Raw genomic sequence first — 138,376 nt, 5'->3', positions numbered from 1 at the left:
ATGCGATAGCATGCCAATTCTTTTTCCGGCTTAACTGTTTATTTCCGCTAAAACCATTCATTCATTATCGGTCTATTCATGAGTTGCCTTTGAGCTCCCCTCTCGGGAAAAAATCAGCCCTGAAATATGTTTTTCAATTTCATACGCAGCATCAGAGAAAAATCACATTATTGTGTGCCGCTCATTTGTAAAGATATACAGTTTAAATAATGTGAACATTTTCTTTTAATATTACGATACTCCTTAGAAAAGTCATATGAGCATTTAAGCTGTCTTTAGAGAGGTAGAAATTTGTCTGTGACCAACCACTTGAAGCTTTTTTTTTATCATAAACGGAACCATTCGACATACTACCTAGGTTGCCGAAATCACAAAAACAAATCTACAATTTTACAAAATTGGAATTCATGTTTTCATCACAAAACACATAGTTTTAGAAACATTCATAACTTTTATAGATTTTTCAAATTTTATACGTTTTTCCAAAACTATAATTTTGAATTTTTTAGATTTTATTTGAACTAATTGGATATTTAATTGGAAAAATATGATAAAATTGGTAAAATAATTGATTTTTTTGAAGTAAAATGTAGAAAGGACCCAATCAATAAAATTCATGGAAATAGCATCACATAAAACTATCACAGAATTTATGAGTAAAATCACAGAAAGTCAGAATATTTTTTCGTAAAAACAAAGAATTTTTTTTCGGCAACATAGAATAATACTCGTCACATTACCGAATATCCGGTGGCTGCCGTTCGGGACGTATTTCATGGTGGAATAGTTGTATTGTCATAAATAAGCACACCGCTGCTGGCTGGCTGCCGCTCTGATTCAGCTGTGCTGTCTCTCTCGAACGCTACTGATGAACTCATTTTTGAAGCGGATTGAGTTACGGTGGATTTCAGGGCATATTATTCCAATATCCACAATAATGCACTGCTCCACCATATTTCCTCTTAACGTGTGTGTATATTGACGTTTGCAAATGATTTCAGTCGGAAATTGCGGATTTTAATGCATCCGTACAACGATTGCAGCTGTGCTTTTGAATTTAATGATTAACGATGCGAGTTTGGAGTGAACGCATTATTTTGAATAAAATAATAAATTATGCTCCTACGGCAGAAGCACTAGCAAAGAATTGCTTGGTCCAGCGTGACGAAAATTAAAACGTGGTTTTGCACTATTTAATTTCAACGTGTTTAATCATAATTCGATGGAAACAGGCGGGTAATTTCGAGAATTCGAGGATAATGGAAGGCAAACAAAAATAACAAATATCATCAAATCAAGTATAGAGTGTGACCTTTTTTGGATGAGATTTCTCGACACTGTAGTGTGAAGAGCATAGGTGGCCAAAGTCTCTACAAAAATAGTCTTATTTTTTTAACTTACGGAAAGCCAAAAACTTATTTCTTCAAGAAAATTTCATATAATTAGTCCGCCTGTGGAGTACATTGGGATGTATGTAATTTCTGCTGTCAACTTGCTTCAAAATATGACCATTTTAATGAAAATCTAGAGTTGTTTTCGACATTTCTCACACACACTTCCAGGGCGTATACGGATTAGGGAGGGATAATAAACCTCAAAATCCCGAAATCTTTCTGGAAGTACGTCAAAAATCAGCGTAAAGAATCCAGACTTCCGTCTCAAATGTTCTTGAACGGCTACTCAGCAAACACCGATCCTGAAATATGTAATCTTTTTGCTGAGAAATTTTCAAGCGTTTTCACAACGGGGTCCATTTCCTCAGAGCAACTGGAAATGGCTGTAAGAAAAGTTTCACCTCTAGATTCTTCCTTAAGGGGGGGGGGGGGGGGGGGCTAGGGTCTAACACTTTCAAAAAATCGATTTTTTTATTTTTTTATTTTCTTATTGTAAAACATTTCAAGAATGTTGTGTCAAATTTTCAAGTCAATTGAAGCAAAACTGTAGAAGTTATAGGCCTTTATCTCCTCCTATTTAATACTGCAAGAAAGCAAGAGCAGAAACTTCAAACGCATTTTTCTCGAAAGCACATTTTTAAAGTCCGTGGACATCGTCATTTGAAAACTACTTATCCGATTCTTTTCAAATTTGGAGCATATTTTCTACATATAAAATACCAGACCCCAACGTTTTTCTTTTTTTGTTTTTTTACTTTGGGAAGATTTTACAGATAAAAAATGGCGGATTTTTTCGTGAAAAATCGTAGTTTTTACTTCAAACAGCCACAAAAATTTCATAAAATTTTTTTTAAGTTAAATAAAAACGTTGGGGTCCAGAAAAACATCTATTAAAAATATTTTGCCCCCCCCCCCCCTTAAACGGTATCCCAACTACCGCGACATTTCAGCTCTCTGTTCGATAGCAAAACTGTTCGAATTGGTTGTTCATAATCCTATTTTCTACGACGCAATACTTTTCCAACCATCAACACGGGTTTTTGCCAAAATGACCCACGAAAACAAATTTGCTGACTTTCACATCGTTCGTGCAAGATAACTTTGCCATGAAGTCTCAAACTGACGCCATCTATACTGATATTTGTCTGCTGCTTTCGATAAAAATAAATCACGATATTGCAATCGCTAAACTCGAACGCTTAGGATTCTGGGGATCTTACTGGACTGGTTTCGAACTGGAAGCCACTTGAGACCGATAATTTTTGTCATCTTTTTTAACGATGTACTCACTGTCCATGATGGACCATAACTTGCGTATGCTGATGACCTCAAACTTTCCCACACCATCAACGACCAAGAGCAGCTGAAACTTGCGATTCCCTTGACCGGATTATACCAAATAACTTTTGTTGATAATTAACTCTTTGCTTTTAAGGAAATGTAAGGTAAATTGTCACTAATTTCTCTCACATGCCTAAATTAACCACGAGAAAATCGTAATAAATTTTATATTTGCTATATTCAGTGTTTCAAAATTCTTGATTTTGATTTGAATTTTAATGAAATGACAAAATGGAAAAAGTCACATAGGGGGGCGAATATGGTTATAACACTGAAATACTTAAAATATTTGTTCTGCTGTCGCCATACATTTATTGCCTTCAATATGCAGTTTCTTTATTATTTGCTCAGATTTAGAAGGAAAGAATAAAAAATCATTAAACTATAAACGTACAGAATCGTGTGATTTTCAACTTTCATTATTTTTAGATATTTCTACCATGTTTAATGGATTAACAGATCTTAGTCGTTCTTAGAAGTAAAAAAAACCTTTGGCCTTCAATTGTTAAATTGCCTTTATTGTGAGAAATTTAAATTTTAGTCAAATCATCCATCGGAGTGATCAGTTTTCCAGTAGGCGTTGAAGAAACGTATGACTTCAATGGCGTATGATTTTTGACACCCTAGTTCACTATTCACTAACAGGTAGCGCTGATCAAATTGGTTCTTTTTGGTAAAACTTTGTATGGAAAAAAATCTACTTGCATTTTTTTAATTTTTTTTGGTGAGGGTGGCACACTTTTTGAAGAGTTCTAAAGATTTCCATTAACCTGTCGCATCATTTGCGCTCGGTGTTGATGCCGAATGAGGTGGTGAAAATGGTTAAAATCGCGAAAAACTTTTCGAATTTTTCCCGGTTTGTTTACTTTTTGGGCGGTGGCAAAGTTGCCAGTTGCAGTATGTTTAATTTATTTTCGTAAAATTTTTGCCACAATTAATAATTCCTTGAACTATTATTTTTTTAATTCTAAATATTATTATAACTGAATAGAAACTAACAAACGCTGGGAGCTGGAAAACCGAATTTTATCTATATCTAGCATCTACATTGAAAAAATGACAAAATTTTACAACCGAACTGTGTTAAACTTATTGAATTTTCATATAGAGATACGTCGATTCCTAATTTACTAGAAATACTTTCGAAAACAAAGTTTTTCTAATTTTATAAACAAAAATATCTCAGAAAGATTGAATATTAATTAATTCAAATTAACCAAAAATTTCAGCTTATAGACGGAATAATTGTGATTAATCATTGAAAAGATTTTATTATTTGAAATTTATTCTTATCAAATTATTTTTTTTAATATAGTTTTTGTTTGGCTTTTAAATGACACTTCAACCCAGCTTATACATGAAATCGTAGTAGAAATGGTTATCCAAACTTACTTTTAAGACTTATTTGATCACAATCGCAAACATGATAGTAGTGTATTTAGTTTTTGTTGGAAAATTATAGAAATTTTGTCTCTACTTTTGTAGCTATTTGTTAAGTATAGTTTTGTTGTTCCTACGATAAACCTTGAGGGTAAATGATTGTGAAATCTTATAGAGTTTTTGGATATATTCAGGACAGTGACAAAATCCAAAATGTCACATGATTAACCTTTCCAGAACGTATCCAGGCCGCACCAACCTGGACATATTGACCAAAAATCTTTGCAAAATCCGCTCATTGGAACTCAAAATTTTCAAATTAAAACCGGGCTAATCAGTCCAAATCCCAATATTTTTATAGAATTTCAGGAATTGCGAAATTTAAACATGAAAAATTATATTTTCTCGAGACACCTGAGTGGCATTGATCTTATTTATTTTTATAAAATGGTTATAAGTTCAATTGGATTAAGCAAAAATTGTTATTTGACGTAAAAATCATATATCGTTAGTTTTATAGGAGCTCGCCAAAATTGTGGATATATCCTGGGTAAAAATCGAGCTTTTTTCCTTTAAATACATACCACCCCCAAACCTCGCTTTCTTAATTTTTTTTCTTTGAAAATCCGCGTAAAACCAGCCTATCCGGTATCATTACACTAGATACCATTTCTTTAGAGGAATTATCCCAAAGTAATGTAAATCGAACTGTGGCCCAAGATTTTTAAGGAATAATGCAATTTTCATCAAATTGGCATCCCTGATAATGTTTTGAATTTTCGTCGCCACGTGGTCGAAAATTGTTGTTTACATATAAACACACGCTCCAATTTTCTCACTCATTTTGATTTATTAACTAGTTCTACATTTTACTCAGATAATATGTTATTGTAGGAATCATTCATGTAATTTGTAATTTATTAACGCAGTTTGTCGGTTACAATTAACTATTAGTTCAGGTTAAGGAAATCAAAAAATAGTTGGATAGATTTTGAATGGTTTGAATCCTGAAACTCAAATGAGTGTTTTATCAGTTCAAATAATACAATCATTCAATCAATCATTCAATAGTTGTTTTTGAATACTGTTTATAACTTACACAGCAAACATAATTTTTGTTTCCTACGACTCAAAACAAATTTTCAAGTGTCTGGAATTCTGAATTCTAATATTTTGGCGCTTGAAAATGCTTAAATGCATTAGTTTCTAGTCAATTAATCATAAGTAACCAGTCTTCAAAGAGCAACCCATGTGCGATGTGTAAAGAAGTTCATATACACACTTGTACAGTACCATTGAAGTACGTGTTGAACTTTCTTATGGGTAAACATAGTTGAAACATAGTGTAGGGTAACGGACCTATTTTGGACCGCTTTGGGAAGTGACTATGTTATTTTCTGAAATAATTAAGTACATGTCACAATTTTTTACTGCTTTATCCGTTCATTATGAAGATCGAGGCTTTTTCTATCGAAACATATCGTCGTTTGTTGCAAAGTAACAAGATTTAAGCCTACAAACTCGTTTCTTCGATAATAACTCTGGTCGGTAATTTGGACCACCAGGTTTCTTTTTTGGACCACTCTCTGGACCTATTTTGGACCACCCTTAAATTTAATAAGATTTTTTTTAAATTTTGCCATTATTACGACAGCGATTGATGCTCAAGTATTCTAATAATTCAGTTAATCTATTCCTTTCTTATTCTTGTAGTCAAGTTTTGTTTGTTGACGTTAATTCATTCATCTCGACGGAATTCGTTCTGCAGTGTTAAATACTAGCCAGTTGGCTTATCTTTAGGATCAATTTTTAGAACGCAAATCTTCTTCAGATGACCCAATAATTAGTGAAGAATGTCTGACATCATGAACTCCGTGACATAAATTGATGCATTTAATTTTCAAAACCTTAATGGATTTGATTTGGCTTCAGTTCTGTAGAAGGCATAAATTCAAAAGAGATAAAAATGTGCGACAATTATGCGATCTTTTTAACCATTTAAATAAAAGCCAGATTTTTTCTCCCAATCCATTCTTGAAACGGGGTTTACATTTCGTTTTTTCTACCTAACCAAGTATATTTTTTTCTCGATAATCAACCCTGTCTAGGTGTTACTTTTAGACCAAACTGTCAATAATATTGCATGAAGCATAAAATAATGACTTAATAAAAAATTGGTGCTTGTCCAGTTTTTTCATGTTATTAAGCTTCTTTAAGCTGTAGCTTTTGACTTTTGACTTCAGGCTCGTTACTTTTGACGTCTGCTTATCAAACAGTTGCTTTTAATGTAGGTTGTAAGATTAACGTGGTTTGAAGCATAGTGCAAAAAAAGTAAGTTAAAACAATTAAATTGAACCCCGTCTAAAGGTAGGTTTGAGCTTTGGCGAGTTGATTAAATAAAATAAAGCCAAAATTCAAAACTTAATTTTTTTCATATCACCGTACAACGTTTTATTAAGTTCATGAACATTTAACAGCAATTTAATATTCAGGTTATGTTGGGTGGTCCAAAATAAGTCCCTAAGGAATTAAGTAGGACCTATTTTCGACATGGGTCAAATCGCTATTAAAACAAGTTTTTTTGGTTCATCGGGCTTGCAAACTACTTTTCATGTGTTTTGTCACAGGTGTGAACATATTTGTAGTTGTTAAATTCATCAGAGCTATGCAGAAAACCTCTTGAAAGTTGACTCCAATAATGGCACGTCCTCCTGAAATGGGCTTGATTTGGCCCAACTGTGAAAAATCAAAACTTTATTCTAAATTTTGTATCTCTAACCAGCTTATTTAAATGGAATCTTAGATATGATTAGAATCATAAGAAGGAGCTTTATCTATATTTGTTAAAATTTTCATGTTTCTAATGATGTATGAGAGAAATATTAGAAAAAAAGCGGCAAGGTGGTCCAAAATATGTACCCGGTCCAAAATAAGTCCGTTACCCTAGTGTGCAAGTTGAAGTTCATGTTCAAAAATGTTTGGAACAGTTTGAAATTAATCGCAGCAGTCAAGTTTAGAAGATCAAGTAGGAAGACGTGGTGGAAATTTGGTGCTGTTTTTTTTATTGATAACGAAAAGTGTTCAAATCCATCAAAAGTTCACCCGGGAAGAGTTTAGATAAAGAATGGTGATTATATAAAAAAATAAATACCTGAAATTTTATCATTTGCGCTTGCTTCTATTTCTTCATCAGGGCCACGAAAATTTACAAGGGCACATCTATAACCAAGGTAACATATCAAAAGTCTGCGTCCTAGGTTGCGGCGGCCTCAGTAATCTCCAGACAGATAACGGACAAACGAAATGGCTGTCTTTTCACCGTCTCCGGTGATGAAACAACTATGCATTCGGACCGCTGGATTTGGAAATATTTGAAATTGGCGAACGCGGTCAATGCAAACTAAGGCGGAGGAACAAATTGACATCGATATTCTGATTCGCTGCATTTAGAATGTTACCTCAAAGCGATTTTAATGTGTGTCATTTGAGTCTGAGGGATTTCAATGGCATGTAAATGGGAAAGGTTTCAACAGCTTCGCGTTCGCCAATTTTCGCGTTCACTATGTCATCGTCCTGATGATAGCGCAGGCGAGTGCGCTATTTTAGGCGAGATCTGAGTAATCCATAGCTAGCGAGAAAAGTTATCTACTTTTTACACCGATTATTCCACACATAATTAGCGAATATATAGCTGTCAAACTGGAATGAGATTTTTAATAACCATACAAACTCTAAATTATCAGAATTAGAGGATTAAGTTAAACGTGAGTGAAATCAAAATAATTGTGTTTGTTTTGTCTCCAACAGTCATCGATCCAAAGTTCGAACCATCCCCATCGTCGTCTCAAGTCATGAGAAAATCATGATACGTATGCAGCGCACGTAACCATGACTCAAACTAACACTACTAGAATTTGATTAGATGCTATCATATTTTACCCAAGTTTCATTGTTTTAAAAAAATTTTACTTAAAAAACTAAGTGGAAGAAAGTTGGCAAGTTGGAGAAATGGCTGCAACTGCACAACAATTCACAAAATTCAACTATGCAACGGACAATTTCTCAATTACTTGAATTTTCTGATTTTTCTGATTTTTTCTGATCGAGGATCTTGAAACTTAATGTTGAGGATGTCGAATACAAAAAGATATCAAATTCATTATTAACATTGCTTTTAATAAATGGTTACATTTGTAATTCAAAAATTAATCTGCAACGATCAGTTATTAAAAACTTATATTTCCATTCCATTCTAAATATTTGTAAACTGCATAATGTGTAAAGTTTTATAAATTTAAGTGTGTGTTTTAGATTAAAAAAAAAAGTCAGCGTGTATCGTTTTGAGTATACTGAAGTGAGCGTGCACTGAGAGTGGCGACTCCAAGCGGTCGCTAGTTTAGGGCGCTTCCCGACAAGCCTCATTGACCGTCTAACTTTCTTATCTTTCTTTTTGTCTTTAAGTCACCAATATTTCACTAAACGAATTCAATCGTTATAAACAACAAGTGTTGATGCCGCATTGAATTCATTTTTTATGAAGTTTTGAGCAGCAAAAAGCTTCCCATTAGGATTTCAAAATATTTTTATATATCGATGGAAAATTATCAATTTAGAATCAGGAAAAATCATTCTAATAAAACTTTACTTTAAGAATAAATAGCTAATACATATCTGAAATGTAAATATAAATTTGAACTTAAAATTCTGTTTTTTTTCTATTGTTTACAGCTGGTTTATTAAGAATTTGTAAATTTTATAAAGTCAAATCCGATGTCTAATGCTTACCTCATTTTAAAATCTAAAGAAGTGCTAAGTATTTTCACTTGCGTAAACAAAGAATTCATGACTTATTGCAAAATATGAATTCAAATTCTAAATCACAGTAAATATTCCCTTTCGCGAGTTTTTTCACCCTTAATTTTCCACCATTCAAATATTAATTAGTCAAAATTAATAACCTATGTTATGAAATTCAAAAACAAAAATTTAATTTTCAGATCCGATTTTATTTAAATTTTTTTTAGATGTATCACATCGAACATTCATAAAGGGTGATACGGTCAAAATTTGGTCAAGGGAAAACGCGTGTAAGTCGGTGAAATCGTTTATTTAAAAAATCAAGTTAATTTTTTTTTTCAATTTTAATTAGGTAGTATAAAATTCAGGAAAAATATTCAGTTAGGCTTCCGCTTTTCCAAATCCGAATTGCCGGGCCTTACGCTTAACCCCTGCCATCAGATTTTGTACAGCCACCTTGTCCACCTTCTTCGCCCCAGAAAGCCTGTTTGCCTTGAACTGATGCTCGTCCTTAGCAGTTTTTATGGTCTTCTTTAGGTTCCGCTTGACATTAGCCCAGTATTTCTCAATTGGGCGGAGCTCTGGCGTGTTGGGAGGGTTCTTGTCCTTGGAAACCACCTGCACGTTGTTGGCGGCGTACCACTCCATGGCCTTTTTACCGTAATGACAAGATGCCAAATCCGGCCAAAACAGTACAAAACAACTGTAACGAATCCTAGAGCGAAGCAACCACCAGTAGTTTAAGCGCCACTCCCCGATACAGAGAGACTACTGAGGCTTGTTGGAAGGCCCGGCTAAGGCTCTTATCTAGGGCGGGTTTAACGCAGCTCAAACACTTCAATCCCATTAAATAGAAACCCAATCGTAAAGTCCGCCAAACAGGTTCGTCTCAATTGCACAAGGTCGAACAAAAAGGAGTGAAGAATAACTTAACGATAGCGGAGCGGTAAATAATAATTTAAATTTCCTAATCCCGAGCAATTCCCATGAATCTCATCATTAGTAACAGACACTAGCTTTGCAATAAGAAAAGAGCCGTGTATTCATTTTAGGTAGCAAAGCTTTCTTATTTAAACAATTCTTTCCCTAATGTGACGTCACCCCTAATCTCTTGGTCATTTAGTTGTTCATAGGTATACAGTTTTCAAGGAAAGATCTAACCTTATGTTCCTGTGAGTGGCTTACGGCGAGGCGATGACGGCTACACGATGACGGCTTGACGATGACGGCGACACGATGACGATGATCCGACGAAATCTTCGATGACGGTTGCTAGCTAGCATGTATCGGACACGTGGTTGGGCTTTTCACACGTGCTCAACGAGGAGGCTGATCAAAAGAGTGGTTAAGATTTGGCGACGGACCACGTGATGATGATCACACGAAGGTTCACCGAGTTAACGTTAGGACAGGCTCGTTAACTGGTCAAGGCTTTTGTTGAGCTCAAAGATCTGTCGAAGCTTTGTGTGAAATGAAAACCGCATTCGATTTGCCAAACGGTCAATTCACACTTATGTTGGCGGGTCGAAGTCAGCACGCTGGACTAACGAGTTCAAATTTGGTATGCTGTAATCAAGCTCTGCGTGTGGTTAATTGGAAACGATCCACATTCGAGCAGACTTGATTTTGATGCTCGCTAGCCAAGTGATGAACCGGCAATGGTGTTTTGTTCCGATTTCCGCTAGAGGGCGGAAGCGTGCCAATGAGATGACGACACAACCACACCTGCAGTGTTGAACGGGCGGAGGGTGGTTGGCGATGATTTTATTCGTTTTTCCGGATAGACAGTGCTGGTCGAAAGATTCTGGACACTGCCCTTCGGATTCCGTGTTCGTTGTCGAAGAAATTCTCCTCTCGACCCAAACCAGGACCCACGTTGAACAGTGGGTATTCTGTTCAACAAAAAACGTGTTTTAGGCCACATTCCAAAGGACAAATGGTTCATTATTGGACTCTTACCGCTTTGTCACGATCACTGGTGCACACGTGGTGATGTGACACAATCCAGACCGATGTTTCTGCGGCACTTGATAAATCCTGATCCGAAACAAATTTGCCATAAGCCAAAAAACTCACTACAATTTAGTTAAATTAACTCTAAAGAAACTTACAATCACTTCCTGCACTTTTGATTCACAGAGCGCGTGTTTGGAAGGTATTCAGCCGTCGAACAGGTCTGTTACCGACAACAATTTCCACAGAAATGACCCGAGATTGCTCTACATTTGTTCAAAGTCCCTATCCAAACCGCCTCATGAAACATTTTTAGAAGAACGCTATAGTATAATTATTCCCATCTCAAACAATAGGTCCTTTAGACAAACAAAGGAAAAAGTAGGAGGGAAAATTGGAAATGATTGGGAGTTTGCCGTTCCGAACGACCAAATTTCCAAGTAATGAGATCTTATCGCGGAGCTCAAAAAAAAATTCAAGATCGCGCAAGCGCTCAAAAATCTCAGAGACCAAGCCTGGGTACCTAATCCTATTGACGAGTGCTTCACTCACATTTAATGACACGGAGGGAAATTTGTTTGCACATTTATTAAATATTTATATTTTGATATAAATGAATGTTACATTTCGCCGATGCTAACCAAAAAAATTTTGAAATTTTAAATTTCAAAATTTTTAAAATATTTTTTTTTTCTGTGTGCTTTTTCCCGATCAAAATAATAATCTTAACTGAAAATTTACGCTTAATGGCTGACTGCGTGTTGGAATTTAATCCTAATTAGATCTGTTTCACGTAACCAAATACATCAGATTTATCTGATAACACCAATTTAATAAACCAAATTACCTATCACATTTACTCCAAACATTTTTGGAACAATCGTATACCAAACGAAATATATATTTTACGCCAAAAAACTTCAATCATAATTGAAACAGATATTTGCTGGATTCAAATTTTCGAACCCTACTGTACTTATGTCAACACCAAAAAAACATCGCAGCCAGCATAAAATTTTACACACACTATTGACTGCTCGTAAGATACAGTCACCTGTGATGGAACACACCAACACAGTGGAGAAGTGAACGTCAAAAAAGTTTGTTTATTTTTAGATCTGGTTAAATTTCGGAGAAAAATCTTGAATTAGCAAAATTTGAACTGAAGGTATGACTAAAGGTGTATGATAACTACGGATAAAGGATGGATTGGATGTTGAGAAATAAGCTAGTTACTGATTGGGCTATGGAAGAATTAAACGGTAAGTAGTGTGATTTCTGATTGAATACAAAATCAACTAATTTTCTTCTTTTTCTTTTTCAGTGACGGAGGAAATGAGAAAACGTGAATACTGATACTTTTCAATGAAAAACGAGGATTATTTGACTTTCTGAACAAATTTTGAGCTTGTGGAGAGCATAATGTTTCCTCTCAACACTGGACTAGTTGTGGATCACCTCAATGGAGTATTTTCTTGGATTTTGCGAATCATAATTGTTTATGCACAACCTGCTGTTGTGCAGTCATAGCTGGAACATAGATTGGATCATATGCGTTTCAAAAATGAGCCATGGAAGCTACCTGGAATTGCTCTACCATCCAAATCTTCGAGTGTGTACGTGTTCGTACCTAAGACTTCTCGAATGCGAACTTTGGTGAATTTGTTCGCGAATTTGCCCACGAAATTGCGGACTTTATCGGAAAGATGTACGTTTCTCTTGTAGACCACTTCGCCTGATACAAAATTTTGTTTTGGATTGGCACGCAAGTTGTACGGCTGAGAATAACGTTGATAGGCTTTTAACAAGTTGGCCCGTACAGTTTCATATAGTTTCACCATATCCTCGCATACTGTAATGGGTGAACGATCGTCGGAATTATCAGTTTTTCGTAACAACTCGTATTCTGCACCCGAGCTCACCATATTCCTCCCGAAATTTATGAAGTATGGACTGTACCCAGTGCTGTCATGAACTGCAGTTCTGATGGCTTTGGCAATGATTTGCACGTTGGAGTCCCAGTTCTTGTGGTCCCTCTGCTGATTCAAACTGCATCGAATAGCAGTTACGATGACTCTGTTGATCCGTTCGGTTGGATTAGGTGCCGGATGATAAACTGCCAGATTCCAATGGGTCACTTCAAACTTTCTGAGCAGTTTCTGGAACATCTCGGACTTGAACACCTGAGCATTGTCACTAATGCAAATCGCTGGAGCTCCAAACAAATTGAAGACCATATTCTCAAGGAACAGGCACACCGACGCTGCTGTGGCTGCTCGAAGACACTGAACTAAGACGAACTTGGAAAAGAAGTCGCTCACTACTAATAACCAGATGTAACCGTTTTTGCTCCTCGGGTAAGGTCCAAGGAAATCTAGTGAAATGACTTCCCAAGGGCGTGAGCACATTTTTGGTTTCCCACACATCGGACGAAGATTGATGTTGGGAATTTTGCTTTCGCGGCACACCTCGCAAGCAGTGCAAAACCGCTTAACTTCTGTCGCCATCCGTGGCCAATAATACTTTTCTCGTACCTTGGCCAACGTCTTCAGGTGTCCCAGGTGCGCTTCATTGTGAACTTGTTTGATGATTGGGTAGCGTTCATCAACTGGAACGACGAGCTTCCACCGAAATCCTGGATCTTCTATCAAAGAGGAATTTGTGACAAATTTATACAATTTACCGTCTCGAACTTCAAACTCTCGATACTTTTCAGGACATTCAATTACCATTTGCTTCAAACCGGAAATGTAAGGGTCTTCTAAGGGAACATCTAGTGCAAAAATACTTCGCGATAAGCAATCCGCAGGAATGTTTTCTGATCCTTTCTTGTACTGCAACTGGATGTCATATTTTGCGAGCTTTAAGGCCCAACGAGCGATACGAGGGGACTTGGATTCAATGGACATACTTTGCAAAAATGTCAAACTCATAGCATCAGTAGACACGACGAATTCCGAACCCTCGACGAAATGCTTGAAGTGCTCAATGCTGAGCAACACTCCCAAGCATTCGCGTTCGGTAGCGCTGTACCTCCTCTGCGTACTGGAGAGTTTCTTTGAAAAATATGCTATCGTTTTTCTTTCGCCTTCTTGGATTTGCACCAGTACTGCCCCAATAGCCAAATCACTGCTATCCGTTTCGATGATGAAGGGCAGACTGAAATTCGGGTTTGCGAGGACAGGAGCTGACACAAGTGCAGATTTTAACTTGGTCAATGCCACCTCAGCCTCAGCTGTCCAGGAAAACTTTTTCCGGTCTTTCTTCAGTAGGTTTGTGATGGGAGTTGTTATTTCTGAATAATTGGAAATGAATTTCTGGTAAAAACCAGCCAGCCCCAAAAGGCGTCTTATTTCTTTTACGGAAGTTGGCGTCGGATAATCCAAAATGGGTTGAATCTTGGAATTATCCATCGATAGACCATCGGCGGATAATACATACCCTAGATAACGTATTTTTTCTTTACAGAAATGGCTTTTTGTTATGTTAATGGTTAATCCCGCTTTACGAAGGCGTTGAGCTACTGTACGAATCAATTCGAGATGCTCTTCGAAAGAGTTAGACATGATAAGGATATCATCTATATACACATACACCTTCGGTTCTAAATCGTGTCCTAGAACTCCCGACATCAAACGCATCATTCGAGCCGGTGCACCGCAAAGACCAAAAGGCATAACAATGAATCGGTAAAGCTTCTTGTTAGTTCGAAAAGCTGTCTTATCTTTGGATGATTTTTCTAGCGGCACCTGGTAGTACGATTCCGACAGGTCAATGACCGAAAAGAATTGGGACTTCTGAATCCTTTGAAGGATGCCCATCATGTTCGGGAACGGATAATCATCCTTTTTCGAACACTGATTCAGACGACGGCAATCAAGACATATTCGCCACTTTCCGTTGCTTTTCTTTACTGGCAGGAGAGGATTCAGGAAGTCGACCGGACCTGGACACTCTTCGATGACTCCAAGGCGTTGCATCCTTTCGACTTCAGCATCGATGACTTCCTCAATCATTGGTGACCATTTGTAGGATCCAATTTTCTTCGGCTTAGCTCCAGGCAATAACTCAATGGTATGCTCCATCAGATGAGTGCGTCCTAAACTTCCTTCGGCGGTTGCAGGTAGCTCTTGCACCGCGTCAAAAAGTTGAATACGCTGTTCTTCCGACAGGATATGCTCGGTAGGTAAATCCTTCGGTTCAGTAAACGGGTTAGTTGGAATTTCGATTGTTGGAATTTCTAGACTGGTATCAATATCGACAGTCGGTTCGCATGATTCCGCAGGAACGTTAGGTTGAAGCTGAAAACAAATTGGTTCTTCATGTTCTCCAAAATAATTTTCGGCTCGTAGAAGATTCGATTCAGTATTATAGTTCACTTCCTTTGAGTCAAGGATTGGGGCCACTAACTGAAATCCAAATTTATCGAAAAAATCAATTCCTAAGATCAACGTTTTCCTCAACTCTGGTACGATTAGGACAGGTACAATGTGTGTGATAGATTCGATCGTTATTGGAAGGTTGACGTACCCTAAGCATCGGTATAGTGTGCCATCTGCTGTAGAGATTCGAAGATTGGCTGGATGAATTTTAAGTCCAAGTTTATCGAGGAGCTTCAGCGAACTTAAAATTGACAAACTTGCCCCCGTATCAGCCAAGCCTTCTATCTCTTCTGACAAGACTCGAATTTTAATATGTGGGCATCTATTCGGAGTAATTTTTACATTGTAAGTTTTAGGGAATAATGAATATTTTAGATTGGGAACCGTTGAGTGAGTTGATGAGGTTGAACGACTCCCATTTTCATCCTCCATCGCTAGTTTTTTTTCTCTTCTTCGGTTTGCGTATTCCCAAAATGACCATTTGGACAACGTGATGGGGTTGTTCCTGGTTGCCCGCAAATGTGACAGAACACGCTTTTGGGTTGGTCGCATTCACGCCACATATGTCCACTCTTTCTACAGTTCCAGCATATGTTAGTGATTCCTTCAGCTCGGGAATCTGGATTGTAGCTTCGGTTTACCTTTTGACCTGTTCCTACTCTTTTTTGCAACGCAAAAATTGCTGGATCCAAGGTATCCTTCTCTTCATCTTCCACTTCACTTTCGTCTGCAGATACAAGATGAATTGGTTTCGGCGTATTTGAAATACCATATAAGGAGGATTCAAGAGCATCAAACTTGAAACATAACTGTGCTAAGTGTTCCAAGGAATAGATAGTTTCCAGAGCGAGTCTACGTTTGTAGCTGATCTTCATATTTTCTACGATAATATTAAACTTTTCGCGTGGTGTCATTTTGTGGGTCATTCTCTGAGCTAATCTCTCCATTTCCGTCAAATAGGCACTAAATAATTCATTAGGCCGTTGCTTACGATTCCGCATTTCTTCCTGAATAATTTTGTCTTGATTTGGGTTATCGTAGCGCATTTTCAAATGTATAACCAGATTTTCCCATGTGTCAAATTTCTCCTCGTAGGTAGTGAACCAAACGTAAGCACCATCACGAAACAAAAGATGGGCGTGCATACGCAGATCCTGTTTATCGATACCATACGACTTGCAGAGAATATCTATCTGTCGAAGGAAGTCCATCACGGGAACAGGATTATTATCACCGGAGAACTTCGGCCACTTCTCTATAATGTTACACTGCTGATGAGGTAACCGTCTAGAGATGCCACTATGATTGAGCATCGGTGATTCAAAACCTTGGCGAGCAAAGGGTTCACCTCTGTAGACATCACGGAACCTCGGGTCATCCTGACCGATCGGCTGTCTCGGCATCTGAAACTCCTGTTGCATGAATGCTGGTCGATTATGGCTAGCTATGTTTTGCGAAGACCTATACGGAAATTCGCAAGGCTCTGCTTTCAATTCATCAAATCTCGACGACAGTTGCAGTGGCGCTTCCGGATTAAACGTCGGAACCCTCGGAACAATCGGTTCACGTAAATTTACGTTAGACATGTGATCAGCCAAGTTCTCAACACGCCTCGAAAATATAATGTCGCTTTGTGGTTCACGGAGAAGTTGGTTAATGTAAGTCCGAACATATCTTTCAATTTCAGTGGCATGAACATAATCTTTTCTCTCGAAATTTTCAGGGTTCATCGCTTCCATTTGACGCAAAGGAAATGTTGGAGCGTAAGAAACCTTCGTAGATTGTCGAGGAATTTTTGATTCAGTATAAATCAAATTCCCAGGATTTTCCCTTACTTCGATTGGATCTGACGGACCCCTACTAAATGGTGCTACATTCGTTGTTCGGGTGAATAGATATGGATTATAATTGTTAAATCGATCTCGGGAACCAACTATCTCTTCAGCAATCCTTCCAGTGCAAGCATCCTGAGAACGGAATCTATTCTCAAAGGATTTTGGTTGATCGACACCTAACAACAATTCGTCTCGCTTGTTTTCAACTACTGATGGAGTAAATGGATGAGAGCTTCGAAACTGAACTGCATTACTAGTCGGAACGTATAGATCTACATTGCCTACGATTGTTGGCAACGTTGTTCGAGAATCGATCGCGGAATGTCTTTGAGAAACTCGAGGAATCGCACCTAAGCTATTTACAACATTGGGTACCAATAAATTAGGTTCTGGCTCAAATGGAGCACTGGATGACGAAATTTTGGAAGCATTTAAGGACCACGGCATGTCAGGATTGGTTTGAGGAACCCCTATATGTGTTTGACTAATCCCTACCGCTGCATCAAATGTCGGACCGGCACTAGTAGCTATCGGAACTGGAGATATCGTAACTCCCACCATCGAAGAAGACTTCTTAGGGTTATTACCATTTGATGAGGGATTCGAATTAGCTGATGCATTGGTTGAGATAGCCCCTGGTAATTCCTCAGTGGATTTTCTTACAGCTTCTGGAACCAGTGGAACAATCTGCATAACTGGATGGAAAGGAACTGCCTCTTTGAAATCAATAGCATAATATTGACGAGTCAATCGTCCTATCAAATCCAAAAGCAACGATTGGTTGTTACACTGATCTTCATTTTCGGGTCGATAACGACGGATACGCTGATGGTAATGAACAAGTCGTGATAGACATTCAGGTGCCATGTTAGAAGCGAGCTTTCCATTTATCTCCTTTATTTTGTTTGGAACTTCAACGTAATCATCAAGTAAATTGTAGGTGGAAAGCACCTTAACGATCGAAGGCTCTTCTTCTCTAATAAGTAAACGCAAAGTACGGCGCTTGGCCTCTAAAGATCCTTCAACAGATTCTGAACGAATAGTAAGCTCGTAGTCGATTTCATCCTCTTCGAGGTCTTGAGGATTAATTCTATAGTAATCTATTTTGAGTATATTATGTTAATCAAAGAATGTATCAGTAATAATAAATAATAATAAAGAATAAAATAAGATTTTAAGCCCAAGTTTTTTTTTCTATTTTCCGAAATTACACAATAAATTAACCAGATAATACCTATATCTACTACAAAATCTTCTCCCAAGCGTAAACTTCAAATTTATGTTCAACTTAAATGCGTTTTTCGGCCCTTAACGTTGGGCGCCAATAATGTAACGAATCCTAGAGCGAAGCAACCACCAGTAGTTTAAGCGCCACTCCCCGATACAGAGAGACTACTGAGGCTTGTTGGAAGGCCCGGCTAAGGCTCTTATCTAGGGCGGGTTTAACGCAGCTCAAACACTTCAATCCCATTAAATAGAAACCCAATCGTAAAGTCCGCCAAACAGGTTCGTCTCAATTGCACAAGGTCGAACAAAAAGGAGTGAAGAATAACTTAACGATAGCGGAGCGGTAAATAATAATTTAAATTTCCTAATCCCGAGCAATTCCCATGAATCTCATCATTAGTAACAGACACTAGCTTTGCAATAAGAAAAGAGCCGTGTATTCATTTTAGGTAGCAAAGCTTTCTTATTTAAACAATTCTTTCCCTAATGTGACGTCACCCCTAATCTCTTGGTCATTTAGTTGTTCATAGGTATACAGTTTTCAAGGAAAGATCTAACCTTATGTTCCTGTGAGTGGCTTACGGCGAGGCGATGACGGCTACACGATGACGGCTTGACGATGACGGCGACACGATGACGATGATCCGACGAAATCTTCGATGACGGTTGCTAGCTAGCATGTATCGGACACGTGGTTGGGCTTTTCACACGTGCTCAACGAGGAGGCTGATCAAAAGAGTGGTTAAGATTTGGCGACGGACCACGTGATGATGATCACACGAAGGTTCACCGAGTTAACGTTAGGACAGGCTCGTTAACTGGTCAAGGCTTTTGTTGAGCTCAAAGATCTGTCGAAGCTTTGTGTGAAATGAAAACCGCATTCGATTTGCCAAACGGTCAATTCACACTTATGTTGGCGGGTCGAAGTCAGCACGCTGGACTAACGAGTTCAAATTTGGTATGCTGTAATCAAGCTCTGCGTGTGGTTAATTGGAAACGATCCACATTCGAGCAGACTTGATTTTGATGCTCGCTAGCCAAGTGATGAACCGGCAATGGTGTTTTGTTCCGATTTCCGCTAGAGGGCGGAAGCGTGCCAATGAGATGACGACACAACCACACCTGCAGTGTTGAACGGGCGGAGGGTGGTTGGCGATGATTTTATTCGTTTTTCCGGATAGACAGTGCTGGTCGAAAGATTCTGGACACTGCCCTTCGGATTCCGTGTTCGTTGTCGAAGAAATTCTCCTCTCGACCCAAACCAGGACCCACGTTGAACAGTGGGTATTCTGTTCAACAAAAAACGTGTTTTAGGCCACATTCCAAAGGACAAATGGTTCATTATTGGACTCTTACCGCTTTGTCACGATCACTGGTGCACACGTGGTGATGTGACACAATCCAGACCGATGTTTCTGCGGCACTTGATAAATCCTGATCCGAAACAAATTTGCCATAAGCCAAAAAACTCACTACAATTTAGTTAAATTAACTCTAAAGAAACTTACAATCACTTCCTGCACTTTTGATTCACAGAGCGCGTGTTTGGAAGGTATTCAGCCGTCGAACAGGTCTGTTACCGACAACAATTTCCACAGAAATGACCCGAGATTGCTCTACATTTGTTCAAAGTCCCTATCCAAACCGCCTCATGAAACATTTTTAGAAGAACGCTATAGTATAATTATTCCCATCTCAAACAATAGGTCCTTTAGACAAACAAAGGAAAAAGTAGGAGGGAAAATTGGAAATGATTGGGAGTTTGCCGTTCCGAACGACCAAATTTCCAAGTAATGAGATCTTATCGCGGAGCTCAAAAAAAAATTCAAGATCGCGCAAGCGCTCAAAAATCTCAGAGACCAAGCCTGGGTACCTAATCCTATTGACGAGTGCTTCACTCACATTTAATGACACGGAGGGAAATTTGTTTGCACATTTATTAAATATTTATATTTTGATATAAATGAATGTTACACAACCGTGTTTCTTCAGGAAAGGCAGCAGACGTTTATTCAAACACTCTTTCACGTAAATTTCTTGGTTGACAGTCCCAGAAGCTATGAATATGCTGCTTTTCAAGCCACAGGTACAGATGGCTTGCCAAATAAGATATTTTTTCGCGAACTTTGACAGTTTCATTTGCTTGAAAATATCTGCTACCTTTCCCCTTCCTTTTGCCGTATAAAACTCCTGTCCCGGAAGTTGCTTGTGGTCGGCTTTGACGTAGGTTTCGTCGTCCATTACCACGCAGTCAAACTTCGTCAGCATGGTCGTGTACAGCCTCCGGGATCGCGCTTTGGCCGCCGTATTTTGTTTATCATCGCGATTTGGAGTCACTACCTTCTTTTAAGTCGATAGTCCGGCTCGTTTTTTGATTCGATGCACGGTTGTAGACGATACACCCAGCTTATTTGCGGCATCTCGGAGAGAGAGGTTAGGGTTTCGCTTGAAACTACCGGCAACTCTCTTTGTCGTCTCAGCGGCTTCCGGTTTTCGTTTTCTCTCCGATCCAGACTTCCTGGCTGTCGACAAACGTTCGCCAAACACATTAATTACATTTGTAACGGTTGATTTGGCAACTTTTAGCGATTTTGTCAGCTTTGCGTGCGAGTAGCTCGGATTTTCGCGATACCTACCTACCTAAGGGTCCAGCGCCGATTGACCGGCGCATAGGGCTGAGATAAAAGATCTCCACTGCTGGCGATCCGGAGCCAGCGTCTTCACTTGCTGCCAGCCAAGGTTCTCGTCAACTGTGCGGATTTCAGCGGCTAGACTTCGCCGCCACGAGCTTTTGGGCCTGCCTCTTCTTCGATGCCCATCTGGATTCCAGTCAAGCACCTCTCTGCAAATCTCGTTTTCATCTCTTCGCTGCGTGTGCCCAATCCATCTCCACTTACGTTCCCGAATCTCGATTTCTAGCGCCTTTTGATGACACCGGCGATGAAGTTCAACGTTTGAGATCCAGTTGCCAGGCCACCAAGCGCGCAGTTTTCGCGTCGTCACCACATATGTGCACCAAGTTTCACACCCGTACAGCAATACGGATTTGACGTTTGAGTTGAAGATTCGGATCTTAGTTCGTAGAGAGATCTGGCGTGACCGCCAGATGTTTCGGAGACTCGCAAACGCAAATCGGGCTTTTCTGATCCGGGTTTCGATGTCCTTCTTGGTACCACCATCAGGCGTAATCTGGCTACCAAGATACTGGAAGCACTCCACTGTCTCAACCTGTTGTCCAGCTACCACGAAATTGGAACGATTTTCTGTATTGATTTCCATCGACTTGGTCTTTCGGACATTGATTCTGAGACCTGCTGCCTTGGAGCTTTCGGTGAGGTCGTCGAGTTTCGCGATGCGTGAGTAAAATTTTGATACGCTGCTCTTCTTTCTTGGACGGCATTTTGACAAATGAAGTGTGAATTCCAAAATCAAAATAGGAGCAACATTCTACACACACACCTTCAAAATTAGGGTTGTTTAGGTTTTTTGAATACAAAATTGAAAGATTGAAAGATTGAATTCAAGTACTTTTTTTTGTGATGGTCTCACAGGCCCATTTGGGTCCTTCCTCCACTGTCCAGTGTCCAGTACTGCCAAACATAAATCGAATATAAAATATTTAAAGCAAGAGTTTAAATTTAAAACTTCTCAAGAGATTTCAGCAACTATAAATCGAAAAAAAAATACGTGTTATGACTTTTGCGTTCCCTATGAGTTGTTAGAGCTAAAAAGGAACAAGAAAAGTATTTATAAAAGCTGTTTCAATATGAAGGAATTGGTGTTTGCGATAAAGATTCAAATTCATCTCCAGAGCCCAAAATCTGCATTCAAAACTATAATATAAAGAAACAAAATTCACGTTTTCCGAGGCGCAAAGAATTTGAAAATTGATTTCGACTTATTTAGGAGCACTAAATGCAAATTTGTATTTTTTTTATCAGTTCTTGTTTCCGGTATAACTTATAAAAATACAAGGTTCATTGAAAAAATTTGTGCTAAACAGTCAGAAGATCATTTAGTGATTTTTTAACCAACACTTCTGGATTTCAATTATATCAAATTGATATTCTGAATCAGAAAGCTTGGCTATTTCAATTGCAAATGATTGAAACTCTTCACTGAATAAAAGTATTAACTTTCAGAATTAACCCTTCATTTCATAATTTTTTATTATAATTCAAAATTATTTAAAAAAAGGAATAGGAATTATGTGTAAGTACCTACTTGAACAATGAAAAAGACTAATCACTTTTTTCTATAATTTATTTATTGTAGTAGGGGAGAGTGGGGTATCGTGGGCCAGTTTTTTTTCTTTGCCTCATAACTTCTTTACCATAAAAGATAGAAATAAAAATAAATGGAAAGGTTTTCTACATTTTTGAGGTATCATAAGGCATTTTTTAAATACATGTATTTCCCGAGTTCTGACTGTTTTAAAATAAGTCGATATCGATTTTTGAATATTCTTTTAATTTTTCTTATTTGAGTGAAGTTAAATTTAATTTTTTAAATAAGGCGAATAGCTTTTTTTATAAGTGTGTAGTCCCGCAGTTCATTGGCCCATTTCCCCTCAAAATTTTGTCGCGAACAAAAAGGCGAATAGTTATTTCGAGATAGAAAAAGGGCATTGAAGTTTTTGAAATTTGTTTTCCAGAGCGAGGAGATGTACAAATCAGTATTTATAAGATCGTTGAATGTGCTAATGTTTTAATGTGATCATTTGGACCCGCTTTCAAGCCAAAATTTGCTTGAATATTGCTTCTTTAATGAGTGATCCAAAAAGCGAACAGTCATTCTGCAATTCAAAAGGGCGCTCCAATTTGGCGAATAAACAAAATGAGAGCACCAGTCTGTGGTAAAAGGGCCCACAGTTATATTTATTAATTTTTTGAAGTAATTAGTACGGAAAAGCTATATTTGTCGATCGGGTGATGAAATTAAATCAATTTGAAAGCATTTTAGCGACTTATTTAGCTAAATAGAAAATTGATTTTATTTTCTGAAACTTGAAATGCGTTTTTCTCAAAACAAAGGTCTTGGCGCATTCGCCGTATTCAAAAATCGATACCGAAGTATTTTTTTTTTTGGATTTTGAAAAACTGTGGGGAAATGTGGGCCACCAAATCTAAATTAACAAGAAAACGTGCAAAGTTTATGAGTTGACCCAAAACTGAAATTTCATAATTAGTTATTTTAAAGCAATTTCAGATGAGGAAATAAAAAAAGAGAGTTGTGTATGATCGAGTAGTTCCTTATTCCTGATTCGCGAACGTTTCGGCAAAATTCCTTATGTAAGATTTTTGTTCGTCTCTATCGCGTTGGAAAAAATGGACAAAATATTTTTAACAACTCTTTATTTGGTATAAGAAAACTTTGCAGATAGGAAAAACGTATTTTAAGTTTTGAATGTGTATAAAAACACCAACTTATAGGTGGCCCACGATTCCCCACAAGCATTATGATTTGCAAATTGGATGCGTGTGTGTGACTTACTGATGTTTCATCAAAAATTCCTCAAAGAACATGACAAAACTAAGATCATAAGCGATAGCTTGGATTTTTTTTCTACATTTTCATCTCTCACAACGTGTGTATTATTTTCCATTAGAAAAATTACATTTATAAAGAGAAATTTTATAAAGAGCTCTTAAAGTGACAATTTTAAAATACCAGATTTAGGGTAAGTGAGCCCTATTTTGGCATGGTCCTTTTCTTGGCATGCCAACATGTCTTTACATGTTTTTCAGGTCCAAATTTAGCTAAAAACATTTGAATATATTTTAATTGCCAAGAGAATACTTTGTTTCAAATCTGTGCATACCGAAATTTTTGATTGTTTGTACTTTATTAAAGTAGTTAAATTTTTTTCGATCAGCATCCGAGGCAATTATGTTGGAAATCACCTAATGAAAATCAGATGAACTCACCTTTCTAGTGCAACTGTTAAATTCACATGTGATTTCAAACAAGGACGTTCGTTAGAAAAATTTGCAATAAATACACATGCCTACAGTTAAACTCGGCAAAAAATCAAAAAATACTAAAAAGACAAAAGAATAAATATTTATTTAGGTTTTGAATAAAAATTTAAAACTAACTCAGTTCCATTTCTTGGCATGCAACTTCAATCGAAATACACCACCAGTGTTGGAAGCTGGAAAAATACATGTTCATTAAAGATGTATTTTTGAGCTGATGTTTTCCCTAAAAGTTCATTTAAAACTACGCACAAATGTTTTCATACTAATTGACCGTTTCTATCAACTTAAGCGTCGAAATAAGTTGGAGAACATAAGTGATTCGACTTACTAAAAGTCATATCCAAGCATTGAAAATGCTAAAATCGCTAATTAGGAACCATGAATCGAAGGTACATTGGTGTGCGTGCGAATAGCATTTGCATTGCAGTCTGCTAAGCAAATGCCACGTGGTCTCCTACAGAACACTGTGGTTCGAAAAATAAAAAAAAAACTATGTGAAATTAAGCAACTCACAAGACTTAAGATGTTTTTCTTATCTAAAAACTGTTAGATCGATGGCAATTTATGACATTAGTATATAATATACATAATTAATTGAGTTTTGGAATCGTTTTCTATTGTTTGGGAACCATATACTCAGATTTTTTTTTTGGATTTTTGTTCTAATTTTTCTCTTGGAAACAAAAGTTGGAAGTTCAGGAAAATATCGTTTTCGTTCAAATTATTCCTGAAAATATAAGATGTGAGTCGAATTAAAAAAATGTTTTAGCAAAGTTTACCATTCTAACATCTATTTGGCGTGTCAAGCCACTGCGCAACGTCCCGGGCATTCGAGATGGCTCTTGCCAGAAGCTCATAAATCTCAGCTAACAAATTCAAAATGGCAAAATTTTAAAATAACACTCAAGGATTTTTTCAATTTCTTACTTTATGCAGCCAAACTTCCACAATATGAAGATAGTTGTTTGGTAGTGAAAATAACCCTATGTGTCGCAATCGCAAGTCTCCTAGAGAATTTTACTATCACATCTGGTCTATAAAAACCAGATACCTACAAATAAAAAAAATATCAAAATTTTTTCGCCGAGGATATTATAGATTCGCTGGTTGTTTTTATAAAAGGATGTGTAAGTTGTATAGAAGGATATTGGAATGAGTATAAAAAGAAACTTTGATAAAGTTTTCATAATCCATCTCTTGTTTCATACTTTTTTAAATAATTTTTATCCAGTGAAATTCATGGGGGGAAGAGCAGCAGTGTGCATCCAATTTTACACGTCAGTTAAAATTTACAGACGTGTAATATTTAACTCGCACTGAAAAATCCATCATATGTCATGCTTCTTTTAAGGGGGGGGGGGGGGGGCTAGGGTCTAACACTTTCAAAAAGTCGATTTTTTTATTTTTTTATATTCTTATTGTAAAACATTTCAAAAATGTTGTGTCAAATTTTCAAGTCAATTGAAGCAAAACTGCAGAAATTATAGGCCTTTATCTCCTCCTATCTAATACTGCAAGAAAGCAAGTGCAGAAACTTCAAACGCGTTTTTCTCGAAAGCACATTTTTAAAGTCCGTGGACATCGTCATTTGAAAACTACTTATCCGATTCTTTTCAAATTTGGAACATATTTTCTACATATAAAATACCAGACCCCAACGTTTTTTTTTTGTTTTTTTTTATTTTGGGGAGATTTTACAGGTGAAAAATGGCGGATTTTTTCGTGAAAAATCGTAGTTTTTACTTCAAACAGTCACAAAAATTTCATAAAATTTTTTTTAAGTTAAATAAAAACGTTGGGGTCTAGAAAAACATCTATTAAAAATATTTTGCTCTGATTTTTTGACTTCAGATGATTCTGTGCTGAGATACAGTGTCCACCGCAAATCCTGTTTTCTAAAAGGCATCTTCGAAAGTGCTCCGTCACCGGCTCATTTTTCAATATTTTTTTTACGAAAAAATTACTAAATGATCTTTTAACAATGCTTTGTATAATGCAAAAAATTTGAATACATTTGTTTGAACGATAGCTCTAGAAAAAAAATCGTGTAAGTGGTGTTTTTTTATACCCGTTAGACCCTACCCCACCCCCCCCCCCCTCCCCCCCCCTCCCCCACCCCCTTAATTTACATCATATGTGATGTAATTTTCCAGATTTGTTTCATAGTGTGCACTGTGCACCCTTAAATATTTCTAGCATAATTTTTTTTCTAAATTTTCCAAATTCGAAATCCTTGAGCAGAAGCTTATAGCTATTTATGATAAGATATTCTTTGAAATTATGACTGTATACCTACATGCATATTCAGAAACAATAATGTTGTGTAAGACGATTATTGCCATTTCAAAATACAGCTCTCACCGACAATAGAAAAAATATGTTGCGGGTCAACTTTATCGTCACGTAAATAAAAAAGAAAACTTTTCTAGAAAAAAATTACGATTCACCCTTCTTCAAAAAGAATTTTCTGTTCGTCCACAGTCGATTACTTTTGTTGTAAATTTGACAACAGTCTAACAACACGTGCCATTTATTCACAGTGCTAATCGAAGTTCAATTTTCTTTACGAGACGTTTGGGCAGAAAGTTTCTACGTTTGCGAAACATGGCTCAGCAATAATGTGCACGTAATTTATTTCTTTTTGGGTTAGTTTCGGTGTGACTTTTCCATCGTCTGATACAAATATTCATCCAATATTCGCACATATTTTTCACGATAATTAAAAACATTGTTGTAAAGTTTATAAAAACGGTAACCGTCTGTTTATCGCTGAACCATTTCGCGTGCGTCCCGCAATCGAGCTTAATCCTTACCGCAAAACATGCTGATGGTTCGGTAGGATTTGCGGATGAATGGATTGAATTCGATCAACTGAACTGAACTGAAGAGACTGGTTGGATTGGAGGCGTTTGGTGGCCGCCAATGTAGGCATAGCTTGCGGTTTTCGGAACAAAGGTTTCCACAGGAGCCTCGAAACGCATCCTCTTCGCTAATGGCGGTTAACGAGGGAAGTGAATGTGGTTCGTGCCGAATCCGGTCAGATGTTGATTAAAATAATATTTTGTATTCCACATTATGGGTAGCCTTCAATACAAACTCATTCGGCCGGGCTGCTTGGCCACGGAGCCATGAATTTATGTGGCCCAGTTTGTGTGTTTATGGTCTGCTGACGATGGACTCGCAGAAATATTTATTGGCATTTTGATGCTGCAAAAACGTTTCACATTTATCGGTCAAAAATATTATCACTGACAAAAGGTTACAGCAGGTGGATTGGAGAGCTGGCGGTTTGACTTCTGTTCTGCAAGACTCGAATAACTAGGTACTCGTGAGCTCTAAAACTTAAGCTTTGAAAAGAACCACGTTGAAACTATTGTAACCAATTTATGACGGTTGCCATGGGAGGAGAAATCTCATTAGAATGGGCCTAAAACATATTTGGTAATACCATTTTTCTTTTCCCAAAACAGACTACTATCGTACAGAAAAGCACTTGGCCCAAAATATCTATTAGCACGTTTAGAGTAGGGTTAGTGATAATACCGAGAAGTGGGTAACACACGCTTGGTCGCAGATAAGTGTGACATGAATCGCTACTCGCAGTATGTTTACTTGCCAAGATAAATTATACACCCTTTCGTTTCGTTAATGGATGTGCTGATGGCATATTTGTGCATAATATTGATGTCGCCAACATGTTTCTTCAAAACTATGGTAAGGGTTTCATCAAAAATAGAAAATAAATTAAACCTCAACAAAATAAGAATCAATTGAAAAAAAAAATTGTGTTCAAGCTCAAATTCCATAAATTCGGGAAATTGATTAACAGCCAAAACCATGTGCGCCTACCTTAGGAAGTGCCAAAGAAAGAGCTTTTACGATGTGACGACAGCATTGTGCTGAAGCTTTTATCCGTGGAGTTGGCTAAAATTGCTCTAAACTACCATAAGAGAACCTCTCCAAATCCTAAATATGTACGTACGAACATATATCTTTACTTTGCAGCTAGCGGAAGTGTCATTCAATTTTCATAAATCAAATGTGATTTTTTTCGTTTCATGCATGCGAAGCTCAGCTGGAGCTCCTTGAGACGTATTATTCCGGAAAAAAGGATCACTTTCCAGAAGCCTAACGAAATAATTTTCAATCATTGAGATATATTTTTTTCTTAAAGCTCGAATAAAGTCACCATAAGATATTTTACTCTTTTTTAGAAAATGAAGTTACTATTACTTAATGCATTTAGCGAAATAAATATCGCCAATGCGTTACTTTTTTGCGCAATATAAGAAAAAAAAATTAAACTCTGGAAATGTCTCCAGTCTTTTTATTTGAAAAACTAGTCCAAAAATCGTAATATGAAATGAAAAAAACGAATAAAGACAAAAAAGACAAAAAAGACAAAAAAGACAAAAAAGACAAAAAAGACAAAAAAGACAAAAAAGACAAAAAAGACAAAAAAGACAAAAAAGACAAAAAAGACAAAAAAGACAAAAAAGACAAAAAAGACAAAAAAGACAAAAAAGACAAAAAAGACAAAAAAGACAAAAAAGACAAAAAAGACAAAAAAGACAAAAAAGACAAAAAAGACAAAAAAGACAAAAAAGACAAAAAAGACAAAAAAGACAAAAAAGACAAAAAAGACAAAAAGACAAAAAAGACAAAAAAGACAAAAAAGACAAAAAAGACAAAAAAGACAAAAAAGACAAAAAAGACAAAAAAGACAAAAAAGACAAAAAAGACAAAAAAGACAAAAAAGACAAAAAAGACAAAAAAGACAAAAAAGACAAAAAAGACAAAAAAGACAAAAAAGACAAAAAAGACAAAAAAGACAAAAAAGACAAAAAAGACAAAAAAGACAAAAAAGACAAAAAAGACAAAAAAGACAAAAAAGACAAAAAAGACAAAAAAGACAAAAAAGACAAAAAAGACAAAAAAGACAAAAAAGACAAAAAAGACAAAAAAGACAAAAAAGACAAAAAAGACAAAAAAGACAAAAAAGACAAAAAAGACAAAAAAGACAAAAAAGACAAAAAAGACAAAAAAGACAAAAAAGACAAAAAAGACAAAAAAGACAAAAAAGACAAAAAAGACAAAAAAGACAAAAAAGACAAAAAAGACAAAAAAGACAAAAAAGACAAAAAAGACAAAAAAGACAAAAAAGACAAAAAAGACAAAAAAGACAAAAAAGACAAAAAAGACAAAAAAGACAAAAAAGACTAAAAAGACTAAAAAGACAAAAAAGACAAAAAAGACTAAAAAGACAAAAAAGACAAAAAAGACAAAAAAGACAAAAAAGACAAAAAAGACAAAAAAGACAAAAAAGACAAAAAAGACAAAAAAGACAAAAAAGACAAAAAAGACAAAAAAGACAAAAAAGACAAAAAAGACAAAAAAGACAAAAAAGACAAAAAAGACAAAAAAGACAAAAAAGACAAAAAAGACAAAAAAGACAAAAAAGACAAAAAAGACAAAAAAGACAAAAAAGACAAAAAAGACAAAAAAGACAAAAAAGACAAAAAAGACAAAAAAGACAAAAAAGACAAAAAAGACAAAAAAGAAAAAAAGAAAAAAAGACAAAAAAGACAAAAAAGACAAAAAAGACAAAAAAGACAAAAAAGACAAAAAAGACAAAAAAGACAAAAAAGACAAAAAAGACAAAAAAGACAAAAAAGACAAAAAAAACAAAAAAGACAAAAAAGACAAAAAAGACAAAAAAGACAAAAAAGACAAAAAAGACAAAAAAGACAAAAAAATAACAAAAAGACAAAAAATACAGAAAATATCATAAAAAATAAAATAATTTTTCTAACTAAATATGTGTTGTTTTTAGCTGATATTGAAGGGAAACTAAATATAATTCAAGTTTTTTTTTTATTTGGTAAGGATTTTTAGATGTTATTCTCCTTTCTCAAATTGAATCAAAATCAAAAATTTTAAATTGGTGTTCTTCATTCAAAAACCAAACATTGATCAAACTAAAATTAGAAATTGAAAATTATAACTTAGAGCAAGTTCACTGGTGTTGGGAAAAAGTGGTAGAAATTTCGTCACTTTTTGCACATTTTGAAAATTTTGCCATGCAAAAGCATTTTCAAGATCAGTGGCCTTCAAGTTTTTCTATAACACGTGTTCTATTTTCGCATGCTGTGATGCAAAAATAGCAATATTTCTATCACATACGGCTGAAATAGAAACAGTGTTGTAAAAAAATATAACGCCCCAAGATCTTGAAAACGTTTTTGCATTGTAAAATTTTTAAAATGTCAAAATTTCTACCACTTTTTCCCAACACCAGTGAACTTGCACTTAGGTTTTGATAGTTTGAATTGAATCAGGTTGATATTCTGTAGCCACCGCGCTACCTGGTGGTGGGTTTCAGAAGCATGTGCAACGAATCACCCCTTGACCATATTGCGATGGAATACTTTTTCAATGGGTCTTAAAAAGAGTTTAACAAAATGATGATTTTCTATGTTACGAAGAAAAAAAATCAATACAAAACGATTAGTTTTAGCTTACGATGTGATTGAGCAACGACGGCAAAATTGATATTTACAGTTTTCGACAGTTTGAAACCATACGTTAAAAACCTATGAGGGCTAACTTCAACGTTTTGACATTTTTTTTTTGCATTTTCGGCCGGCTGGATTTATTATGTAAACAAATAAACATTGTGATGTGCTCGTGCTTTTTCAGCAGTAGCAGTGATTCTCCGTAATTTTTATTTTCTGTACGATTGATTCTATTGGAAAAGTGCTTATTCTTCTTCAGAGTTCAGATTCACAATAGTTAAACCTGGTGCCATTCGAGTAACATGGCTTTGAAAAGCTCAGTCACCGGTTTGAGTCGCTTTCAGTTCCACCCACAACGTAAGTATGATGAGTTATTCAATCAAAGAGAAAGAAAAATTATTGAGTCAATTTGAAGTATTGAAAGATTCGGACTAGTTTTAGTTATTGACGTTATTGAAGAAAATCAGACCGATCATATTGTTTAAAATTGCTCAACTGTGTTTTTCTCTCGCAGGATTTTTTACGATGTCTCCTAGGCTCAGCACCTTAGCTAGTGAGCTATTCACCAAAGAACAAAACCGGCAGAGGGAAAAAGTGGGTCGAATTGAAAAAATCGAAATCCGCTATCTGGGTACCCCTCAGGACACCACCCTGATCATGAACCGCAATCTATCGACGCCATACGATTGTGCTAGACGTGAGATACATTTCACCGTAAGGCAAAACTTTCAAATTAACTAAATTTTCTTTCACAGATATCGGTGAAAAGTACTGCCGGATGTCGGCACTGGCCCTGCTCGATAACAACACTCCCTGGGACATGCGCCGCCCTTTGGAGGATTCCTGTACCCTGCAGCTGCTAAATTTTACGTCTGCCGAGCCACATCTGGCAAACAAAGCCTTCTGGAGGACGTGCTCATTCCTGTTAGGGGCCATTCTGCAGAAAAGCTTCAAGCCGGAAGCCGGACTGCTTTTGCACAGTTTTCCCAAACCCAACAGTAATAATCTAATTTCCTAAAACTCATAACCATTAAAGTTAAACAATCATCTTTTCATTTGCAGTCAAAACTGGTAGCTTTGTGCATGACATCGCCCTTGCTAAGAGCGGTTGGAAACCAACGGTTCAAGAACTGCGTGCTCTTTCGATCGAAATGATCAAGTTAGCTCAGCAGGACCTACCGATTGAAAGGTTGGATGTAAGTTTAGAACTGGCCCAGGAAATGTTCAGTGATAACCCCTTGAAGCTGGAGCAGATTCCTAGTATATCTGGGCAACATAATGGATCTATAACGGTGTACCGGGTAGGAGAGCATTTGGACATCAGTAAAGGGCCAATGATCAGTTCAACTGGGTTGCTGGGTAAATGCACGATAGGAGCGGTGCACGCTGTTCCTAAAATCGAGGCCGATAAACACGCTCTGTATCGCGTTCAGGGTGTCGCCCTTCCCGTCGGATTGCATTTGAATCACTTTGCTTATGGAGTGCTGGAGGATCGCGCGAAAAAATTGGTAAGTGTTTGAGTCGTCAATAGTTTTTTTTTTCGATTATTAAAATTCTTGCTCGTTTACAGAATCCAGCCAAACTTCCAAATGAGCCATACGAGGAAACCTTAGCTGAACAAGTAGCTTGAAAAAGTATCAACTCTAGTTTCAAGTTGCTATTGAAAAATATAACATCCATATAAAAACTACTACAACTACAAAAATCTGAAAGAAATTCATTACACAAATAAGTTTTTTCGGAGAAAAAAGTGCTCGATATCAACATTTAAAAATCTTAATAACCATCCAATAGATGGTGCTATCGGTCAATGATTTGTTTCCTTGGTGCATTTCTAAATATGATCTTTGAATATAGACTGCAATCCTTTTAATTTGCAAATTTTCTAGACACAGCTGTTATCAGTAAGTTCAGGAAACGAGGTACTAAGTCTAGACTAGATATACAGCCTTAATTTGCTAATATTTACTTCCTCGTGAATCTTCAAAGCCATCACTTGATTTGATCAATTATTCGAATAAACAGCACAGCTGTTTTAAGTTTTCAAATATTTGCCTAATAATTGTTGTGCGATTTGGTCCCAGTCTACCTCACTTGTTCTGTAGGGCAAACAAGTGGAATGCAACGGGTATTTAAAAGGGCAAAATTGTCGTTTTATACCATTCGTATTTCAACTAACGTAGCAGCAACATTTCGTCGAAGATACCGATCAAGTAACTTACATAAAACGTCAAAATGAATCCCTCAATTGTGTTTGCTGCTTGTCTGGTTCTGGTTTTATTTTCTAAAAGCTTCGCATTTCCACAAGATCTCGTCCTCAGTGACAGAGCCAATACTTGGTTGGATGAGCTGCCGCCTGAAGAATCGATCCAGCCGGACAGCTCTAGATTGAAGCGGGCCACCTGTGATTTACTGAGCGCATTCGATGTCAACGACAGTGCCTGTGCGCTTGGATGCTTACTGCGCGGGAAAAGTGGTGGATACTGCAACAGCCAGAAAGTTTGCATCTGTCGGTGAGCTGTGTTTTGAAAGTGTCATCACAAGGATTAAAAATAACTGCATCTACTTGGGAATGATTGATTTTGCTTAAAAAAAAAATCAAACAGAATAAATAAATTTAAAGACAAAGTTATCCAAATGATAGGAAAACTAGTTTGAATTGAATAAGAAACTGCAATTATTTTCCACTTGACTGAAATGACAAAATAAATAAATAATTTTTCAAAAATGATAAAAAGAAAAAAATTCAGTAATCAAAATAAATAGTACAAAAATATGATAATAACATAAGTAACAAAAATCAGGTACAAAAATATTCTAAATAACAGAAAGAAAATGGTTGTTTTTTGTTGTTGTTTTTTTCTTAGATTTGAAATTTTCGGTAATTTTCAAAATTTTGTGTTTTACCACGTGGAGGTCTTTTATCACGGCCTCAAGAGAATCGACGTGGGATTATTAAGTAAGTACCTAAGTTGAAAATTTTTAGATTTTTTTCTATTTTATGTTATTTTCTATTTTTTTTTATTTCGTCATTATTTTCATTTTTGCAAATTTTATAGTTTTTATAGCATTTATTTTTAACTTTTTTTGAAGTTTTTTGGGGTTTGTTTTGTTTTGTGAATGTCTTATGAATATCAAATTTATAGAAATAGGTGCCAAATAGAACAAAACAACAATGATGTTATCTCAATAAATTTGAAAAATAAATATTTTTTTGAATTATTGTGCTTTGTTTGAAAAATTTGACAAAATTTGAAGATCTTTTTTCATCACTTTAAAATTTTTCTCACATGAAAAAATTACAATGAAAATATTTATTACAATACGTCAATCGTTAGAGTATAATATGAACTTCATAATGTCATATTTTCAAAGCAATAGTAAACTCTCAATATTTTTTATAAAAAGTTTTCCAAAATGTATATTATGGGTATAGTTGATCCCTAGAGCCCAACAAGATATATTTTTCTTCTTGATGGATTGTGATAGTTAATTATCATGAAATTACTAATATCTGTTCAATAACCAATGTTTATCCAGTAATTACCCGTGAAAATGGACTAAAAATACTGTATTTATCTAAAAACTAGAAAATTGCGCCTTAAAGTATGCAATCACTTTAGGGTAGTAGACAAACTTTAAGTGTTCTCTGTATCTGATACTTACAAACTGTGAAATGAGAACTAATATGGCAAAAAATCGTCAACGGATCTATTATCTTCGGATTTTACTAATTTTTTGCGTAGGGTTAGGGCATCAAGTCTCCTGTAACCTAAAAAATTTCATATTTTTTTAGTTTCTCGAAAATGCTTCTAGTTCATCTACGAGCTTTTGGAGCATTTAAACTTGAAATTACACACTATCAGAAAATGCAAAAGACGGTGAGTTCCTAAAATTTCTCTAAAAGATATGATGAAAATAAGGAAAGGGGATCAAGTATCCCCATTCTCCCCTATGACTTTTTTTTATTTTTATGATTTATGTAGCCTTTTATCTATGTAGCCCTTGTAAATTTTGTAGTTGCTGTTTCTTTTGAATTTTTGGTCAATTTAGTTACAATTATCATTTTTTTTTATTTTTGCTTTTTTATGTATTGTAAATTTTTTTGACTGGCAAATATATATGAAATTTTTTTTTTTTTTATGTAGATGGATGTACATTATACGGTTCGAAAGATCTTGACGAAACATGAAAAGGTTACTACAAAGCTGACTTTCAAAAGCATCTGCATGCCGACTAGATATGGAAATTGGTCCACTACCTAAACATCTTTGCGCCTATTTTCTTGAAATAAAACTAGGTAGGGAAAGTGATACTTCTTCAATTCATAACTTTTTTTCTCTATCGGTAGATTCTCTTGCCTCCATAATAATTCGTCAAAATCTTTCAAACCCTAACCCAAACCAAATTTCCCCAGTCTTTTATTAATTTTGGGTTTAAACTCTGTGTAAATATCTGTACTGTTATAAACTATGCGGCATTTGATGTGCCAAATATGTATTTAGACTTATTGAAACTTTATAGTTTAAATTACTTAACGTTAGTTAGATACACAATTTTAATATTTGTTCAATTTTGTTCATTCAAAATAAACTCTTCAGAGGTTTTATTTGTTAGTCATACCTACCTAGTTCCAAATTTTAAAAGTTCAGCATTTTCAATTTATTTGTATAGTCATTATTTTATAATTTCATTAATTATTATTTTTATTAGTTAGTGTTTTTTTTTATTTTTTTTTTTTTGGTTCGATTATAGTCGCTTTAAAAATTGTATTTAATAAACCTACTTGGTTAAAAATCCCTGAGAAAAAAGGAAAAAGGTCATTTTTTCTCAAGCAATTTATCAAATATTGCATTAAAATGCTGTTAAACGTTGCTCAATCAACAGTTGAAACTTCAACGGGTTTTGTAAGTACCTAAACGTTGCATTTTCAGTTAGATTTACAAACTTTCCAAATTTCAAAGCCAATGTCAGAGAACCCAAAACCTCAACCCTACGGACGGATTTACAAAAAAAAACATTGTTTGAAAATTTATAGTTTTTGATATATTTGTAAAGTCATAACGCATAATGCACCAATTGCAGTAACTTTGGTTTTGTTCGAATCAATTTTTCATTTTTTCTGTCGAAAATGTTTTTTAAAGAAAAAGCATAAGGGTGTTGCATACATTTAGGGGTAAAAAATACTTCAAAAATTTCACTTGCTGAAATAGTAAAAATTCATGTTTGGATGGATGAAATTTTTAAATTAACATACGGGTGATGCAAAAAAGTAATATTCCAACATACGGAAACGAGATTCAAAAAGGGGAATCTTTGATTTGCATTTTAGCTCAGACTGATAACTGAATTATAAAAATATTCATTTAAAAAAAATGGTGTTAGTCCGAAAAATATTATTGCGCCAGCACATCGAAAAATGTATAAATTTGGCATCAAATATGTAAAAATTTGTAAATCTATCACTCGATTTATTTAAGTTTTATTTGAGAATCAAAAATTTTAAAAAGTTATCTCACGATGTGAGAAACTACAGGGCTAGAAGTTGGTCACTTTTTAGTAACTTTGTCACTTTTTTCAGGCTGGTCACTCACAAGTTACTTTTTTTGAAATTTGGTCACTAAAATCACTATTTTTTAATAATTTTCTACTTCTAATTGATCATTCGTCTCGTATCGCTCATAGTGAACAGTCGCGTTTCGAGATTTCGTCCAATATATCCGGGTGTTTCGTTCCGTTCGGGCGTTTAATACGGTGTTTTGTACCGCGCTATACGTTTTTCTGCCAAAGGCAGACCCCAGCTCGCCAAAGTGGTGCTATTATAGTGTTGGTCGACAAAAAAAAAAGGTTTTTTTCTGGCTAGCTGACTGCCCTCAACTGGTCACCACGAGGGCCGCCGCCATTGTTTGACTCATCATCATCATCAATCTGGTCGTTCTTGCTCGAGCCGAGACTTGACGTGGCAGCCATCTTCGAAGAAGGACCACGTGGTTGGGATCACCACTGAAGGAGCCAATCAAAACAAAAATCAAGTTTGTTATACTTTTCTTACTTTTCTCTATTTCTAATTCTATTTTTTCTCTATTATATATTTCGATCAAATTGAGCTTCGCTTTTATTTTCATGAAATATGAGCGAAGGCGGGGGGTCGGACCCGCCAGAGGTGGATGGTGAGCAAATCATCTATGAGGATGAGGAGCATCTGGAGGATTCAGCTGTAGCTGGTTCTTCGAATGCTCATCCTTCTCCGCCAGTTGATATTGCTACTCCATCTGCAGCTGCGGGAAAAACAACCCGACTCCGAGTTTATCCTGATAATTCATCCTCTTCTGGGCCGGGGGTGGTTTTCATCCGGCCCAAAACTAACGGAAAACCATTAAATTTAGTGCAGATCACGAAAGATCTGGCTAGGTGGCCCTCCGTTACCACACCCAAAATTCAGCCTCTGTGCCAATGGCGTGTAGTCAATTTCATAGCATCATTGGTACAAGAAGATAACGCGACCGGCACTGATTCGATTTGCGCCCACCGGCATTAACCTCCCAGGGCAACCGAATTGCGTATGTCTGAATGAAACAAAATAAAAACGTTTTCGCGTCCCTCCCCATCGCATCACAAGCCGAAGAAGGATGGAAATAAATACCGGCCAACACCAGGCAGCCAGCGAACCGAGCACTGTGCGTGTGAATGTAGCAAAAGCAACAACAAAAACATCCTTCTAATTCAATCGACCGGCAAACACGGCTAAGCTGTGCGTGTGTATGTAGCAATAGCAACAACAAACACATTCCTTCAATTCACCGGCAAACAACACCGGCCAAGCTGCCCGGCTTCAGCAGCTGTGTATATGTAGCGTGTGTATGTAATAGCAGGCAGTAAGCAAAGCACAGTTCTCATTCAATGGGTTTCCCGTTCCTTCACTCCCGTTCCCTTTCCCGTTTCCATCTTAAGACAAAGGAATGCATTGAAAGGAGGCCAAACGCCGGGAAGCCGCCGTTGTACGTTTTTTTTGTGATTGATCGGTAACAGAAAGCCTATGACAAATATACCTCGTCCAGCATGAAGCTCGAATAGTACACTGGTTATGATGTCGGACTGGCATGACGGTGATTTGAGTTCGAATCTTACCACAGCGATGTGGTTTTAATTTTTATTTTCTTGTTTCTGGGATGAATTATCCAATAGGAAGGAAATCCCATAAAATGTTTTTCTTGTTTCGCTTGAATGTAGTGGTCATCATTTTGGTTGGGAGCCGAGTCCTTATGCCAGTTACGGTTTTTCAAACATACCGTCTTCGGCACAGTGCACATTTCAGCGCATTATCGGCACAGAGATTTGCTAAATAGGCATAGGATTTTTGCAACCTCTTCTATGGGTGCAGTGTTTCCAAAGTACGTCCGAACAAATTGCGCGTTGTTGTGGCCGACCGGAAGGCCGCAAACGGAATTCTTGCCAGTAATTTTTTTAATTTAGAGTATCAGCTCTATATTCCATCTCGAGACGTAGAGATCGAGGGTGTGATCACCGAATCGAGTTTGGAGGCTGAATACGTTAAGTCTCACGGCGTAGGTAAGTTCAAGAGCCTTGATTCGACTTCGGTCGGAATCTTGGATTGTCGCCAACTCATGACTGCCTCCGTCGTTGATGGCGTTACCAAGTATTCGCCTTCAGCCTCGATTCGGGTTACATTTGCAGGAACAGCCCTCCCTCATTACGTCTTGATTGACGGAATTTTAAGGCTTCCAGTACGCCTTTATGTGCCTCGCCCAATGCAATGCAAGAATTGCATCAAGTTGGGGCATACTGCTTCGCATTGCTGCAACAAGAAGCGATGCTTGCATTGTGGGGAGAATCATGGGGAAGGAGCATGCTCAGCAGTTGAGCAAAAATGCGTCTATTGCGGGGGCTCACCCCATGATATCTCCTCCTGCGAGGCATTTCAGGCAAGCTGGGATAAACAGAGGCGCTCTTTAAAAGAACGCTCCAAGCGTTCTTATGCCGCCATATTAAAGAGCGCCTCTCCACCGGTCCAACCTCAGACCTGTAACATTTTTTCTGTGCTGTCAGTTGACAATGAAGACACAGATACGGCTGATGAAGTTCAGCCAGTCTTCGTTGCAGGAGGCTCTCGGAAGCGAACAAAGGCGCCTTCTCCGAAAATACCAGCTAAAATAGCTACGGTTGTCTCTTCAAATAGAAACGAGAAAAAGTCGACTGCTGCTGAAAAGGAAAAACAAGTTCCTCCAGGTTTCCGCGGAAATGTACCACTGCAGAATAAACCAACAGCTGCGGGAGCTTCGCAAACCCAAACCCCAAACGTGATGCCAGAATCAACGACTCAGTCTGGGCTCTTTAAGTTGACTGACATTTTGAACGGATTTTTTTCGTGTTTTAATGTATCAGAACCCGTGAAAGACATTGTATTTGCAATGCTTCCTGTATTAAAGACATTTTTAAAGCAATTGATGCAAACTTGGCCCCTCCTTTCAGTGTTTGTATCTCTCGATGGCTAATTTACGCCGAGAGGTCGGAGATATCACTGTACTACAGTGGAATTGTCGTAGTCTTATTCCAAAATTGGATTCATTGAATTATTTACTTCATAAAACAAACTGTGATATCTTTGCATTGTCCGAAACTTGGCTATCTTCTCAATCTAACATCTCATTCCACAATTTTAATATTATCCGTCTGGATCGTGACGATTCTTATGGAGGGGTGCTTTTGGGGATCAATAAGTGCCACTCTTTTTATAGAATTCACCTTCCTTTATCAGGCGGAATTGAAGCTGTTGCATGTCATACAACAATAAGAGGTAAGGACTTATGTGTTGTCAGTTTGTACTGGCCTCAGAGAGTTGCAGTGGATCGAAATCACCTAGAGGACCTGTGCTCAGTGCTCCCTGAGCCAAGGTTGATCCTGGGTGACTTCAATTCACATGGAACTGTCTGGGGAGAACAAATAGACGATAGTCGTTCTACTCTTATCTATGACATTTGCGACAGTTTCAATTTAACAGTATTGAATACGGGTGAAAAAACACGGGTACCTAAACCTCCTGCAAGACAAAGTGCAATTGACCTCTCACTCTGCTCAAATTCACTATCATTTGATTGCCAGTGGAAGGTAGTCCATGATCCGAATGGTAGTGATCACTTACCTATCGAAATTACTATCACCAATGGGGTCAGCTCTTCGAACACAATAAATATGACATATGACCTTACAAGACACATCGACTGGAAAAAGTACTCGGACACAATTAAAACCGCCATCGACTCTATGCACGTTTTACCTCCTTTGGAGGAGTACCACTTTCTTTCTTGTCTGATACACGATAGTGCAGTTGACGCTCAAACAAAACCCATCCCAGAATCATCTATTCATCGAAGGCCTCCTAATCCATGGTGGGACCCTCAGTGTTCTAAGCTTTATAAGGACAAATCAACAGCATTTAAAGAATTTCGAAAACATGGAACTCTTGTCCATTTTGAAGCTTACGTTTCCCTTGAAAATCAGTTTAAAAAGTTAACCAAGGGGAAGAAAAAGGCGTATTGGAGGAATTTTGTCAGTGGGTTATCGCGTGAAACATCCTTAAGTACTTTGTGGAAAGTGGCACGAAGCATGCGTAATCGATCATCTACAAATGAAAGTGAGGAATATTCACATAGGTGGATATTTAAATTCGCACGGAAAGTCTGTCCAGATTCTACACCTGTGCAAAAAATAATCCGGAACGTGCCTCCTGATAGGTCTGATAGTGGTCTAGACTCAAGCTTTTCGATGGTCGAATTCTCACTTGCCCTCCTCTCTTGCAACAATTCAGCTCCGGGAATTGATGAAATCAAATTTAACTTGTTGAAAAACCTTCCGGATGCTGCAAAATTTCGCTTGTTAAATTTATTTAACCAATTCTTGGAGCATAACATTGTTCCCCAAGATTGGAGACAAGTGAGAGTCATTGCTATCCAAAAGCCCGGAAAACCAGCGTCTGATCCCAACTCTTACCGTCCAATAGCGATGTTGTCTTGTATACGCAAATTGATGGAGAAAATGATATTGTTTCGTTTGGACAAATGGGTAGAAACAAATGGTCTCCTTTCAGATACTCAATTTGGGTTTCGAAGGGGCAAAGGGACAAACGATTGCCTTGCTTTGCTGTCTTCAGAGATACAAATGGCGTACGCAAAACGTGAGCAAATGGCTTCAGTGTTTCTAGACATAAAGGGAGCTTTTGATGCAGTCTCAATAGAGGTTTTGTCAGACAAGTTGCACTCCCGGGGTCTGCCTCCTCTATTGAACAACATCTTATACAGCTTACTTTGTGAGAAACATTTGAACTTTGCTCACGGAGATTTTGCAGTTAGAAGAACATCTTACATGGGCCTCCCACAGGGTTCATGTTTGAGTCCACTTTTGTACAACTTTTATGTGAGTGACATCGACAGCTGTCTCTCTGAAGGCTGCACTCTAAGACAACTTGCAGATGACGGAGTAGTGTCTGTCACAGGATCTACTGAGTCTCATCTGCACAGGCCTTTACAAGATACTTTAGACAGATTGTCTTCCTGGGCTTTGGGGCTTGGGATTGAGTTTTCCCCTCAGAAAACGGAAATGGTTGTTTTCTCTAAGAAACGTAGACCTGCTCAACCTAAGCTTCAACTCCTAGGCAGAACGATCACTCAATCGAGGAGTTTCAAGTATCTTGGGGTTTGGTTTGATTCCAAGTGTACCTGGAGAGCCCACATTGAGTATCTGAAAGGAAAATGCCAACAAAGAATCAATTTTCTCCGATCAATTACTGGCACCTGGTGGGGAGCCCATCCAGAAGATCTTATCAAATTGTATCGAACAACTATTCTATCCGTTATGGAATATGGTAGCTTCTGTTTCCAGTCAGCTGCCAAAACTCACCTCATCAAACTAGAGCGTATCCAATACCGTTGTCTCCGTATCGCTTTGGGCTGTATGCCCTCAACACACAACATGAGTCTTGAAGTTTTGGCAGGAATACTCCCTTTGAAAGATCGATTCAATTTACTATCACTTCGGTTCCTCATCAGGTGTGAGGTCATGAACCCATTGGTGATTGTAAATTTCGAAAGGTTACTTGAGCAAAATGTTCAAACCAGATTTATGTCTATATACCATATCCTCATGTCAATGCAGGTAAACCCTTCTTCGTATTCTCCAACTCGTGTTTGTAGCCCAGACTACGATCATTCTTCTGTCCAGTTTGATTTGTCTATGCAGCAGGAAATTCGTGGAATCCCGGATCCGCATCGTCCTCTTCTGATTCCAAGAATTTTCGAAGCTAAATATAGACACGTCGATGCTGATAAAATGTACTTTACCGATGGATCACTTATAGAGGAAAAAACAGGATTTGGAGTGTTCAACGAAATATCCAGCGCATCTCACAGTCTCCAGTCACCATGCTCTGTATATGTTGCAGAGTTAGCAGCTATTCACTGGGCTTTGAATAGTATCGCCACACGACCTATTGAACACTACTATATTATAACTGATAGTCTCAGCTCTGTTGAAGCAATCCGCTCTATAAAACCAGGAAAATTCACGCCGTACTTCCTCGAAATGATACGAGATATATTGACCACTTTATCAAGACGTTGCTTTTCTATCACCTTTATCTGGGTCCCCTCACATTGCTCAATAGCAGGCAATGAGAGGGCAGATTCCCTTGCAAAAGTGGGTGCGATGGAAGGCAACATTTACCAGCGTGAAATCGTATTCAACGAATTTTACTTCTTGGCTCGAAGAAACTCTCTTGTCAACTGGCAGCGTAGATGGGACGAGGATGAGTTGGGTCGGTGGTTCCACTCGATTATCCCAAAGGTAAGCCTTAAACCCTGGTTTAATAGATTGAACCTGACTCGGGATTTTATTCGTATATTTTCCCGTCTCATGTCCAATCATTATTCCATGAATGCGGTACTCTATCGTTTAAATATTGCTGGCAGCAATTTATGCGGATGTGGTCTAGGTTACCATGACATCGAGCATATTGTTTGGTCGTGTGAGGACCACCTATTCGCCAGAGCGAACTTTATAGATTCCCTTCGGGCCCGAGGAAAACCACCCGACGTTCCAGTGAGGGATGTATTAGGTATGATGGACTTGGACTATATGTTCGAGATATACCTTTTCCTAAAAGCTATCGATCTTCGACTATAATTCTCTTTATTTTCATATTTCCCTTTCTATCTTTCTTTTTCTTCAAAAAAAAAAAAAAAGTGAACTAGATCTAAGTACACAATTGTAATCAAACAAAACGAGTTTGGCTCCTTAAAGCCTAAAGGTATGAGCCGTTTCAAATAAATAATTTACAAAAAAAAAATACTTCTAATTGATCTTATTTTTAAAAACTTTTTCTTCTCATTAGGCCGGAACAAATTTCAAATCCTTCTTTTGTCACTCGGAGTTGGAACATCGCGAGGGGGGGACAATAAAAAATAATGCGAAAAACAAATAAATGGGAATAAATTGCACGGAAGCTTGTATGCAACAAAAATTGCATACTATATCGTTGCACAAAACCTATAAATCAAGTAAATTTCTATCGAATAATTCAATCAAATAAAGAAAACAGAAGGTGGAATAACTCTCATCTTCTTAAATTTGTTTTTTGGTCTTGTAATCTTTCAGATATTGGATTTTTTTATCGAAATTTTCATAAATTCATGTCGCGCACGCCTCTGACGTGGCAACGCGCCTTACTCACACAACTGCAACTAAGAGCAAAGATACCGTCACTTCAAGATAAAGAAGTGGCAAAGATACCGTCACTTCAAGATAAAGAAGTGGGCTTTGTCGCGAACATTAATTCTTCTATACGGACTTTCGATGTTCGCAACGCCACCTTAAGAGTTCGGGCAACAAGATTCATGCATCGAGCCATGGTAACCAATGTGTGTCTTGGAAAAACAAATCTGCTTTGAAAGTATATGTGTTGGAAGTGAGTACTTCAGAGCCATCTACAATGCTTTAAATAGTAAAAATATATTTTGGTTGACCTTTTGGGCGAATAATTAACCATATATTGCCATTCGGAAAAAATGATTTGCATTTGAATTAAACCGAAACTCTGCATTTCTAATTTTACTCTGTTCGAGAAGAGAATCATCTAATGAATGCTTAACTGGGAATCTTTGTGTTCATAAAAACAAGTATGTTGAAATTGATACCAACAGTGCGAATACGAACAACGGTTGCTTTGATAATTTTGTATGTTATTTGACGTTGAAGTTGTTGAATACTCAAACCATTGACCCCCATGGAGGGTGTACAAGCTATTTTAGTCGCATGTTATGATACCCCTTCTCAGAAGGGAGCAGCACTGAGCGTATAGAAAGAATTTTCGATAAGTTACATGGGTCTGCTAAGAGTTAGGCCTTCCTATAGATACAAACATTTCATCCATTGTTAAGCTAACCGCGTGTTGAAAAGTTCTGCGTTAACAATCGTCACATTCGATAAATTTCTGCAAATTATAAGTCCGTTCACAGCTAAAATAATAATCATTCTTAGTGATATACGTCACACTATTTCGGTAAGGAATCATTTAAATTACTTAATTTGTAAAGATAATCATCTAAAGGAAAATTGTAGGAAACTGCTGTTTATTTGGTGCCGAATAATTCGGTGATTGCCGGTGGTTGAAAAATAATAGGTTAGGAGATTGAAAGGCCTCTCGAAAATTAACTTAAACCCCAAGTGTTGGAAAACTCCGGGATCTAAATATTAGGAGCTCATAAACGAAAATTTTGACAAAAGAAGAAATTGATATTTGTTCCAGCCTTATTTAAAACATTATATTGTTTCAAGACACGTGGTATGTATTCATTAGTTTATTATTAGTTTATTCGTTAATTATTTATTTGACGGGTTCCTTTTCTTCCCTTTCGAGTCCTGTGGATTTTCACACGACCTTAATTGGAAGAATGGTTCAGATTCAGTAAGGAAGATTATTGTTTTGTTTTGCTTTGATATATCGCTTATGCTTAAACATGATCTGGACTCAGAGATGAATGAACTTTTAAGTTTAAAGTCTTTCTTATCAAACAATCAATCAATCAATGATCTGGATGATAATTTGAAATTAAAAAAATAGTTTTCCACCTTAAAAAATATGTATGATTTATAAATTTATTACATAAAATATTTCCAAACGAGACACTCTTACAGCAAGTTTAACCAAGACTTGAAGTTTTATGACTTTTAAAGCTTGAATTAATTAGAATATAATTCTCAACTTAATTTTCAAAAAATCAATAAAAATCTGTACAGTGCACTAAATCACATGGCAGGAAACATTCCAACTTGCAGGGATCATCGTGATCCATGCTTTAACTATGGGGGACGGGGTACATAGTAAGAAATACTTTATCTTACAAGACAGGGTTCTGAAAATGTCAGTATCATGCTTACGTAATAAGTGAATGGCTCCCTCAACATATGAGGAAATTAGATTGAGGAAATCAAGGAATTAGACATGGCCTATGTTCCATTGCAGGAAACGGAAAGCTCGAATGTTGATAGGAAATCTTGGTTAGAGTACTGGTAACTCTAACATCGACAACAGTCCAAAGTTCTGGTAACCTCACTGACGTCGATAGGAATAACTTTCTTGGTACTTGGATTCACAAAACCACTTTTTGTATTTGGGAACACTCTATTCTCACTTAGGAAACAAACTTGAGGATACACTTGTACTCACTGAAGGTTGGAACAATACCGTCAACTGGGACAACATGCAACACTTTGCAACTTCAATGGCTTCTAAAAACTTAATGCTTACAGATAATCATACTTCTTGTACATCAAAAGTTTTAAGGTTGATGGGACACCAAACTGACGTAGTCAGAAAAATTATTGGTTTTACCAGTCATTTTTAAATTAACAAAAAATTGCGATTTTCACTCTACTAAGAAAAAGGGGTAAGTTGCAAAAAACTCTGTAATTAATGGAAAATCAAATGAAAACGTATGAAAATTTAAAGTTTTTGATACATTTGTGATGTCATAACGCATAAAGCACCAATTGCAAAATATTTGGTTTGGTTTGAATTAAGTTTAATTTCTTTTTTTTTTTCTATCAAAAATGTTTTTAAGAAAAAAGTGGCAATTTGCTGCATACATTTAGGGGTAAAAAATTCTACAAAATATTCTATTATCTTAAATCATATAAATAAATCTTAGGATGGAAGAAATTTTAATGTTAACAAACGCATAATGCAAAACAATCATATCCCAGCATATGGAAACGCGATTTATGAGATTTAGTTCAGATTTGCATTTTGTTGCATTTTGCCCCAGTCAGCTAACAGAATTATAAAAATATTTATTATAAAAAGTATTGTGACTGTCCGAAAAATATTTATCCTCCAACAGTGTTGGTATTGGATAATGAAAGCAATATAAAGTTTGTAGGTGATATCCGTCAATCCGTCATACGAGGTGAAGTTTTTTACGGCATTGAAAAATGTAAAAATTTGCTTATCTATTGTTCGATTTTTTAAATTTTTTATGAGAATCAAAAACTTTAAAAAACTCTTTCACGATGTTAAAAACTATGTCATCATCAATTTGTTATCATTCAAAGATAACTTTATTACAATATATTGAAATAAAAGTTGAATGAGTGTTGTGGTATACAAATGTTGCATCTAACCCTGCTTTTGCATGATGCCCCGTTACTCAAATGCAAAATAATACTAACTCAAAAAATTGCTCGACTCGGTATTTATATGCTAATTAAATGTTCTGGAAACGTCGGAATTATATCAATAGATTACGTATAGAATATTCTAGATTCTTCTAAGGAATTATGATGGAACTTTCTAGAAACATCAGAAAGTACAATGATATAGACATAGAACATTCTGGAACCTTCTATAGTAGAACATGCTAAATAGTAATGGAATATTCTGGATTTTTCTATAATGGAACATGGTAGTAACTGAACTTTCTGAACATAGAATCTTCTGGAGTATTCTTCAAGCGTATTGGTTTACGCTGGAACAGCCTTTTTTTTCAATTACTAAAGCAGATTGAACAAATTTGGCACTTTTGAGATCAAATGTCATTTTTGATTTTCCATTGTTTATGTTTATTTATTTAAGGATATATGGGCCGAGCCCGTCATCCGAACTACTTAAAATTATCTTACATAGAGTTGATTTCTTAAATATAACACATAGAGTTTCTTGATTGTCGGGATGCTTAAATTGAGATCTATTACACTGTTAATATTATTCACCTCCCTCATAAAACGGAAAGCTGGTTCGTTGCGGCTGTAATTCGTCCTGCGATGGTCAAGCGCATAACGCCTGCGTCGCCTTAATGTCAAAGTGCTTGTGTTCGCTGTCAAGCGGGAACATAAAAACGTTGAGTCCACCATGCCTCTATCTACCTTAAGAAAAAAGGTTGAATAATTTATGCGGTGCCGACTTTCTAACAGGTCCAAATCTAGCAGGTAACATAAATGTTCATATTCCGGTAAACTCTCTCCCCAGGCAAGATTCCTCACTGCAAATTTGACGAAACGCTTCTGAACAGCTTCCATTCGGTATATGTGTGTTTGGTACATGGGCCTCCAAACTGTACTCGCAAAATCGAACCTCGGTCGCACCAAGCTAACGTATAAGCTTTTGATGGTGTATGGGTCCTTCAATTCTCCAGCGAAACGTCTCACGACTCCGAACAAAGCGAGCCCATCTGCTACTACACTGCTGATGTGATCCCTGAAACTCAATCCAGAATCCAATTTGATGCCTAAATCCTTAATACAGGTTACTCTTGCAATACTTTTCCACTTAGAGAATACGTAAACTGGATCGGTGTACTTCTTCGTGTAAAAGATATTGCTGCGCATTTTGAATTGTTTACTTTCAGCTTGGTTCTGATTATAAACTCAGAGAACACATTCAAATCATTCTGAAGTTTTCTACAATCTTCTATCCTTTTTACTGGCAAAAATAGTTTCACATCATCTGCGTAAATCAAACGAATGCATCCGAAAGGGAGTCCGGCAAATTATTCATAAGAAGAATGAAAAGCAAAGGTCCCAAGTGACTGCCTTGAGGCACTCCGGAAGACGTTTCAAAGGGTGCCGAGCACACAGAATTTACAGACACGTACTGTTGTCTATTCACCAAATAAGACTCGATCCAAGGTAGGATGTTACCTCCAATACCGATTCGCGCTGATGCATCCAAAATTTCGTTGATTCCTGCTACATCAAAGGCCTTCGACATGTCGGTGTAGATGCAGTCCACTTGGAATCCCTTGACCATCCAATCTAATACGCGAGTGGTGAACTCGCAAAGATTTGAGACCACCGATCTTTTTCTGAAGAATCCGTGCTGATGGGGCGAAATTCTATTCTCTACCGCTGGATATAGCCGATGACCCAAGCAACCAAAAGTCCCATAAAACAGGTAAGGTACAAACACGCTTACTTAGCCCCATCATTGATATGAAGTACGTTCTATGCAGCTCAAAATTTAAGTTCTTATTGATACTTCCAAGTTCCAAAACAAGTCTTAATGATGTTCTATTCAGCTTCCAGCGGCCTCTTAATTCAGCTTCCGAAAAATCACAAAATGAGCAAAAAAATCTCTCTCTATCCTAACTGCACCGTTGGCTTCGGTTCATATCACTTTCTCTTGATTATTTACTGTGTTCTGTACCGGTGCCGCTATGATGCCACGCGCCGGATTTCAAACTCGACAAATTGCTTAATTGCTTCTTTCCTGCATTTCCTACATATATCGCATCGGAATGGTCACTCAAGTACAGAATTACTTATTGAAAAAAAACTTGCCCGGGTTGGGGATCGAACCCCGACCTTCCTGGTGAGAATCGAACACGCTACCACGAGACTACGCCTAGATGTTGTTCTAACTGAAACTAAAACTCGAAGAGGTGATTTGATTTTGAAAGCACATCAATGCACTTTCAGTGACTTATCAAATCCCGTTTGAGCACTTTTGTGCCCTTTATGTGACTTACCAAATCTCGTATTGAGCACTTTTGTGCCCTTTATGTGACTTAAGTCCCGTATAACGTACGTATAGATCACTTTTGCAGCTTTCAAGTTCGTAAATGAGTACATATAGTTCACTAATGGGAATTGGGCAAAACAAGTCACATACAACGTACATATTAATCACTTTTGCAACTTTCAAGTTCATTAATGAGTAGGGGAGAATGAGGATACTTGATCCCTGGGATACTTGATTCCTTAGTTATATCTCGAAACTGGATTGTCTTACAAAGATCAAATGTTCTAGAAAAATGAGCCAAAATGAGCAAAATAACAATGCTTGTAGTTCAAAAAATTTTAACAAAATAATTGTTTGAGTAATTGAACTTTGTTTGAAAAATTTCACAAAATGTAACTTGATGATCTTTTTTCATCACTTTAAAATGTTCCTTACATGGTAAAATTATGAAAAAAATATTTGTTCCAATGTATCAATCGTTCGAGCGTAAAGTGAACTTCATAATGACATATTTTCAAAGCAATGGAAAACTTTCAACTTATTTTCAGAAAAAGTTTTCTAAAATGTTGATTATGGGTATAATTGATCCCCTAGAGTTGGGTACAATTGATCCCCCTTCCAAACGGCATATTCTTCTTCTGAATTGATCGTTATGATTGCTGATTACGAGTTTACTAATATTTATCCAAAAACTAATATTTATCAAACAATTGTCTGAAGTAAAAAGCAAAAATAATTAATTTTCTCTTAATTATAAAAAATAGCGCCTTTAAGTATGCAATGTAATTAGCGTTGAGACAAAGTTATAGAATTTTTTTCTTATGTCTGCTATAAATTGTGAAATGAGAACAAACATGACCAAAATAGTCAATTAACATTCAATCTTGGGGTTTTGTTTGATTTTTATACAAGGATTAGGACTTCCTGAATAAAAGATCAAGTCTCCTTCAATAGGGGATCAAGTCTCCCCTAACTTCAGAAAAATCGCAATTTTTTTACCCCCACGAAAATGCTTCTAGTTTATCAACGGGTTCAATTATCGTTCTAATTTTTGGAGCATAAATACTTGAAGTTACAAGCTGTCAGAAAATGTCAAAGACGGCGAGTTGCTAATTTTTTCCAAAAAGATATGGTGAAAACAAGAAAAGGGGATCAAGTATCCCCACTCTCCCCTACATAAAGTTCACTAAAGGGAATTGGGCAGTTGATTCTTTTTGTCAGCCAATATGTAACTTTCAATGCATTCATTCAAGTAATTATGTGACTTTTGGTTGCTTGGGGATAAACCAACTTCTTAAAAAATTTTGGCAAAGCAGATAATATTGCTACACCCCTGTAATTTTCAGCAATATTTCTGGATCCCATTTTGTGGATGGGAGTAACTCGCGACAATTTCCAAACAAACGGGCATAATCCCGATTGTAACGATGAATTGAACAGAAGAGCCAAAGGACGTGCCAACTCATTGCAGAAAGCCTTTAAAAATCTGTTTAGTATTCCGTCAGGACCAGATGATTTACCTGCATCTAGCCTTTTCAAACCTGCCTCTATTTCCTCTAAGTTCAAATAGATAGGGGAGAGTGGGGATACTTGATCCCCTTTTCTTATTTTCACCATACCTTTTTGGAAAAAATTAGCAACTCGCCGTCTTTGACATTTTCTGACAGCTTGTAACTTCAAGTTTCTTTGCTCCAAAAATTAGAACGATACTTGTACCCGTTGATGAACTAGAAGCATTTTCGTGGGAGTTAAAAAATTGCGATTTTTCTGAAGTTAGGTGAGACTTGTTCCCCTATTGAAGGAGACTTGATCTTTTATTCAGGAAGCCCTAATCCTTGTATAAAAATCAAAAAAAAACCCCAAGATAGAATGTTAATTGACTATTTTGGTCATGTTTGTTCTCATTTCACAATTTATAGCAGACATAAGAAGAAAATTCCATAACTTTGTCTCAACGCTAAAAACATTGCATACTCAAAGGCGCTATTTTTTATAATTAAGAGAAAATTAATTATTTTTGCTCTTTTCTTCAGACAATTGTTTGATAAATATTAGTTTTTGGATAAATATTAGTAATTTCGTAATCAGCTATCATAAAGATCAAGACAGAAGAAGAATATGCCGTTTGGAAGGGGGATCAATTGTACCCAACTCTAGGGGATCAATTGTATCCATAATCAACATTTTAGAAAACTTTTTCTGAAAAAAGTTGAGAGTTTTCCATTGCTTCGAAAATATGGCATTATGAAGTTCATTTTACGCTCGAACGATTGATGCATTGGAACAAATATTTTTTTCATAATTTTCCCATGTAAGGAACATTTTAAAGTGATGAAAAAAGATCTTCAAGTTACATTTTGTGAAATTTTTCAAACAAAGTTCAATTACTCAAACAATTATTTTGTTAAAAAAAATTTAACTACAAGCATTGTTATTTTGCTCATTTCGGCACATTTTTCTAGAACATTTGATCATTGTAAGACATTCCAGTTTCGAGATATAGCTAAGGAATCAAGTATCCCCAGGGATCAAGTATCCTCATTCTCCCCTATCGTGTATGACAGGATCGATGGGCATCATTATTCGACCGGAAGCTTCCGTTGTTTGATAGTTCGTTTTGAAAAACTCAGCAAAAAGCTGCGCTGTACTTTGTGAGTCCGTCGACATATTGTTTTGATACTTCACGTTCGTTAATTTTCTTTTATTCTTCTTTTTCGAGTTGACAAATTCCAAAATTGCCTTGGGTTGGACTTAATTTCCCGTTCGAGTCTCGCAATACTTTGTAGTAAAGTGTTTCATAAAACTTCTGAATTATTCTTCTAGATGTAATAATCCGCTCCATATCTTCATATGGAATATCTCGTATATTGTTGGATTCTCTTCTATTGAAAATTCTTAATTAGAGCTCTGGCACTGATATAGATTTTGTTTTCTTTGTTAGTTCTAAAGATAATCGCATGACTTAGGATTATTACACCAAACGTAAATTTTGTGCCAATATAATCTTCTTTTTCTAAAGTAATGAAATCATTGATAATCCAACATACCTATTATTAATAACGTTAAATTAAATAAAAAATTAGGGGTGAATAAATATCCTCTATACTCTCAAAGCATCTTTACTGCTAATCTTGAATCAGTTAACATTAAATAAAAAATGGTTAATATTGATTATATCGTAAGTTTTGTGATAGCAAAAAAATTAATATCAAATGGAGATTTGATCTCGAAATCATTCTTTAGCTATAAATTTCCGACCTTCGAGTTTACCACTAGACTAAACATCATAATGATCTGACTTGTATCTACGCGTTCTGCATATCTAACCAGATTTGATCTATTTTCCACATTCTAAAGCGAATTGTTCTCTAACGAATGATCACTCACGTTTTCCAAAAAACAGAAGAAAAAAGAAACGCTTCATTTTTTGTCACCTTCATTTCAATCTCTCCTACTTAAAACGCTTTTCTTTGTGATTTTTTTTCTCACGCTCCCGACGACGAGTAAATAAAATTCCAACAAATGGCCAAGTCACTCATGGTGAATTGAGACTAAGGGTAGAGGGAAAAAACAGGAACACCTCAATTCCATCGTGATCCTTTCTTCGCGTTCGCCGGCAAACTCAGAGCTTCACTTCAGTCCGGAACATTCTACCGTGAGGACGTGGAAAGTATCCAGTGCGCTTCAGTCTGTTTTAAAGATCTTAGATTAATTTGTTTTTAGTTTAACATTTTATTTCAATGTTAAAAATATAAGAAGCCTAGCCTCAAGTGTGTTTTTAGGCAAGTGAAGTGAAAATGCGGCCGTTGTTTGTACTGGTTAGCTGCCTTGCGGTGGCAGGTGAGTAATCCTTATTAACTGACTGAAACATTATAAAGTGTAATCCATGGATAGTAAAATTCTTAACAGCTATTCAGCTTTCATCTTTGATAAGCGTTCAACGAACTTTTAAAGTCATTTGTGATTTTTTTTAAATCTGCAAAAGTTTAACCCATAAAATTCTATAAGATTTGTTATCGTTTCGTGAAACACGTGAAAGTTTACCAAAATATTTGTTTTTCAAAAAAAATTATTTCAAGCCAGAAAGACCAATATGAGTGTTTCGTTCCATTCTATTCTGAAAACGAATACACAACAACGACATAATCTATTTAGTGCTGGCCTTTCGCTCGACCCCGGCGCACAAATGAAAGCTGAATCTCGATTGAATGCAAACTACTCTAGGGTAAAAGGTCGGATATTGCCCGATTTTGAACTAAAAAGTGCAAAACGCAGAAAGAAAATTTCAAAAATAGCCCATTTCGGTTGGGTTTTGTTCTGATTAGAGACATGTGACAAAATTTCAGAACAATCGAGTGGTTATCAAAATGGATCCCTAACAATAGAATGACTTGCTCAGATGAGCACAAAAGATCACATTTGTTAACTGAAGAAAAATGGCGATAGGGTCAATTACTCTTACAAATAAAAATATACCAGACCTTTATCATGTTGACGCCGCATCGCGAAGCCGGTTAAGTTACAAGAATGTTTTCCGTAGATGGAATAATTTCGATGGACTCGATGATGCTTCGATTCTGCATTGTTAATAACTGTTATTTGAAACTTTATGCAGCTCAAGTTTTCCCCTTTAGCATGCTTCCTTCGCTCTTATAAGCAAGGCAGACTCAGACATTGCTTGCTTGAAGAGCTGCAGGCTAAATAAAGAAAGATTTTTCCTCAAATCTTTAAAAAATTGCATCAATTAGACTTAAATCAAGCCGTTCATTTGTTTTTCAAATTTTGAACTAGCCCTTTTTTATTTGCATTGTTCAAAATAAAAATATTTAATTGATAATACCTATTAAATGAGACAAGTTAAGAATATGCTTTGAAATTTTTTTTTTGTTATTTTTGATTTTGGAAACGAAATAACTGAATTTTAAATCTAGTTATTTATACATAGAATTTCCATATCTACAACTTTTCATATTTAACACTAATTTCTATTTTCAGACTCAATACTGAAAATAAATAAATGGATTCTTAACAACCATTTTGAATTTTTTATACCAGTTGAAACTACCATAACCTTTTATCAGAATACGTAGATAGAGCCGCCTTATGGGGAAAGGGTTTAGTCACTGATTTTTTCAATGATATTTCTACTGAAACACTTCATGATAAAAAAATTAAAAAAAGTATTTTTTACTATTTGGTTATTTATTTTTAAATTCTTTAACATCAGCAGATCTCCGTATTAAATCTTAACTTTTGAAAATACGTTCTAAAATCTTTAAAATGGGACGCTGATTTTTCATAATAAACTCTTAAGTAACAAAATTGGAAGATTACTTGAATCCATGTTTAAAATCTTCGCATTTTCTGAAGAGTCTGGAAGATGTAGCTAAAGGTAGATTTCAGAAAGCCATCAATTTAAAACGAACTCATGCTCAAATCGAATAAGCAAAATTTACCAAACGGTTGAGCAAATTCAAAGGCCTTCGAATAGAATAAATGAAATGTCCGATAGTTAGAAAAAAAATCAAATATCTTGTAATCGATCGAAATTAAAGGTTTTATTCGAATTATCAACGTTAAACAATATGCCGAGAAAATATGAAATTCCCTGCAGTTCTTTTACGTAAAAATGTCATGTTTCTTAATAAGCAAATAAATTCCATAAGAAATTAATTCAATAGTTAAAATTCTGTAAATGATTTTATTTTATAATGAAAATCAGGCTTTTTAATAAAACAAAACTTGAAATATTTTGAATATTAATTGTGAATCTGAATTCTGAACATGAATTCAAAATTTGAATGTAGAATCTGTTTCCAAATCTCAATACGATTTCTGAACCTAACTTCCAGACCAGAATTGCAAATATGACTTAAGGTAATTTTGTTTCAGAATCCATCAATCAAATTTTGATGTTTTGGTTTTCAATCTGTATTGAATTCAAATATAAATTTCAAATGATGAATCTTAATTTCTTGATCGCCGTTTCGAAAATTTATTATGTTGGAATTCTGCATAAGAATAAAGTTGAAGAACTTGGGATTTGATAATGAAACAAAAATTCAGGATTGTTGCTGCATTTCGGAAATCATGAATCAAATTTTGTGAAAAGCTAAATCAAATTTTATGTAGAATTTTTATTTCTATTTTTTTATAATGATTAGTATAAAAAATCGAAAATCATTAACGGGATACTGAATCAAAAATATGAATAAAATATTCATAACTTAATTTTTATCAACGTGTGAGAAAATTTTGAAAAACTGTAGCCGAAAACTGTAGCCGAATTTTGAAGGTTTTGGTATCGGTTCTGAGCCAAGATTGTCACTCTTGAATAGCAATACGCAATCTTAAAAATTTGATTGAAAATTTTTAATTTTAAGTGTCGACAAGAATATATCGCTTGCTTTTATTGAATCTTCATTGAAAGGGGGCGGAATTTTTTACGGCCATTTCAGAATATGACAATAAGCCCTGGAAGCTTTAAATCGAGGAATCCAATCCAACAAAATTTTACATTGACGATACTTAGATAAATATTGCAATCACAGTTCAATCTCAGTGAAACAAGAATCTATAATTCAAAATTAAAATTTGTTATTCATTTATTTTTTGAATATCTCAAACTGTCTAAAAATTTCAAACTTAAAAAAACGGACCCGATTGCCAAAAAAGGTTATAACAAAAGAAAACACATGAAAAAACTAGCAATATTAACAAATCTATTTCAACCTTTTTTTTTATTGAAAATCTCAAGTGCTAAAAATTCATTTAGATGAAAAATTTCTTCATTTGAACTTAGCTTAGAATGTTTGATTTGATTTAAGAAAATTAAAATTGAATACTAAATAGAGAAATTAAAGAATTTTGAACATTATTCCATTAAAAAGAATACCAACTATAATATTCGTGAATTAGTTTGAAAATTTTATTGTCATAATTAGTTTTAAAATTTAAAACCGGCGAATTTTAATCACAATATTTCATGAAATCAACAATTTCTCAAATGTATATAATCTAAATACAAATTTTAATACAGATTAAATTTAAAATTTCCAAATCATCATGCTGTAGTTTTTTTTTTTTCTCTAAGATATTCAATAATAAAAAGAAAAAATGATTAATAAAATCTTTATTAGGTAATACTATTACAAATTTCAAATGTACTTTTATCGATTGTAAAACAGAAGACCTGAAAAATTTATCTGGATTTGAAAGAATCAAAAAATTAGATAAACTTGAAATTTATTTGCTGAATATATAAATTATCTCAATAAAATTTATTACTAGGAAAAAAACATATTATTTCGGTTTCTGGAATACACATCCGCATTACATATCAGAATCCAGAATTCGCAAACAGCTGGTTTGATTGGACAGGTTAAACCTTATGAAACCTTCGAATTTATCAAAAATTAGAGCATAGAGCTCTTAAATAAAATTCTAAACTTAGGTTGCCAGATTTGTCGTTTTTATCCGGGTTTGCCCGGATATTTAATACAATATTTCCCAGATTTCATTGTAAGAAGCCTGAATTTTGCCCGTATTTATTCACTTCATTTTTCAAATCAAACAAAAAAAAAACAAAATGTGTTACAAGTTTTTTATTTATGCGTCCAAAACGAAATTTTCTGAGCAAGTTTTCTAAAAATAATCAAGAAAGGTTCAAAACCTAAAATACGATTAAAAATGTGCTGTTGAATTTTGATGAAATCAATTCTTTTTTCAAGTATTTTTTTTCTTGATTTTAGTCGAGTTATTTCTGGGTCTTGATCAAATTTACCCAGATATCGCCCAGATTTGTTCGAACTGGATGCGCGCTGAAAAAATTCTGGCAAACATATTCTAAACTGTGGCTTGAATTCCTAATCAAAATCTGATTTCTGGTTACTTATCTTTAAATCTACTTTCTGAATTATGTGGGAATTGAAATTAATAATCTCTGATTTTATTTTGAAAAAATATGAATTATTAATCTTAATTTCAAATGCAGAGCTTGTTCAAAGTAATTTAAAAAAAATGAATTCTTGCTTCAAAAAACAATCTGAAATTAAATTTCAATTCAGAGTTTTAAAACTTGGATTTTATTTTGTATTCTTAATATGATTTTGAATTTCATTACGCTTTTTTACTCTTTCTGAGTCTACTCCAAGTTCAAAATCTTCACTGTAAGTCTGATGCAAAGTTGTGAAATTAAAACTTATTCTACGTACTTTCATAATTCTATTGACAATCTGAAACTAACTAACATTTTAACAAATTTCTTAAAACTAAATAATGCTTTATATTTTTTATAATAAAAAAAATCTGCAATCTGAGAAAATTATCTAAATCTGAAATCTACAATGGTGTTCGGAAAAATAGCAGCGCCACCAAGTCCATCGATGAATGCTTTTTACTCGTGAAATTTATCCATTATTAAAAAATTTAATATGGTATTTGAAATAGAAGATTATTATGGAATTGTTTTTTTTTTTAATAATAGAAACATACATATTTTTCCAGCTAATAATAGCAGCGCTCAAAAATTATCTACAAAAAGGCTGAAAAAACTTTTTGATTCATGGAGAACAGTGGAAAAATGGTTAATTTAAGCATAATATCATTAATGATGGAGACGATTTTCGATCACCGCTCATTGTTATTATCGATTTTGGTTGATATTTTTCGGTGAAAATGAAGTCAAATCCAAACAACTTGTTTACGTTTCGGTTTACTATTTTGTTTCGGCCATCTTCAGAAAAACTGTATTTCAAAAAAATTAAAAAAAATATAATATAAAAAAATAAAATGCAAGTTTTACACAATTTTCCGTCACTTTTATCTACATTAGAAGCACTTACAATTGTTTCGCCGTGTGCTTTCCTAACGGCTGTCTAACTTACTTTGAGTCAGATTTTGAACCGCTTCTACTAGAAGTCGTTAGACAGCCGTTAGGAAAGCAAACTTGCATTCTTATTCTGTGTATTCTGTTTTTCAAAATTTTTATGAAATACAGTTTTTCTGAAGATGGCCGAAGCAAAATAGTAAGCGGAAACGTAAAAAAGTTGTTTGGATTTGACTTAATTATCACCGAAAAATCTCAATCAAAATCGATTATAATAATAATATTGTGGACGACCATGTAAATACATAGGTTTTTTTTTTCATTAGTCCGGAACAAATTTTTAATCATTTTTTTTTGCACTTGGGATAATATAAAATAATCAAAATTTTCAATAAATCGGAAGAAATTGAACAAAATCTTGCAAACAAAAACTTGCATACAATCCACATTGCGAAAAATTGTAAAAACAAGTTATTAGAGACCGAAAAGTTGATATAATCTTGAATTCAACAGGTGAACATCTTCTATTTTTTACTTGATTGAATTTTTTTGAAGAATTTATCAAAATTTTCAATAAAATACCTCAAACTTTAATGATTCTTTAATTAATAATTATCGGACAAATCGAAGGGGGGAAGGGCGAGTTTGTCGAAAGAAGAGTTTGATATGTTCCGGCCTTGGTGTACATTTGTTGCTTTTATCACTAACTTGGTAACTTGGTACAGTGCATCTACTGTTCCTATAAAACGATTGGTGAATTTATTACACATTGATGGATTTAAATCAGACTTCACATCTATGTTTTTCTTTGGATGACTTAGTAAACAAAAATAAATTTTCTGTTAAATACCGATTAGATGCTTGCTTTTAAAAATCTTAAAAAATAATAATCCCAAATTTAAAACAATTTTTTTTCCTTAGCCCCTGTGATTATGTAATCTGGTAAAAAAATTCGAACAGTTTTATTCAACAATAAATATTTCCTTCAACAAAAGTTAAAAATCATGAAACTAAGCTTCCGTGAATTTTCCAGCGAAAAATTTCCCTAAAATATATGATGAACACATGAAAATGAAATAATGAAATCCATCTTTCCCGTACAGTTCCGTCTGAACAACTTTCCGAACTACATACTAGAAAAATTTAAAGATTTTGCAATCTTGAGCATAAAAAATGAGTGAAATCGGTCATTTTTTGACGAAATGGCATGCATTTTAATTTAAGTGTTCCGGTCGTGGTGGTCGAATATTTTGATGTCTCAATATCAACCTTAAAATAGTTAGCCCATTTTCTTAGCCTTATAACTTTTTTATCTTGACTCTAATCGAAATGCATTCTTGGGATGCAATATTTGTCATAGCTTAGCTCTAAGAAAAACCAAATTCAATAAAAATCGACCGAATGAGACAAAAGTTATAAATGAAAAACTTGATTTTCAAGTTCATCCCGAACAAAATGTCTTAAAATCCCATACAAACTTCAGGCTTGTTAAGCGACCCCTTCCCGGGATCCGATCTGACCCAAATTTGGCATGGGATCTTGTACTAGGCCTAGATCAATTTTAGACTGCGGCGCATAACATTACACGGGTTTTATATTTCCCATACAAATTTGGGGCAATCTACCCGAGAAACCATATGCACTAACGAATTGTCAAAATGCTATCCAGTAACAGCTTTAGAGCTTCTCTGCCCTCTCTTAGCACTGTGAGCCAGTTCTGGCAAAATTAACTGTTATATTGGTGCTTATGGTTACTTGGGTACTACACATGCACCAAACTATAAATCCTCCGGATCAAATTTTTCCCCTGCTGGCAGGATATTTCGCTTGAAAACCAAAAAATCTTGTTTTATGTTGATTGAATATTTTTTCAAAACAATAAGCACCTCTTAAGAAAGATATCAATTATCAGGCGTCTTGGGGTCCATTGCAGTACCAAGTACCTAATCGAAAAAGAATTCGTTCGAATTTCAGGAGAAATTGAGTTCCACGAGATTAGAAAAGCCATCTCCTTTTGCCCCATGAAAACTTCTTGTTTTCGACAATTCAAGTGTCATTTCGAACTGTTTCCTTGTTATTTAGAGGATTATCGTCCCGAGCGGATTTATTTCAGTATACACTGAATAAAGTATACACTAAATCATTTCTCGTGTGGTCGGGGCGATTTCGTCCTGAATTTTCAACATCTGAAAGTACAGGACGATTTTAGGGCAGCAAAACAGCTCTGGAAAACCACTGTCAAATTCTCCTGTTTGTTCGAAACGGGTTTCCTCTATGAATTTCAGGATTTTTTCCTGTATTTTTCTGTGAGCTTTAGGCTGTTTCTTCCTGAATTATCTATGCAATTCAGGTTACTTATTCTCAATAGGAGGACATCCAAATGTTTTTTTTTTACATTTATGTTTACTTTTCTTTAAATATTACAGTGCATAATTGTCCGGGAAGTCTGTTCATTTACAGCTGATGTTGTTTTAGATGAACATTCAGGCGGTACTTTGGAGCAGAAGCTTTGCGTTAAGGGACTTCATTAGCCCCACTAAATTCGACCACATGTGGGGAAGCGATAAAAAATTTACAAATAAGCATCAATAAAAGTATATTAAAAATCTTACTTATTACATACTTCTCCCCTCGTAGAAATGGACAGTTCTTATGATGACTCTAGCTGGATTTGACCCCCACGGTCAAGTTCGTTTGACTTTAAAAAAACGTATAGAATAAAAAGAAACACGGGATCACCTGTCATTTAAAACAGTGGTACAGACGATTGTTGTCCTATATTTTCTCGAGCTCCCGAGCAGTCGAAAAAGAGTTCCTTCGAATATCAGGAGAACTGTAGTGCCACTGACTTCGAATATTAATCTCCCCGTGCCTCAGGAAAATTTCTTGTTTTTACAATTCAAGTGTCATTTTTAGCTATTTTTCTGTTAATTAGAAGATTATGGTCCCGAGCGAAGTAATTGCAATCTTAGTGTTTATGTTGTATTCAGACATAATTTTCTGTCAAAATTTCAATAAAGTGCAATGCAATGATCCTCCGTTTATTTATTTTTAAAAGTTTTTTGTAATGCATTCTTGAATACGCTGATTACCGTATACTTACACTACGTTTGATTTCTATTTCCAGCGCTGGCTACCAATCCACCGAAGTGGCCGAGCGTCTACTCGATCAGTGGCATCCTGCACATTCCGTACGTGGAGATCGATGAACCATTTTACGCGTGGTACGATAGCGAAAATCAGCGATCTCGTATCGATTACTACGGTGGTATGGTTAAGACGTACCAGCTAACAAAGGATGGTGAATATGGAACCTCGCTCAAGGTGGCCCCCGTTACCATGAAGGAGTTCCAGAACAAGGAAACCTGCCTGCAGGTGAACGGAACCTCGGAAAATCGCATCTCCATGCAGTCCATTCTCCCGGAAACTAAGGACTTCAAGTTGGATGGTGAGATTTTTTAGAAATTGTATAACACGAACGAAGTGAATTTATTATTTTTTTTTTTTCAAATAGGAACCGAGCACCGAAATGGCTTCAAATGCGATCGGTTTGTCTTCGAAGAAGAGATCGGCGAGACGCACAACACCTACACCCTGTGGGTTCGGTATGTGAAGTCTCCGAAGTACCCGGCCTCCCGGTTGCCAATTCCAGTCCGCTTCGAAATGCGAGGATACAACATTCTGCTCGGATCTCACTACGATCATTACTATCTGGAGTACGATACCTACGATCACCAGGAGATTCCGGCTTCCGTCTTCCAAGTGGATACCTGTAAGTTTCTGATCTAAGCTGAAATTCGGATTGATCATTAATTTTGCTTTGTTTCATTTTTTTTTAAATTTCAGCTGAACCGTGCATTGGCTTCCCAGGACCAGGTAAGGGACACTACGCCACCTTCAACCCGATGCAGGAATTCATCCATCCACGGTCGGAGGAACATCTGGACAATGAGTTCGGTCGTTTCAAGAACAAGCACGGCAAAGCCTACGGCAGCAACGAGGAGCACCAGCGGCGTCGCGAATCTTTCCGTCAGAACTTGCGCTTTATCCATTCGCACAATCGGGCTGGCAAGAAGTTTACCGTTGCGGTGAACCACCTGGCTGATCGCAGCAGTGAAGAACTCCAGGCACTGCGTGGATTCCGTTCGTCGAATATCTATAACGGAGGACAGCCCTTCCCCTACAAAACGGAAGACTTCAAGGATGCCCTACCGGAAAGCTTGGATTGGCGTATTCGCGGAGCTGTGACCCCGGTCAAGGATCAATCGGTTTGCGGATCTTGCTGGTCGTTCGGAACAACTGGTCACCTTGAATCGGCTTATTTCCTGAAGACCAAGAAATTGATGCGGTTCTCTCAGCAAGCCCTGGTCGATTGTTCGTGGGGTTATGGCAACAACGGCTGTGATGGAGGAGAAGACTTCCGGGCCTACCAATGGATCATGGAAATGGGAGGTATCCCGCAGGAAGACCAGTACGGTGGCTATTTGGGACAGGATGGATACTGCCACGTGGAGAACATGACCATGTACGCTCCGATCACTGGCTGGGTGAATGTCACTTCCGGAGATAAGGAGGCCATGAAGCTGGCCCTGTTCAAGCACGGTCCGCTGTCGATTGCGATCGATGCTGGCCATAGGTCGTTCGCGTTCTACTCCAATGGTGTCTACTACGAGCCGGAATGCCACAGCAAACTTGAGGAACTGGATCACGCTGTCCTAGCGGTAGGATACGGAACGTTGGACGGCGAGGAATACTTTTTGATCAAGAACTCGTGGTCCAACTACTGGGGCAACGACGGGTATGCCTTGATGGCGGCGAAGGACAACAATTGTGGAGTCACCACCGATGCCACGTACGTCCTCATGTAGAACCAGAGAGTTTTAAGACTTTAGTAGTTGGTGTACATGTGTTTCGGTACAGTTACGTGTTACATTAGTGTTGTTTGGTAGTTGTCATCTTTTACCCGGCGAAATAAATTGTTATGTGTTATGTGTCTATAAAACATTTTCGACTAGACTTTTTATTGCATCCGTTTAAACACTTTGGCGCTTTGAACGATTCAGCTTTAGACATATATCACAGTCTCTTATATGTGGGATTGGCACTAGTCGCTCGGTATTTTCATTGGAACTCAAGCCAAACTTATTTACTACATCCCTGTTTCTGTTTAAAATCGGCTTTTAATAGTTATAATCTTGTATGAGTATTTTTTTCTCGTTTATAAATATTTGGCTTATTTACATTTTTTTAAGTTCTGGTTTTGGTATTCGTTTGGTATTTTGTTTCTTGTCCGGTTTTCAAACTCTCAACCAAATGTTTCAGCACTGTTGTCACAGATTTAGATTTATTTTTCATCGCTCAGATGCAATTGCCGATTAGCTGACAAGTTGAATAACAATAACAACTAATCTTGACGATCAACTTTTGTTGCAAATACACCTGGCCTTTACAAGAGAACATCGAAAAGGTCCCTACGGTTTGATATATTTATCCAATTATTATTTGGCTAATTTGATCGAAGCTGGAGAAAATAACTTTTAAAAACCAATTGTGATTGATGAAATTGTATACAAAACAGTTCAACTTTAAATCCAACTTCTTTGAATGGTTAATTCATAATTCACCGAATGCCTTCAGACTCGGTTGATTGAAAGAAAGATAAAACAAACAAATCCTACAACAGTTTTCCACTCCGATGATTTTACACTGGAGTTTCCTTGAGCATTTATTTTAACTAAATTAGCCACAGTAAGAGCACTCAGATTCAGTTCACTGGTAATCCTATGATTTTGAGTCCTTATTAGCGTAGCCAGTCTTTCGGCTTCCCGTGCACATATTTCCACCTGCAAATGGTTCGGATTCCTACTCAAGTTTTCAACGATCACAAAAATATCATTCTCAAACGTTAGCTGCCCACTGATGCGACATTCCACCGTTTGCAGTAGCCGTTCCAGCGATTGAAGAATAGATTTGAGCGTTAATATCTCCGTATCTCGGCCTTTCAGAGCGTACAACGCTCGATCAATTTGCTTCCTAGAATAAACAATCCTCAGGGCGGTTCCACAAACCGGGCAACATGCTCCAGGCGGAATCACCAGATTACACTGAGTTGCCTTCCGTTTGGGACATTTAATCGAGGAACATTTAGCTTCCAAAGATTCCCCAATAACACCGACTTCCTGGCAAGGGCCGTTGTAATCCGTAGTCGAATAGTCGCCCCACGTTTCACACTCGCTACGATAGGTTATTCCGTTGACGGCACACACCTGGGTTCGTTTCCGGGAAGTTTCACAAAATTTTATGTACCTTTCCTGGTACGCAAACAGGCCACCGTCTTTGACCAGATCGCATATGGTCGGGTAGACGTTGAGGCTGGTGTCGCGAATGGCGCTTATCACCGAACAATTCGCTGATGCGAGGCTGACTGAAACGAAAAAAAAAAAAAAATGAAAAAACATTCAAAAAGGGTAACCAACAAAGTATGTTCAATTTAATATGCCCATAATGTGTCACATAACAAGTAAAAAGTTTTAATTTGCTTGAAAGTTACAAAATTTCCTTTTACCAACACTAAGAACGAGGAAGAAAAACCACAACGGGGTAAATTTCTTTGAAAAAGGCAAAAAGGAAAGGCAATTTGATGTTAAGTTCTAATCAACAAATCGACAATTAATATGTAAATCACAAATTGAAAAAAAATATTAAAACAAATTTTCTAAGTAATATTGATGAGAATGAGTTCACAAAGCCTGTCTCGACAATAATTACATCACAGAAAAAAACGCTGTAGGAAAAAAACTAGTCGACCGATGATTTTCGAATTTTCAGACAATGAAGTGAGCTTTGGGGACATTTAATTCATTCAAATTAAACACTACACATCAAACATTCAACTTGTTATACCGTAGAAACCGCTTATACCAGAGATATAATCGTGAAAATAGATTTGCGACTTCATGGCGCCTTCAAAAAGCAAAATATACAATCATGAACAATATGAAGTAAATGAATTGTGAACCGAACTCCATTCCTTCAAGTCAGCTTGACAGCACCCTACCACAAGTTTGAGAGGCAAGAGATGTTGAAGTCCCATCACGCCTTTTTCTTTAACCGGAAAGAGTGTGGCTTTCTGACTCCATATTTACGAACAAAGTTATCATTTGCTCGATTCGAAATGTTTTGCGCATGGAGTGCCGTAAATGAATCATATAAAATCACTCAGAACAATCATTGATACGGTAGCAAAGAAAGTTAAAATCAATTAAAACGACTTGTGTTATCATTTATATTACGATTTCATGATAGCTGGGATATTCGTACAATCGCAATTTCAGCCTAACACTGATCATCAGATTTCGTACAAAATTAGATTTGTTACTTCTTCTGTACAGAAATCTACTTTTTCTTCAACTACTCGATATATTTCCGTAGTTTTTTCCTCAAAATAACCCAATATTTTTCGACAGCACTTATATTCCGGTGCATTGAGAGGATTCATGTCCTTATGGGTACAAATGTTACCACCTTGGGTCCAGAAATCTCCAAGGCATTAGGTATAAGAATGGTGGAACGATCGAAATAAGTCTAAATCCATGAGCTTTACATAAGGTGCGGAGATATTTTGATGCTGCCACAAATACATCAGTATATTCAGACTGGTGTGCATGCAATGCGGTCTGATTCGCATCAATGACGTCATAAGAGTTGTTTGGGTTGCAATTACGGAAGAGTTTTTGATTTAGATAACTTTTGTTTAATGAAAAAATGACCAAGTGCTGCATAAAATCTTGCAAAATTTCGCAGGTCGACGCTAAGAAGCAAAATAGAGCAGTGAGTTTTCATCAGCTACCGAAGGAACCCGCGGTACGCAAAAAATGGCTCGCGTTCTGTGGCCGTAAGGATGGATCCGGCATATACGTGTGCTCCCAGCATTTCGAATTGACGGAGTTTGTCAATGTTAATATGGAAAACGCTAGGAGGGTTCTTATAAAATCTGGTAAGTATTTCTAACTTAGGCCATTATCGCAATATTCTTTATGTTTCGTTTTTTCTCTCAGCTTTGCCATCCGTTCGCGCCAACCGAATCACACTGAAAAAGCCATTCAATACTCATTTTGAGATGGGAAATTCACTCAACAAGGATATATGTTTCATCTTTTATACGAGCGGTCACTATTTTCAGTATTATAGTACTTTAATCATGTTAATTTGACAACTTTTCTAGTAAACTGTATTACGCACTGCAGCCCCGATGATGTTATGACGTCATCACTGTAATACACACAATGTTTACGTTTTTTCGATCACCTATACCACGGCAAACCGAGTTCATCCACACCTCTACATCTAGCTCATGGAGTCTAAATTGGAAGTCTGCGGAGTTGCGATTTGCACCGGACAATTTTGCTTTCATATTCATTTTTTTGTAGCCATCAAAACTATACAATGATTGACATACCACATGCATATTTAAAAATAATTTTAATTACAAATTGGTTCAGTAGTTTTGCAGCTGGAGCTGATTTTTTGTTTCAGAAAAAGGTTAAACCACAGTTAAGTGCTAGTTGCACGTATTACAAGCTAGAAAAAAAAGATATTTCTCGCGTGAGCTTTCATTACGTCGTATGAAACAAAATGTCAACAAACAGTTTTTAAACTGACATCAACTAGTCGCAACTTCTTTCCATTTACAATATTTGTAACCTGGACAACATATTCTATGTATGAATCACAAATTTTCAAGTTTTTTTTTAAATTTGATTAATGACCTTTTAAACAATTTTAAAGTTGTTTTGATAACTTTAGTAGCAGTTTTCTGTTTACTCTTAAGATGATTCATATGACGTAATGAAAGCTCACGTGAGATTTATTTTTTTATTTCATCCTAAAATAAATATTTGATCGATATTTATAATGGAATTGCTACATAGTCCCCTGATCGAAGTATATGAATTTCACTTAAAACTGTCATCACACGCTTGTATCACTAACAAAACATTTTTCTTGACTATGTTTATTCTTCTTTTCAATACGTAGAGCTCCAATCCAAAGTGGCGAAACTATTTTAAAAGATTTGCACCTTTTTTTCAAAAGTTTACCTTTGAATCCCGAAAACTATTGCTGGTAAAAAAAACTATTGCTTGGATTCAGCGGCAATAAATAAGTAAAAATCAGCTTTTATGTCCACGACTAAATTGCCACACACAAATTTGAATCGCAATTTTGAGTTTTCATCCGATTCCATCAAATAATCAAGGACTAAAAAATTAACTATTTAACATCATTTTACCATTAAACTAGTATTAACTTAACCCTGGCCATAAGATTCTGCACAAACTGTGAGTCAACCGTTAATACAGTGAGCGAAATAAGAATAGCACCACTATGTGTTTTGATGTTAAAATATGAATGTTTGAAAATCACCAAAACTTTCTTCTATAAATTGTTTCGAATTGTTTTACGGATAAATAAAGCATAAGTTTACTTTTTTTGGACGTTGCAATTGGCGTTGAGGACCAAAACTATGGAAAAAGGGTGCGAAATAAGAATAGAACCATTTGTTTTTTTTTCAACAAAAACAAGAATATTTTTAAAAACTTACTGTGTAAAAGTGAATAATAATGCTTCTACGAATTATCTGAATAGATAACTGTATTTTAAGGAGTTTTCTAGAATTTCGAAGATTTTCAAAGGTTTTAAAAGGGGGTTTCAAGAGATGCTCCTCTAGCGTTTAGGAATTTGATGCTTGAGCTATAATATTTTATCAAACTGCTTTATTTCTTCATTATCATTTATAAGTATGATGCAAATTGACGAAACATAGATTTGATGCTGAATTTGAATAAAAAGACAGGCTTCAAATTCAAAAATACTAATGTTTTTAAATAGTCAAACGCTATTTCTCTAGTTTCAAGTCGTAGATGGCAGCACTATCTTGCAATTAAACCGAATTGATGCTCATTTTCGAATATCTGGGATTTATTCAGGTGTGCTGGATGATTTTGGTCAAGAAATAAGTACTTGGTATCGTGTGACCGCCTTGGAAATTCTAAGATCACAATATCAAAAAATAAGAATTTCATCATGAACCCATAAAAGTGAATTTCTTGGACCGATAATCAGAATAATTTTGTACTTTCCGATGGAGCTTGATGAACCAGATAACTAGCAGTATTATTGGTATGATTTGAAATTGAATCGGAAGTTGAGATGTGCAGGAATTTTGGCGGTGTTATATTCTTGTGCTGGTGTTTTTTTTTTGCAAATCCGGAAATGATTTCTGCAGCGTGAACTCCAACAAAACTGTGTTGGGAAACTACATCGAAATGATGAATATGGGCCTAAATAAACCTGAAAAATCAATATTGAGACTTAATTTGGTATTAACGGCAAGATAGTGCTGCCATCTATGACTTGAAACTGGAAAAAGTGATGTTTATTGAAAAAAATCTAAGTTTATGAATACCAACCTGTTTTTTTCTGATTTAAAATAAACCGAAAATGTTTGATTCATCATTTCACGTCATTTTAATGAAGAAAGTAAGTAGTTGGTAAAGAATTACAGCTCAAATATCAAATTCCTTAGTTCTAAGCGAGCGTCTCTTAAAACACCATTTTAAACCCTTCGAAAATCTTTGTAATTCTAGAAAACTCCTTAAAATGCAGTAAACTATTCAAATTATTCGTAGAAGCATTATTATTCACTTTTACACAGTAAATTTTTAGAAATAATCTTGTTTTTGATGAAAAAACACAAGTGGTTCTATTCTTATTTCGCACCCTTTTCCCATAGTTTTGGTCCTCAACGCCAATTGCAACGTCCAAAAAAAGTAAACTTATGCTTGATTTATCCGTTAATCAATTCAAAACAATTTATAGAAGAAAATTTTGATGATTTTCAAACATTCATATTTTAACAAGCAAAACACATAGTGGTGCTATTCTTATCACGGAGAAAAAAGACGACAGTTGTTCCAATTATTTCAGCTTGTTATACCAATAATCGAAATGCAATTGATTTTTTCGCATTCAACTACTTATATAATAGATCCAACTACAAACTTCTAATTGTCCTTACCCAATTAACTATCAATATAATGCATTCAACTGTATGATTTATTTTATGCATTCAACTATAAATACAATAGATTCAACTACAAACTGCTGATTGACCTTATGCAATCAACTATGAATATAATAGATTCAATTGTAGTGGTATAATAGATTCAATTGTAATGGTATAATTGATTCAACTGTAGATATGATAGATTCAACTACAATTGTATGATGGATTATAGGCAATCAACTATGAATATAATAGATTCAACTGTAGTGGTATAATTGATTCAACTGTAAATATGATAGATTCAATTGTAGTGGTATAATTGATTCAATTGTCAATATGATAGATTCAACTACAATTGTTTCATTGATTTTAGGCATTCAACTATAACTATAATAGATTCAACTAGTGGTATAATTAATTCAACTGTAAATATGATAGATTCAACTGTAGTGGTATAATTGATTCAATTGTAAATATGATAGATTAAAATACAAATGTATGATTGATTCTAGGTCTTGAACCATAAATATAGTAAATAAAATTATAATGTTATGATAGATTGTGTCATCTGGAAATTCATCAGGGAACCGAAATGCGGCTTGTCGACCATCGGGAATTGGTTGCTCACTCACCAACGAAGGCGAATTAAACGAGGCGGGTAATATTGAAAAAATAACAATTTTTAATTATTTTCAGCGTTTTATAATCTGTGTTCCCCTCTTCTAGGTTCATCCCTGCATGGTGGTTATCCAGCTGGAAGAAAAATTTCGAACCGAAGCGAGGTCCCCGTGATTGTGTTCCTGGTACATGGAAAGCGGACCACCCAATGGCAGCGATGGTGTGGCAGCTTTTTGATCCTGCTGCTGAGATCCGAGGACCTTCAGGCTGGAGCAGTAAGCGGCAGTTCACCAGCTGGAAGGAAAATTTCGGATCGAAGCGAGGTCCCCGGTACATGCAAAGCGTACCACCCGATGGCAGCTATGGCGGAAGCTGCCAGTTCTTGTTAGTATTGTAAATTAAATCAATAATAAATGATTTTCTAGCATGGTATAGCAGCTAATCAATATGAAATATGATGACTTTGTATATATATATATATATATATATATATATATATATATATATATATATATATATATATATATATATATATATATATATATATATATATATATATATATATATATATATATATATATATATATATATATATATATATATATATATATATATATATATATATATATATATATATATATATATATATATATATATATATATATATATATATATATATATATATATATGAATTAAATCCAATAAAATTAACTTTTAATTCTATAATACACAATAATTGAATCAACTATAAATATGATTGAATCAACTATTTTTGTATAATTGAATCAACTATATATATAATAGAATCAATCATACATTTATAGTTAAATCTATCATATTTACGGTTGAATGAAGAAATTCAATCATACATATGTAGTTGAATCTATGATATTTATAGTTGAGTGCGCAAAATCAATCATATCAATATAGTTGAATCTATTATATGTATTGTTTAACACATAAAATCAATTCGACAGTCTATTGTATATATAGTTGATAGTTTAATATTTATAGTTAGCCGAGAATTAATCAGAAATATGATTGAATGTAAGTGGGTTATTGTTAAAAATACTATACTTTTTTCTCCGTGATTTCGCTCACTGTAGAATATAAACCCATACTTTCTTCAGTTCCTCGACTGTCTTCACTGCCTTAGGTTGTTTAAGAAGGTGCTGCTTCATAATCGTCCAGTTCCAGAAGGCCAAAACTAAGGCTGGGCTTCGAACGTTCAAGATACATAAGGCCCCTAACCGCGACGAGAAGCAGAACAACCCCTGATCGGGGCTTCGATCCATCCAAGTATCATATGCAAAGTCAGCCTATCGCCTTTGCTTTTTCTAGAAAATCATTCGGTGCGGGACAAATGGTCTTGTGCGGCAAGAAGTTTTCTCAAATCACGCTTTTTGCTCATTTTCAACACCTTTCATGCATCCTAATTAGAGATGTACCGAATATTCAGTCGGCCAAATATTCGGCGCCGAATACCGCCGAAAAACCGTTAAGCCGAATATTCGGCTCACCGAATAGTTGAGCTAAGTATTCGGCCGAATAGGCCGAATATCTACTACGGACTTGTAAACATTAGAAAAAAATACGGATAATCTATAAAACATCCAAAAGTAATGTTGAAAAAGCCACACAATCAATGAAAACTTATGGTTTCAGCAGTTATTTACGAGGAAGAATGACCTTAATGAGATAAATTCCTATAAAAAAGGAAAAACATGGTTTTAGTAAAACATCTAAGGTGTATCCGCGGATCTTTCACTGAAAATCGTGCAGGAGAATGCTGAACGGTATCGTTTTATATTTTGATTATAATTTATTCCAGATTTTCTGGATATATTCCGGCTTGCCCATAAATCCAGTAAAGAATCCAGATAAGTCAAATCTGGCCGGGATGTCAAGATATTGTTTAAAACTTCCCGAGTTTTGCTCGGGTTTATTCAGATTATTTGCTAAATCAAATAAAAAAATCAAATTCTTCTTTAAAATTTTAAAAATTTTGTGTTCAATAATTCAAAAAATTTGAAAATATAAATAAATTTTGTCCTTTTAATTTTTTTTAAATCGTCCTGACCATGTGGATACGTGTGGCTGAAAGTATGGTATGCTTAAAGTTAAAGATCATCTGTTTTTTCAACAACTATTTTGAAGATATCTTGCACAAATTCGACCTTCATTTAATTCAATTTCAGAGAAGCAATTTCAAAAAGCTTGGCACCTGTTTCGACACGTTTTATCCCATATTTCACAGGAACGCAATTTTTTTGGTGATAAACGCCCTAGAAGCGACGAGTCATCTGATGTCTTTTCAGTTATTGGTGACATTTTAGAAATCTGAAAGACCCCTACTTAAAAAGTATCACATCATCCAATAATATCATTTGGTCGAAAATTATCGACTACAAAACATGAGGGGCATTAATATGGAAGAAATGGAAAGCATTGAAATAATCGATCAAGTTATTTTTATTAAAAACTCAATAGAATATTCGACCGAATATTCGGCCGAATATTCGTTTGGCCGAATAGTTGAAAAGGTCAATATTCGGTATTCGGCCGTTCGCCGTATACCACTATTCGGTACATCTCTAATCCTAATCTAATCCATCCGTCTATAATTTTCATTACTTTCATTTGATATTCTTCCTGTTAGAATGTATAGTTCACCGAAATGCCATTAATCATTCAATTCAAAATCAAATACAGTTTCCGTACCCAAGTATCCTCCCCTGATAAATTTGCTTCATTTGCTTGAAAAACTCTCGAGTTGTGCCCAAAATGGTATAGGTGCCCCCTTTCATTCTCCCTACTGGAAGAACGTTGGGTCCGTACCATCCCAAATACCCAACCATACCGAATTAAGTTTTATTTGCTCCATAGATTCTTGAGTTATGAAAACATGAAATAAACAAATCAGGTTGTGACTTTTAAATTTAAGATTTCTTGAAGAACTTGTAAAAAAGGAAGAAAATGCTCTGATAATGGTACAATGATTTTTGTTTTTTTTTTCTATTGCTAATTTGGTTTTTATTGGCATATTGATAAACATAACTTACCACATCGAAACTGCGGACAAGGTTTGTGCATACTTGACAGGCAAACGTTCCTATCGGGAATGCACATCGAAAGGGGGCCACATTCGGCACCATCACAGGGATCTCTGGCCCGGCAAGGACCGAACTCAATGTCCCCATCCTGAATACCGGCACATTTGGCAATACAAGCCGAAGGGTAAGTATTCCCATTCCTTGCGCACACCGGCACATAATGAGCTGGACAGTTGCAGGGTAGACTAGTAAAAGATTTATCGGACGTTAAGCCACTGATGCGGCATTGCCTTTTGGTGCACGTGATCTCACCAGCAAAGCAGCTGCAAATGTTGCATTCCACGTTGAAAAACGACAGATGAGGTATTTTCTTTGCTCCTAATGTACAGGAGTCATAATTGATGCATGGGAGTGGTTGACATTTTTCGATTTTTCCATTCGAACCGCATCGACACACTTTGAGGCACCCTTTTTGGGTGAAAGACACTGGAATACGTACAAAAGTTCCTTCTGGTACTAGATAAGAGGAGGCTTCTCCAAGAGGACAACCGATCGCACATTTGTACCCATAAGTTCCGTCCCTGTTGGAGATACATACTTGGGATGAATTGCAGGGATTTCCTTTACAAGGAGATACCAGGGCAACGTTTGTGTTCCTGTAAGGTTCGTCACTAGCCGCTTGGAAGCGCTCCAAAGAAATACATTCCCATTCACTGTCATCTTCTGGTGAAAACATGTTGCACAACGATGCTATCGAATGCTTAGTCGCCATCCTACTCCAATCGACGCATCTTCCTAAAACTTCGAAACAATCTTCCCGACAGATCCGGTTTGTGTGGAAATTTTTTGTACAGGGTTTGATCTGCAGCAAACATGCAATCGATTTCCACGTATCTAGGGAGCATTCACTGATATTCCGGATCGCCATATAAACTCCAGGAAGTTTGACGAAATTTTGCTGCCGCCATAGCTCTACATCGTTTTGGGCGGCAATATCTGACTGGGATCTACAGCTACGAAACAGTTCCGTTGGGCGATTATTGTAGTTACTACAGAAGGACAATCCGTCACAGCCAAGCTCGCAGGGTTCGTCAACTGGAAGAGCATTGTTTTGAAAAGTTTATCAAAAAGACTAACTAAATACGACCAACCTTCATCTATACACTGCTTCAAAACGTACTCTTCGGGATCAGCTAAACAATTGAACTCAAACTCGGACAAATTTGTGGTCCACTCGTTGGAATACGTTGAGACACAAAACTTTCGGCAGCGAGTTGAGTTGGCTTTTAGGCAGCAGTGCAACTTCGCCGAATCCATCCCAATCTGGTTAATCCGGGATACCTCCTTGGAGTTAACTGGTGCAACCATCTGCTTACCCAAGGAGAAAAAACATTTCCACAGTGGATCGTGCGGTAACGGAGCTCCACAGCCTGCATTCTGTAGGACATCGATAGATTCTTCCTCCGTATAGCTTCCGTCCGAGAGAGCCTCCCGACAAGCCTTTTTACAATTACCATCTTCCGATTGATCACAGCAAGGTAGATCTAAAAATATAGGAAGTTTGAGCACTGCAATTGCAAAAGTAAATTTTCCCACTTACATTGTTTCAAATTAGCGTTTACAGTTACATCTACGTAACTTTTTATGCATTGTAAAATATTGGTATTATTATTACTACATCTACTTTGTACAAGTTCCCGCTGTTCCCGGGACGGCGTCTGATGGCCCCGGAAGATATCTTTACAAGCCAGCAAACATTCCGGGGTGCGAGCACTGGCGCAACAATTATCGCCGTCTTCCTGCTTCCGGACACAGTTGATCAAACGTTGCTCATCGCTCAGGCGACAACCATTAAGAAGATCCTCCTGACCGGAAGCCGATATGCAGCTATTCTGACAACTTTTTGCCATCGCCAACTCGCAACAGGATCGACCGGGCCATGTTATGCCACGCTGAATCAATGCTAGGGTGCTATTGACGCATTGCCAAAATGGTGACGCCAACGGTATACACATCCGGCGGAGCTCCTGGAGTTTCCAATCCTTGGCGCCACTGTCCGCTGATAGTTTGAGCAGGGAAAGCTGTTGAATTAAACAATAGGGAATAATTACAAAAAAATATAGAATTAAATTTTTGGATGGAAATAGATTTTTTATATAAGAAAGCCCACTGATTGATGATCCAAATAACAACGATTGATTCATTAGTCTCTCCAAGCCTATAAAAAAACTAAGTCTTACAGCCGTTTATGAAACTTGAATGTTTACCAAGAAGTAACCTGATTTCTATCGTCATCATATGCCGACAGTATCATACATATGACTAGTGCACCAAAAGTAGTAAGGTTGATAGATCATCACATAGACACGATTGAAAAATTTTTTGCTTCGATTAGAGTCTTTCTACCATCTTTATGGCATTCGCAACTTTATATCAATGTTGCAGTTGGCGTACAGCTATAGGTCGCGGTACACCTCAGGTGAAAATGAAAATGAAAAATCTTATTTTATCAAAAACTCAAAAAAGTGACACAAATTGGCTTTGTAACATGGTGGAATCGTTGGGGAATAGTTAAAAGCTGAATTTTGAACCAGTCTCAGAGTTTAAAACTTCTTAAAAATGTTTTTATTTCGATTCCCCCAACATGAGGAAATTTTCGCGGTGAAAATCAGGAGAATCGAAAATAAAACATTTAAAGAGGTTTTAAACTCTGAGACCGGTTCAAAATTCAGCTTTTAACTATTCCCAAACGATTCCACCATGTTACAAAGCCAATATGTGTCACTTTTTTGAGTTTTTGATAAAATAAGATTTTTCATTTTCATTTTCACCTGAAGTGTACCGCGACCTTATGGAAAAACTTGTCCGATACAACTGTGTTCGATGTCTCTTGGGCTCGAACTCGCGGACATCGGCGGAGGCAACTGAGCCTACTGAGCTATATCAAAGCCTCCTGCTAGAAATATGATATTACAATATCAGATCGATTGTAAACGCCAGAAAATTAAACAGTTTCCTCGGGAATCTATCTGAACTTCATCCTTCATTGCAATTGAGTTCTTACAGTTCATATTATTGTTTTAATGTTGTACCTATTTAGCGTAAAACGGGGTAATATTGATCACCGGGATAAATTTGACCAACATTAAACTTTTCCACATTATCATCAATAACTCAGTCTATAGTTTGAATTTTTGAAAACTGTTTTCTACGTTTGAAAGCCTATGAATTGAGTATCAAATAGGCACAATTTGGTTTCTGTACGTAAAAACTCTAATTTCAAAATCTTAAAATATCTATTTTTCCAAGGCTCGCAAACAAACAGCTCTCCTGATGAAACCAAAAAGCATTTAGAAGCAAACGGGTTGTTTAATGTGAAAGAACAACTTTTTTTCGTTGTATATGAACAGTTATAGTGCTATTTTTATAGTCGTTTTATGATAAATTTTTGATATTTAAAAAATAAGGACATTTTCCAAGTGTAAGCCCGTAATGGACAAATGGATAGAAACCCTATCAATTCTTTAACTTTGAAGAAAAAAATATAAAATGGAAATAATGGAAGGGCGTTGGGGAATGTGTGAAGGTTAAAATTCATTTGTATTTTGAAGCTTAAACTATTTAGCAAGCATTATATTTTTGCCCCTAAATGTAGGCAGCATCACAGTTCTTTTTCTGTGAGGTGTTGTGTATCCTTTATGATCAAGAAAACTTGTTTAAACCGTCAAAATAGAGACTGATCAATGTTACCTCAAAGCATCAAATGCTGAACAGAGACGAAAACGGTTTTTAATCAAATTTAAAGTAGTCTAATAAATTTCTGCATCCATATTTTACGCTCAAAGGAGTCCAGTACTGGTTTTAAAAATATAGAACATGCCACATTCCCCTTAACAGAAAAAATATTCGAAATATATTAAAAAAATTGATCAATATTACCCCGGATAACGGTACCAAATTTTTTTACACACGTATTCGGGCCGGGTAAACTTGTGTTTTTTTTTGTATCTTAAAACCTGGCCAAATCTGGGTATAAGATTTAAACATTTTTTACCAAAAAAAAACGGTCAGAAGTACTTTAAGCATGTGAAAACGATAGAAGGACGCTCTTAAATCTGATGCATCTTACCTTACCTTTATCATTAAAAAAGAAAAGGCATTAAAAGTAATACCTGAATTGAAGAAGAAATTTAAGCATTCTACAAAAGTTTTAATAATCTCATCTCACAAGTCGAGAACAGAAAATAGCGTATAAACAGGCCAAATCTGGTTTCATGCTTTTCCAAATTCCAAAATTCCAATTTTCATGATGTAGATGACTGTTTTTGGACAAAAATGTCATGTGCTATTTTCGGGAAAATGAACGATTAAAAATGTTTTATGAAAAAATATGGTCGAATATACATGTTCAAACTATGAATTACATTGAAGGCATCTATCGAAAAAAAAACTGGTTATTGAAACCTCGATTATTCAAATTTAGCCCTCATCCGTTCTTGAAATTTTTACACGTTACAGTCCCTGGAGTGTCAATTTAACACTCCTGACTAAAACCAATATATCTCTTTTGTGTGTCAACCGATTTTTACAAAATTTATAGTTTTGGAAACCTCGCAAAGTATCTCGAATATTTTATTTTTCATATTTTTGTAAAGTACCACAGCGCTTATGTAATTACGCCACTAGAATCGGTATGAAATTGGATTTCTGGCCGAATATAAATTTATTGCGGAAATCTTTAAATAATATACTCAAAATCCAGTGCAAAGTAGGATTTAATTGCAAGAAAATCTGAATAAATTTCAAATTGACAAAAAGTTAGAGAAACAGATGAAATTTCTTCGAAAATTCTGTGTTTCGTTTAATGAAAATCTAAAAAGGCAATAATGATCTAAACTATGTCAACTTTTCAATCCGCTTTTTAAAATTTATCTGGTGTAACTTTAACAACTATGAAGGTTCATTAATAAAAAAGTACGGTTTTTACAACACTTTCTTACATTTTTATGGTCATGATCTAAAAAAATTACAAAAAAGTATGTCCTTATCTGCAACGTATAGTGCTTTCTTCAGCTTATTGGACACTAAGTGAATGTTTTTGAGCATTCTGTGGCTGATCTACAGTCGTTTTTAACGAAACTTGTTTTTTTCGGATTTTTAAGACTTTGAATAACGGAAAACTGAAGAGTTGAAGGTGAACAATGTTTCTATAACTATATTTTTGTGGTATGAGCCGTTTCAAATAAAGAAATTGTATAAATTATAAATTTTGTAAAAATCGGTTGGGAAACAAGAAAGATAAACTAGAAGCATTTTCGTGAGATGAAAAAAATTGCAATCATTTTTACGGTTGAAGGATTCTTGATCCTTTACTCAAGGAGACTTGACCCTTAATTCAGGGTGCCCTGACCCTAGAAATTTTTTTTAGCAAAATCCAAAGAACAAAAAAGCAAAATCCGTTGACTATTTTCTGCCATATTAGTTCTCATTTCACAGTTCTTAAGTATTAGACAAAGCGAACTCTTAAAGTTTGTCTACTACCCTATATTCATTGCATACTTTGGGGCGCAATTTTGTTGTTCTAAGATGAATACAGTACTTTGAGTTCTATTCTAGAGATAATAACTATATAAACATTAGTTATTGGTCAAGTATTAGTAATTTCGTAATAACCAATGGTCACGATCCATTGAAAAAAAACACCTTTTTGGACTCTAGGAATCAATTAAACCTATAACATTAGACTGAGTTTATTTGGGGTCATTTTTGAATTTCGCAAACCCTGGGGTCTAAAAAGCTTCGTCTTGGTCCAAAACTTATCCATGATTTTCTGCAAAATTTTAAAGTTTGAATCGGAAAATTGAATATTTTGTGCAGAAACAAAATAATTTTTGGTTCGTATGTGGAACCAGACCAGCAGACAGATTTTGTGCCAATTTATAAAATTCCCAAACGAAGTTTTCCGCTGAACAACTTTGTCGAAAATAGTAACTTCGTATCTTATAAGGAAAAAAGTTATTAGCTGTTTAATAGGGGTATTGATAAACAACAAATTCAATTGCAGGATGCCTAGCGAGGTATTGCGTGACTTCTTTTCATACGATACTTCGACTTCGCCAGGCTCGAGCAATGAATTTTAGTCTGTTCAATGAAACCTAGTAGAAACGGGTCGAAACAAGTAGAAATGGATTGACAGTTGATCATCTGTCTCTTTCCAATTGACTTCGACCGATTTCTACCAGGTCGTAACGAATCCTGCTGCCGGGCTGGATCGGTTTCGACTGATTTCAACTTGCTCCGTTGAACAACGACCTGACTTGTTTCGACCAAAACATTGGCTCGTTGAACAACTACCAGTTGACAGAAACCAGTTGAAACCGATTTTTGTTGTTAATCAATGCGAAAAGACATACCCCTGTTAAACAGCTAGGTAATAACTTTTTTCTTAATAAGATACGAAGTTACGATCTTGGAAAAAGTTGATCAGCGAAAAATTTCGTTAAGGAATTTTATAAATTCGCACAAAAACTTTGACAAGGCTCGGTTACACAGAAGAAACAAAAATGATGTTGGTATTTAGTACAAAATATTCAATTTTCCCATACAAACCTAAAAGTACCTTAAAAATTCTACGAAAAATCATCAGTGTTCGGCATCGCTAACTGAAAAATTAGCGCCGCTTATCAAATCACTAACTCATACAAAGTTAGCGATCGCTAATTAAATACGCTAAATGTACCAAAAAAGTTATCGCTTTAAGCTTAAGGGGGGGGGTAGGGTCTAACACTTTTAAAAAATCGATTTTTTTATTTTTTTATTTTCTTATTGTAAAACATTTCAAGAATGTTGTGTCAAATTTTCAAGTCAATTGAAGCAAAACTGTAGAAGTTATAGGCCTTTATCTCCTCCTATCTAATACTGCAAGAAAGCAAGAGCAGTAACTTCAAACGCGTTTTTCTCGAAAGCACATTTTTAAAGTCCGTGGACATCGTCATTTGAAAACTACTTATCCGATTCTTTTCAAATTTGGAACATATTTTCTACATATAAAATACCAGACCCCAACGTTTTTCTTTTTTGATTTTTTTACTTTGGGGAGATTTTACGGGTGAAAAATGGCGGATTTTTAAGTGAAAAATCGTAGTTTTTACTTCAAACAGCCACAAAAGTTTCATAAAAATATTTTTAAGTTAAATAAAAACGTTGGGGTTCAGAAAAACATCTATTAAAAATATTTTGCTCTGATTTTTTGACTTCAGATGATTCTATGCTGAGATACAGTGTCCACCGCAAATCGTGTTTTCTAAAAGGCATCCTCGAAAGTGCTCCGTCACCGGCTCATTTTTCAATATTTTTCTACGAAAAAAATACTAAATGTTCTTTTAACAATGTTTTGTGTAATGCAAAAAATTTTAATACATTTGTTTGAACGATAGCTCTAGAAAAAAAACGTGAAAATGGTGTTTTTTTTATACCCGTTAGACCCTACCCCCCCCTTAAAGCGCTAATCGCTAATTGCTAACTGTTTATTTACCAACATTAAGGCCGGAACAAATATCAAATTTTTCTTTAGTAACGCACTTCCCCCTTTCGATTTTTCCAACTCCCCAAGGGGGATTAATGAAGTTTCAAGTATTTAATTTAAAATAAGTTTGGTCATATTTTCATAAAATAATATAAACAAAACCAAAACTGTGAAAGCTAGGATTTGTATAAATTAAAACAAACGATTTTCGAACAATTAAAGAAAGAGCAAAAGAACAGAATGTGAAAAATGGGAGCTATATCTCTCTTTTTTTTTTAATTTAAATTTTGGTTAAAAATTTACTCGATTTATCGGTTTTGTGCAAAGTAGATAGTATGCAATTTTGTTGCAAATTATTTTTTATGCCATTCATTTTTTTTTGTTTTGGCATTATTTTACATAATCCTCATTTGAAATCTTTAACCTGCTTTCCCCTTTTTCAAATTTGCAGGAGCATTGTCAAACGTGAACATTTATACAATTTCTATTTGAACTTAAAACGAAGGCTACAATAGTGATTATTTCTTATTTCTATAAGAACTGATCAGAAAATCTTATAAAAAACTGTATTGTGAAAGTAAATAGCTCAACCACTTGAAAAGAAATGCTGATGAAGAGATGTTGAAAATAGTTTTATATTGTTTACGTAAAATTTGCTAAAAAAAAGTGAGAGAAATGACACTAAATACATTTTTCCTCTAGCTCTAGTACACATTCCTCCAATGAATCCAATTTAACAATCAGAATGTACAATGTCACTTTGACTTGATTAATGAAAAATATATATATAAAATAATATATATGATACATATATATGGCAGTTAGCGATCTTCAATTAGCGGAACCAAAAAATAGCGGAACTTTTCAATTCGCTAAATCAATCCAAAAAATTAAACTGCTAACAAAAAGTTAGCGGACTAACTAGCGAATAGCGGATTAGCGCTTTTGTGCCGAACACTGAAAATCATGGATGAATTTTGAATCAAAACGAAACTTTTTAGACACCAGGGTTTGATAAATTAAAAAATACCCCAAATTGACTCAGTCTACCATAACATACATTTAGGAAAAATTTTTCTTAAAAAAAAATGAAGGTTAACTATTGGTTAGAAAATATGGCATGATGAAGTTCATACTACACTCTAGTTGACAAATAGGAATAAATATTTTTACTGTAATTTTTTCATGTGGAAAACATTTGAAAGAGAATTTGAAATTACATTTTGTTAAATTTTTCAAACACGGTTTAATAACTCGAAAATAAAATTTCTGAAATTTGTTGAGATAGCAGTATGGTAGTTTTGTTCTATTTCGCACATTTTCTAGAACATTTGATATTTGACGTTCTGGTTTCGAGATTTAGCGAAGGAATCAAGTATCTCCATGGATCAAGTATCCTCATTCTCCCCTTCTCTAGCGCTTGAAATATTCGAATAAATATTGTTAAAGTCATTTTTTGTGTGGGAAACATTTTAAAGTGATGAAAAAAGATCATCAAGCCACGTTTTGTTAGATTTACAATTCTGGAGATAATAGGTGGGGGGTTTTTTACATTTTGGCAAATTTTTCTAAAACATTTGATTTATGTAAGCCATTTCAGTTTCAAGATATACATAGCTAAGGAATAAAGTATCCTCATTCTTATCTACTGAGAGTTTAGATACTAGCACAAACAAGGGCTTCATTTTCATATTGACCGAAAATAAACCCGAAGGAAGTTGATTCACTAAATTAATTAGATATATTTTTAGAGAGACTTCCAGGCAGATGCTGGTTTATTTAAAAGAGAAAGGAAGTTTGAACTTAATATTTGATTGGCTGTGTAGAATTTCTTAAAAATCTCAAAATTTTCCTTTCTCGAACCACTGTTTTATGAAAAGTGTTAGTATATTAATTTATTTGGATTAAATGTACATAGTTGTATTCCTTCATCTGCTATATTTCTAAAACCTTAAAGTAAGAGATTCATGAGATATGTTTGCGAAATCAAGTCCTCACCAGGGAAAAAGTGCCTTCTCTCTCACGATTGAGTGGGTCATTTTTGATGTGGGATTTTTATTGTTTGAGAGGATCATCATTATTGTAGTTCGTTGAAGAAACATTTACCTGTTTTTTTTTCTATAGGGACAAAGTCAGGATTACGCATTGAGATTTAATTTCCCGAGCCGTGGCCTTTTTCGTGGCCTCATTGAATGACTACTAAAACAGAGAAATCCTTTCTCGTATTCACTTGAAACACCAACCAGCATTATGTTATTTGCACAAAGCTCTCTCTACAATGTTAACTAAGTTAGTATCACTTTTCCATCTTGATAGATTCCATTATTTGTACATTTGTGATGATGGAACCTTCCGATGCAATCGTTCAGACCATGCTGTGCTAATAATATGCATTACGAACAAACAAATGGATCCATGAAGAAAGCTTTTCTTATTCAAGCTGCATTTTGATTGCGGTAACGAAGTCAGTCGATATCGTGTTTTCCTCCGATCAAAATGAAACTGCTTTTTGCTTCTTGGTTTTTATCCTTTCTAAGTTTATCATTATGTGTCACCGAATTGAAACTTCCAGATACTCCTAAACAATCTGGAGGACCTCTTTTTATAGGGATCCGTAAGGCAAGCAACAAAGCTCACCTCTGTTGGGCTATTAAAGTGGCTCCAACTGCATTTGCAACGGATCTAGAGTGTTTGAAAGGATTTAACAAAACTCAGCTGGTTCTCGTTTACGGAGACATTCAACCCTCAACCAAGGAGCAAAAGTTCCTCAAGCAAAAAGTAAATCAGCTCAACAAACGTTGCCGCCACGATATTGAAACTGTTGCCTTACTGGTGGAAAACAGGCAATCGATCATGTTCAAAACGGTTCTCAACTACATTGCCTCGTACAGTTTGTTGCAAACTTCGGAACGATGCCGGGAATGTGGAGTTCTTAAAATTCAACGACGGCTCAAATGTTCGGTTTCGAATGTGGCCATCGTCTACAACAATTGCATCCAACATTTTATTTCGGTGAGGTTCGATTAATATTGGAAAAAGCTAGCTTCTTACCGGGATTCGATTTCAGCCTGTTGAACGTCGAAAGACTATTCTGGATCCTGTCAGACTTGAACAAATGAAGAAAAACGTCGACGAGGCTCTAAGAAACTACTGGAATCAGCGCCGTCAGGATGCAGGGCTGTTCTGGAGTTTATACCCGCAAGTATAAGTTTGCTATAAAAATATGTAGATATCGAAAAAATTGTTTATCTCCATAATTATGAGTAAATATACACAAACAGTAAATATACTCCAAATTGGATCGGGCCCTCGATTCATTATTTTACTAACATCCGACAAAATTTGACAGCTATCGCATTCAGATCTAGATTAGTTTCAAAATAAAAAGCTTGTATGTAATCTTTGTGTTATCCTTTTTATGACCGAACCCAAGTAACACATATTAAGCTAACTAGCATTAGGATGTTTTATTATGGTTCAGTTAGGCCGGAACAAATTTCAAATCCTTCATTTGTCACTCCGAGTTGAAACATCGCGAGGGAAGGGACAATAAAAAATAATGCGAAAAACAAATAAATTGGAATAAGTTGCACGAAAGCTTTTATGCAACAAAATTGCATACTAAATCATTGCACAAAACCTATAAATCAAGTAATTCAATTAAATCAACAACACAAAAAGTGGAATAACTCCCATCTTCCAAAATTTGTTTTTTGGTCTTGTAATCTTTCGGATAATTTTTTTTTTCGAAATTTTCTTAAAATACTTCAAACTTTATTTATTTTCCCTTCGGGTTTTTGGTAAATTTCGAAGGGGGGGTTGACAAAAGAAGAAAATGATATTTCTTCCAGCCTTATGGCATTTTTTGTGCAGCTAGTTTTATGACGGTTTAATTATGGTCATGCTAAATGCTTATATTCTTGAATCGACCATATGAACACGCTAATAAAGCTTCTATTGAACATACTATAAACTATAAACTATAAACTATAATAAAACACAAACTTAGAAGTTTGCTTTAAGCTTTCTTTTGCATGTTCTATAATAGCACTCAGTGCTGGATTATTAAACCGCCTTAAAACTTAGTGACAGTTCTCGATCAAGGTGTCAAAACAGAACACGCCCAGGTTATATAGCACATATTTTAATTGGAATTCTCATTTTTACACATTTTTGATAATTTGTGTACCTTGATTTTGAGTTAAAATTAAAATAAATGTATAAAAATCATTGAAAATGTCAAATTACCGGAAGTGGTATGAATATCTACAATACAATACAATATGAGTATTTAGCGAAAGGACAAAATAGTAGGAATTTTTTTTCGCTTGACGCCATCGTTAATCCAAGATAGCGGCTTCCGCTTTTATTTCCAAAGCTGTAATTTACTGAAAACATTATGAAACTTTCACAATATCGATATTAAGTGAAAGTGATAAACGAGAAGAAGTCGAATTTCGTTGTCCGTCGCCATCTTAAATTCCAACATGGCTACTATAACTTAACTTGAAAATACTTTAAATGACTGAAAATCGCATAAAACCTCACAATATGGGTATTAGTTGAAAGAGATTAACCAGTAAAAGTCGAATTTCGTTATCTGACGCCATCTTGAAATCCAAGATGGCGGCTTCCGCTGAACTATGAAAATGACTTAATATCGCATGAAACCCCAACAATATTGGTATTGGGTGAAATGGCTAAACGAGTATAATTCGCTATCTTACGCCATCTTAAAAACAAAATGGCGGCTTCCACTCCATTAAAACAATTTTAATTTATGAAAATCAAATGAAATTCCCATTATATGAGTATTGGGTGGAAGGAAAAACTAAAAGAAGTCAAATTTGGCTACAGGAAGCCATTATTAATCCAAGATGGCGGCTTTTGCTTTCCTTTTCAAAGCTTTAAATTACAGAAAATCTAATGAAACTTCCACAATACCTGGTATAAGGGAAAAGGCCCAACGAAAAGAATTTGAATTTCGCTATCTGCTCCATCTTGAAATCCAAGATCGCTGAACTTTAGATGCTGTAAATGACAGAAAATTGCATTAAACCGTAACTATATGGGTAATGGGTGAAAAGGCTAAGCTAAGCCACCTTGGCTTTAAAGATGGCATTGGACAACGAAATTCGACTTCTAATCGTGTAGCTTTTTCACCCAGTACCTCGTATAGTGGATGTATCATGAGATTTTCAGTAATTTACAGCTTAGAAAAGAATAGCGAAAGCAACCATCTTTTTACGTTTGGAAATCGACTTATTGTTGTGTTTTTTCTTTGGAAATTCCGGCTTGTAGTCTTTTTTAGAGCGCAAACGATTTTTGTTTTATGTGTACAACGTTTCAATACGTTTTAGATCTTCTTCGGGGATCAAGAAGTGTCGTTTTCGCTCTAAAATAGACTGCAGGCCAAAATTTCCCAAAAAAAAAACCGATATATTAGATTGATGCTGGCGTCAGATAGGAAAATCCGACTTCTTCTAGTTTAATCCTTCACTCATCATACCCATAATGTGGAGATTCATGCGGTTTTCAGTGGTTAAAATCATTTTATTGTTCAGTGGAAACCACCATCTTGGATTTCAAGGTGGCATTTGATTGCAAACTTCGACTTCTACTCGTTTAGCCCTTTCACCCAATACCCAAAATGTTGGAGTTTCATTCGGTTTTCAGTGATTAACAGCATTTTAAGGTTCAGTGGAAGCCGCCATCTTGGATTTCAAGATGGCGTCTGATAGCGAAATTTGACTTCTTCTGGCTTTTCCCTTTCACCCAATACCCATATTGTGGGGGTTGCAAGCGATTTTTAAGGTTCAGCGAAAGTCGCCATCTTGGATTGGACGGCGTCTAACAGAGAAATTCCACTTAAACTAATCGAGCCATTTTACCCAATGACCATAATGTGGGAATTTCAAGTGATTTTCAGTAATTAAAATCATTTTAATGTTCAGATGAAGCCGCCACCTTGGATTTCAAGAAGACGCCTGATTGCGAAATTTGTCTTCTTCTAGTTTAGCTCTTTCACCAAATGCCTATATTGTTGGGCTTCTTGCGATTTTCAGTGATTAACAGCACTTTTAAGCTCAGTGGAAGCCGCCATTTTGGATTTCATGATGTCGTCGGATAGCGAAATTCGACATTTATAGTTAATCTTTTTCTCTTAATTCTCATATTGTGGGGGTTTCATTTGATTCCCAGTGATTAACAGCATTTCAAAATTTAGCGGAAGCCACCATCTCGGATTTCAAGATGGCGTCGAAAAGAAAAAAAATCGACTTTTACTTGTTTAGCCCTTTCACCCAACACCCATATAGTGGTAATTTTATGCGACTTTTTTTTCATTTACAGCATTTAAAGTTGAGCGGATGTCACCATCTTGGATTTCAAGATGGCGTCAGATAGTGAAATTCGACTTCTACTCGTTTAGCCATTTCACCCAGTACCAATATTGTTAGTCATGATTGGTCATGATGACGTTTCTAGGAAAGGGCCAAATAGCCTGATTTAGAGTCCAGGTTTTTCCAGGCTTTTAAGAGTCCAGGTGATGTTCTATAATGCTATTATAGTCCTAACGAAATTTTGCTGACCATAACAAAGCTAAAATTGTTACTTGGGAAGGATGGTCAGGAAAAACATGTAAAGTAAACATATTTCTCGCGTGAGCTTTCATTACGTCCTGGGGGAGGAAGACTGAATAAAAAAAGAAAAAAATATTTCAAACGTCAAAGGTACAAAATTTTACTTTTTTATTTAGTGAATTTCAATAAAACTTTTTTGATGCTGAAAAGCAATTATTTTGCATGAAACAATGATTTAATTAGGTTTTGTTTCTGGCAAATTCTTGCATGATCAGGCGAATTAAGTCGCTCAAATTTTGTTGAAGTTTTTGAAGTTGATAAATAAATATTGTTTGATTAATGGTTGTTCTAAAAATAGCTTAAATAACAAATTTAGATTTCGGGTAGTTCCCATGGACCGAACAACATTTTTATATAGTTTAAAGTTTATATTTACGACAGAGTTGACAGACTGGACTGGTATTGGCTAATCTAGCTGGTGTATTCGATTTCGATGTTTACTTTTGAATCCGCAGCAATTAACTCAGAAGACTTCAATGTACTTAGCACCTAAACAACTGGGTTACATGACTCGCTACACAAAACTGATCATCTCAAGTTAAAGTTTGAACGATTACAAATCTTTTCAACAATTGCTGGCTTTTTGCCGAACAGTAAAAAAAACGATTTTTATAACGAAAAAATACGAAAACTGACATAAACTAGTCGCAGCTTCTTTCCATTTTGAATATTTGAGGCATGAACAATATATTCTATACCTATATGAAATACAAATTTTGAAGTTGTTTTGATTACTTTTGGAGTAGTTTTCTGTGAATTCTTATGATGTTTCACGACGTAATGATAGCTCAGGCGAGATTTGTATCCTCTGTTGTGAAAATTGTTAAGAAACTTGAGTTTCATAAAATTTTGCACTTGAAGAAATAATTAAAAAACAAACTCGTTAGGTTCCGAATATGGGCCGAGCTTATGTCCACATCTTCTATCTATAGGGGAGAATGAGGATACTTGATCCCTGGGGATACTTGATTCCTTAGCTATATCTCGAAACTGGAATGTCTTACAATGATCAAATGTTCTAGAAAAATGTGCCAAAATGAGCAAAATAACAATGCTTGTAGTTTAAAATTTTTTAACAAAATAATTGTTTGAGTAATTGAACTTTGTTTGAAAAATTTCACAAAATGTAACTTGAAGATCTTTTTTCATCACTTTAAAATGTTCCTTACAAGGGAAAATTATGAAAAAAATATTTGTTCCAATGCATCAATCGTTCGAGCGTAAAATGAACTTCATAATGCCATATTTTCAAAGCAATGGAAAACTCTCAACTTTTTTCAGAAAAAGTTTTCTTAAATGTTGATTATGGGTACAATTGATCCCCTAGAGTTGGGTACAATTGATCCCCCTTCCAAACGGCATATTCTTCTTCTGAATTGATCGTTATGATTGCTGATTACGAAATTACTAATATTTATCCAAAAACTAATATTTATCAAACAATTGTCTGAAAAAAGAGCAAAAATAATTAATTTTCTCTTGTTTATAAAAAATAGCGCCTTTAAGTATGCAATGTAATTAGCGTTGAGACAAAGTTATAGAATTTTCTTCATATGTCTGCTATAAATTGTGAAATGAGAACAAACATGACCAAAATAGTCAATTAACATTCTATCTTGGGGTTTTGTTTGATTTTTTCCATGGATTGGCGCTTCCTGTACAAAAGATCAAGTCTCCTTCAATAGGGGATCAAGTCTCCCCTAACTTCAGAAAAATCGCAATTTTTTTACTCCGACGAAAATGCTTCTAGTTCATCAACGGGTTCAAGTATCGTCCTAATTTTTTGAGCATATAAACTTGAAGTTACAAGCTGTCAGAAAATGTCAAAGACGGCGAGTTGCTAATTTTTTCCAAAAAGATATGGTGAAAATAAGAAAAGGGGATCAAGTATCCCCACTCTCCCCTATATATAAAAAGCAATTATCTGTATGTTTGTTTGTTTGTTTGTTTGTTTGTTTGTCCTCTATAGACTCAGCCGTCTTAAAAGCTAGAGATCTGAAATTTGGCATGGATGCTCATTAGGACCAGGAATGATGAAAAATGTTTTTAGATTTTTGGACGACCCCTTCTGAAGGGGGTCGCCCATACAAGACAAATATTGTTTTCACGTTATTGACGTTATTTTCCGTCGGATTGTGATGAAAATTTGCACATGAGTGTTTTGAAAGACGAGCAATCGATTACAGTTATCAAATTTAAGGTCAGGGGTCGGCCAAAGGGGTCGTCCATATCAACTGATTAATGTTTTTGCGATATTGGCGTTATTATTCATCGGATTGTAATGAAAATTTGCACATGAGTGTTTTGAGAGGCGAGCAATCGATTACAGTTATCAAATTTAGGGTTTGAGGTCGGCAAAAGGGGTCGTCCATATCCACTGATTAATGTTTTTGCGATATTGGCGTTATTATACATCGGATTGTGATGAAAATTTGCACATGAGTGTTTTGAGAGACGAGCAATCGATTACAGTTATCAAATTTAGGGTCAGGGGTTGGACAAAGGGGTCGTCCATATCCACTGATTAATGTTTTTGCGATATTGGCGTTATTATACATCGGATTGTGATGAAAATTTGCACATGAGTGTTTTGAGAGGCGAGCAATCGATTACAGTTATCAAATTTAGGGTTTGAGGTCGGCAAAAGGGGTCGTCCAAATCCACTGATTAATGTTTTTGCGATATTGGCGTTATTATACATCGGATTGTGATGAAAATTTGCACATGAGTGTTTTGAGAGGCGAGCAATCGATTACAGTTATCAAATTTAGGGTTTGAGGTCGGCAAAAGGGGTCGTCCATATCCACTGATTAATGTTTTTGCGATATTGGCGTTATTATACATCGGATTGTGATGAAAATTTGCACATGAGTGTTTTGAGAGGCGAGCAATCGATTACAGTTATCAAATTTAGGGTTTGAGGACGGCAAAAGGGGTCGTCCATATTCACTGATTAATGTTTTTGCGATATTAGTGTTATACACCGGATTGTGATGAAAATTTGCACATAAGTGTTTTGAAAGACGAGCAATCGATTTCAAGTTTCGAATTGCGGATCAGAAGTCGGCTGAAGGAGTCGTCCATACCCAACTTTAATGTTTTTGCGATTTTGACGTTATTCTCCATTGGATTGAGATGAAAATTTCCGCATAGGAGTTTTGAGGGACGCTCTTTTGCTTTCAGGTTTCAAATCTTGACTCAGGGGTCGGCAAAAGGGGTTATTATCTGTTCACTGTTTTTTCGATATTCTCTTGCATAGAATAGAAATTGTAGCAGCATAGAATTGTAATGAAAATTGGCACATGGGAGTTTAACAGAAAAGATAATTGATTTCAGGTGTCAAGTTTTGAATCGTGATCAAAAAAAGGCTCACTGTTTTCGCGATATTGTCGTGATCATGCATCGGATTAAGATGAAAATGTTCAGATGAGGGTTATAAACTATGAGCAATTGACTCCAGGTAGCGTGTTCCGTGTCAAGGGTCGGCGTAAGGGGCGTCTTTATTCACTGATCACTGTTTTCAAGTTCCTGACGTTATTTTACATATAATTTTAAAAGAAAAAATGGCACAAGGGAGTTTTGAGGAACGTAAAATTGGTTTCAATTATCGAGTTTCGGGCCATGGGACAGAAAAAGAGGGTTTCATTGAAAGTTCAGTGTTTTTTGCAATAATTTTGTTGGAGGCAGTTTATTGATACCAATTTAAGTGTGAAGGTCAAGCAAAAGAGTCGTGCCCACAAACAAATAGTAAATGTTTCTGCCATAATGTCTAGATTTTGCAATCGATCGAGAAGAAAACACTCTCACATAAATTTTAATAAAAAGCCAATCAACCGTTTAATTTGAATTTCAAGTAATAGTAATAGTAGCGACTTTAAACACTGTTGAATTTTTTCCCCAAAATTTTCGAAAGAATGTTTCGAATTCATTTTCTAAACTCATTTTAACGTACCATTGATTAAAAGCGAAACGAAGTTCGTTTGGGATCAGCTAGTTGATCATAAAAGATGAAGTTCTGGAGACAGTGCAAAACAAAATATTATAACTTCCTGCTTCAGCGAAAAAAGGGTTCTTCGGGGCAAAGCAATAAATCATCAGAGTGGAAGCGAATTTCTCGGGAAAATAAAACGAACTGTATGCATTTCATACATGTATCGCTTCCTTCGTAAGCGCCAAAACGCACCTAAGGCATGTAAATGCGCCAACCATTAAAAACGGTACGTGACGGAAAAAAGGCAAAGGAAGGCACATCAAACCGCTTAGAGTGAATATTTTATTGAATGTATAGGAGATGCAAATTGTGTGGCAGCGAATGGATTGAACCAACAGCAGCCATCGAACGGCCAAAACAAACGACCAATAATTATTATCAACTTAGTAAAATGCGATAAATGATTTTTGGGAATTGGTGAATGAATGAGTCACTGGGCTGGCTGGGCAAAACCGTAAAGTTTAACAATGGAATGAATGTGCAAACATTGCAGAACTTAAATTTCTTTTCAGTTATCAAACAACGCGATTCCGTTGACATACTCCAGAGTACAGTTTGTAAATTTGTCTAGTTTGAAAATTTCAATGATATAATATTCCAACATTTATAAAAAAAAAATGTAAAAAATGCGAAAGATTAGTTTGAGCCTCACATTTTATTTAAGAAAGTTTCTTATAAATTTTGGGTTATCTTTTAAGCGGAGATCCGCAAACATTATTTTAACTTCGAGGACACGTGCTTCTTTGATCTTGCTTTCTGCCACCTTAAGAGAAATGCGAACATATTTCTCAAAAGAGATACTTACGTTTTCGCACGCCACTTTGCACGAACCGTAGACATCTGAGCAGCATGTAAAAAAATCTGCAAGTTAAAAAGAAAAAAAAATAAATTAATAAAAAAAGAACCCGCGACAGAAACAGACATGTCAACAAAATGAAACCGCATGATAGCTCATATTTTACGGCAAGATACACGCGCGTTTTTTGAGATGTTTTATGTCGGGAAGACTGTGTATTACCGTCTGAACTTGTCAAACATTTCTCTTACTGCATATACGATTGGGTGTGGCGTTCAGTATAGCCAAGTATACTGACTTTAAAAAGAGAATGTGGTAAATTTGTCTAGCAATATAATCATACCAATTGTCGTTTAATACTACAGTTATACTAGGGAACCCGGCTTATCCGAAATATTCGGGATAGCGCCATCTCGGATAAATAAAACCTCAGATCACACGAAATACATAAATCGAAACCTGATCTTGAACTTTCGGATAAGCTACTGTAAATGCTGCGTATCAGGATTAAGATAGCGTCAATTTCCTGTGACTACAAAAAATGTTTATCGTTTTTTTTCATTTCTGTAAATTTTTATCATTTTTGTGAATTTTTTCATTTTTGCCATTTTTGTCATTTTTGTCATTTTTGTCATTTTAGTCATTTTAGTCATTTTTGTCATTTTAGTCATTTTAGTCATTTTTGTCATTTTTGTCATTTTTGTCATTTTTGTCATTTTTGTCATTTTTGTCATTTTTGTCATTTTTGTCATTTTTGTCATTTTTGTCATTTTTGTCATTTTTGTCATTTTTGTCATTTTTGTCATTTTTGTCATTTTTGTCATTTTTGTCATTTTTGTCATTTTTGTCATTTTTGTCATTTTTGTCATTTTTGTCATTTTTGTCATTTTTGTCATTTTTGTCATTTTTGTCATTTTTGTCATTTTTGTCATTTTTGTCATTTTTGTCATTTTTGTCATTTTTGTCATTTTTGTCATTTTTGTCATTTTTGTCATTTTTGTCATTTTTGTCATTTTTGTCATTTTTGTCATTTTTGTCATTTTTGTCATTTTTGTCATTTTTGTCATTTTTGTCATTTTTGTCATTTTTGTCATTTTTGTCATTTTTGTCATTTTTGTCATTTTTGTCATTTTTGTCATTTTTGTCATTTTTGTCATTTTTGTCATTTTTGTCATTTTTGTCATTTTTGTCATTTTTGTCATTTTTGTCATTTTTGTCATTTTTGTCATTTTTGTCATTTTTGTCATTTTTGTCATTTTTGTCATTTTTGTCATTTTTGTCATTTTTGTCATTTTTGTCATTTTTGTCATTTTTGTCATTTTTGTCATTTTTGTCATTTTTGTCATTTTTGTCATTTTTGTCATTTTTGTCATTTTTGTCATTTTTGTCATTTTTGTCATTTTTGTCATTTTTGTCATTTTTGTCATTTTTGTCATTTTTGTCATTTTTGTCATTTTTGTCATTTTTGTCATTTTTGTCATTTTTGTCATTTTTGTCATTTTTGTAACAGATCAATTTTTGAAGCCTATCGATAAAATGTAAAATGATTATCTAAGGTACTTTTTCGAATTTCCACATGATCATTTCTTCGCCTTCCTTTAATAAGCTGTAGCAATCGTAAGTTTAATTTCCAAATCATTTTGTTCATCAATTTTCCCGAATTTACCTTAAATTTGATTTGAAAAATTAGAACTTAAAGAGCATATCATTTCATTCTAGAAAACAGAAATAAACAAACTGTACGACACAATATTTAACTTCCAGGCAAAAACATTCGCTCACATCAAGCCGTTTCATTCAGTTTCTCCGTTTCTGTTTTGATAGTAATGACAACAATGTTACTTAAAATAAAAGCCGGTTGCATAATTGCAGACAATGCGTGAACTCAGAACAAAACACGCCGCGTAGCTAACGTGTACCTTTGCAAAACCTAGCAAATGGTTTAAGCCGCCGTTCGTCGATAGGAGACAAAATAAGTTCCGTCCACAGTGCAGAGAAAGGTAACTTCCTCGTGGGGTAGGAAGATGTTTACCTTTCGGGAACGTGTCCCATTTCGATTTGAAGTTTATTGCCTGTTACCCCCGTTTTAGAATGATGAATTTGCGTGGATTAAGCCAAAACTTCAGTTCTGGTTAGTAGGATTTGAAATTTACTATAAAAGAATTCTTGAGCTCTGCAGAGGACATCAGTAACATTCCTGAGCTCATCACATCTACAATCGTAGTTTGGTTGGATACAAAGTTTTCTAAGAACCATGCATTTGTTCGTTGGACTGTTGGTGGCCGCGATCACCTCGTCTGCTGTGGCTATTTACTACCCACCTCCACCGCCGGAAGATGTTCAAGAATCACACTTCGCGTATCAACTCAAAAGTTTCCGACAATCACTAGATGAGTGCGCTGAGTATTTGGAAGTTTCGGCTGATGATGTTGAACGCCTTATTTCATACAACTACGTCACCAGTGATAAGAGCCTGAAATGTCTGATCCGGTGTGCTGGAATCAACGCTGGCTGGTGGCAAGATGCTGAAGGTATTCAAGGACCCGTGGTCGAGAGCTACTTCCAGCCTTCTTGCGATGATACCTGCTACGCCCGTCGTACCAATGAATGTCTACAGTCCAAGATTGCTGTTTGTCGCGATGATTGTTCCAAGGCCTACGAATCGTTCCTTTGCTATTATCAGCAATACGGAAACCTCAAGAGCTCCGATGAATACATTCCTCTGCCACGACTGGAAGCTGTTCAAGCAGCTATCGATTGCATCAACATCCTGAGAATTCCAAACGACAAAATCCAAGCCTACAGTCAGGGATCCTTCGATTCTTCTTCGGAAACTCAATGCCTCTACCGATGCCAGTACTTGGCCGAAGGAGTTTACGATACTGAATCCGGATACAATCTGACCCGTATGTACATCCGTTACCACGACGTGCCATCTCCTGCTATCCTGAACGCCGAAACAGCCGCCTGCGTTAGCCAATCTCTATCTGCTTCTTGTGACGAATGTGCCAAGGTGTACAACGCCCGCTCTTGCTTTGCCAACTACGGACCTCCTGGATTCACCAGCGACATCTTCCAACAGGCTGCCAACATCATCCTTGGCCAGCCAAGTTGTGACCAAGAAGTTCCACCACCATATGTACCAGTTGACGGATCACTGGCCATTGTTCCTCCAGCTCCAGAGCCAATCCCGGAGCCAGCCCCTGCCCCTGCCCCAGGCTGCGTCTACAACTGTGGATCCAAGTAATTTTGCAATTAGGCTCACAAGAAATCACCCTCATCAACAACTATCATTGCATTTATACTCTGTCTTCTGAATATCGAAATAAAATTCCAAGCATTAAAAAAATTTTTTTTTATTCATACAACGATATCCGATAAAAAGAAGTTTCAATTAAAAAAAAAGTTAATACTTTTAAAGGATTTTAAATAACTATTCTATTCTATTCTAATTTGTTTATTTATAGAGGATTTTAACCAACAGATTTTAAATAACAAAAATAACGATTTTTTGTTTTCATTATAGGTAGTCGTTTAACTATCTTTGATTTTATACTTATCAACGCTGCAGTTGGCGGGCAGTTAGCTGAAAAACTCACACGCTCCTTTTTTTAAACTCAAAATTAAGTATGACCGAGGTTCAAAACATAGTTCGATTCTATGAACTTAAAGTTAAGTACTTTTTTTCCTCACTGCGATGGTTCAAAACGGAGTTCGAACTGCGAACTCAAAACTAATCCCATTCGTGCCATTTTTGCCGAACCGCACTTCAGGTGGCTACGAGTAAGGGTATAAAAAAGTTCAAAAAATGGAACTCGCTTTCGAACTTAGTTTTGAGTTTGCTTGTCAAAACTCAAAGCTGAGGGCTGCCGCTGAAGTGCTGTTTTGACTGTGGTCAAATCATAGTTCGGTTGTATGAACTAAAGTTGAGTTCCCTTTTTCCTTCTTGCGATGGTTCAAAACGGAGTTCGAACTGCGAACTAAAACTAATCCCATTTTTCCTATCGGTTTAATAAACTAAAAATTGAACCCTCATAGTGTATGTTGAACAGAAAGCACTTAGCGAGTTCGTCTGCCGAACTGCATTTTGAGTAGCTACGAATAAAGGCATGAATAAAGTTAAAATTGCAGTTCGGCCACTGATCACACTAACATGACACTTAGAACAAAAGTTTGATCGTTTTCTGGCCAATTTTTTTTGTCAAATTTTGCAGGTTTGCAATACCGACGGTAGGTGGCGAACCTGCAAAAGTTGACAAGAAATATCCTATAGGAAAAATGTACCTGTTTAGAACGATTTTATCGTAGAAACTGCCTATTTTTGTTTTGAAAGTTAGGTGGCACTTCCTAACTGGGATAGCATTCCTTCAAATCGATCGATGCGCACTCTGGAATCGATATTGCGTACTATTGGAAAAATTATCCAACAAACGAAATCGAGTGTCCAGTCAGTATGGTCAGTGGTTCGGCTGTCGAACTTAGGTTTGAGCATGCCAGTTAGAACATAGTTTTTGCGTTTACCCAGTCGAACTCAAAGTTGTGGGCTGCAACTCAAGTGCAGTTTTAAACCAAATTACTCAATTTTGAGTTTAAAACCAGGAGCGTGCATCCGGTACAACCACTGACCATACTGACTGGACACTCGATTTCGCTTTTTGGATATTTTTTCTAACAGTACGCAATATCGATTCCAGAGTGCTCATCGATCGATTTGAAGAAATGCTATACCAGTTAGAAAGTTTCACCCAACTTTCGAAAAAAATAGGCAATTCAGACGATAAAATCGGGCTAAACAGGTCAATTTTTCCTACAGGGGATTTGTATCGGAAGAATGGTAGGTTTACCACCTGCCGTCGGTATTGCGAACCTGCTAATTTTAAGAATGGTTAAGAATGGCTAATTTAAGAATGGTTAAGAATGGCTAATTTTAAGAATGGTTATGCAATTTTTATATTTATGGAATGATTTGAGCAAAATTACGCAAAATGCAGATCTAAACCCCAACCCTAATCATATATGCGCCAAGCGTGAATTGGTTCGACTAGATGGTGTCCACTGTATCGTGCCAATTTTTAACAAACACGACAGCCCCTAGTTTGCGTAGTTCCCGAAAAACTCAGGAGAAGTCGAAGAAGAAAAAACTTGTCGTGTCATGTATATTTCCAGATGACTTTTCCGACTCCGAAGAGTGCAGTGAAAGCGATAGTGGCGAAGGTGCGCCAGCCATTCTAATCCGGACGACCTGACGGAGAAAACAACCAGTGGACTCCGGCAAGTAGAAGGATCACGCAGGTAAGCCCTCACAAATGGCCAAGCAAGAATTCATTATTTGTGCTTCTTCATAATTAGACGGTTTTTTCTGCACACCGCTCGAAGCATCGCTTTCTGGAACGTTTCTGCTCGAAACAATACCAATATGGTTGCGTATGCGAGATCCGCAGTGGATGCAGCCGGGACACATGACCAAAGTTAAGCACGTGCAAGAACTATGACCTCGAGAGAAAATCCACACGGTATCCATTCGAAGAACAGCCAGCGATCATAAATCACGACAGCAAATCCGAGTTGGCCGCAGCAGCTCGATCAGGAGTTGATCAGTGAGGTGCTAGGTAACCAGAGGTGTCAGGTGTCCTGATTTATCAGGATTTGTCCTGATTTTCAAGAGACCGTCCTGATTTTTCAAAAACTCTTGAGTTGTCCTGATTTTTGGAAATTGGTCCCTAAAATGTCCTGATTTGTCCTGATTTGCATAAAAACTTCTCAAATATAATAGAATTTCTAGTTTAACTATGAGAAAATCGAATAGACAGGTAATAAAATAGCTTACCCCATTCAACAGATGGTAATCTTCGGTTCAGATGATATTTAAATGGTGTTTTTCGATATGAACTACGCAGGCCACCCAAGAAGCTACAGACTGTTGTTGCATAAATCAAGGCGTTTACAGCCCCTGTATTGCGCCTTTATTTATGCAATCTAAGCAGAAATCCTTATTATTTTCATGAATCAAGAAGTGTCCTGAAAAATCCTGATTTTTAGCTTCATGTTGTCCTGATTTTTGATGAAACCACCTGGCACCCCTGTAGGTAACACCAGGAATTTGACAGCACCCCGAAAAAGGATCGCAACAACAACAACAACAACAAAGGGTGGTGACTATATTACCGCAAGGTTTGCCAGCCTGAGCGGCCAGCGCCGGCCACAAATAACGGAATAAATAATCTCAAATGCATCCAAGATAGCTAGATCATTAGGTATAACATTGCGCTTAACCACTATCGACAGAACCGTGTAAACGCAAGGGCAAAAATAGTTATGAAATTTCGAACAATACGTATGGGATTTGAAACAAAATTACAATTTATGGAAAATTGAGGGGTTTTATTGTTCAAATAAGTGATCAGTCGCATTCTTTGAAATAGCTTGTGTAGCAATAAGTAAAATTTATGTTCAAAAGCTTTCAAAATTCTGACTACGAGTCAGTTTTTCTTTGGCAATTTGGCAGTATTTCAGCCAAATATTCGAATTTCGGAAAGCATTTTTTCAAATGTACATAGTAAAAATGCTAAATATGCTAAAAAATGACTTGTTTCTACCTTTAATGAATGTTTCTTTATTTTAGATAGCACAAAACATAAAAAAAACAGTTACGAGGAATTTAGCAAAAAACAATTTTTTTAACTCAATAAAAAACTCGATAAATTAAAAAAGTTTTTTTTCAAGTTGAAAGTTAAAAGTTTTTCTAGAAAACTAATATTTAAAAAAATGTCTATACATTTCTGTGAAATTTCTATAACTGTTTTTTGGTTGGCCTACTAAAACATATGCATGCAACGGAGTAGTATACCTATAATCTAGCTATCCTGAAATGCATCTACGTTTGTCTGCTTATTTAATGTATTTGTATTATTAACAAAATTTAAAAAAAATCGTAGACTTTTTTGTTCGACCCATACGTAAAATAAAGCGCTGATTTAAAACTGAAAAAGTCGCAGTACAACAGTTTTCAAGTTATGCTCCAATACACATTTTACATCCAATTTTACTTATGCGTCGAACAACAAAGTTCAAGATTATTTTTTAATTTTGTAAACTAGTGTAAATCTGCACTCGAAAATCAGACTGAACTCCAAAAATAAACCGATAGAAAAGGTTTCAAAAATCCAATGCCTATTTAGCAAATCTCTATGCCCAAAACCCAGTATCCAGAAGCCACCTTCTGGCTGGCCGGATAAGCTGGGCGGGACATGTTGCGAGTATACCAGACGACTGTCTTGCTAAACAGGTGTTCGCTACGAATCTGGTAGGAACGATACGAGCAGGGGCGCAACGAGCGAGGTGGTTAGACCAAGTGGAGCGTGATTTGGCGAATGTGGTTGCCATGGACCGAGTGAATTTTAGAAATTATGTTACTTTGATTTATCGGCCTAGCGGTGAAAAGTGATGTCCTTTTTAGTAGGGACATCTAAAGATTATGAATTTTTTATATAGATGGATAGAAGGTTAGAAGAAATGAAAGATGGTGAAAATGAGCGGGTAGAATTTGTCTAGAAGCATTACCATCACATACCAAATTTTTGTTCCTCACGAGCCTACTACTATGAAGTGGTAGATACAGATAGAGTTGTATCTACCACCACACATTAGTAGGCTTAGCGTGGTCCGCCCCACAAGCGAGAACTTGTAGTGCGTCCGCACTACAAGTTCTCGCTTGTGGGGCGGACCACGCTAAGCCTACTAATGTGTGGTGGTAGATACAACTCTATCTGTATCTACCACTTCATAGTAGTAGGCTCGTGAGGAACAAAAATTTGGTATGTGATGGTAATGCTTCTAGACAAATTCTACCCGCTCATTTTCACCATCTTTCATTTCTTCTAACCTTCTATCCATCTATATAAAAATTTCATAATCTTTAGATGTCCCTACTAAAAAGGACATCACTTTTCACCGCTAGGCCGATAAATCAAAGTAACAAACAAAAATTACGGTGGTTAATCTCTTCATAAAATTTAGAAATTATGTTCATCAAGATATGTGATGAGACGGGCACTACTGGCACAAAACTCGAACTCCCAAGCAAAATGATGCATGATCACTACATTCAACCGAAACAAGTAAATCATTTGTAATCATATCGGTAATCATATTGGAAAAATAATTCATCCAAAAAATGTATAGTGAGAATCGAACTCTTGCCTGTTCTCATCTCGGCTTGCCAGTTCGACATCTTACCCAGCAAACAAAAGTATATTTTCATAGTCTTTCTGCCACTGCCGATTACAAAAAAAAAACGCACTGCATTGGGCGTCTGCCGTTTGACGATTTTTTTTTTTCGTCCACCTTTGTCTTCGATGGGAGACGGATGAGATTGAGATGGGATGTGGTAGGAATGAGTTTTCTATTGCCGGCCGGTTTGATACACATACACAGCAGGGAGGATTATTAGAAAGCTTGTTAATGCTGATTTGGCATGGAATTTTATACCGATAATTCCACCACCAAGGAAGTTCTTTATTGGTGTAGAGTCTGAATTGTGGGTGCAGATATTAACTGGATTTTGGGTTGAAAATTTTGAAATCAAATGCTCGTATTTGCCCTTGTTTTTCAATAAAATAGCCCGGGAAAAAAACTGGCAACCTTACTCTAACTGCCCAAACAAACAGAATTCTCTTAAAAAGGTTCCATAGAAGCTTAATCAGCTCTCGTTTGTGTCTAATCAGCCCAAAATTTAAGTTCTTAAAGCTACTTTCAAGTTCGTTTAGGTGGCTGTAGAGAACGCTATTCAGCTTCTAAGAGAATGTTAAAAAACTTCTACGCGCCCAAAAAAAAATCTGATTGACAGATTGCTCTGACAACCAGATGTCAGATTTTTAGGTTGCCGGTCTATCATGGTCTATCTCATTGGTTTCAATTATATTGTTTTGATTACAAATGCTGCTTACGTCTAGAGGATTGAACCGCTGCTCTCTAGGTTGCAATGAAACTCACCAGCCTCTCGACCAACCCAGCAATAGTTCATTGCCACTGTAATAATTAGTATTTTTAAACTTAATGTCATTTGAGAGAATTGAATAGGTTGGTCAATAGATTGTACCTTATTTCGTTTAAAGGACTTTCAGTACACAATATGAATAATAACAAAAATTCGCATCAACAAAAATATTTTCGAATATCGAATTCGAAAAAATCTTGAATTCCATTTGTAAATATCAGTACAGATATATACAAAACAAATACCATGACAAGAAATTGACAGACATTCCCATAAAGGTTCTTTAAAACACCTTCAAGTATCTTAATGGTGCGTTTTAGAATGTTACGCGAACGTTATCGACCTTCTTGAAAGAAGTTCAATTAAAAGCGCTTAGAAGTTACGTTATCGATAGTTTAACCTTTCAAAGGGCGATGGAAGTTCCTGAGTAACTTTTATGCGACAAGAGTCACCTGAAATTCCCTTAAAACATTTTTTCAGCCAAATGTGAACTTCGGAATTTGGATGGTAAAGGAACAATTCTAGCAACTTAAACCGAAAAATTAATTGAAACAATATGAATATGTTTCGAAAACCATCGTGCTTTATTTTGTTGAAGAAATGTTTGTTTTTTTTCACATTCAAGAGAGTTGTTTTGAATAGCGATAAGAAAAGTCGAACATGAGTGAAAACGTGTTACAAAACAGGGAAGCTTTCAAATTTTACCAATGAAAAAAAAACTTATGACTCGAACAATGACTTGAGGGTAACACAAACTTTTGGAATTCTCTTTGTCTGATAGGCCAATCGTTTTCCCCTTACCCATTGTTGCACAGAATGACTTGAATTGTCAATATTTCAGCTGTTTTTCAACTTTTCCCCAAAAATTAAAACTGAATTATGTCAATTGTTTACTGATGAAATGAGGCTTTTACCGATATTTTGTGCTGTAAAAAATGCATCTGTTAACTACGGTTTTAATTTTGTTTGTTTTTTCGCGTGATTTTTGTGCTAATTGTTAAACAAAACCTTAAGATTCCTTCTACGGCAGATAAGGTTTTACATCAGAACAAAATATTTTTCTAATCGGCTTTCTTTACGAATCGTTTGATGGACAATTTTAAATGATTTTAAAAAAAAAATAATTACGATCCATACATAACAAGAGAAAATATCTGATCGTGCAACAATTGGTCAGCTCAATCTCCTCCTGCCCCATTGTTGAACATAAGTACGCTTCAAGATTTGTATGGAAATTCAAGTTTATAATTTTGTATACCTCCAAAAGCTTTAGAAAGTGTACTATTTATGTATGCCATGACCGGTTTTCGATCTTATGCCCGCTGACTTAGAAGACTTGAAGGCTATCCTCAATGCCACAGGCTGCGTTTTTGAAGCTGTTGAAGCTTCTAAATTTAACAATTTGCGTTTGCTTATCATTCCCCTGCAAAAATTGCATGACATCAAAATAACTGCAATTAAAATAAAAAATTTTAAAGGAAAAAATCGTTTCCTAACGATGAGCATACCTCCTCCTCCCCTATGTCACAATTCGTAACGCTCATAAGCTCCCTGCCTTTAGCGGCCTAAATTTTGAGTTCGATTGGGCAACCTCAAAACTAAGTTCGATGGCGAAATTGGTATTTGTGCCCGATTCCGCAAGTCCGCAATTTTTACAGTGAAAGATCACAGAAATACAATTTTCCTAATTAAAAATATTTTAGAATACTTATAAACCATTATAAATAAATTGGCTTGTTTCTTAAAAAAGTAGCTGCATAATTAAATTAACAACCAATAATCTTCCGATGTCCACCACCTATCGCTGTATGGAAAAAATGCATGCCTCAAATGTAAACATCGCTTCCAAAATATTGCAGCTTTATCTACCAATGCAATGCAACCGTCGAACATTGGTTGATTTGCGTGGGTTGAACCAAAACTAAATTTTGACTAGGTACATTTTAGGAGTTGCTATAAAAGAACCCTTTTGGCTCCCAATAAGCATCAGTAACATTCCTGCCTCCATTCCATCAAGAATCATTCTTTGCATCGATTGAAAAACTTTTGTAACAAAAAAACATGCATTTGTTTGTTGGACTGTTGATGGCCGCGATCACCTCGTGTGCTGTTGCGATTTACTATCCACCCCCACCGCTGCAGGAAGTCGGAGAGTCACATTTCGCCTATCAACTGAAAAGTTTTCATCAATCGTTGGATGAGTGCGCTGAATATCTAGACATTGCTACGGAGGATGTTGAAAGCTTGTCGTCGAACAATTTCATCACCACTGACAAGAGCCTGAAATGTCTGATCCGGTGTGCTGGAATCAACTCTGGCTGGTGGCAAGATGCTGAAGGTATTCAAGGGCCCGTGATCGAGAGCTACTTCCAACCCACTTGCGATGATACCTGTTATGCCGATCGCACCAACGAGTGTCTGCAATCTAAAATTGGCGTCTGTCGTGATGATTGTTCCAAGGCCTACGAATCTTTCCTCTGCTATTATCAGCAATACGGAAACCTCAAGAGCTCTGATGAATACATTCCTCTGCCACGACTGGAAGCTGTTCAAGCAGCTATCGATTGCATCAACATCTTGAGAATTCCAAACGACAAAATCCAAGCCTACAGCCAGGGATCCTTCGATTCTTCTCCGGAAACTCAATGCCTCTACCGGTGCCAATATTTGGCCGAAGGCCTTTACGACGTTGACACCGGATACAACCTGACTCGATTATACATCCGCTACCATGAGGTGCCATCTCCTGCAGTCCTGACTCCCGAAACAGCTCAATGCATTGATCAGGCCATGGCTGCCACTTGTGAAGAATGTGCCAAGGTTTACAACGCACGAGAATGCTTTGCCTCTTACAAATCCCCTGGATTTACCAGCGACCTCTTCCAACAGGCTGCCAACATCATCCTTGGCCAGCCAGCTTGTGAGCAGCCAACTACGACGCCACCTTGTGATGGACCAGTTGCTTCTCCAGCACCGGAACCAGTAACTGAGCCGGCGGCTCCCGGCTGTGTTTACAACTGTGGAAAACAGTAATCATTCAAGTTTCAACCTGCAGCTTCATTGATCACTTCACTAGTTCTAGAAAGATTTTTTTTATCCATTCTAATTGCTCATAATATCATATTTCCAATAAATATTATTCATGCAAAGCTAACTATTCTGTTTTATTTAGAACTTTTTAGGGTCAGAAATGACAAAAATTATAAAAATGACAAAAATTATAAAAATGACCAAAATGACAAAAATTACAAAAATTACCAAATTTACAAAAATTACAAAAATTACAAAAATTACAAAAATTACAAAAATTACAGAAATTACAAAAATTACAAAAATTACAAAAAACACAAAAATAACAAAAATTATAAAAATTACAAAAATTACAAAAATTACAAAAATTACAAAAATTACAAAAATTACAAAAATTACAAAAATTACAAAAATTACAAAAATTACAAAAATTACAAAAATTACAAAAATTACAAAAATTACAAACATTACAAAAATTAAAAAAATTACAAAAATTACAAAAATTACAAAAATTACAAAAATTACAAAAATTACAAAAATTACAAAAATTACAAAAATTACAAAAATTACAAAAATTACAAAAATTACAAAAATTACAAAAATTACAAAAATTACAAAAATTACAAAAATTACAAAAATTACAAAAATTACAAAAATTACAAAAATTACAAAAATTACAAAAATTACAAAAATTACAAAAATTACAAAAATTACAAAAATTGTAAAAATTACAAAAATTACAAAAATAACAAAAATTACAAAAATTACAAAAATTACAAAAATTACAAAAATTACAAAAATTACAAAAATAACAAAAATTACAAAAATTACAAAAATTACAAAAATTACAAAAATTACAAAAATTACAAAAATTACAAAAATTACAAAAATTACAAAAATTACAAAAAATACAACAATTACAAAAATTACAAAAATTACAAAAATTTCAAAAATTTCAAAAATTACAAAAATTATAAAAATTACCAAATAACAATGATAACAACGTGAAAAATGGTGTCTATAAAGATATTTGCAAAATTGTCAGAAATTATTTTCCTTATCGTTTAGTTGTTATTTTTGTAAATTTGTCGATTGGTCGTTTTAGTTATTTTTGACATTTCGGTCATTTTCGATGTATGTAATTTTTGGTTTTGTTTACACCTCGGTATAATTGTTCATAAAAATAGAATTTTCATTCCATTTTTTAGCATTTTAATCATTTTTAGGATCACCCTAGTAAACAATGGCTGAACTATCCCACAGTGGGGATTCTCGAGCCAAAAAAAGTACCCAATTCCGGCAAGAACGCCTCGCTTAAAAAAACAAACATTCTTTATGTTTAAAAACAAAAGGAATCGAATGGTCTACACCGCTTTCTAATAAAATGGCTCTAAACGTCTCATTTTGCTTGATTTCCCCTATTTTTGGGGTGTAAAGGTATAACTTTGATTGTAGCAATCTTCCTTGCAACATAAAAGTCATTTAAACTATACTTATTCATGTAAAATTGTGGGTTGATTCGATTGGTGTACTCCAATTTTTATTTTTACTGCTACAAGTGGCTCATTTTACACCTTTCTCATAAACTTCGGAAATTTTTCAATGCAGAAATGAAATGAAGTCAAACAAAGTGTAATCAAACAATTTTTCATCATGAATGATCATTTTTGGTAGATTTATCTATCCCCTAGCTAATCGTGTCGCTTTTTTGCACTAGAATGAATAGAAAGGCTAAATATCCCTTACTCCCCCTAGCTTTTTATATTAGTGCATAAATTTCACCGCACCAATCGAGCAATTCACATACCAAATGCAAAAAAAAAAATCAAGTGATTTAGTGTAAAATTTGTCGCTGAATCGAGTGGTGTACACCGCTTAGTGCTTTGCTTACGAAAATAGCTGATGCTTTCTTGTTTGGATATTTTAAATTATATTGCATGAATTTATGAATGAATTTAGGGGAGATTGAAGGAAATGAAACCTTTCTCGTAAACTTAATGCTAAACAGTATTGATCATTCAATTCAGAAATACGTTTAAAATCTGATTCAATCATTTTTGTGCATTTTCAGATGCTTTCTCATTTGTTACTAATATTTTTTGGTAAAGTTTAGTTCTTTTAGAAATGGGACAGTTACAAATGCGTGTATCTCAAAAACCATTCGTTTGATCGAAATACTTTCCATGAAGAAAATGAAGCTTTATAAGATTAGCTTTTAAATTATGAAAAAATTTAAAAAAAAAATATCATTTTTTGTCCGAAAAATTTCTACTTATTCTTGGTACTTGCCACCGGCCGGCGCACACTTTTTTCAGTCATGATATTGATTAGTTTTTCCAACTAATTTTCCAACGTCTAATCTCAATTTTAGGTGGCTACATTCTTCTCCTTCAATTTCTGCTTTTTTCGGTACAATACTTTTCTTTTAAAAGCTGAGGCCAATTTAGTGAAAGCTGTTTCGAAATTGACCAAACTTGATTATTTTTGAGCTACTTTAAAGCGTTTTAATGGCATTTCTGCTGGCAAAATCTGACAATAACGAAGTAAAACCATCATGAATTTGAACTTAAAGTTAAATCGTGTAGTATAGATCGTAGGTTGCTAAAGATATACAAGATTACTCTTTTTAGGCATTTAAAAACAGAGAAAACCAAAGTTTTCGTTTTAAAAATTATTTTTCCCACAGGAGCAAGCAGAATTCTGGCAAAACATTATTTTTATACAAAACAACCAGCAAATACATACTTTAATATTCTCTGGACCTTGCCACGAGCAGACATGGTAAAGGATTCAAATGCTGGAATTCGTTTTAAATAGGGTTTTTCTAAAGTTTTGTCGTTCATCAGAAATCATCTGTCCCATAGTCTCGGTACCGGCTATATAGCTTACGAGCTCTGGAACTAACAGAAAATTGGTGTTTGAGGTTAGGTTTGAATGATTCATCACTAGGCAACACTTTCAGCTTATCGGAGAGAAAAATTGTGAACATTCCAGCGTTCTACACTTAGTTTTTCGCATTAAAAAAAATTAAAAATGCTGGTATGAGCCTTGACTTTCCTGATGACCCTTAACCATAGTCGCCGATCATGTGCTTCACTCCAATGCTTGATTTGAACTTTGTGGACATTTTTGACAGTGTTTGCATACTTTTTCACCACTCGCACACAGTGAATCTTTGAATAATCAACGGTTTTGGCAGCTATCAATTTGATAATGATGGATTTCGAAGGAAACTGTGCAAAGATATTTTTTCTTTTCCTCTTACATCGTATATATCAAAAACGCGTAAATTTTAAATTTTGAAAAAAAAATAGGTCGGATTTTAATTTTCACAGGCAACAAAATGCTGTCAAGATTTTGAATATTCAATAACTAGTAAACGAGTTATAAGCAAAAGAAAGTGTTCCATTTCTAAAAGAACTATGCTTTACATATCACCTTATTTTAGGGTTAGTTGGGGTGATTGAGGCTCTTCTCGTCAACTTATCGCTAAGCGGTGTACATCATTCGATTCAACAATGAATTTTACATTTGTAAGTTTTTTTTTTTGTTAGTTCTAATGATGTTTACATTTATTTCAATAGTTTTGTGCGTTTTCTGATGCATTGTAATATATTATAATGATTTTATTTAACATATCGCTCGATTTTAGGGGAAATTGGGGTGATTGCGGCTATTCTCATAAGCTGAGCACTAAGCGATGTACACCACCTGATTCAGCGACAAAATTTACACTAAATCGCTTGGTTTATGCATTCATTGTGTGAATTGCTCGATTTCTACGGTGAAATTAATGCACTGATTTAAAAAAAAAGCAAGTGAAAGTTGGGGATACTTAGCCTTTCTATTCATTCTAGTGCAAAAAGCAACATTATAAGCTAGAGGATAAATAAATGTTCCAAAAATGATCATCCATGATAAAGCATTGTTGGATTACACTTTGTTTGACAGCAATTCTTTGACGAATTTTCGAAGTTTAGGAGAAAAGAGCAAAATGAGCCACTTGTCGTAGTAAAACAAAAATTGGAGTACATCGATCGATTCAACCGACAATTTTACATAAATAAACATGTATGGTTTATTGTTGTTGTTTTTGTTTCGCTTTTTGTTGCAAGGTAGATTGCTACAATCGGAATTATACCTTCACATCCATAAAAAGGGAAATCGGGCAAAATGAGACGTTTAGAGTCATTTTATCAGAAAGTGGTGTAGACCATTTGATTCCTCATTTTTTTTTGCATAAGAAATTATAGTTTTCCGGAATAAAGTACTGTAAAATCGTCACTGTGCATCCTAGAGAAAATTATGATTCTGATGTATTATACATTTAAATGGTTTAGATTGAGGTGGCTAGATATTTTTCAGCTCGCATTTGGGCCGGAAAATCCGGGCTTTTAAATCTAGAAACATGGCAAAATCCGAGCAATTAATTTCAAAATGTTTGACAAAAAATCCGGGCAATATCCGGGATAATTGGGTCAAAACGCAGAAATTACTCAACGAAAATAAAAAAAAAAAACTTTAAACAATTTTTTTTCATAAATCTCATCAGCAGATTTTAAATTGAATTGTAGGCTTAAAAAAAACATTTCATAATTGATTTTATAAAATTTTCTATAAACATTTCGTTTTGGATGCATAATTAAAAAAATTGCTACACTTTTTTTTCTTTGATTTGACCAATAAAGTGAATAAATCCGGGCTTATTTCAATCAAATCCGGGCATGCGGGCAGTACCGGACTTTTTCCAAATTTTGTATTAAATATCCGAGCGAACCCGTATAAAACCGGGCAATCTGGCATGCTTAGTTGAGATGTCGTTTGGGTGCTATTTGGGTGTGTGTTTTTTAAAGTCGGTATTTGGCCGAAATCATTTTTGCTCGAGATAACATCAGATCTTGACTTTTCGCGCATGTTCAAACCATTGGGCATCAAAATTAAAATTTCGATTTCCATGGTTCGCTTTGGTCCCTCTTTTGGTGATTCTTGAGTAGAAATGTTAAAAAGAAGCTCTAAGTCAAAGCCGTATGAACTGAAATTGTGCTTAGGTTAGTTGTTGGCTACCTGCAAGTCTGTTTTCAAAATTCGACATGCCAGTTTTCGCTACCACCCTAGTACACGTACAGTAAACTAGTTATGCATCTTTTCTAACCGAATTTGAAAAAGAAATCTTTGAGGTTTTATTCGAGAGTTAAATTTAAACAGAAATCCCGTTTAATATGAATAGACATCAGTTCTAGCAAACAAAACAGACACAGTATCCGGTGATGACAAACGAAAATGGAAAATCTTTTTCGGGAGGCAGGTACTTGTGTGGCCCTGTCAGTTGCGATGAAATATATACGAGCTTCAGCGGAACGTCGTCGCCGGAGGATCTGCGACACAGAGTTGCCGCGAAAACTTTGCTTTTGTTTGCTCTCGAAGTGTTGCGCCTCTGTCACTAGGAGATGTTGTATTTTTAACTGGAAATGACATTGATTTGAAATGGTTTATTAATAGCAGGAGTGGCAACATCTTCGCGGCACATCAACATAACAAGACAGGTTACGGGTTCGTTTGTGAAAAGAAATTACCCCCATTTAAAATGCTTTCCATAAATTCATCAACATTATAAATTAACCTATTATAGTATCAACAAAATTTTTAGAATGCATCACGATTAATTGTTGGTCTATAGAAATGTCAATTTTTTTTTAAATTCAAATTCTATTATCGTTAGCATCAAGAAATCCCTTGAAACAATCGTTGCATTAAGCTTTTAGTCCAGTTCTTGTTTTTTGGAAGCTGTGAAGAAGTTAAAAAATAAATTACAATTAACATCATCAGAATTTGCTAATTGGTTTCAGGCAATTACTGCGCGTAATGAACTAGAAGTGCGATACTACGTCGCCCCAGAGAATTTACCCTTCGTCGGCATTTCTCCATGGCTCAGTAGAAGCCTGTTTGGAGCTAGAAACATACCGAGACGAAATTAAACTGAACCTCCAACAAAAAAAAAACCAATCCACTAAGTCAGTTTGATACGACAACGGCAATTATTTTCTACGCAAGAGAAGACATTTTAATGAAATGTAACAGACGCGTTCATCATCGAGAGAGCGCTCGACGCTCGTCGCGTTTTGCGCACCTTTCGACTTTCCCTCCAAGGCAAGGGTAACCTTCCTAAATCTGCAGCGTCTGCTGTCGAGTAGCTTCCACCTTTGGCATGGAGAACAGCGATCAGTTTAGTCCCTCCCGGGTCTCTGAACCAGCCGATTTCTACGGTAATATGAACACCAATTTATGCACAAATTTACGCATACGCATACCATTTATCACTAGTCAGTCGGTCGAGTGCGGTTGCATGCATCATATGAAATTCTGGACCAGCCTGATTATTATGACATTTTAATTAAATCTACGTCGTCTTGCCTCCGTGGAAAAAGGGCAAACTGTCCTAATCCCGTAGGACACGGAAGGTAAAGTCAGTGTTTGTTTGCCCAGAAGGCAAAAGAAAACGTTGTTTTATGTCTCATGTTCCATGCCTCATGTCTCATGCCTTATGTTTTTCTTATCACGACTTAAATTTCACGTATCATGTCTCATGTCTCACATTTCACATTTTAGGACTATCGCTTTTTCTCACGTCTCACGGTTTCACATATCATTTCTAGCATCGCCTTTTTGTTTCCCGTGTCTCACCCATCATGTCTCGAATCTTTCGTATCGCATCTCATCTCTCATCTTCTCGCGTCTCACGTCTTGCCATATTTTCTCACGTTTCACATATCTCGTCTCATGTCCCAGCTTCTCCTTTTTTCGATTCACGTCTCATTCCTCACGTCTCACAACTCTTGTTTTACTTCTTACGTCCAACGATTCACATTGAGACTTTATATCCAATTACAGTTTCATGTAACGTTCAAGAACTATGGATTGGAGTTATAATTTCATTTATTGATTGATACAGGTACCTAACATTAGATCGCTAATCTTTATAAGTGCTACATTTTCTTATAATATCCTTAAAGACAAAGCGTGAACTAACTAAATAATCCTGACGTGAAGAGAAGAGAATTGATTTTAACTGCTTAGGGAGTTGGTATGACTTAAACAAAAGGAATTAGTAAGGAGGAGTAAGTAGTAAGAAGTAATTAACGGATATGAAAAGAATATATTTATTTCAAAAATTGGCATAAATTTCGAGGACAGTTAAATTTTAAACAACTACTGCGAAATTTTTTTACACAAGAGTTTGCACTCAAAAATTTCTACAATCTCATAATTCGCTGTACGATTTCGCTTTTTTATAACCTTCATTTTTGTATGCTTCTTGAATACGGTCCTTGGCCATCATTGTAACAAATGGCATTCTAAAATTTCCCAGCTTTCATACCCGATTAAGAAAGGTAAGAAGGATGTTGTAGGAAATGATAAATGATGGAATAATTAAAAGATTGGCCTCACTGGCAATAACCTAAGAGCACTTACTCGGGTCGGTGAAAGAGCGAGATCTTTCGGTATTGAGAGAAAATAAAGTGTGTAGAGTCTGGAAAGAAGAGAGTGCGTCGCGCGTAGAGTGGAAAAGAAAACTCAGTTAACAAACTAATTTCGCGAAGGAAGTATCGGTGAAGGAAAAGGCGTGCAGATTAGGAATGAAAAAACGCGTGGAATTTCGGTCAGTTTCGACAGATGTCAGAATATTTTGCGCCGAAAAATAGCACAAATTATTCATATCTAAGCTTTAAAGGTGTGCATTGATTTTAGAAATTTAAAAAAATCGGCCGATAAAAAAAAACTTAAATATTTACTGAAAAAAGTGGGGAGTACAGTACAGTACAGTGGGGAGGAAGAGGCGAGGGTGCCGAAAAAAACTCCGTGTTTTTGAGAAAAAAAATCCTGATTTTCTGTGATTTTACCCGAAAATTCTGTGATGGGTTTCTGTGATGCTATTTCCTGTATTTTCATTGGAAATTCATGATAAATTTGGTCTTTTTAACATTTTAGTTGGGAAGAATCAATTAATATTATAAAACATATCACACTTTTCAAATTTAAAGTAAAAATCTTAAGTAATCTTAATTTTCGCCGAAAAATAACAATTTTAGAAATCCATTCAAAATTCAAAAATTCTGTGAATTCTCTGAATAATTCGAAATTCTGTGTTCTACGACACAGATTCTGTGATAAAAATTTGCTCAAAATTCTGTGTTATGGCTATAACAAATGGTCGGCTAGCGGGTTCAGCGATGCTGAGATTCCCCCCTCTATGCCCAGGGTCGGCTTAAGCTACAGACGATTCGGCTAGCCAAGAAAACACTTCGATTCGTTTTGAAACCTCCCACGTTTATTTAAGTTTGTCTTGTTGGTCTTGGGTCGTGTACACTGGGGACTGCGTCCCACCCCTTATAGCTACTTCCTACCTCGTAACCACTGGCTTATGCTGTTGTGAGGGCACCTTCTTCCTTGAACCGGACGCCTGGACAACGTGGCTCAGCGATCGTGTAGGTTACAGGAGCTGCACTATACTGCACTGGATTGGCTGTCGGTCCGGTCTACAGACTATAGGCGGCAACTAAAGCTACGACGATGATGTTCACGACGCTCGGTATGTTGACGGACCGATTCGTCGTTGTTTCGTTCGTAGCGGGCCCTTTGGTGCGAGTGGGGCCTTGGCCGGAGCGCCGGTGAGTGTGACTGCAGCGCACGGACCTGGGCTCAGTTGTAATGGCGGAGTCAAGGCCAAGCATCGAAGCGGGGAGCACACCTTCGATTCAAGGTAAAACCTCGGGGTCCTGGAGAAATCGAAATGGGGTTTTAGGTTGGCGTTGAAGAACGGTGGTCACTGCGGTTACGGGGTAGAGGTTCGTGTTTACCTGGATATCCTGATAATCGGTGTATTCCGAAATTTTATTCTACACTACTAGACACTGTTTTCGGCACGCTGTCTACGATGTGCTGTTCTAGTCGATGGTAGTGAAAATGGCCTAATTTTGGCAGGTCTTTGACCCCGTAGCCGCGTAGAAAGTTCTTAGACGTCACCGTTCTTTCGCCCCATTTCGATCCTCAATTCGCTCCGCCTTTTCGCCGCGTTACACTACCGCCATCTGGTAGTGAGGTTACGAAGCATGACGTTGAGCTCTGCTGTCAGGTTGGTGCCTAGGGGTTTGAGGCGAACTTCGACGTAGGTCAGCTTCTCCACAAGCAAAGAATCTTCTTGGCACATTTGAAGTTTACGCGAACAAAAATTCCAACAAACACTGACATCACTAACCGAGCACTTGTTACATGGCAGATTTTTCTGTGATTTCGGCAACCTTGGCTCATTAAGGATTCACTTGTTCTAAAATACGCGCAATCGGTCGAAGCAGCGCTGCCGGCAGAGGGCGAGCTTGACGAAGCCCCTCTCGAGGACTGTTGGGATACCATCAAAACAGCCATCAACAGTGCGGCGGAGAACGTCATCGGTTATGTGGAGCGATCTCGACGGAACGACTGGTTCGACGAGGAGTGTAGGAGGGTGATGGACGAAGAAGATGCCGCGCGGGCGGCAGTAGTGCAAAAAGGCACCCGTCGAAATGTGGAGAATCACCGACAGCGGAAGAGGCAGAGGGTTCGACTTTTCCAGGAGAAAAGCGCCGCCTGGAGGAGGAGGAGCTCCAGGAGCTGGAGCAGCTGCATCGTTCCCAAGAAACACGGAAGTTCTATCAGAGACTCAACGCATCCCGCAAAGGCTTCGTGCCGCAAGCCGAAATGTGCCGGGATAAGGACGGAGGCATCCTGACGGACAATCGTGAGGTGATCAAAAGGTGGAAGCAGCACTTCGATGAACACCTGAACGGCGCACATGCAGGAGATCAAGACGGTGGGGGAAGGTACATCGCCGGCGTAGCCAACGACGAAGAGGAGCCACTCCCAACGATGAGTGAAGTTAAGGAAGCCATTCGCCAGCTGAATAGAAACAAGTCGGCTGGGAAGGATGGCATCGCAGCTGAACTCATCAAAATGGGCCCGGACAGGTTGGCCGATTGCCTACATCGGTTGATAATCCGGATCTGGGACATAGAACAGCTACCGGAGGAGTGGAAGGAGGGGGTAATATGCCCCATCTACAAGAAGGGCGACAAATTGGACTGTGACTGTGACCGCCTACAAAGTGTTGTCCCGAATCCTACTCCGCCGCCTAACGCCACAAGCAAACAGATTCGTGGGAAGTCATCAGGCCGGCTTCATGGAGGGACGGTCTACGACGGACCAGATATTCACATTGCGGCAAATCCTCCAAAAATGCCGTGAACACCAAGTCCCTACGCATCATCTATTCATCGACTTCAAAGCCGCATACGACACGATCGACCGTAACGAGCTATGGAAAATCATGGACGAGAACGGCTTTTCCGGGAAGCTGATCAGACTGATCAAGGCGACGATGGATGGAACGCAGTGCTGTGTGCGGATTTCGGGTGAATTGTCGAGTTCATTCGAATCGCGCAGGGGGCTTCGACAAGGTGATGGTCTATCCTGCATGATGTTCAACGTGGCGCTAGAAGGTGTTATTCGACGAGCGGTGGGCGAAATGCGGGGCACGATTTTCAACAGATCCAGTCAACTTATCTGCTTTGCCGATGACATTGATATAGTCGGCAGATCATCTGCGGCGGTGGAGGAGATCTACCGCAAACTGAAACGCGAAGCAGGAAAGATTGGGTTGATGATTAATACGTCCAAGACGAAGTACATGCTGGCCTGCGGATCCGAGACCGACCGAACCCGCTTGTCCAGTAATAACAAGGTCACGATCGACGGCGACGAGCTGGAGATAGTCGAAGACTTTGTCTATCTCGGCTCACTGGTGACCGCAGACAATGACACCAGCCGTGAGATCCGGAGGCGAATTATCAGCGGAAGTCGTGCCTACTATGGACTCCACAAGCAACTGCGGTCGAGAAGACTTAGCCCTCGCACGAAGTGTAACCTGTATATGACGCTCATTAGACCGGTTGTTCTCTACGGGCACGAGACATGGATATTGCTCGAGGAGGACCTGCGTACACTCGGAGTATTCGAGCGACGAGTGTTAAGAACCATCTTTGGCGGCGTACAGGAGAACGGAGTGTGGAGGCGAAGGATGAACCACGAGCTCGCGCGCCTCTACGGCGAACCCAGTATCCAGAAGGTGGTGAAGGCTGGCCGGATACGCTGGGCGGGACATGTTGCGAGAATGCCGGACGACTGTCCTGCAAAACAGGTGTTCGCTACGAATCCGGTAGGAACAAGACGAGCGGGGGCGCAACGAGCGAGGTGGTTAGACCAAGTGGAGCGTGATCTGGCGAACGTGGGGTGCCCGAGAAATTGGAGAACGGTTGCTATGAACCGAGTGAATTTTAGGAATTATGTTCGTCAAGTTATGTCGTGAGACGGAATACTATGTAAATAAAAAAATAAAATAATTGTTCTAAAATAAAATTAATACACTTGTTTTCAAGAAGGAGAAAATTTTGAGGTGTCCTTAAATTATTTCTTTTCCTGAGTTTTTTCATATCGAGGTTAGAGAAAGGTTAACACAACGCAGTTTTAATGATTCCCATTTGCAACCTGACGTTCGAAAAAGCAGATATTTGAGATAAGTTTTTGATTATAATTGCTATGAATTTAAAACGTATTTTAAAACTTACATATTTAAGTATTATTTTGATAAATATAGTGATTCGGAAATATTGTGTTGCCTCATCTGTGATGTTTTTTTTTAATTGTGAATTTTGGTTCGAAATCTACATTTGATTCTAAAATAAAATTATGATTTGTGATTCTGTTGACTTGAGCTTTTGGAACTCTACTTTCAAAAATTTGCTCCGAATTTCAAGCTCTTATCCAAAATTTTTAACTTTGCAATTTCAACTCATCGTTTCGAGTGGTAAGAAATTTGCAACAGAGAATGTACGAATAAAAAGAAAAAAAATCCTTAATAGACACATTATTCTCATTTTTAAAAATTGATATTTAAGTAGTGTATTCGAAAAAAATGCAACACATTTTGTTTTGTGAATAACTTTTGAATGCATGGATGAAAATTGTTGAAACTTTCAGTGAACCTACCTAGTAGAGATATGTGTGCGTGTACAGAATTTGGTGACAATCTGTCAAGCAGTTTTTGAGATAGCGTCCAATACTGAAGTACATTGACAAAATTTTCTGGGCAGGATCGAGGAAAATTCAAGTCCCAGTGGGAGACCCAAAAACAGCTGGAAATCAACCATTCGAACAAAGTTCACATGGTAAATCTTTCAAGAAGTCCTGGAGGATCCAATAGTGAGCTAATATTTGAATAAAATTGAAGATTGTTGATTCCATAGAGTGAGAGGAATGAAAAAGGTTTTTTCAAGCTCAATCCGAAAATATTAATGAGGAAGTGATAAAAAAAAGTAATTTTTTCTGACTGGTTCGCCTAGCTAACTTACAAATAAACTTGACTTCATTTCTACAAGATACAAAAGCTGCCCACCGGTATAATAAACAAAAAACGGTGGTAAAATCGTGCGCAAAATATTTGGACTGCTTGTGGAGAGATATTTTGAAAAATTTCGTATTGAGCAACAACACGAACTCTCTTCCAACCAGAAACTTTTCGTTGACAAGTTTCACCTGTATTTCCCGGAAATATACAAGGTTAATGAATTTTAATTGATACAAGGTTAATAAATTTAAAAAATTAATGTCTAGTACTTAAGGAGGCTAACGATCTGCGGATACTGCAAATTACTCATTCTTTCATAACGATTGACACGATGAATAGCTAAAAATATAAAGAAGACTGCGTCCAAATGGACCGTTTTCTCTGCAAAGCTCTTCAATATGTCTCACAAAGTTTATACTCTGTCTAAATTGAATCTAGAATCGTGCCATTACGCAAAAACGGTGGTGGAGTGATGAAAAGTCAAATACGTTGTTTTTGTGCCGAAGGAAAACAATCGGCTGAGTTTGTTATAACTTCGACGAAATTCAAAATTCAGGAAACAGCATTCGAAAATTGCCATGATTTGAAAAAAAGGTGGTTCAGAGTATGCATTATAGATGGCGTACGTGTTGCAAAAAATTAAAGCAGAAAAATTTATTCATCGGACACTATCTCAAAAGCAACTTGACAGAACATCACAAAAATTAGTATATGTTAACATTACTTCGATGATGATTTCATCAACTTTCATCCATGCATTCAAAAGTTATTCACAAAACAAAGTGTTGCATTTTTTTAATACACTCTTTTTAAGATATAATTCAAAAATCATGGAATGATGGATCAATTTCTGATAGCACAAAGCAACAAAATTCATATTTTTTCGCTCTACATAAAAAAGTTAAGAGCTGGTTTTGGCTGGTTTGAACGTGTTAAATCCAAATATAAATTAAATTTCATTCTACCACAGTGGTCGGCAACCTTTTGAGTCGGAAGAGCCAAAAACCTCAAATTTTCAAAATTTTGGAGTTTGAAAGAGCCACATTAAAAATTTATTGTTTTTTTAATAAAAAAAATCAAAATAAATGAATGATCAATGAACATTAGTTTTACGAAAATAACTTCAAATGCGTTAGAGTTTTTTTTTTTCTAACTCTTGGATTTTTCTTTTCATTCTGTTTCTGATTATCTTTAAGAACATGGATTCTCTTCTGGATCGTCAACTCTTCTCACATGGTTTGAATGTATATCAATTCTAATACGTTGGCAAAATCGAGTCAAGAAAGTTTAAAGTGCATATAAAGCTTATATGAATACTTTGCATGATGATAATACGAAGGATTTGAACTTATTTACAAAAGCAGAATGTTTATAATTTCTTTGGCAAAGACAAGCTTTTAAAATAACGAAGTAAAGAGAAATATTTTTTTTATATTGAAAAGCTTTTTTAAGACGCTCTCCAGATTTAGTAGATACTTTCCAAAATCTAGAAGTATGAGGTGAAAATCAACTAAAACTTATTAGTCGAAAATTTTAATCTTCAAAAATTATGCTCCTGACAACTGGTAGAATTTTAAAAATTCATGACATCAAGTAAACGAGTCTTCAGAATTTTATGCATCTGGAAAATTCAAAAATCTCATTTCATGTCACATGTGATTCCTTAGTATTGTGCGTAAAATTAGATGAAAAATACAATTTGATACATTGTATATTCTTCATCAACGCTTGTCAAAGCTTAGTTTGTTGGAGTAAAATGTTGTTTGATCAGTATAAATCTCTAAAAATGAAATTATGTAGCCTTCATGTTAAAACCGTGACAAATCATAAATTTAACAGTACATTTGAACTGGCAAAAAGCAGTTTTTATCAATATTTTTAAAGTCAATCAATCCCAAATGAAAAAAAAATCCTTGACTGCAACTTTGTTCAAAATTTGTGTGCTTTTTGTGCATATTGGCTGCACGTATCACACTTAAAATTTTAAATTCTTATGTTCAAAGACTCAAAGGTTTACATTTTTTATAAATACATACTATTACATTATTTAAAAAACACTGCTTCAGGGCGAAAATGTCAATTTAGTTATTGGAAACAAATATTTAACCTGTGGTAAAATTTTCAAATAGTTTTTCCGAAATGTAGATACTATTTATTCTCAATGATGATTCGAGTTTAAAAAGCTGTTAAACTTTAATTTGTTATTCTCAATTCCTAGTTTTAGACTTTTGTATTTCAATTTCATGTAGATATCTATTCACTTTTTAATCCGTTATTTATTGAACAGGCTTTCCAGGACTTTTCAGTAAGTATCCAGGCAGGGCAGATCCGCGCATTGAGTTTCTAAATTTAAAACTCAAAACCGGTTAATATCCGGGCGAATCCAGCCAAAATCAACGTATTTTTCGAAAAGGACAAGAAAAAAGCTGAAAAATAAACGCACGGAAAATGATTTTCTTTACCAAGGCACACCAGAGGCGTTCAAATCTTATTTAACAATTTCAAAAAATGCATGCGAATTTATTTTGTTAAATTAGTGGAAAATTTGGAATTTCGTAAAACAAATGTGAATAATCTTGCAAAAACCGGGCCTTTTTCTTCGATATACGGCAACCAAACCGGGCCTGACTTCATCAAATTTTTTCTTTGAAAATCTGGGCAAGCCCCGGATGAAGCAGTAAATTGGAATGTCGCAAGAACGGGCGGCGTTTTGGAGGTTAAACCCTCTCTGATGAGGGTCCAAGAAAAGCAAGCAAGGTTTTTTACTCAACACTCAATTTTTGGTTCTCAATAAAATTTTGATGATTGAGTAAGGTTGTTCAAGTAACAAACTTGACTTGGAACTTAAGCCCCTAATCCCCGGTTCGAAATTCTGCAACAGTTATTTAAAAATTTCTCACTTGTTGATTGAAACTCAGTTCTTTATATTAACTTTTAAATGAGAATCAATTCATTCCAGCAATTTTGGTTCCAAACTGTCAAATCATAATTGTATTTCTGTTTTTATATTTTGTCTTCTGTATAAAGTTTAAGATTTTTTATTTGAAATTTGAATAATTGGAAACTTTTGATAGAAAGATAAAGTTTGGAAATCCTGGATCATACAAAATTTGATCCATGAATTTTACAATGCATATGCATTTTCAAAATTAAGAAGGTTTATTTTCAGTATTTGGAAAAAAAAGAATATTAGAAACCGTCCTGAGTATTTGTTTTGTTTTAAGATTCTTGATTTCTATGTTGATGCTTCAAAAACAGTAAAAAGCAAAGAAATTGTAATATTAGGCTTCTAAAAATGCTATTTTGCCATTTGGTCCTTTCCACTTGTTCCAACAGCGGATGCAATTATAAAATTCTCTTCTGAACCTATGAAAATCCGTGTGCCATTAGGCTTAATTATCACTTCAGCACGATCTCATAAATATTGTATTCAAAAATATATGTAATATTAGCGCAGTTAACTAAACAGCCGCAGCTTTACATCAAAAGAGCCGCATGCGGCTCGTGAGCCGCAGGTTGCCGACCTATGTTCTACCAGATCTCACTTCTGAGATTCAAGATAATATTTGAAAATAGGTGAAAATTCATTTGATAAATTTGTTTAAAAAAAACTGTAAAAATATATTGAAAATGAAGTTGAATACCAAAGATCTACTTTCTCGATGATTTTGAGTAGTTTTGACTTCAAAGAAAAAGTAACATAAGTTTTTTTCTAGTTTTTTTTTTCAGTTCTACGAAAATTCAGATTTTTGACGAAATTTAAAAATAAAATAATCCAAAGTGAATCTAAGATATTTTAGAAAGCAAAGCGTCATTATTCCGGCTCTCGACTTGGCACGCTGCACAAATCACCAACCACCGTACCTACTCGGAGAGCAAACAAACACGTTCTGCTGGACGCACTGCTTGTGGTTCTAGAAATTCAGGAATGATTTTACGTTTATAATTTTTATAATTATATTTTTGTGAAATCTCACAGCGTGGATTTTTGCACCTCACTACAATGTAGATTAAATTTGCTTTCCAATGGATATACTTTTGATTGGTCCAAACAAAGTAAAAGCACTGAAAATCCGGGTCCAACCTGACGGTGGATAACAAAAACAGATGAAATTTCAATTTGTAAAAAAAAACACGCAAAGTAGTGAACTTTGAAAAACATCAGGGAACTCGATTTTTGTTGCATTAAAAATCTAAAGACAGCCAAATGTTAGAATTTTAATAAATTTTTTTGTCATATTTTTTCCAAAACTCTACCATCGCTCAAACAGTATTTACTAACAATCGAATGAAAAGTAGGTTTTTCAGACCACTTTTTTAACTTTTTGTGACCCTTTCATTAAAAAAAATTTAAAAAAATATTTGTCTTCATGATGTAGGCATTAACTTCAGCTTTCATATGCAAAAGGCAAATATTTTTTTGGACTTTGAATATATGAACTACAGCAGTTTTCCTGAGGCATGTTTTTTCGGATTTTTTTTTCATGCTGAATAATGAGAAAACTAGTAGCTTAAGGTATATATAATGTTCTGAACATATTTTACTGATATTACAAGGTTTCTATTGATATACGTTTTGTTTAGATTGCTTGAACACGCCAAAAGTTATAACGATTTGAGCTTGTAGCGTCAAATTGACACTCCTAGTGCTGATTAGGGTAACGAAATCTGATGCGGATGAGGGTTAATTTGTAAAATCTGATGAAAATACAGAAAATAAAGGCTGCCACTCTTCCAGAAATCATTGAAGAAGACTTATTTGACAGTCATGGTATTACTATTGAGTTTTATTTGTTTTTTTATCCAATTTTTATTCCAATAAAAAGGGCTGTTTTTTTTTCATCCAGTCAATAAACCCAGGAAAAACTAGAACAATATTAAAGTTCCGCAGATTGTGGCTCTTAGAGTTCGAAATTCTTGAAAAAAAATTTCAACTGAGGTAGAAAATGCTTCAACAGTGACACAACGATTTTTGTTCAATTTTTTTACTGTATATTATTGTTTTAATTGGTTTATGTTTAGGGTAGGGTAGAAGCACTAGTTATTGAACAGGTACCAGATATTGAACACTAGATATCTGGTACCTGTTCAATAACTAGTGCTTCTACCCTATTTTTTCGAAAGTAATAATTTCCATTCAATCTATGAATGAAAAAATGAAGATAAAATCCTACAAATCTGAAACTTACACCCGTTTCTTATCTATAAAGTTATTGAAATTCATGTTTAATTATTTTTTTTAATGAAGTAAACCTATAGTTTATTATTGAATAGCGAAAAAAATATAAATACGTGAACAAGATTTTATTATTCTATTACATTTTTTTAATATTTTTATTTGACAATTACTACAATGTTTTCGAAATTTTCTTTGAAATAGAAAACATAACGATATGTTTTCGGGCGATTTTCGAGCCTTGTACCACACACAAAAACTGATCATATAATATTCAGACATAAATTTCTTCGACAATATCAACGGGTACCGACTGATTTTTTACAAAATTTACTTAGCAGAGGGCGGTGAGCTCCGAAATTCGGCAAAAGGGAGCGGTGAGTAAAAAAAGTTTGAAAACCACTGGTCTAGTTAGTTCAATTGTCTTTTATTGAGAAAAAGAATGGGGTTTTGAGATGTCTTCTGCCAAAATCGGGACTTCGGTAACTAGGTTGAAATTTGGAATTGAATTTTTTAAACAAATAAACAAAAACAAAATAAATTTCATCATTTCAATTATTTTCATTTATATTTTCAAATTTTGTTTACTAAGGCAATGATATACATTCTCGGAAAAATAATTTAAAAAACAGCCAGTAAAATAATAACATTTTAATTCGAATAACACAACTAAACAGGTTTGAAGCCAATATTTTGAGTCTTATAAGAGTTTGTGCACAGTTATTAGCAGTGTTCGGCATCGCTAACTCGATCAAACCTCTAAATGCTGCGTAAAAGTCATCGATCTATAATAAAGCGTTAATCGCTAATCAATAAGAGAAAGGTTGAAAAAGATTAATAAAAAGATTAGCAAAACACAAATTTTGCAGCCATCTTTAATTATAATATTGACTAGAAAAGTTGTAACGGGATATCAAACGGGACAGGTTTCGAACTTATTTTGTAATCTATTATATAAAATTCTCTTGTAACGGTGTTTGTAGTACTACTCCTCCGGAATTATTTAACCGATTCAAATGAAATTATTTTTAGAATATTCTGTGGGCATGCGAATCGGTTAGTATCGAATAAAAATAACAAAAAGTCGCATCAATTGTCCGTAACAATTAAATTTGTAATAATTTGAATCAAATTAAAGTCATGGCCTTCGATTTTTTCGAGATTTTCTTTATTTTGGGCGCCGGGCGGGCGGTTTGTTTTTCGTATCCAAGGTCGAGGCGTCGCAAGCAAACGTCGTGAGAGGATAGTAACCAGGGCATAGCATACTGATTAGTGGGAATATTTGGGCGCCTATTTCTCAACCAAGCATACTTTCAACGCACGTGGCAGCGATATGAAGCCTAGATGTGTTTTTTTCTTCATGATTCCTAGCTTATTTGTACAGCACATATGAATAAATGAAGCCTTGATGTGACCCAGATTGATATTTTACCGATCAAATCAAAACCATTTAAACGGTTTTAAATATTAAAACTGTTTTTATTTCATGTTAATTGAGTCAGCAATGGTTGTCTTAAAAACATGAATTTGATACTGCTGTATTTGAAAAAATGGCATGACTCTTTGCGGACGTTTGAAAAAAAGAAAGTGGGAAGATTTACGTACAATTGTATAATCCAATACGCCTAGAAACATTTTTCGAACATGTAAAAATGTGCTTAACTGAAGATAAATCAAGCGCCTTTAAATTTACAGAACAACAACAAAATCCGTTGAAAATGAACAGACACATGTACTGAACAAGAGCCTGTCCTTTAAGAAGGATTAAATAGGATTGATATTTATTTAAAGGCCGAATGCAAAGAATTTTTTGCAACCATATGTGTAAGTTATCAATAGTCTAAGAAGAATTTCCAGTTAAAAGGTACACTAGAGCGAATGCAAACGTTCAAAATTTACATAAAATGTATACATTATTTCTTCATTTATAAATGGTTGGGCCCAAATAAACAATCTGACTAAACAAACCCAACTTTTTCTTAAATTATTTACCGAAAAACTGTTTAGAGGTTCACTGTAATCATACCCGGTTTTCCTCTATTGAGAGTTTCGATTTACAAAAAAACACGTTTTTTTAAGGTTTTGAGTTATTTCAGTATGAAATTTTCCAGAAAATGATATGAACTCATGAAACCATCGTAGCCTGAACAGATTATTTCTTTTCGAACTATTAAGTTTTTTCTTTAAATCTGCTTTTCAATTAAATGTTATTGAATCTTGAAAATTTTACATAGTCTTAAATCAAATCGCAAATCCCCACCAACAATGTTCAGAAAATTTTGAAATCAGAACATCATTTTAATCTTCAATTAAAAAACATTTTTTTCTATTTTTGATACCAATCGTTTCCTTGATTCATTGGGTTAAAGTTCATAGGAATGTAATTTGCCTTTTTTACATTAATCAATATAAAAAAAGTAGATTGCAGTATACAAGATCGCCAGATTTTATGCCATGGCAAATGCTGTTTGGGAACACTTCAAGTTGAAATGTGTCATATCTATAAGTTCGGTATCTAAAAAAACTTTTTGTACATGATTTTGGTGAAAATATGTATATTAATTCAAATTACTTCGAGGGGTGAGGATGGTGACCAAAAAGCTGTCCCAAAACTAATTGGGAGCTAAAAGCGCTGCGTTAGGAATATTGATCCTAACGCAGCGCTTTTAGATCCCAAACACTCCGAAAATTGTCCCAATATTCAATATTTTATTTTCATAAAGTTTCATATGCAATAAAATACAATAAATGAGAAACTTTTGATTTCGATTCAAACCTTAATGTTATTTCGAACAAAGTGGAATAAATCAACGAAATGGTATACAATAAAAGAAACATATATATTATACACATACAATTATTTATGGAAAAAGTTCCAAAAAGTGATTTTTTTTTGCAATAGGCTTGCAAGTTGGACGCTAACATCGAACTGAAAAAATAAAAACATTTTGCGACAAGAACCTGAAACCTGACCATTCGTTGATATACAAAAAATCTGAATGAAAGAAAAGTTAATAAAAAAGTATTCATGGAAGTTGCATGTAAGATTTATTGAAGGTTATTTATTTGTTTATTTAAGAAAAGACCCGTAGAACTGAATTAAAATTGTTAGGTGTTATTTCGATAGAATTAGGCGGGACAATTCGAGTAAACGGAAATGAAGGAAATTAAAAAAAAACTAGAACATGTTTACAAAAGCGAAACGATTAACAACTCAATATTTCATAAATTTTTTAAGTTAATCAGCGAAGAAAAAATGGAAAATGGACGCCAAATTTAACAGGGTAAAACGAAGTTTACCGGGTCTGCTAGTATTTCTATATATATATCGGTTGAGTTGCGTCAACTTTAAGTTTTAGTTTGCATACTTACAAATATTCATCCGTTTATCATTTTTTTAGATTAGTTAATGCAAAGATTTTCTTTAGGTAGATGTTTTGTTTTGCCCGAAATAGTTTTTCAACTTTTTACATTAATCCTCAAAGATTGATTGATTTTTGACTTATTTTGTTCCGGAAATTTAAATTTTTTCCAACTTTTTCATCTCTTTTATATTTAAAGAAGGCTAATGCTTCAGACATAAATTCAAGTGAAGACCATTAAAAAAAAACGCTTAGTCCAGTAAAGTCGAGACCGAATAGCTTCTGAAATAAATCTTTAACGAAAATTTAAATACCTGATCGGATTCAAAATTTGAAATCTGAATGATGCCAAATTTATGATCTATAAGTCTATGCCCAAATTAACACTTCAAAGAGGTAACGTTCTTCAGTTAGCTTAACTAAAAATTAGCGAAACTTTCTTATCCGCTAGCTGAAGAAATATTTAGCGAGAAAACAAATTCACTGACCGAAAGTTTTTGTGACAAACACTGGTTATTTGGGAAATCCATTGTGGTCTGCATCTAGGCTAGCTAAACAACTGAAATAGCCCAGAAATACCATAGAGCGCGTAATAAAACGGTATAAGGAAACGTTGACTTCGATTCGGAAGCCTCAAGCCATTCGTCGGAGTGGAACTGTATGGTATGAAATATTACTTCAGAAAAAGAATCTAATTCCTTTCATTAGTTTTCTCAAACAAATCTTGAAAAAAAATTGATTATTTTTATTTGTATTATTGGTAAATAAAAAAATCATAAGATATCAGTTTTTGAACAGACAAACCTTATCATTGAAAAAGTTAAATGCTTATATCGATATTTTGTATGTTTAAAGGCCTACCTGTTGTATTGCTGAAGCCTCTCGTTGAACCGCCGTTGGATCCATATTCCTGACTTTTGGCTGTCCAAACCAGCTGAACGGCCACTGTCAGAAGCAATCCGCAAACAACCAAAGCTCTTCGATAACGCCAGCTCATTGTACACACTCACTCACTCTTCCGGCTTGTAATAAAATCCGACCAAACGGAAGCACTCATTTACCACTACTGTGCGCCGATGAAGATTGATACCTACTGGCGCGGCGCGCGAAACTTGTCTTATGGTTGCTCGCAAAGTTAATCGGGGAGGATGTTTTCACGGATCAACGCCTTGGCCGGCATCTGGCCCACGCCCCGGGAATACTTGTTTGATTTTGTCGCTTCGCGCTTCCATAAATGATACGCACGCACCACAGCACAGCGCTGGACTGGACTGGACTGGAACGCGCGATTGTTGCCCGATGGCACTTGGCGGACAGTTAATAACTACTCATTATGCAATTAATCTCAACGGATGGGTCCCTCCCTGGGTGGTAATTGATATTCACATCGCACACTTTCCTGATTCGCTGGGTTCAAAATTTGAGCCTCAAGCGGGATCGTTATTGGATTTGGGAAGAAAAACACCACTACCAAGAATGAATGTCGCTTTTCATTCATACGTTCCAAACAAATCTTCAATCATCAACGTATACGGCAACAGCTCCGGTAGATGGACCACACAAAACTGATAATTATTTCATGGTCTACGTTTAATGCTGTTGACCATTTTCATTGTAACAGCACTCCCTCAACCAGGAAAACCTGTACTAAACACCTCCTGCTGTTGACTTTACAATGTACTATCCTCGATTTGAAAAAACAGGAATCTGGAATGAAAAAAAAATTGAAAAAATTGGTTACATACCTAATTATTTAAAAAAAAAAACTGCAAGTATTTTAACATTACACAAACTGTTTCAAAATAACCTGATCTACATAAATAATGGATAGGGGGTGTAAACAGATGTTAGAAAAGTCAATTTGTTTTAAATACAATGAAGTCCCAAAGATTATAATCTATCTATATATCAATTTCACTTTTGAGTGTGTTCAATAGAACTTCTCGAAAGAAAAATTAAAAAAAAATCTAGTCATTTTTTTGATTACAATGTATATTCTTACCCATAGTTTTTGAACATTTTTAAACTACAATATTACAGACGGTATCAACACAAAAATACCGTCAAGCGAGTTCTATGCGAGTTTGAGTAGATATATATGAACGTGACGACCATTTATTTATTTTTATTTTTATTTAATGTTTAAGTTAGTCCTGTTCACTGATTTTCCATTTGAAATTTATCAAAATATTCAATAACTAAATTTCTGTGTTTCAACATTATTGAACCTACATTTGTAAAAATTTGATAACACACGATTCCACAAATTACTCATATCTGTTTTTTGGTCAAGCCTTCAAATTTGCAATAGTGAAAAAATGACACTCTAATGCGGATGAGGGTTAAAAGACCGCACCTATCAGTTAAACTAACGAGGGTTTTAAGAATCGAAGGCGCCTGAACTGATGGAAAAATGTGCACTACTGTTTCAATTTGCTCAATAAAAAAAAGTCACGCTGCTTAAGTATGCAGAAAATAACGCTGAAAGATAGTGGCTTCACTCCAGATGCTCAATTGATTAATTAATCTTTCATGAACATATTCACACGTCCATTCGTCACTGTAGCATGACACAATTTCAGGACTGGCAATGGTCCATGTGTACTGTCAAGTTGATATGGATACATACGGATGTTTGTGAACAAGAATACTTTGAGTTTTTTACGCTTGAAAAATATTAATATTTCAAAACACTTTTTGATTAACCGAATTCCAAAAAGTACATACTATACTAATAAAAAATCAGTAGAATTTATTCGTAATTGCTCCAAGTCGCACTGTTCTTGAATCTTTTGTTCTTTTACAAAACTTTTTATTAAAAAGTTTATAATGCATGAATGTTATAGCTCAGAATATAATGCCTATATGGACGATATTGTTTGACGATCTACGCGCATAGATTTAATTTTTCAATAAATAATATAAACGTTTGTTTCAGGCCTTGCACTTGTTAAGTTTTATGTGCCGTGTGTATCTAATTACATTTTGGTTAAAGTATTATCATTGGGAAAGAGAACTGTAATAGTCGCAGCGACTCAACATGGTTGAAAAATTTAATACATATTGGGAATGGAAGGGTTTTACTAGGATAATTCTTGATAACATTTATCCATTAGAGTTCGCTGGCAGTCTTCCGTAGTCATGGTTTGGAGGATATTGTTTGTCGTCCTTTATCGTTGGTTTCTAATGAAAATGCTCATAGATGTTCTCCTCCAAATTTCAGTGCAACAGATTTAACTTAACTGGACTTGGTAGGCTGTGGCCCGAACGTGACGGTTGGATTTTTTTTTCAGGCAGTAAATTTTCAAGGCTTCAAATAGTGAAAATCGAACATAAGAGCAGTTTCACTGGTGTTGGGAAAAAGTAATAGAAATTTTGTCGCTCTTTGCACATTTTGGAAAAATTTTGCCATGCAAAAACATTTTCAAGATCTGTGGCCTTCAAGTTTTTTAACAACACGTGTTGTAGTTTCGCATACTGTGATGCAAAAATAGCGATATTTCTATCACATACGGCTGAAATAGAAACAGTGCTGTAAAAAATACAACACCCAAAGATCTTGAAAACATTTTTGCATGTTAAAATTTTCAAAATTTCAAAATTTATACCACTTTTTTCCAACACCAGTGAACTTGCTCTAAAGGAAAATGGAAGTCGAATGCCGTGTGCTTAAAGTTTAAAATATTCAAAAATGTGATGTTCTTCGGTCGATGTGAAGGAAGAGGAAGGGCTAGCACTACGCTCTCCGGAGAGGCCAAGAACTTATTTCCCTTAAGATCGGCGGTAGTTTTGCAATGAGATCTCCGATTTCAATCAAGATAAGTATTTTGTTTCATTATCGTATACTTAAATGTAACCCCATTTTTTATTAGATCCACATTTGAATATCAGCGGAGTAAATTTTCAGCATTTTTTCCAATTTTTCTGAGATATTGGCATCTGCAAGATTTGTACAATGGTGTACACAAGATTTTTTGTGAAAGCTTCATGCTGCTGAATAAACTGCTCGAAAGGCTTTTTTTATCGACGCAATTTATTCAGCCCATATTAAGGCTTTTGTTTTATGCAGCAAGAGCCACAAAATATCGTTTTTTCATCGATCGAAATCAAATGATTTACTATACCATCATTTAATAATATATAAATACGATAGATTCAATTAGAGCGGTATAATTGATTCAACTGTAAATATTATAAATTCTACTACAATTGTATGATTTATTTTAGTTATTCAACTATAAATATAATAGATCCAATTAAACATTTCTGGTTGACCTTTAACATTTAACTATAAATATGATAGATTCAACTGTAGTGGTATAATTGATTCAACCATAAATTTGATGATTGTATTCTAGGTATTGAACTTTAAATAAAGTAAACTAAACAATATTTTTCTGATTAATTGTATGCTACTTGAAAACTTTGGTGTTCATCCGTGTTCATCAGCAAAAATTTAAAAAATCGTAAGCGTGAGACCAGTACGTGTTCCCTGCAGCGATCGTACAGCTGTTTTTAGGTCTCAGCCGAGATTTCCTGACGTCGGGCGTGCTCTCTGGCGATGGGGAAACATTTCCCACTTCCAGTTCCTGGCAGTGGTCGTGTACAATATTTATGGATGACCTCATTGAATCAATCATAGAAATATGATTGAAACTATCATATTTATAATTAAATCAATCATATTAATATAGTTAAATCAATCATATTTATATAGACCCCAATCGATTTTGGCAACACGCCCATACATTTTGTTTTGCCAAAATCAAATGTTGCCAAAATCGAACAGTTTTTTTTTTCTAATCTTGTATTTCAGGTGTTTTTACAAAATATCTATTATAATAATGAAAAACGTTATTTTTTTTGCCCTTTTCTTGTTTTGTTTAAATTGTTTGTTTTCTTTTGTCATATTTTCTGTTTTTGCCATTCTTCATCATTTTTAGTTGTTTTTTGTCATATTCAGTTTTTTGTTTGAATTTGTTTTTAGCTTTTAACATTTTTCATCTTTTTGTCATTTTTGAGTACCGTAATCCGGGGTAAGATTGATCACTTTTTTCAATATATTTCGTTTATTTTTTTTCTGTTAAGAGGAATGTGGCATGTTTTATATTTTTAAAACCAGTACTGAAGTCCTATGAACGTCATACATGGATGCAGAAATTTATTAGACTACTTTAAATTTGAATAGAAAATCATTTTCGTCTCTGTTCAGAATTTTATGATTTGGGGTGACATTGATCAGTCTCTATTCTGACGGTTTTAACGAATTTTCTTGATCATGACGGATACAAAACACCTTCGTTATTTACATATGCCAATTTTTCAATTTAATCTTGATTTTTAACGTTTTATTTTAAAAATATTCATAATCGAAAAAATAACAATGATGCTGCCTACATTTAGGAACAAAAATAATAATAATTGCTTAATAGTTTGAGCTTAAAAATACAAATGAAATTTTACCTCCAGACATTCCCTTAGGCCCTCCCACTATATCCATTTCAATTTTTTCTTCAAAGTTACCGATTTGATAGGGTTCCTATCCATTTGTCCAATACGGGCTTACTCTTGGAAAATGTCCTTATTTTTTAAATGTCAAAAATTTATCATTAAATGTCTATAAAAATAGCACTATAACTGTTTATATACAAAGAAAAAAAGTTGTTCTTTCACATTGAACAAGCCGTTTGCTTCTAAATGCTTTTTGGTATCATTGGGAGAGCTGTTTTTTTTTTTGCGAGACTCGGAAAAAATAAATATTTTAAGATTTTGAAATTATATTTTTACTAACATGAAAAAACTTCATATACAAACCAAAATTTTGCTTTTGGATACTCAATTAGTAGGCTTTCAAACGTAGAAAACAGTTTTCAAAAATTCAAACTATGGACTAAGTTATTGATGATAATGTGGAAAAGTTTATTGCTGGTCAAATTTACCCCGGTGATCAAAGTTACCCCGTTTTACGGTACTTTATGGAATTTTTCAAAATCTCTGGTTTTTATTGTTGCATTTTATCACCATATCAGAACATAAAAACGTATTTATGGTGTTTGTCTAAATAAAATTAGTCCTGTTATAACGAAAACTAAAAGGTAATGTTTTTAATGAAAACCGATGTTGCCAAAATCGAATGTTGCCAAAAACGAACGGGGTCTGTAATAAAATCAATCATGTTTTTATAGTTAAATCTATCATATTTATAATTAAATCAATTATATAATTATAGTTGAATCTACTAGAATAATTGTTGAACGTATGACATCAATCGAATATTATAGTTGAATCTATTATATGGTCGGGATTCGACGAGACCGAACTGAACGCCATCAGCATTTTTTCGAGTCACTCGAGTTTAATGTATAAATATTTTCAACTATAAACAAAATCAGTAGAACTTGAAAACCAGAATCAATAGTTTATAATCCAAGGAATGTATTCCAGTTAATTATTTTAGATTTTTCGGCTTCGCATAAAAATAACATGAGTTTCAAAATCTGCAGTCTAAAAATTTTCTCATGGCGTTCAGTTCGGTCTGGTCGAAGGCAGGCCATATTTATAGTTGAATGCACAAAATCAATCATATAACTATAGTTGAACGTATCCAGAACTAAATTGACTATTAGGACGTGGTCGGCGCCGTTATTGACGTTCAAAGAGAGAGCATCATTTTTGGACATTGTGAATGTGCTGTCAATTCTAGACACCACTCTTTTGACCTCTGATCAAAACTGGTGGCCTCGGCCAATCATGGATTATTTATTGGTCTACTCTCAAGCATGCGATCGTGGAGTTCGAAATGCTTAGAGTGCAAAAATAACATGACCCAAATAAAACAATCGTTCCTCGAAAAGTCAAAACAAGAATAACCTTATTGGCAAAATTAGTGTAGAAGCATGTCGGGTTCAATAATTGAAGGTGGATGTGCGTTGTCAATCAAGCTAAGCTAAAATGCTCATCGTTGTTTTCCTTCAAATTTCAGTGTAGGTAACAGATTTATAACTAAACTATCTTCATTGCCAGAAGACATCCCAAGCAACCAAAAGTTTGATCAGCTCAATCGTGTATTGTAATACAATCTTTTTTTCAGCTCAATTTTTAAGTAGCTAAACAAACTATGAAGTTGACAAAAAGTTCGTATAAATTGCTAAACAACTACTAACTAGCTTCAAAAAGCACTTTTATAAGCAGTACAAAAAATCTAAAAAAAATTACTTCTTCGATCCTTCATATGCCACCTTCTCATGTCCATTACTAACTCACATTGAAATAACATGCTCTTACCAACCCGCCTCACCGCTTGGAAATCGAGCTGCTCTATATGAATATCATGAGTTAGCATCGATTTTACTTGATGCAGACATGGGTTGAAATACGAAACAAGTAGAATTAAGCCTTTAAATCTACTCCAAAGTTCCTAAATTGCGAATTTGCTTTTGAACGCCCGTTGGAACTTATTAAAAATATTCAAGTTTATAAAAAAGTACAACAGAGATTTTTTTCGAACTATTGAGCTGTTCAAAAAGACTTGTAACCCTTTGATATTTAGCTACTTTATGTGGAAAAAATGAGAAGTTCGTAACAAGTAGATTGTTTTTCTTCTTACCAACTTTAAAGTTATCAAAAAGTAGAAACAGAATCCAGAAAGCTTTTTTTGAGCTTTAACTCAACTTGATAGAGAATGAAGTTCCATGGACCTCGAAATAGTATTTTGAACAGCACAAAAGTTCCACAGATCTTTTGTAAAGTTCTATATAAACTTATGAGTTTGTTCCTTAAGTGACATCCGAACTTTTGGTTGCTTGGGATACCTTCATTCAATAGGGTATAACTCGATTATTCGAAAAAGAAACTGAGTTACCGTCTACGAAACAGGTGCTTAACAGGAAATGTCTTTGGATTATATATAAATTTGCACAAAAGCAATAAGAATATCGGTTTCAGAGTTAAAAGAAAAATCATGTTTGTTTTTTTTTAGAACAAAATATAAAGTTTCGCCATACAAAACTTAAAGTCAAACGTTACTACAAATTTCTATCGAAAAACATGGTTAATTTTTTATCAAAACTTATTTTTTTAGACCTCAGGGTTTGAAAAATTATAAATAACGCCAAATTGAATCAGTCTAAATAAACATAAGATGCTTTTCCATTGGGTTAGTGGTGTCCTCGAAAGAAGACAAAATAATAAAAATACTATAATCTTCCAATATCAATCAACAAAGGTGATTAAAATTCAAATAATTACAATTCGCATACTCAAACGCTGTCAACATGAGAACTCGTAAAAATTCGTTTCACTGTATTTGGACAATCCCGTCACGATCGATCACATATATGATTTTTAGAAACAAAACGGTACCTTTTTGAATTAAAGTAACCGAGGAATGTACATATGCCGCAGAATCATTCTTATCAATACCCGTTATGTCAAACCGAACATTCAACGCTATGATTAATTCAGTTAGCATCAACACGCGTTGAGGAAAGCTGGTCTTATAGAATCAATGGTAATCAGAATACCGTGAAAATTTTGCTACACATCTCAACATCATATATCATCAATAAATTCATTTGTCACTGTTGTTTAAAAGTTAGTGACACATCAATTTTTCACATAATTTTAGACACATCCATTCATTTACTTCTATTCGCAATATTTCTACCGTTATTTGACATCACGAGACACCAAAAATCTCATAACTTATCAAGCACTCAGTTGCTCCGAATATTTGAAACGTAACTTCGTCGTTTCGACGTTGGTTAAGCTGTCATCCATCGAGGATCCCGCACCATGGGCGGCTCACTTCGAACGGCAGAAATAGTTTATTTATTTTTCAATTATTTATTCACGATGCAATGCGCTTCGTTTTGATGCAAAATTTTGTTTTTCCTTGAAATGGCCATGCAGTTCAAACAATATAACCCTCGAAGATTTATGGTTGTTCCATCCACGTTTGAAAGATTGCATTTGTGCAAAAAGGATCACAATCTACTTCAAAGTTGTTGAAATTCTGATTTAAAAAAACGTGGATTTCATAATCCCCAAAAAATATGAACTATGTTTTCCGTATGTATTAGCATACTTTAAATCGAATGGTACGGTGCATGTTCTTAGTTAATATTGATTGCGATTACGTATCAACGCCTTAATATTTGAATTAAAATTAATAATTTTTAAGAGGATTATAATATCTAGTTGTCAAATCTGAAAGTACTTTCAAACTTACAACATTTTAGAATGTCATAACTACAAAAATAACATAATTTACAACATTATCTTTGAGTGATAAGACGTAATTTTGAACGAAATAGAATTCATGAAAAGAATTTAGCAGTTTAAAAAAGTTTTAACTCCAACTCACTTGTTGAATATAGCCACAGTTCTAACGATTCCACTAATTGCTCAAAGTGAAGTTTTAAACGTAGACTATCACTTCATTTTCACTTAGCAAACATTAAACTATTTTGATTTACTGGCACATGGTAATTCGAGACTTCCAATCGACAATCGTCACTCGACGAGCATATAAAACGCATTCGAATCAACTTTAATTCTGTCAACATGAGAACTCGCAAGAATTTCACTTTACTCTATTTGCACGTTCCCGGCACAATCGATCACACATACGATTCTTAGAAACACACTTTTCACAATCGCGAAGCGGCACCGCAAGAACACAAAAAAAAAAAAACAAATTAAAATAACAACAACGACGACTGCAAAGTCAGGCGCGATGTGTGCGGCAACGTTCCCTCGAAAAAGTTAGACGGATTTCAAGAGACGACCGCGCGTCCTATCACGATCACGATCGGTTCGGCACTAAAGGCCGCGTGATCCCTAAGTGGGATCGTAACACGACGTTTTTTTCTGCTGGGGGACTACGACGTCGGCGACGACAATTGTGGCGACTTCCCGCCAGGCAAATCAGAAAACAACGACGGCGTCGGCCAACGTTTTGGGGACCAATCCATTCCAGAAAACGTAGATACAATTTTCGAAAGGGAGTCTTACGAATTTGAAACATCTTTAAAAGGCGACCAGGATTAATTTTATTTCTAAAATTTCAAACGACACCAAATGGCAACGCAATTATCTTCGAAAAAAATTCAGGCAATTTCCTTCCAAGTGTCATGTTCATTTGTCTGTGGTTACATAGTTAGAACGCTTTGAACACTGAAGACACCCGTAAGATTTAATAAAAAAATAGAGTAGGTACACAATTTTCTATGTTTATAGCAAAAAATTCTAGACTCATTATCTATTTGGAAAAATCTTCAAAACATTTTTGAATGCCTGATCGAATCTAAAATTTTGAATTATAAGAAATATGATGAAAATAACGTCTATTTCATCTACAGCCAAATCAACACCCTAAAGATTCTAAAATTTTTGTTTTGACCAAAGATATTTTTATCTCAAACTTGAAGACATGAAGATAAAATCCCAAAGGTTGAGCGGAATAATAACTTCAAATATTATTTGAAATTATTTTTAAGTCAAAGTAAAGCCACATATTTCTCTGATCATTTTTGAAAAACCAAAAAACGGCCTTGTGAAAAAGATCACCGACTGGGTTTCCAAAAACTCGCTATGTCGATTTTTGGTCAAAAAGGTTTTTTGAGATATCACCAGAAGTTAATACATTTTTAAGTCATTTGACCTTCAAATTGAAATTTCGATTTTCCGGATTGCCTTTGGCCCACCTTATATGATTTTTTAAATTCTGAAGTCAATTTTAGACAAAAATTTTTATTGGAAATAACACCAGATTTAGACTTTTTATGCATGTTAAAGTTATATAGCATTTAAATCATAATTAAATTTTTCCGATTTCCTTTTGTCCCCCCTCATTTTCCCTATTTTGGAGAAAGTCCTCTGCGACCATTTAGTTGATCTATTGTGGTAGGACTTACCTCGCGTTACTATTTTTATTTCACTATGCTACTTGACACCCCTGCACTATTGGTTGAAATCAGGGCTCGGCATCGTCGAAAGGAAAGAATGAAATTGAAATTTCCCTTTATTCGTCTCACTCCAAAAAATTTTAATTTCGAGGTGTTCACTCTCATTACTCGAATGAAAGTGAATCCTCTCATATTCACTGCTCGGGTGAAAGAAAGAAATTCAAAAGTCAGCAGAAGAGAATTTCAATGATGCTTGAAACTGCCCGCAATCAGTGTCATCAATTTCGACGTCAAATGAGACTTTCAATGCAGTAAAATCAGGCGGCGGCAACGCTATTCAAACCGTATGGAGCACATCTCTCAGATTTCTCCTTTTTTCCCCTCGTTTTGACAGATTTAAGCTTTTTTCCTCAGATTTAAGCTTTCGTTTCTATGCTCTCAAGGCAAAAAAAGCTTAAATCTGAGGAAAAAAGCTTAAAAACGAGATTCACGACCACTTATTTAAAAGATGTTGTTCACACGATACATAGACAAATCGTGTAACGTTGCCGCCATCTGCCCGGCAACTTGTGTGTCTTTGTTACCGTTTGTAACAGTTTATAGTTTGCATGTTGGTTTTTGGTTCTTTTTCCGTGTCATTTGTTTAATTTATTTATTTTATAAATGTTAGGCAATAGTTCGAATTTAAATTTAAATAATGGCTAGGTAAAACAGACGTCACAAACATTTGACAGCACACGTATAACATCACAACACAGAAGGGTCGAATTACGGTTCAGTGGGCGGTAATGGGAGAATAGAATGAAAGGTCAGAACGAGGAGGCCGAAAGAGTTTCTCTTTCGGGTGGTAGCCACCGAGTGAAGACCACGCGTGCGTTAGTTGCCAACATTAAGGCGCAATTAGTGCGAAGAGAGTTCGACTGTGGGCCAGCCAAACGCCCTAAGACACAGCTTATACGTAATTCCGAGCTGCCAGGGCGCAATACATCTCCCGGACTCATCTGAACTCCCGTGCGCGCTGGAATTTCCAGCAAATTACTGGCCAAGAACCACTGGAAAAAGTGCTTTGCTTACACGTGCCCGCCACATGGTATTCTGTCTGCTCCACTATCGAACCAAGCCGGTTGATAGCCACCAAACCACCCCGGAAGATTCGTTTTTGCTTAGAGACCCTGCCTCGTTCCACCAATTAACCAGGCAAAGGATCTCTACTAGACGATACCCACTAATCGTTCGTCAGGTCACCGCTAGTGCATCGCCAAGTTTCCGGCGAGCCGCCAAGCCACAACGAACGTATCGGTAAGCCGGTCTCCGCTAAGCCAAGACCAGGCTTCCATTAAGCTCGCGCCAAGCCTCCGCCAGACCACCGCCAAGACCCTGATTGATCGCCACACATCCGTCACCACCTCCCAGCCATCGACGAGCCACCAGAACCACCACTTTTGAGCCGAGATTCCCCGCCGCAGGCCTGCATCGACGTGAGTACACTCAATACACAATACACAAAACACACAGAAATTATGATCACACAATAAAACGCAACTTAAAATTAAACGTTGTAACAAGATATGATATAACATCCGAGTTCTGGGTATAAATCATGGCCGTAGGAACGGGGGGGGTTTTGGGGGTTAAACCCCCCCCATGAAGGTCCAAAAATGCCAAGTGATATTTTTTTGCTAGACATAAAATTTGAAATTTCTAATAAAACTTTGATGAAAAACAGAAATAATTCATGAGTGACAATAGTGCAAAAATCTTAACTCCAAAACCTCGAATTCCAGGACAACAATTCTACAGCAGTTTTTTACTTGTTGATAGTGATTGAGTCCAAAAAAGTTCGACTAAACTTATAAGATTGTCTGAATTTTAACCAGATTTTCTCCTTATATTTGTCAATTCAAACGAAAACTTCAATTGAGTCATAAGAATTATGTATCTCGCGTCCAAACAATTTATTTTAAACAAATTTCGTCAAAATAAACATAAATGTTGTTTTGGAATCTTCAAACATGATTTTAATCGGCTGATGTGTTTCGATTCAATAAAAACAGTTTCCATGTGTTTTCTTTTATTTTAATGGAATAATTCCGAAATTTTCCTGCAAGTTGGCAGGATTTGCTCTACTTTCGCAAAGTTTTAGCAAAAAATAGCCAGGATTTGCCCAGCCTGGATACTTGGGAAAAATTATCTAGTAAGTATCCAGTTTATTGTTCTTAATTTTCAGATTGGATCATCTTTGGTATAGAATACTGCAAAATTGGAACATAAGAAAGTCCAGAATTACAAAATGTGAAACAATTGCATCCTTCACAATTTTATTCAAATTTACAAGTTCAATTACGAATAAATAATTGGAACACAATTCATATTCAAAACCATAAATTCAGAATCAAAAAAATATATTTCTGGTTCGTTAAGGGTTTTGATACAAATTTCGTTTTTGGGTTTCAAATTCGTAGAATTTATTATCTAGAATATGGATTAAGGTTTTGATTTTGGGTTCAAAATGCAGAATTTAGACGTGGAACTAAAATCCAAAGTATGTATTCAGATTTAGTTCAAATTTAAGTTTTTTAATAAATATTAAAATATCAATCTTTAAATTTCATTAAGGATTCAAATTGAAAGAGATAGCAGTTTCATAACCTTGATTCTTGTTTCATTATAAAATTTTTAATTCAATCAAAGTCAGTTTAGAAGCACAAACCTGGTGAAAATCACATATAAAAAAGAAATATCTGGATTTATATCAAAGATTTTTTTTTATTAAGATTTAAGTTTTGAAAATAAACCTGATTTTTTACATTTATTGCGGAATATTTGATACATTTTCACCCATACTTAAAATGGTTATGCGTGTGGTTCAAAAGAATAGGCATTCTAACGTAAGTAAGCAAACAAGTTTTTTTTTTCTAAATGAAGCTTTCAAAATCCTGTTTTTTTGGTTCCGATTAGGATAGTTGTTTCTAAATCATTATGCCACTCCCGACTTTTCTCAACGATGCATTTGGCACACCTGTCATTGAAAAATTTATCCGAATCAACTGTGTTCGATGTTTACTCTTGAGCTCAAACTCACGGACATAAGTTCAGAAGGCAACTGATTTATCAACTGAGCTACAGT

The 138,376-nt window shown here is 35.6% G+C and overlaps 4 protein-coding genes across 4 annotated transcripts; 3 read left to right on the top strand and 1 right to left on the bottom strand.

The window, feature by feature from the left end:
- The first annotated feature begins 30,937 nt into the window (after positions 1–30,937).
- LOC129747496 (39S ribosomal protein L39, mitochondrial) lies at positions 30,938–32,502 on the top strand. The gene is made up of 5 exons (XM_055741748.1): positions 30,938–31,162; positions 31,320–31,502; positions 31,561–31,803; positions 31,868–32,313; positions 32,376–32,502. Exons 1-5 carry the CDS (start codon positions 31,108–31,110, stop codon positions 32,433–32,435), a joined length of 987 nt encoding a protein of 328 aa, XP_055597723.1. The 5' UTR covers positions 30,938–31,107; the 3' UTR covers positions 32,436–32,502.
- Positions 32,503–52,448: 19,946 nt separating this feature from the next.
- LOC129745263 (digestive cysteine proteinase 1) lies at positions 52,449–62,659 on the top strand. The gene is made up of 4 exons (XM_055738223.1): positions 52,449–52,670; positions 60,785–61,105; positions 61,172–61,429; positions 61,504–62,659. Exons 1-4 carry the CDS (start codon positions 52,628–52,630, stop codon positions 62,523–62,525), a joined length of 1,644 nt encoding a protein of 547 aa, XP_055594198.1. The 5' UTR covers positions 52,449–52,627; the 3' UTR covers positions 62,526–62,659.
- LOC129745262 (reversion-inducing cysteine-rich protein with Kazal motifs) lies at positions 62,632–134,152 on the bottom strand. Its single transcript, XM_055738221.1, has 7 exons — positions 133,707–134,152; positions 125,204–126,049; positions 91,356–91,411; positions 73,994–74,474; positions 73,545–73,937; positions 72,403–73,488; positions 62,632–64,081 (listed from the first exon to the last, which is right to left on the bottom strand). Exons 2-7 carry the CDS (start codon positions 125,337–125,339, stop codon positions 63,291–63,293), a joined length of 2,943 nt encoding a protein of 980 aa, XP_055594196.1. The 5' UTR covers positions 125,340–126,049; positions 133,707–134,152; the 3' UTR covers positions 62,632–63,290.
- Positions 82,395–83,267, top strand: LOC129745264 (uncharacterized). Its single transcript, XM_055738224.1, has 2 exons — positions 82,395–82,930; positions 82,986–83,267. Exons 1-2 carry the CDS (start codon positions 82,415–82,417, stop codon positions 83,124–83,126), a joined length of 657 nt encoding a protein of 218 aa, XP_055594199.1. The 5' UTR covers positions 82,395–82,414; the 3' UTR covers positions 83,127–83,267.
- Positions 134,153–138,376: the final 4,224 nt, after the last annotated feature.

Source organism: Uranotaenia lowii, chromosome 2, assembly GCF_029784155.1.
Source record: "Uranotaenia lowii strain MFRU-FL chromosome 2, ASM2978415v1, whole genome shotgun sequence".
Lineage (NCBI taxonomy): Eukaryota > Metazoa > Arthropoda > Insecta > Diptera > Culicidae > Uranotaenia > Uranotaenia lowii.
This window is presented reverse-complemented; position numbering and strand designations above follow the sequence as displayed.

Excerpts from the sequence above, each read along its gene's own strand:
- LOC129745262 (XM_055738221.1), bottom strand. The coding sequence starts at position 125,339 with ATGAGCTGGCGTTATCGAAGAGCTTTGGTTGTTTGCGGATTGCTTCTG. Across the intron at positions 74,475-91,355 it reads GCAAAGTGGCGTGCGAAAAC|CTTTCCCTGCTCAAACTATC; the intron begins GTAAGTATCTCT and ends TTAATTCAACAG. Across the intron at positions 64,082-72,402 it reads TTGTCCGCAGTTTCGATGTG|TCAGCCTCGCATCAGCGAAT; the intron begins GTAAGTTATGTT and ends TTTTCGTTTCAG.
- LOC129747496 (XM_055741748.1), top strand. The coding sequence starts at position 31,108 with ATGGCTTTGAAAAGCTCAGTCACCGGTTTGAGTCGCTTTCAGTTCCAC. Across the intron at positions 31,804-31,867 it reads CAGTTTTCCCAAACCCAACA|TCAAAACTGGTAGCTTTGTG; the intron begins GTAATAATCTAA and ends TTTCATTTGCAG. Across the intron at positions 32,314-32,375 it reads AGGATCGCGCGAAAAAATTG|AATCCAGCCAAACTTCCAAA; the intron begins GTAAGTGTTTGA and ends GCTCGTTTACAG.
- LOC129745264 (XM_055738224.1), top strand. The coding sequence starts at position 82,415 with ATGAAACTGCTTTTTGCTTCTTGGTTTTTATCCTTTCTAAGTTTATCA. Across the intron at positions 82,931-82,985 it reads GCATCCAACATTTTATTTCG|CCTGTTGAACGTCGAAAGAC; the intron begins GTGAGGTTCGAT and ends ATTCGATTTCAG.
- LOC129745263 (XM_055738223.1), top strand. The coding sequence starts at position 52,628 with ATGCGGCCGTTGTTTGTACTGGTTAGCTGCCTTGCGGTGGCAG. Across the intron at positions 52,671-60,784 it reads TAGCTGCCTTGCGGTGGCAG|CGCTGGCTACCAATCCACCG; the intron begins GTGAGTAATCCT and ends TTCTATTTCCAG. Across the intron at positions 61,430-61,503 it reads CGTCTTCCAAGTGGATACCT|CTGAACCGTGCATTGGCTTC; the intron begins GTAAGTTTCTGA and ends TTTAAATTTCAG.